At 43.8% G+C, this 119275-nt stretch overlaps 1 protein-coding gene across 3 annotated transcripts; it reads left to right on the top strand.

The window, feature by feature from the left end:
• Nucleotides 1-39579: 39579 nt before the first annotated feature.
• LOC134949323 (cytochrome P450 2H2-like) lies at nucleotides 39580-106698 on the top strand. 3 transcript variants are annotated; one of them, XM_063937818.1, is made up of 9 exons: nucleotides 39580-39832; nucleotides 49130-49292; nucleotides 51720-51869; nucleotides 56388-56548; nucleotides 77695-77871; nucleotides 78441-78582; nucleotides 103293-103480; nucleotides 104737-104878; nucleotides 105629-106698. In XM_063937818.1, the coding sequence occupies exons 1-9, from the start codon at nucleotides 39653-39655 to the stop codon at nucleotides 105808-105810; spliced, it is 1485 nt and encodes a 494-aa protein (XP_063793888.1). In that variant the 5' UTR covers nucleotides 39580-39652; the 3' UTR covers nucleotides 105811-106698. The 3 variants fall into 3 exon arrangements, with proteins under 3 accessions (XP_063793888.1, XP_063793889.1, XP_063793890.1); XM_063937819.1 differs by lacking the exon at nucleotides 39580-39832 and adding an exon at nucleotides 40455-40523; XM_063937820.1 differs by lacking the exon at nucleotides 39580-39832 and adding an exon at nucleotides 40497-40516.
• Nucleotides 106699-119275: the final 12577 nt, after the last annotated feature.

Raw genomic sequence — 119275 nt, 5'->3', positions numbered from 1 at the left:
TGTTTTGGATTGCATGTAAATCCCTGCGTCATAATTTCAGGTGCTACAATTGGTCAAAATTGACAGGAAATGACTGGAAATTAATGTAACTAACGTTTAAAATACTCCAAAATCAAAGCAGGTCCAGGTTACATGATTTTAGCTGTTTTTATACAATTTCTATAAAATAAAATCCTGAACCAAAACATGATAACCTAGATTAAAAACAAAAAAAAAAAAACCAAGGGGTATAGGCTCATCTCTTATTCTAGTACTGTTCTACACAATAACCAGTTAACCATTTCCATAAATATTATCAAATGTCTGTATGAGAATGATCACTGGGTCAACCACACAATGAGCAACAGCAAATTGCAGTACGGTGATATATAATATATAGCATTTAGAGAGAGTGATAGAAAATGATTATTTTTAAAAGGCTTTATATTAAAACATAAACTGACATACAGTGTCAGAGAACCAACATATAAGATTAAAAGAAGGCAATACTGGAGCCCATGAAGGTGCCCTGTAACTTGTACTGCATAACTTTTGAAATAAAATGGAAAGAAGTCAAAGTCCTTATCTACTTACCGTATGTACAAGATTTATGAGCCGAGTTAATAAAGGATTGCATTGTTTAAATTGTAAATGGAACAACATACATTTACATTTTATTTCAGTATAGCATAATTATACATGAAAAAACTCTGGAGGGTGGAGCACATTTTACTACAAGTTTAATTTCTTTCTCTTTTTGTCTTATTCCTTGTCTGTGAAATGTAAATGCAATAAAAGTTAATTTCTTCTAAATTTCACAAAACTAGACAGACAATAATGTTATGCAGACAAAAAACAATATCATGTATAAACACAGATTAGAGAAACGGTAACCACGCAGGCACCAAGCAACATAGGAGAGAGTATTACATTCCAGAAGGGAAGCTGTCCAATAACAAGTAATTAGAATACCATACTGAGGAGGGATTATTCCTAACTAGCAGGAAGGCTGCCCAATAGTTAATTCAATATTGTAACACAATGTTAAATGGATGGCTGATCAAAGGGAGGTCTTTGCCTGATAGCATTTGATAAAGAAGAGCACGTACTGTACTCATCCAGGATATAACAACAACAATGTATTAGCAATAAAATAAAAGAGATAGAGGGATAGAGAGTCAAGTATACCTGAACTTATAGGACAATGACAGGGAGCTAATAGGCAGTGAAGCCAATGAAAGGCTGAGGCATACTACTCAATGAAATAACAAAGTAAAGGAAAAGCTAGAGAAAAATGTAAGATAGCAGAAAGATGAAGGAAGGAGATAGAAGGAAGGAGAAATAGGGGGGGATAGCCGGTTGGTCCCAAGTGCTAGTATCATACAACATGGCAATATAGAATGAACATGAGTTTAAATTGATATAGCCGTCTGTACAATCCCAATTATACCCAAAATTTATATGGTGGCTAATGGTGGTTAAGCTCCAAAATGCATTGTCCATGGAGTCCAGGTTGCAATAAAATGAGCATGAGTTCCATGGAGTACGGCTGTGATATGTTCTAGTCTACAGGTATGCCAAATAGCGTTTACAGTGGCAGGAACAGTGGGGGGCATTATAGACCTCCAGTTAGCCGCAATTTGGCATTTAGCCTTGTTTAGAATATGCTTAACTAGTTTCTGTTGTCACCGAGGAGTGTGAGGTAATGGGCGGGAGAGTAGAGTATAGAAAGGAGATGTCGGGATTGACAGACCAAGAATATCAAAAATTATCTTAAGGGTTTGATCCAGTAACCCTTAATCTGTGGGCAACTCCACCAAATGTGCAGCAGGGTTCCACGTTGACCACATTGTCTCCAACAGCCATCCAAGCAGGAGGAATAGAATGAATGGAGGCAAGTACGAAGTACCAGCGATAGTATAATTTGTAAGAATTTTCCTTAATGCAAACTGAAATGGAGCTTTTGGAGATTTACGTTTTGATATCAGACTATTCCTCGACAGTCAGAGTCTCACCCACCTGTCTTTCCCAGGCTAGTTCGTGGGGTTCTTTTTGGGGTAGATCATGGGCAAGCAATATTTGATATATGGCCGAAAGTAAACCCTTAGTGGATTGGCAATTGTGGCACAGGGATTCAAACCTCTACTTATTTCTCACGGAGAATGGTTCGGGAGAGAGAGTTATAAAAGTGGCGGATCTGTAACTGTTGATAAAAAGCCGAATGTGGGAGGGAAAAGTGGAATTGCAGATCAGCAAACGTTGGGAATGAATGAAGGGGAGCAATATCTAGAAGGAAAAGTATATTTTTGTCGGTCCATGAGTCAAACGCTAGATGATTAGCACCTGGCGGAAAGCTAGGGTTATTCCATAAGGGAGTGAGGAGGGGATGAAGGGACCATAGCTGGTAAAGCCGAGAACAAAAGCCCACATAGATAAAGTAAAACGTACAGGGGGTAGTAAAGAGGATGCAGGTGGCCAATGTTTTGGAGTACACAATAAAAGACAGTAAGAAGAGTACGTCCGAAGTGTGGCCACCTCTAAATGTGTCCAGACTCTGTGGCCAGGAGTAGCGTGCCAGAGGACATGTGCAGTTAGGTGAGTAGCTATGTAGTATTTGAGAAGATCAGGGACACCCAGACCCCCCGCAAGGTGGTGCTTTTGTAAGATTTGCATCTTTACTCTGGGTTTTCTCCCTGCCCAGATAAACCTGGTGATATAAGCTTGAAGATTTTTGAGAATTTTAGTAGGAATATGGATTGGGAGAGCTTGCCACAGGTACAGCAGGCGTGGTAATAGAGTCATCTTAACCGCCGTCATGCATCCAAACCAGGATATGAAATACTGTATGTATTCCAAACGGTCAAGTCAGTTTTAATGGAAGAAAGCAATTTTGGAAAATGGGCAGCATATAGACCAGAATAAGTTTTAGTCAGATATATGCCCAAAATGTGAGTTTATCAGTTTGCCAGTACATGGGAAAGAGGACTGAAGAAGTCGGAGGTCTGAGTCCACAACATGTAGGGCCAGGATTTCAGTTTTGTCAGAATTAATGTTATAGTTCGAAAAAAGGCTGTAGGTCTTGATTTCCTCCATCAGGTTAGGGAGGGATCCGTAAGAGTAAGGATAACATCATCAGCGTATAGTGCGATTTTATGATTCTGATGTCCTACAACTATACCCGATATATGACGATTCAATCTAATTCTAGCTATGAGTGGTTCCATAATTAGGGCAAAGAGTAGGGGTGATAGGGGGCAACCCTGTCGAGTGCCAATTCTAATAGGGAGGGGATCAGAAGATAAGCCGTTGACCAAGATGGAGGCTGAAGGATTATGATACAGCGAGGTGATGCCTTTATAAAAGGCCCCATGCAAGCCCATATTGAGGAGTGTTTGCTGTATAAATGCCCAAGCTATCCTATCGAAGGCCTTCTCTGCGTCAAGGGCCGCCATCAGGGCGGAAAGGGACTTGTCTTGTGCAAGGTGAATAAAATCAATGATGCGCCTAGTGTTGTCAGCAGCCTGTCTACTCGGGATAAAGCCGATTTGGTTGGGGTGTATAAGGGAAGGTAGGAGGGGAGCAAGTCTGTTTGCTAGGATTTTAGCAAAGAGCTTTAAGTCAATATTCAGAAGAGAGCTAGGCCTATAGTTCTTCATCTCAAGGGGATTTCTTTCTGGCTTAGAAATAATAATAATGTTGGCTCTGGTGGTGACCTCATCAAATGAACCTCCTTCCAGTCCCGCGTTAAACAAAGATTTAAGCACTAGGTGCTTCATCGCGCCCTACGGGCGCTCTTCACACCGTCGGAAGGGGCTACGCCCCCTTAACCCCTGCACGCCTTTCTGGGGTTCAATATATGGAGTATTACCTGCATTCCTAGTTTTTTTAGTGTTTGAATATTGCACACTGATAGGGCGTCCGATGGTGAAGGGGGCGTAGTCTCTTGCAACAGGAAGGGGTTTGGGGAGTGGGGACCGCGGATGGGGGAGGGGGTATGAAGGCGCTGTGGGTGTGGTAGGAGCAGGGGTGTCGCAGGTGGGGGATGGCAGCTGCAGGGCTGTTGCGGATGGAGTAGGGGTTCCGAAGGCGCTGCAGATGGGGAAGGGGTGGGTGCGGGTGTGCAGGGGATGGGGGAGGTGTCCAGGGGGCGCGGTGGGTGGGGGAGGGGTGGATGCGGGGGTAACATGGGTAGGGGAGTGGCGGGTGCGGTACTGTTGCGAATGGTGTAGGCGATGCGGATTGGGAAGGGCCTGCTGCGTGGGTGGGGTAGGGGATCCAAAGGTGCAGCGGGCGGGGGAGAGCCAGATGCGGGGTGTGGCGGATGGGGGAGGGGCTGCTGCAGATGGGGGAGGGGTTTGGAAGACACTGCGGGTGGGGTAGGGGGTCCGAAGGCACAGTGGGTGGGGGTGCCACGGGTGGTGGAGGGGCAGGTGCGGGGGTTTGCGGGGGATGGGGAGGGGTCCAGGGGCGCTGCAGGTGGTGGAGGGGCAGATATCAGTGCACATAGTCTCTGTGGTAGTTAGTGAGGGTTGGTGATGGTGTGAGAGGGGTGAAGGCCAGTACACAGACAGGCAGTTAGAGAGCAGGATGAGGGTGACAGGGCATAGTGACGGGGAGTACTTAGCAGATATAGGGGTGGGCTACAGGTGTGATGTCACAGTGTGTGTACTTTTGCACTCATGTGTGAGGTATGTGAGGTATATGTGACGTATATGTGAGGTATATGTGAGGTATGTGTGAGGTATGTGTGAGGTAAGGATGTGCGGGTCGTGGTGGCCACTAACCTTCAGGCTGCTGCTGTGAGATGGTGACTGCAGAGGGAGGGAGCTCAGACCCAGCAGCAATGGGTCGTGGTCAGCATTCCTTCCTGGCCCCGTTCTGCCGCACACTGTCCGCCCCGTCTGACGGGCGTCATTCCTCCATCCTGCATGGCAGCGTCAGCTGCTGTGATCGCGGAGCATAGGTAAGCGTCCGGAGCCCTGTGGGCGGGCAGACATGGTGTTTCCCTGGAGAGGTGCGGCGCGCGTCCTTAGGCTGCAGACGGAGGGAGCTCCAGCCCAGCAGCAATGTTGATTAGTGCGTGTCCCGTCCTGGCGCTGTCCCGCTGCACATGCTCCGCACCGCTTGCCGCTGAGCATGGCAGCCCTTGTCTGTATGCTGCAGATGCTGATCTAGCGGTGCCTGAGCTAGCGCCCTCTCCCTGGGGTGTGGGTGTCAGGCGGCAGGTATGGTGTGTAGGTGGGAGAGGAGCTGCGGGCGGCGACTCGCTGCCTGCAAGTACCCTCCATATCAGCGCTGTTCCCCTCCCTGCAGATAGTGTCAGTGGCCGTGGTGTACTTTTGCTACTGGTGGCCAGGGCCGGTGCTAGGGTGTTCGGTGCCCCCCTGCAAACTATGAATTTTGCGCCCTCCCATATTCCTTTGTTGTGCATCGGGAAAAGTGGTGTGGTCTCACAACTAAGGGGCATGGCCACACAATAGTACCCCCATTTAAAATTACGCCACAATGTAGCACAGTCTTATTCATCTTATACGTAATGCCCCAACCGTAGTAGTAGCGTCCTTATATGTAATGCCCCACCCGTAGTAGTAGCGTCCATATACGTAATGCCCCCCCAGTAGTAGTAGCAGTTATATGTAATGCTCCCCAACAGTAATAGTAGCATCCTTATACATAATGCCCCCCCAGTAGTAGTAGCATCCTTATACATAATGCCCCCCCAGTAGTAGTAGCATCCTTATAGATAATGCCCCCCCAGTAGTAGTAGCGTCCTAATACATAATGCCCCCCCAATAGTAGTAGTGTCCTTATACATAATGCCCCCCAGTAGTAGTAGCAGTTATATGTAATGCTCCCCAACAGTAATAGTAGCATCCTTATACATAATGCCCCCCCAGTAGTAGTAGCATCCTTATACATAATGCCCCCCCAGTAGTAGTAGCATCCTAATAGATAATGCCCCCCCAGTAGTAGTAGCGTCCTAATACATAATGCCCCCCCAATAGTAGTAGTGTCCTTATACATAATGCCCCCCAGTAGTAGTAGCAGTTATATGTAAAGCCCCACAACAGTAATAGTAGCATCCTTATACGTAATGCCCCACCCGTAGTAGTAGCGTCCTTATACGTAATGCCCCCCAGTAGTAGTAGCAGTTATATGTAATGCCCCCCAACAGTAATAGTAGCGTTCTTATACGTAATGCCACCCCTGTTGTAGTAGCATCCTTATACATAATGTGCCCCCAGTAGTAGTACCGTCCTTATACATAATGACCCGCAGTAGTAGTAGCATCCTTACATGTAATGCCCTTCCAGTAGTAGTAGCACCGTCCTTATACATAATGCCCCCCAGAAGTAATAGAGTCCTTATACATAATGCCCCCCCCCAGTAGTAGCGTCCTTATATGTAATGCCCCCCAGTACTAGTAGCCTCCTTATACGTAATGTCCCCCTATAGTCGTAGCGTCCTTATACGTAATTCCCCCCATAGTAGTAGCGTCCTTATACGTAATGCCCCCCTATAGTAGTAGCGTCCTTATACGTAATGCCCCCCCATAGTAGTAGCGTCCTTATACGTAATGCCCCCCTATAGTAGTAGCGCCCTTATACGTAATGCCCCCCCTATAGTAGTAGCCTCCTTATACGTAATGTCCCCCTATAGTCGTAGCGTCCTTATACGTAATGCCCCCCCATAGTAGTAGCGTCCTTATACGTAATGCCCCCCTATAGTAGTAGCGTCCTTATACGTAATGCCCCCCCATAGTAGTAGCGTCCTTATACGTAATGCCCCCCTATAGTAGTAGCGTCCTTATACGTAATGCCCCCCCTATAGTAGTAGCGTCCTTATACGTAATGCCCCCCCTATATTAATAGCATCCTTATACGTAATGCCCCCCCTATAGTAGTAGCGTCCTTATACATAATGCCCCCCCAGTAGTAGTAGCATCCTTATACATAATGCTTCCCCAGTAGTAGTAGCATCCTTATAGATAATGCCCCCCCAGTAGTAGTAGCGTCCTAATACATAATGCCCCCCCAATAGTAGTAGTGTCCTTATACATAATGCCCCCCCAGTTGTAGTAGCAGTTATATGTAAAAGCCCCACAACAGTAATAGTAGCATCCTTATACATAATGCCCCACCCGTAGTAGTAGCGTCCTTATACGTAATGCCCCCCAGTAGTAGTAGCAGTTATATGTAATGCCCCCCAACAGTAATAGTAGCGTCCTTATACGTAATGCCACCCCTGTAGTAATAGCATCCTTATACATAATGTGCCCCCAGTAGTAGTACCGTCCTTATACATAATGCCCCCCAGTAGTAGTAGCATCCTTACATGTAATGCCCTCCCAGTATTAGTAGCACCGTCCTTATACATAATGCCCCCCAGAAGTAATAGAGTCCTTATACATAATGCCCCCCCAGTAGTAGCGTCCTTATATGTAATGCCCCCCAGTATTAGTAGCCTCCTTATACGTAATGTCCCCCTATAGTCGTAGCGTCCTTATACGTAATGCCCCCCATAGTAGTAGCGTCCTTATACGTAATGCCCCCCCCCTATAGTAGTAGCGTCCTTATATGTAATGGCCCCCATAGTAGTAGCATCCTTATACGTAATGCCCCCCTATAGTAGTAGCGTCCTTATACGAAATGCCCCCCCTATAGTAGTAGCGTCCTTATACGTAATGCCCCCCCTATAGTAGTAGCGTCCTTATACGTAATGCCCCCCCTATATTAGTAGCGTCCTTGCATGTAATGGCCCCCCCCAGCAGTGGCGTCCATAAAGTGCGCACACACAGACATACCTCACACACACACAATTCACACATATATACAAACACACACACCCCACCATATATACACACACACACACCACTATATATACACACACACACACACACACACCCACACACACACACACCCCACTATATACACACCCACACACACACACTATATATATACACACACACACACACACACACACCCCACTATATACACACACGCACACACATTTCTCTCTCACCCTCCACTTACCAAGTCTGGCTGGCCGTCACTGCAATGCTGATTCCACCACTGTTCAGCTGTCTGGTCCCGTGTAGCTCCGCCCCTCTATTCCGTGTAGCTCCGCCCCCTCGTGACGCAGTAGCTCCACCCCCTTTTCGGGACCCGCACTGCACAGCACACAGCCTGCTGTCACAGGTGATTGGGGGGGGTAGGGGAGGACAGGCACAGCAGCCAGCAGCTAGTGGCCATCCTCACCTCCTATACTGTAAGGTAGGGTCTTGCACCTGACTGCTGCTGGCGCTGGGTATGGGGTAGCTCCCTGCAGCATATGCAGTTGACTCCACCCTGCTCTGTGACTTCACCCAGCGTTACGGGCACAGAGTCACAGATTAAGGCAAATATATAGGAGATAGGGAGCAGAGGGGCTGTGAATTTTTTATAATATAAAGTGGTAAAGCCATCAGGGCCAGGGGCTGCTGAACGGCGTAGTAGTTTAATAACCGCCGAGATTTCCTCCACAGAAATGGGGGCGTTAAGTCTTAACACATCCGACACAGAAAGTTTGGGAAGACAACAAGAGGATAGATATTGTTGCAGTCCGGAGGGCAACTGAGAGCCAGAGTCAGCGGTAGGTAGAAGGTTATATAGGGACGAATAATAGTCTCGAAATTGAGAGGCCATAACTGTCGGATCAAACGTAGTGGAACCGTCAGCGCATCGTAGGGTGACAATGCGGTTTTGAGAATGCTTCGCTTGCAACTTCCAGGCCAGCAAGGTGTCATCTCTATTAGACATCTTATAGAACCTCTTATGCACCCACAAGAGTGCTGTGACTGCCTTTTTGGTTAGAATTTAGGTCAGTTGGCCTCTAACTGCCAATAGTTTGAAGTATGTTTTCTTCTTGGGGCGGCGCTGATGCAGATGGGTCAGTGCAGCGAGTTCCGTCTCTAAGTATTTGATACGCTGTGCCTCGCTCTTCTTTTGGGCAGAGGAAAGGCTTATGAGGTGGCCACGAATGGGGGCCTTATGCGCCTCCCATAACACGGAAGGAGAGATATCTGGAGATGCGTTGTCAGTGCAATAATTTGTCAGCGAGGTAGTTCTATCAGCAACAGTTCATTTCTTGAGGAGAAGGGAGTCATTCAAGCACCAGGAGCAAGTAGGGGGTGAGGAGGGAGTTGATAGTTCAAATAGCACAGCAGAATGGTCTGACCAGGAGATGGGTAGTGTCTTAGCACCGAGGAGCTTCTGGGTCATGGCGCGATCAACAAAGACATAGTCATTCCGAGCATAGAGATCATCAGGGCCGGTTCAAGGGCCCTCGGCGCCCCGGGCAGGGAATGGGGGCATGGCTTAATACAGGGGGCATGGTCAGTTACGCCCCCTGTACAGAAGAAGCGCCGCTTAAATGCTGAGCGGGGCGCAATAACGTCATCGCACACCGCACAGCAAAAGGTCCTCTCCACGAAGGGAAACTAGACGCGTAGCATCTAGTTCCCTTCACGGAGAGGACCTTTGCTGTGCGGTGCGTTATGACGTCATCGCGCACCGCTCAGCAAAGGTCCTCTCCGCAAAGGGAAACTAGACGCTACGTGTCTAGTTCCCTTCATGGGACCACAGCCGCAGGAGCCAGGGGACACAGCGGGCAGCGGAGAGCACAGCAGTGGCGGATCTTGCCATGGTGCGGCGCCCTCCGGATGGCGCCAGCGCCCTCCAGAAGGCGGCGCCTCGTGCAAAAGTCCTGCTTGCCCGTGGCATGATCCGCTACTGGAGATCATATGGGGGGGGGGGGGAGGAGTAATGTGTAAATCCTCTCACTGTGGAATATAAAGTTTTCCAGCCGTCGTATAGATTATAAATGGATAATTGAGATTGTAATAGTTTAGCCAATTTAGTAGGAGTAATAGGAGCAGCGCCAGGATGGGATCTGTCCATAAGAGGGTCCATAGTAACATAACAGTAACCCCCAATTATAGTCATACTAGTAGGGAGCCGAGACAGATCATCGAAAAAAGGCCGTAAAAAGGGAACCCTGCTGCATATTGGGTGTATATATGGAGGCCAAAATATTATAGGAACATGAAAAAATAACGTAGCGGCCTTGGGCATCCGAATTGGTATCATGGACAACTATGGAAAGACCACTGCGTAACATGATAGCCGTACCTCTATGCTTGGCAGGGATAGTTGAGTAGTATACATGTGGAAATTGTTTACAGGACATAGAGGGGTGGGGGGATGTGAAATGGGTATCCTGGAGTAAGACAATATTGCATTTCCATCTATTAAATAATTGAATGACCATGGCGCATTTGGTAGGAGAGCTGAGGCCATTAGCATTAATCGACAAAATGTTCAGAGTCAAGGCAGGAAAGAACGTGAATAGTGCAAAGTGATAGGCAGAAAGGGACTGGACCGGCTATGGAAATGGAAGTGAGGAGTAGAGAAGGAAGGAGAAGGAGAAAAGAGGAGAGTCTGTATAGTAATACAGAAGGGAGAGACCCTTTCCTATATAAGGGCTGGGTCCAACAAGGAAAGGACATACGCCATCCGGGCACGCCCTTCGGTGGGGGGCTTGGGCTTGCAGCAAAACAGCTAAGAGAAAGAGGAGAAACATATAAAGGAAGATACTAAGAGAGTGACCAAGTGACAGGGGGATAAAAAAGGTTGATTAATTTGGAGCATTAAGGAAAATGTGGTTATGGTGAGCAGCCTAGGCAGAGGGAAACAATGGAACAATACAGTCAACAATATCAGGAAATAATTAGAAGTGAAAACTAGCGGAACAATATAAAGAAAACAAGCAAACGGAGAGTTAACCCGCTAAAAATTATGCAGTGAACTAACTATCCAGCATAGACAGAGTCAGCCCATTACTGGAAAACCCCCAGTTACATGTTAAGAGAAGGATAACAAGCTGGGCCTGGTGGAGTGGCAGCCACCTAGGGCCGTTTATTATAACGGTCAACATGCAAAAAGGCGAGAAACAGAAACAGTACCAAAAGGTCCGAACAACATCAGCAATCGGTCGACATAGTGCAGCCAAATAAATGACCACAGCACGTCGCCCAGTGAGGAGGTTAATCACAACCACCATTCAATCATTGGTTAATCACAACCACCAGGCCTGAAATAAAACATGGGGGATAAATGTAAAACGAAACAAACAGTAATGTGAAAGAAACCACAACAATAGAAATCACAGTAACGAAGGCTATGTCACGAAATACCAGAGAAAGTACAAGTGAAAGACCATTCTGGAGCTGGGGCCCTGAGGCCCGAGGCAGAGGATGACAGCTAGTTCTGGATCGATTCGGGTAGATCTTTAAAAATGCCAAGTGTCTTAAGTAAATCATATCCCTGCATCAGGGTTTTGATAGCAAACATAGTTCCATTCTGAGTGACTTGCAATTGGAAGGGGATGGTCCATTTATACTTGATTGAATGGGCACGGAGCGCCTTGGTTATATTGATGAGGTATATGCGCTTTTTAAGGGTAGATGGAGCGAGATCCTGGAAAAACTGTAGCTGGGAGCCGGCATAAGAAGCCAACGGTAACCCTCTAACCGGCAGCATGATTCGCTCCTTGCTAGTGTAGTAATGAAAACGTATAATAACGTCACGTGGTTGCTGGTTCGGAGGTGGTTTAGGTCGGAGGGCCCTATGGGCATGGTCTAGATGAAGGAAGGCCTCAGAAACACCCGGGACCAGCTGCAGAAAAAGGTTCTCTAGGTAATCGGGAAGAGACTCAGATGACACACTCTCAGGGATGTTGCGGACACGGATATTGTTCCGGCGATTGCGATTGTCGACATCCTCCAAGTGGTCTCTGTATGCTTCCATATCAGCCAAAATGTTCGAGAGTTCCTTTACAACTACAGTTTGAAAGTGGCAAACGTCGTCAACCTTGCATTCCAAGGAGTCAGTATGGGAGCCCAGGTCAGCCAGTTCAGACCAAAAATCAGTTAAGACTGCCCTCATTTCAGATTGAATAGTTTTTCGTGAGAATAGCCAAAACATCTTGGGTAGAAAGTGGGTCAGTGGAGGTGACAGTGTCGGCAGAATCAAATGATTGCTCAGCTGAAGGCGAATTCCGGGCGGAGGAGCCGGACTTTTCCCAAGTGCGTAAGATGCTAGGTTTAGGTGTCTGGGAAGCTTTATGATTTTTTTTTTAGACATTATTGGCCCAGAGTCCCGGATCAATATAGTAGTGTATTGTAATATATGCGATAGGGCCCCCCGTCACTTAGTGGTCACTGTAATTAGGCAGACATGAACCTCTGAATGTCTAAAGAAGCTCAGAAACGGCTTGGGGATCACCACGGCAGCAGGAGCAGGAGAATGCAATGCCTTGTATGCTAATGACACAGCCCACAATTATCCAGCGAATCTTCCACTAGGCCTGGGCCAGCCAAGGAATAAGTGTAAACCCCCACAGAGTGGGTGTTGCAACAGGCTTAGAGGACAGCTAAGGGTGAGCAAGGGAGGATGGACGCTCACCTCACTTCAGATTTTAGCATAGACTTCAGTCAAATTCACACTGCACAATAGAAGGGTGTTACCAATACAGTACTGTGGGTCTAAGCAGCCAGATTTGTTATACAGGAGAGCACTCCCAAACAGTATTATCTAAATGGGTCCTCCTTGCCTTCTCCAAGATGGCCACCACTACTGAGATCCAGCCAGCCTCTGATATCAGAGATTTCAGCCCAGGGGTCCCTGGAGTTGGGGTAATCCACTGACCTCACAGCCCACACAGGGACACTCAAAGTGAGGGATTCCCAGTCAGTACGAGCCGCCTGGAGATGTGCGGCATCCTCGTGGTTCCCTTTGCCCTCTCCAAGATGGCCACCGGCACTGGATGTTCATGAGCACCCCGCGGCTCTATTCAGCGCTCGGTTCCCGGCTTCAGGGGCTTGTAAGCGCCTCCATGGCTCTGTAAGGGTCTGCAAGGGTAGGGGAGGAGTGAAAACAGTGACGGCCACTTGAATCCACACGGCTCCCGCAGATCGGAGTCATCTGACCAAAGGTAGTGCTAAATTTAGGTCCCGGCTTCTATACAGGAGGAAGGCCGCAACCTGCAAGAACAGGAAAAACCTGTTCTCCAGCCCCGCAGCTCTCCCTCACTGATTGCAAGCAAAAGGATAAAAACAGCGCTACCAGGTGCTAATATTCATACAAATATACAAATTTTAATAAATGATATTAAATACCATAAACACATACACACAAAATCAAATAAACATCAACTGCAAATAAAATAAGCCTCAATGCCAGTATAATGACCAATGTGATTTTCCATGGACTCTGTAAAGGCCAAGTGATGATTATGAATGTTCCAATGCTTTAACATGCAATGAACATGTACAGATAACCAGTTTATAATTACCAGGTCCCAAGTGGAAAGATAGCCGGGTATTCCACCTAGCGAGGTGAAGATGATTCTGTCCTATGCCAATGTAAATGGTGGTTCTCCCCTTTTATTAAACGTCCACATTAACGGAATCTGGATCGGTGTCCGAATGGGCAAATATTGAATGGGTAAGAGGTCTAAAGACCACTGTGGGTCATCCCAAACATAAATGTCCAAATTTATGAAAAGCAATGGATGGTCGATTCCATGGATCACTGCAGATGGTCCCAATCACTGGCCTGGCGACGTCCTGGTCATAGGCTGGCGTTTCACTGTCTGTTTGGCAGCTTTATCAAAGGTAGTGTGCTAGAGGCTCAATACCCCTTATATAGGGGATTCAATAACACAGATAATTAGCACCTGAACAAACTTAATGAAATAAACATATTAAAAACAGTCTTAAATTCTCTAGAAAGCAGCAGGAGAACAAACAATATCATACTTTTATCGTCAAATTAAAAAACTAAATTTGTAAACCACTTAAAAAGCCTTTTTATATTTGATATATTCTAAGGAATGATCATGTGATCTTAGTCACATGATCGCTCTTTCCCTTGTCATTGGCTGTTGTCCACAACAATATGCGTTGCTGTGACAACTGTGTTATACCTATTCAGACTTCCGGATAGTATGACACATATCTATGCCCTTATCTGGATTTCTGGCAACGTCATACTTCTGGTCACGTGCATATAATCACGTGATCGGATGGCATCCCACGACGAGGGAAACACATAGCTCCCATATCCCTAATAGGGCTGATAATAACGTCCTTTTTCTAATCATGTGACTACAGCCCACCGACGTCATATTTCCGATCACGTGGGCATAATCACATGATCAAACAGAGACCCGTGACATGGGTGCAATCACATGATCGGACGGCAGCCAATAGCAGAGAAGACACTCTCAAATACATAACCCCTATACCTCTAATGGGGCTATTGGTGACATCATCTTTCTAATCATGTGACCATCCTCAGCTCTGGATGTAATCACATAACAAAACAAAAATAACAACACTACAAACGACGTACGGACGTATTCCTGGTCCCATGTCTATATCTTCTCGGTGGATAATAAACAAATAAGGTCACGTGGTCAGACGGCATCTCACAATAAAACAAATACTTTCGCTCAATAGCTCCCTCTCGTGGTATACATTTAATTCCCCATTATCATTACAAGCATATTTATACTGTATATACTGATTCTATATTCCATTCATGTAATTTGAGCATATTATTTTAAGAGGTCTTAGTACGTAATTCCTAAATAATGATAATACCCATTTCTCTTTTAAATAGTTATTTAGAATCTATCCATATACATAACTAAACCAAATTCCACAGTTATATGTCCTAACTCCCAAAGGTAGATAGATATAAATGTCCCAAGTTCTTATATCTACCAGATTGATTGTGCGGAAAAAAAAAAAAGGGAGGGGAGGGAAGGGAAGAGAGGGAAAAACCAACAGATGAGAATAAATCATAAAACTGAATTGAGTTCTATTGCTTCGTTGAGACCATAGGGATGTAAAGAATTGAGCATAACTATCCAGAAAACCTCTTGTTTACAAAGGATTTTAAACCTATCACCTCCTTGTTTCGTTTTTATAATCTGCTCTAATCCGGAGACTTTTAATGTACTGGGGTCTCCTTGGTGGTGTTCAAAAAAGTGTTGAGATACACTATGGTCCATTTTCTTATTAATGACATTACGTCGATGTTCCATGAATCTAATTTTTAAGGGACGTGTAGTTCTATCAATATACCTCATATTGCAACCACAATGTAGCATATAAATCACCCAATCAGTGTCACAATTGATAAAGCTTTTTATACTATATATGTCCTTATCTGTATCTATAGTGATGGTTTTTGTTCGATTCATAGTATGGGTGCAAGTGGTGCATCTCGTTTTCCCACACTTAAAGAAACCCGTAGTCCTAGTGGCTAGCCACCCTCCTCCAGATTTTTTACTTAGGTCAGAATCATTTTTTAACATACTCGGAGCCAACATTGTTTTGAGCGATCTGTTCTTCTTAAATATAACTTTCGGAATAGAAGGTTAATCACCTTTTAGAAGGGGGTCCTGTTTCAAAATGTTGTAATTTCGATTAAAGCTTTGTTTGATTTCGCCAGATCTACTGCTGAATTTGGTAATAAAAGCTAAATATCTACACCGAAAATCCGTCTTTTTCCTCTCCCCAAAAATTAGTGTCTCTTTATCTAACTCTGAAACTTCCTCAAATGCTTTTCTTACTATTTCCCTAGGATAGCCCCGACAACTAAAGGAATCAATCATGGACCCTGCTTGTTCTAAGAATACATCCCCTTTGGAGCAATTACGTCTTATTCGCAGTAATTGCCATTTCGGAATATTTTCTTTCCAGGGTGTATAATGCGCACTGGTGTAATCAAGATATGCATTACTGCCTATCTCTTTAACATCATTTCTTGTCTGAATTTTATCATCAACAACCTCCAGGGTTAAATCCAAATAATTAATTTTTTGCCTATCGTAAGTATGTGTGAAGGTTAAATTAAAAGTGTTAGTGATTGCCCTGCCTCAGGGACGAGATAACAGTGCTCCAGGTGTAAATATAGCATGGGTGGCTCGGTATTAAAGGGGTCAGTGAGTGATTTTATCAGGAGCTCCCCTGGGACACGTCTGCTCAGTCAGGCAGCAAGCCACACACCCCCACTACTCTTTTTGTTAACTAAATTTAAATAAAGAATTCATGGGCTTTTGCAAGACCAGTTGAATTTGCTAATTGCCACATTTAGTGTTTTTATTTTAAATTAGAGTCAGACAGTAGAAGGGGGTAGCATCTTCAGCGGGTAAAGCAGTCACAGGGAAAAGATAATTTTAAGCTCTGTTAAGGGGGGTACACACGGAGAGATCCGTGCTTAAAATCTAAGCAATCTTGCTAGATTGCTTAGATTTTAAGCACGGATCTGCCGTGTGTATGCCCTCCAGCGATAGCGATGCGCGGGGCTATCGCCGATGCTAGATTGAGCTGCATGCAGGCTCAATCTAGCAGGTCGCTCACTTCACCGTTGTGTGAGGTGAGCGGCCCCCCGTCGGCATTCCCCCTCGCTCAGCACATCGCGCTGTGCTGAGCGGGGTGAGAGATGTGTGCTGAGCGGTCTGTGTTAAGATCGCTCAGCACACATCTCTCCCGTGAGTACCCCCCTTAACAGGCTTAACCAATTCAGATCTTTATCTCCTATGTTTACAGCCACCACAAACAAAACAATTATATTGAGAATAGAGAGGGGATTCTCAAGGCAAGTGATTTCGACTGAGTCATTCATTTTATGATCAAACAAAGAACTATAAGCATCAAGCTCTGAATACAGGTTAGGTGAGGGGACACAACAATGTGAGCAAGATATAGTTCAGAAATAGAGGAAACTTGGAGTGAGAACTGTGATAATTTTGTTGCCTTTATTTCTAACCACCAGGAGCTCATTGCATAAAGAAAACAGAAGGGTTGGAAACAGGCAACCTTGACATATAGGGATTTTGTTCATGTTTTGATCAAATCATTTAAGATTGCAGATTAAATTAAAAATAAAATCCACATATTTGTTTTTGCTATATACACCGAGATTTGCAGTACAGCTATATTCTCATACATCTTTGCTGCAGAAACTCCAAACAGCCTCTCTTGGCACGCCAAGTTGCATCAGAATCTTCTAGCATTGGGAATCTATTTTGCTTCTTTTTTTGCTGAAATTGCATTGCAACACAATATGATTAGGACACTAATTAATTTAATATATGACACTTGTATATCTGTGCGACTGAGTCTCTTAATCTGTATATGAAATGCTACAATGTATCAGCTGTAGTTTTTCCAATACAAGGTCTGTTCTGCTCTGTATACAGACTCAGTCACACATTATATACTAGTGTCATATATTAAATGAATCAGCACAGTCTTCTTGTTTGTCTTAGTTGTATTCCTTTGTGAATTTCTGGCAAGAAAATATACCTCAATGTTACAGAGTTGCTCAGAAGCTTGCAGATCACTCACACCAGGCATCTCACACTGCATTATGTATTGAGGCTAGAAATATGAGCATTCAACATTATTATATATTATATACAGTAACTATATTATTGTTATCACCAATAGTCTTTTTGTTTTGTATACATACAGTTTATGGCATTAATTTTGCCATCCAGTACAATATATAATTTGTGTAAAACCAAGCGCAGGTATATTTATTTTGCTTTGTTTCAAAATGTTGCCTAGTGCTCAGGGTCACCATCATGGGGGGACTGCTGGGACAGGAGATTGTTGCTGCTGTCATGCAGTGTATTGGTGTATTGCCGGGTACTTGTGCACTCCCATTACCAATGAATGTGTGGGGGCAGTCTTTGGTTTTTGCAAAGGAGTATATGGTTTATATATATATATATATATATATATATATATATATAAATTAAATTCTATATGCTGAATATCATCACAACGGAGAACTCTCAATTATTATTATTATTACCATCATAATTCGGCTTTAACAATATATATATATATATATATATATATGTGTGTGTATATATATATATATATATATATATATATATACACACACATATAGCAGAGATTATCTCTGAGGAGTGCTCTAATTTAACAGATATTTCAATACGTTTTTGGATATATCAATTGAGGATGGTCTGTTAGTACCTTGTAAATAACATACACAAAAATATTATAAAACCTTTTTATTACAAATACAAATGACATATTCAAAAATACATTATCATATTAATTTCTGACAATAAATGTCAACTACTCAGAAATTGATTTGTCTGTGTAGTTATTGTAAATACAATAATCATAAAATATTATAAAATATTTTTTTTGATACACCCAACGCATTTCATCTGTGGTTACTTCTTCAGGGGTGTCTTTGGGTGTAAGGAAGGAGAGAAAAAAAATCTTAATATATAGCATATTTAGTGAACAAGTATCCTGGTACATAGCTTAATTAATAACCAATAACACATCAAATGCACATAAATACTTTTAGAAGAAAGTTTCACAAGTATCAGATTGAAATAAAATACATTATTTTACCATAAATTAGCACCTTCATTATTATTTAGGTGACCATAAGTTAAATAATGGTTATCTGTTGAAAGACTCAATAATCTCATATTTGGTTGGTATGTGCTTTTAATATTTATAAGATCATGTACTTACTAATTCTTAGACAATAGAACTTTCATATTGTGATTAGTGATGTGCAATCGAAATTTTTCGGGGTTTGTGTTTTGGTTTTGGATTCGGACGCGTTTTGGCTAAACCTCCCTGAAATTTTTTTGTCGGATTCGGGTGTGTTTTGGATTCAGGTGTTTTTTTTACAAAAAACAGTAAAAAACTGCTTAAATCATAGATTTTGGGGGTCATTTTGATCCCATAGTATTAATAACCTCAATAACCACAATTTCCACTCATTTTCAGTGTATTCTGAACAACTCACAGCTCACAATATTATTTTTAGTCCTAAAATTTGCACCGAGGTCGCTGGATGACTAAGCTAAGCGACCCAAGTGGCCGACACAAACACCTGGCCCATCTAGGAGTGGCACTGCAGTGTCAGACAGGATGGCACTTCAAAAAAATAGTCCCCAAACAGCACATGATGCAGAGAAAAAAAGAGGCGCAATGAGGTAGCTGTGTGACTAAGATAAGCGACCCAAGTGGCCGACACTCACACCTGGCCCATCTAGGAGTGGCAATGCAGTGTCAGACAGGATGGCACTTCCAAAAATAGTTCCCAAACAGCACATGATGCAAAGAAAATTTAAAGAAAAAAGAGGTGCAAGATGGAATTGTCCTTGGGCCCTCCCGCCCACCCTTGTATTATCAGGACCTGCACACTTTAACAAACCCATCATTTCAGCAACAGGGTCTGCCACACGACTGTGACTGAAATGACTGGTTGGTTTGGGCCTTCACCAAAAAAAAAAAACCAATCAATCTCTCCATGCACAAACTGGCTCTACAGAGGCAAGATGTCCACCTCCTCCTCTTCCTCCGATTTCTCACCCCTTTCACTGTGTACATCCTCCTCAACACAGATTATTAATTTGTCCCCACTGGAATCCACCATCTCAGGTCCCTGTGTACTTTCTGGAGGCAATTGCTGGTGAATGTCTCCACAGAGGAATTGATTATAATTCATTTTGTTGAACATCATCGTCTCCACATTTTCTGGAAGTAACTTCATACGCTGATTGCTGACAAGGTGAGCGGCTGCACTAAACACTCTTTCGGAGTACGCACTGGAGGGGGGGTAACTTAGGTAAAATAAAGCCAGTTTGTGCAAGGGCCTCCAAATTGCCTCTTTTTCCTGCCAGTATACGTACGGACTGTATGACGTGCCTACTTGGATGCTGTCACTCATATAATCCTCCACCATTCTTTCAATGGTGACAGAATCATATGCAGTGACAGTAGATGACATGTCAGTAATCGTTGGCAGGTCCTTCAGTCCAGACCAGATGTCAGCACTCGCTCCAGACAGCCCTGTATCACCGCCAGTGGGTGGGCTCAGAATTCATAGCCTTTTCCTCGCACCCCCAGTTGCGGGAGAATGTGAAGGAGGAACTGTTGATGGGTAACGTTCCGCTTAACTTGACAATTTTCTCACCAGCAGGTCTTTGAACCTCTGCAGACTTGTGTCTGCCGGAAAGAGAGATACAACATAGGTTTTAAATCTAGGATCGAGCACGGTGACCAAAATGTAGTGCTCTGATTTCAACAGATTGACCACCCGTGAATCCTGGTTAAGCGAATTAAGGGCTCCATCCACAAGTACCACATGCCTAGCAGAATCGCTCTGTTTTAGCTCCTCCTTCAATCTCTCCAGCTTCTTCTGCAAAAGCCTGATGAGGGGAATGACGTGACTCAGGCTGGCAGTGTCTGAACTGACTTCACGTGTGGCAAGTTCAAAGAGTTGCAGAACCTTGCACAACATTGAAATCATTCTCCACTGCACTTAAGTCAGGTGCATTCCCCCTCCTTTGCCTATATCGTAGATAGCTGTATAGTGTTATGATTCCCGTACTCCAGACCAGAGGAGATCTTATGGCAGAGGTCTGAGTACTGGAAAGATATGCTGGTTACGGGAGCAGGAAAGCCTAGTATCCCCTGGCGCCCTAACTCCGTTGTCTCGCCCGTGTTATCAGAAATCCCCTGCGAGACTATGGTTGCTTGAGCCCATGGCAGCCGCGTTTGAAGGGTGGATTATGTCTGCCCAACTTCGATGCCCCCTCAGGTCTTAATGGGAGACAAAGGGAAATCCGAGACAGGGTGATAACAAGTGGCCCTCTGACTAAGCAACCAGGCCAGGGGCTACAAGCTAACTAACTTAAACCAAAAGTATGTGCGGACAAACCGCCAGGGAAAAGGACAACCAAAGATCCACTGATCCGTTACTCCTATCCAGCACCGCTGGATACCATAGTGGATTTGTGGGAGCGGAATCCTCCGCAAAAGCTCCGGAACACAATGAAACTAAATAATAAACAGTAAGCGGCCAAGCCGCAACACACGGCTACGCCGCGACTCACGAACACCACAGGATGTTAAAGGTGCTCGGTCGGACTCCAGGAATAGATGACAAATTCCGAGTACTGGACCACTGAGGACAGGAACAACCGGATTGAGCAGGACTGGAAACTCTCTGTAACTGACACAGCAAACAGGAAGCTATCACCGGCGTCTGTGAGAAGTCCTGAGAGTGCTTAAATTTGGGAGCCCTCCAATCAAGATCCAGACAGGGTAATCACATAATCATGCCGTGCAGCTGCATGCTGCACGGCCAGGATACAATTGAACTGATTAATTAAGACCCAGCAACGGGGAACGCGGTCCGACCGTGGCGTCCCCGTTGCTAGGGTCTGAGCGGCTCCGTGCGCCCGGCGTCTAGCGTTGCTAGGGAGCCGGCGGCTGTCTGCCTGCGGCGTCCCTAGTTGCTAGGCGCCGGGCCGCACTGATGGGCGGACCCTCGGCGCCTAACAGTACCCCCCCCCCTTGAGGAGGGGTCAAGGAACCCCTAAGGCCAGGTTTCTGAGGAAATTCTCGAAAAAATGCCGTTTTGAGCCTCGGGTCATGGAGATCCTCATCCAGGACCCAAGACCTTTCTTCTGGACCATAACCTCTCCAATGTACCAAAAAATAAAGCCGACCCCGGGACAACTTGGAATCGAGAACCTTCTCCACCAAAAACTCCTGCTGACCCTGTACATCTATTGGTGATTTCCCCTGAGAGAGCTTGCGAGGAAATCTACTGGACGAAACATATGGTTTCAACAAGGAGCAATGGAAGGTATTTCCGATCCGTAAAGTTTTTGGTAAACGTAACCGGAAAGCAACTGGATTGACTTTTTTGATAATATGAAATGGTCCAATAAATTTAGGACCCAATCTGGCTGAGGTTTGTCGAAGTTTAATGTTGCGAGTCGACAACCATACCCTATCTCCTACTTTAAAAGTGCACGGCCGCCGGAGCCTGTCAGAAAAAATTTTCTCCCGAAATGCCGCTTTTCTGAGAGCCAGGTGCACTTTTCTCCAAATGAGTTTGAGATGAGAGGTCAAGGTCAGCGAGGAGACAGAGGAATGTTGAAAAAAGGAATTAGCTCTGGGGTGAAAACCAAAAACTGTAAAAAATGGAGACACATTGGTGGAGGAATGACAGGCATTGTTGTAAGCAAACTCCGCCAACGGAAGAAACTCAGACCAGTCATTTTGGAGTTTGGCCGAGTACAAACGCAAATATTGTTTTAATGATTGATTAACTCGCTCAGTCTGCCCGTTGGATTGGGGATGGTAGCCAGACGTTAAAGATAATTTCATCTTTAATGAGGCACAAAAAGACTTCCAAAATTGTGCAATGAATTGTGGACCCCGATCAGAAACAATATCAGTGGGTAACCCATGGAGTCTGAAAACATGGCGGAGGAACAAGACTGCCAATCCCTGGGCAGATGGCAATCGGGGAAGAGCAATGAAATGGGCCATTTTGCTAAAACGGTCCACTACCACCCATATGACTCGGCATCCGGCTGACAGAGGGAGGTCCACCACAAAATCCATGGAAATATGAGACCATGGCCTAAGAGGAACATTCAAGGGCATAAGTTGACCGATAGGCAAGGAACGGGGAACCTTATGCTGTGCACAGACCTGACAAGAAAAAACAAACTCCTTAATGTCTTTGGAAAGACCTGGCCACCATACTGAGCGGGAAACTAATTCAAAAGTTTTAGCGATCCCCGGATGCCCGGCAACTTTGCTGTCATGAAACTCCGTCAAAACAGTTGCTCTCAAAAACTCGGGGACATAAAGACGACCAGCAGGAGTATTTCCAGGAGCTTGATGTTGAAGCTGCTTTAACTGGGTAAATAATCTTGTGTGAGGCCTGCCCGAATGACTGAAGACGGAAGTATGGGAGTAACAGGACTGTTGTCTTGAACTGGCAGAAAACTGCGTGACAGGGCATCTGCCTTGGTATTCTTGGAACCTGGCCTGAAGGTGATAATGAACTTGAAACGAGTAAAAAATAAAGCCCAACGAGCTTGCCGGGCATTCAGCCGTTTAGCTGATTCAATGTATTGAAGATTTTTGTGATCAGTCAAAACTGAAATGGTATGAGTGGCTCCTTCAAGCCAATGCCTCCACTCCTCGAAAGCCCATTTAATAGCCAGTAATTCCCGGTTACCAACATCGTAGTTGGATTCAGCAGATGAGAATTTCCTGGACATAAAGGCACAAGGATGCAATTCTAGAGAATCCGGATCTTTCTGAGATAGGATCGCCCCTACTCCAACCTCCGAGGCATCAACCTCAACAATGAAAGGCAATTCTGGGTTGGGATGTCTGAGGACTGGGGCTGAGACAAAGGCTTGTTTCAAGGCCTGAAAAGATAACTCAGCTTCACGTGACCAGTTGGTAGGATCCGCTCCCTTCTTAGTCAGTGCCACAATGGGAGCAACTAGGTCGGAGAAAGAGTGAATAAATCTTCTATAGTAATTCGCAAACCCTAAAAAGCGCTGAATTGCTTTTAAGTTGGTGGGTTGCGCCCAACTAAGGATGGCTTGGAGCTTCTTTGGTTCCATACAGAATCCCCGAGGGGAAATGATGTACCCTAAAAAGGATACCTCCGTGACATGAAATTCACACTTCTCCAGCTTGGCATATAGGTGATTTTCACGTAATTATTTTAGAACCTGACGCACCTGGGTAATATGTTGTTCTATAGAGTCAGAATATATCAAAATATCGTCTAAGTAGACTACAACGAATCTTCCAAGAAATTCACGGAGCACATCGTTAATGAGATCCTGGAAAACTGCCGGAGCGTTAGACAGGCCGAATGGCATAACCAGATACTCATAGTGACCCGACTGAGTACTGAATGCCGTTTTCCACTCATCCCCTGACTTGATTCGGATGAGGTTATATGCTCCTCTCAGGTCAATCTTAGAAAAAATCACAGCCGAACGCAGCTGATCAAAGAGGACAGAAATCAGCGGCAAAGGGTAAGTATTTTTTACTGAGATCTTATTCAAGGCTCTAAAGTCAATGCAAGGTCTGAGTGATCCATCCTTCTTCTCCACGAAGAAGAAGCCTGCACTTAAAGGGGATTTAGATGGCCTGATAAAACCTTTCCCTAGGCTTTCTTTAACATACTCATTCATGGCCACAGTTTCAGGTCCGGACAATGCATATAACCTTCCCTTAGGCAAAGTGGCACCAGGAATTAGCTCAATCGCACAATCATAAGGCCTATGGGGAGGCAGAATGTCCGCATTGCCCTTGGAAAATACATCAACAAAATCCTGGTATTCCACAGGAATGGGTGCGGGAATGACAGCAGCTATTCTGATGGGAAACGTAATACATTCCTTATTACAGATGGTACCCCATTGTGAGATCTCCCCCGACTGCCAATCAATGATGGGATTATGAAAGGCCAGCCAAGGGTGACCCAAAACCACTGGAACTGCTGGGCAATGGGTAAGGAAAAACTCAATTTTTTCAGAATGCAGAGCTCCTACCGAAAGTAGAACAGGAGGTGTACAGAGAGAAATAACCCCATTGGACAAGGGACTCCCATCTAAACCATGCATGGTGATACACCTACCCAAGGCTAACTGAGGAATACCTAAGGCCTTGGCCCATGTTAAATCCATAAAGTTCCCTGCAGCTCCACTGTCCACAAAAGCCGAGACCGAGGAACAGAGGCTGCCAAAGGAAACTTTAGCTGGGACTAACAGTGAATTATTTGAGGAGATAAGCTGCAGACCAAAGTGAACCCCCTCACAAATCACTTGGTCGAGGCGTTTCCCGACTTGTTCGGACAATTACGGGCAAAATGTCCCTTACCTCCACAGTATAAACAAAGACCAGAATTTTGCCTTCTGGTTCTTTCTTCAGGAGACAGTTTGGAGAGGCCTATCTGCATGGGCTCCTCTATGTCCACAGGAATAGAAAAAACACAAGGAGTAGACCCGACAGATGCTCCTTTTTCAGCTCTCCGCTCTCTGAGACGACGATCAATCTTAATAGAGAGCTCCATGAGTTTATCGAGAGTCTCAGGAGCGGGATACTGAAGGAGACTGTCTTTTATAGACTCGGATAAGCCGAGGCGAAACTGACTGCGCAGGGCTGGGTCATTCCATCCACAGTCGTTCGACCAACGGCGAAACTCCGTACAATAAATCTCTGCGGGATTCCTACCCTGTCTGAGAGCACGCAACTGACTCTCGGCGGATGCCTCTCTATCAGGGTCGTCATACAATAGCCCTAAAGACCCCAGAAAGGCGTCTACAGACAATAAAGCCGGATCGTCTGTTCTTAAACCAAAAGCCCAGGTCTGAGGATCCCCCTGAAGTAAAGAAATAATAATTCCAACCCGCTGAGATTCAGTACCTGAGGAGACTGGTCTTAAACGAAAATAAAGTTTACAAGACTCTTTAAAATTAAAAAAACTGCTTTCTATCCCCAGAAAAACGGTCGGGCAAATGCATTTTTGGTTCAGGAATGACCCTCGGGGAAGTCCGTAACAGATCTTCCTGTGACCTCACCCGAAGGGACAGATCCTGAACCATCTGAGTAAGTTCTTGAATCTGGCTAACTAGAAGCTGGCCAGGATTTGGCCCAACACCGGTGGGATTCATGAGGCCGACAAATCTTCCAACTGAATAAGGGAAAAAATTAAATCCTGTTTAATTTTAAATTTTAGTCTGGCCGGTGATAATGTTATGATTCCCGTACTCCAGACCAGAGGAGATCTTATGGCAGAGGTCTGAGTACTGGAAAGATATGCTGGTTACGGGAGCAGGAAAGCCTAGTAACCCCTGGCGCCCTAACTCCGTTGTCTCGCCCGTGTTATCAGAAATCCCCTGCGAGACTATGGTTGCTTGAGCCCATGGCAGCCGCGTTTGAAGGGCGGATTATGTCTGCCCAACTTCGATGCCCCCTCAGGTCTTAATGGGAGACAAAGGGAAATCCGAGACAGGGTGATAACAAGGGGCCCTCTGACTAAGCAACCAGGCCAGGGGCTACAAGCTAACTAACTTAAACCAAAAGTATGTGCGGATAAACCGCCAGGGAAAAGGACAATCAAAGATCCACTGATCCGTTACTCCTATCCAGCACCGCTGGATACCAGAGTGGATTTGTGGGAGCGGAATCCTCCGCAAAAGCTCCGGAACACAATGAAACTAAATAATAAACAGTAAGCGGTCAAGCCGCAACACACGGCTACGCCGCGACTCACGAACACCACAGGATGTTAAAGGTGCTCGGTCGGACTCCAGGAATAGATGACAAATTCCGAGTACTGGACCACTGAGGACAGGAACAACCGGATTGAGCAGGACTGGAAACTCTCTGTAACTGACACAGCAAACAGGAAGCTATCACCAGCATCTGTGAGAAGTCCTGAGAGTGCTTAAATTTGGGAGCCCTCCAATCCAGATCCAGACAGGGTAATCACATAATCATGCCGTGCAGCTGCATGCTGCACGGCCAGGATACAATTGAACTGATTAATTAAGACCCAGCAACGGGGAACGCGGTCCGACCGTGGCGTCCCCGTTGCTAGGGTCTGAGCGGCTCCGTGCGCCCGGCGTCTAGCGTTGCTAGGGAGCCGGCGGCTGTCTGCCTGCGGCGTCCCTAGTTGCTAGGCGCCGGGCCGCACTGATGGGCGGACCCTCGGCGCCTAACATATAGGCTTGAATGGCCTTTTGCTGCTCCTCCATCCTCTGAAGCATATAAAGGGTTGAATTCCACCTCGTTACCACCTCTTGCTTCAGATGATGGCAGGGCAGGTTCAGGAGTGTTTGCTGGTTCTCCAGTCTTCGGCACGCGGTGGCTGAATGCCGAAAGTGGCCCGCAATTTTTTGGGCCACCGACAGCATCTCTTGCACGCCCCTGTCATTTTTATAAATAATTCTGCACCACCAAATTCAATGTATGTGCAAATCATGGGACGTGCTGGAATTTGCCCAGATGTAATGCACGCACAATATTGGTGGCGTTGTCCGATGTCACAAATCCCCAGGAGAGTCCAAATGGGGTAATTCATTCTGCAATGATGTTCCTCAGTTTCCGTAAGAGGTTGTCAGCTGTGTGCCTCTTCTGGAAAGCGGTGATACAAAGCGTAGCCTGCCTAGGAACGAGTTGGCGTTTGCGAGATGCTGCTACTGGTGCCGCCGCTGCTGTTCTTGCTGCGGGAAGCAATACATCTACCCAGTGGGCTGTCACAGTCATATAGTCCTGAGTCTGTCCTGCTCCACCTGTCCACATAACTGTGGTTAAGTGGATATTGGGTACAACTGCATTTTTTAGGACACTGGTGACTCTTTTTCTGAGGTTGTGTACATTTTCGGTATCACCTGCATAGAGGAATGAAACCTAGATGGTATTTGGTACCGGGGACACAGTACCTCAGTCAAGTCTCTAGTTGCCTGTGAATTAACGGTGGATACCGGAAACACGTTTCTCACCACCCAGGCTGTCAAGGCCTAAGTTATCCGCTTTGCAGAAGGATGACTGCTGTGATATTTCATCTTCCTCGCAAAGGACTGTTGGACAGTCAATTGCTTACTGGAAGTAGTACAAGTGGTCTTCCGACTTCCCCTCTGGGATGACGATCGACTCCCAGCAGCAACAACAGCAGTGCCAGCAGCAGTAGGCGTTACACTCAAGGATCCATCGAAGGAATCCCAGGCAGGAGAGGACTCATCAGACTTGACAGTGACATGGCCTGCAGGACTATTGGCTTTCCTGTCTAAGGAGGAAATTGACACAGAGGGAGTTGGTGGTGTTGTTTGCAGGAGCTTGGTTACAAGAGGAAGGGATTTAGTGGTCAGTGGACTGCTTCCACTGTCACCCAAAGTTTTTGAACTTGTCACTGACTTATGATGAATCCAGGTGACGTATAAGGGAGGATGTTCCTGGGTGGTTAACGTCCTTACCCCTACTTATTAAAGCTTGACAAAGGCAACACACGGCTTTACACCAGTTGTCCGCATTTCTGTTGAAATAATTCCACACTGAAGAGGTGATTTTTTTTGTATTTTGACCAGGCATGTCAATGGCCATATTCGTCCAATGGACAACAGGTGTCTCCCCGGGCCAGCAACACCCATATCCTCATCCTGGCGTACTTCAACAGTGACATCTTCAATTTGACTATCAGGAACTGGACTGCGCGTGCTCCTTCCAGCACTTGCAGGGGGCGTGCAAATGGTGGAAGGCGCCACCTCTTCCCATCCAGTGTTGGGAAGGTCAGGCATGGCAATCGACACAATTTGACTCTCCTTGGGTATTTGTGATTTAGAAGAACGCACAGTTCTTTGCTGTGCTTTTGCCAGCTTAAGTCTTTTCATTTTTCTAGCGAGAGGATGAGTGCTTCCATCCTCATGTGAAGCTGAACCACTAGCCATGAACTTAGGCCAGGCCCTCAGCCGTTCCTTGCCACTCCGTGTCGTAAATGGCACATTGGCAAGTTTACGCTTCTCCTCAGACGATTTTGATTTAGATTTTTGGGTCATTTTACTGACCTTTTTTTGGGGGATTTTACATGCTTTCTACTATGACATTGGGCATCGGCCTTGGCAGACGACGTTGATGGCATTTCATCGTCTCAGCCATGACTAGTGGCAGCAGCTTCAGCACGAGGTGGAAGTGGATCTTGATCTTTCCCTACTTTACCCTCCACATTTTTGTTCTGAATTTTTTTTTGTGTGGAATTATATGCCAGTAATATATCAATAGCAATGGCCTACTACTATATATACTGCGCACAACTGAAATTCACCACAGGTATAGATGGATAGTATACTTGATGACACAGAGGTAGGTAGAGTAGTGGCCTACTGTACCGTACTGCTATATATTATATACTGGTGGCCAGCAAACTGCACAACTGAAATGCACCACAGGTATGGATGGATAGTATACTTGACGAACACAGAGGTAGGTAGAGCAGTGGCCTTCTGTACCGTACTGCTATATATTATATACTTGTGGTCAGCTAACTGTGCAAAACTGAAATGCACCACAGGTATGGATGGATAGTATACTTGACGACACAGAGGTAGGTAGAGCAGTGGCCTACTGTACCGTACTGCTATATATTATATACTGGTGGTCAGCAAACTGCAAAACTGAAATGCACCACAGGTATGGATGGATAGTATACTTGACGACACAGATGTAGGTAGAGCAGTGGTCTACTGTACCATACTGCTATATATTATATACTGGTGGTCAGCAAACTGTGCAAAACTGAAATGCACCACAGGTATGGATGGGATAGTATACTTGATGACACAGAGCTAGAGCAGTGGACTACTGTACCGTACTGCTATATATATATAGTTATACTGGTGGTCAGCAAAATTTTGCACTGTCCTCCTACTATATACTACAATGCAGCACAGATATGGAGCGTTTTTCAGGCAGAGAATGTATAATACTGGTGGTCACTGGTCAGCAAAACTCTGCACTGTCCTCCTACTATATAATACTGCTGGTCCCCAGTCCCCACAATAAAGCAATTAGCACACTGAGCACAGATATTTGCAGCACACTGAGCACAGATATGGAGCGTTTTTCAGGCAGAGAACGTAGATATTTGCACTTGCAGCACACTGAGCACAGATATTTGCAGCACACTGAGCACAGATATTTGCAGTCCACTGAACATAGAAACTGAGAGGACGCCAACAACGTCCTCTCACGATCATTTCCAATGCACGAGTGAAAAATGGCGGTGACGCGCGGCTCCTTATATAGAATACAAATCTCGCGAGAATCCGACCGCGGGATGATGACGTTCGGGCGTGCTCGGGTTAACCGAGCAAGGCGGAAGGATCCGAGTCTGCTCGAACCCGTGCAAAAAAGGGTGAAGTTCGGGGGGGGGGGGGGTTCGGATCCCGAGGATCTGATTGTGATCCCGAGGATCACTAATTGTGATGACAGGAATGATTGAAATTCTCATTCTTAGATGATGGCTTTATGAGTGACATCATAAGTGAGAACAAATAGTCTCACCTAATTGGATAAAAACTTCCAATTTACTATACAAACTTGTGAATTTAAATAAACACCTTTTACTACAGATACTGTAGATACTTACTAGAAACATATGTAAAACAATCCTAATTGGATTCCACAGTTTAAAAGTAAGTAGCTGGATTTCACAATTAGCTGGATTTCATATTAATGAAGTTCCTATAATAAAGATTGATTTTCATGATTTATTAAATGGTTATAATTTAATTATCCATAGAACTTAGACTAAAAAATAAAATAAAAATAGGATATTTAATACTTACTATAGGCTTAGATTAGAAGTTCTTAATAAATTATCCAGTTTACCAGCAGCAATTCTGCACTTCTGTATGCTTTGGAATCCAAATGTAAAGTAACTGATAATCACCATGGCTCTCTATTTAAACCCCTTAGTGACTTACTGTACATACCTTCCTATTTATTATCAGGTTTAAAGTTAATTAAACATATTTTAAACCAGCCTTTATTTAGTTTAAATCATATTAAATGATGTTTCACTATTAGTACTTTCTTTGTGGAACATTGGTATTCAGTGGGACAGTTTTTAACACCCTAAATGGACTTAATAGTCCGTTTTGTGCTCCAGGAGTGGAAAACCCGCTTCCTGGTTGCGCTTCAAGCCTTATTCTGACATGCGTGATGTCATCGCACATGTAACGTGACCACGTCTAAGCCAGGTCACATGTGAGTTATCGAGGTCCATTATTGGAGAAGCCATTGTCATATTGACACGGCTTCCCAAGCTGGCCGCGCCTCCATTTATTTAGATGACCTGTCAGTTTCTCTGACAGAATGATCCCTATGAGCTAATTAGCTTCTTTGCCTCTAGTAATATTACATAAAGTATGTCATAGTTAGGTGATCTCTCTGTGTTACCCCAGACTTTAATAAACAGTCTTTGTGGATTATTTACATAATTATAGCATGTGTAATATGATATTTACATTAGTGAATATGAACGTAAAAACTTTTTAAGAGTAACCTTATCATTTGTAATAGCATGTTATTTGAGGGCTACACCCATTGTTTTTACGTGAAATACATTTTGCTTAAACGTGAACTAACCTTTATAATGATTTATTCTTTTATTATTAGACGGAATGCCCACACACATAGGCATCACTATAATTAAAAATTATCCGTTGTTCATAGCAACGCAATCTAATATTATTTTATTCAGAGACATTTATTTATATGTGTAATAAGTGCTCCTAATTTGTGACTGCTTATTATTATTTATATAAATAGATAAATGAATGAGAGTCTTTCAGCTGATACACATCTTACAAATGTATACATAATTAGACATAAAATGTATATGGAACAATATTTATTACTAATAAATAACTATAAATTAATTATAGTGGTTGCCTTTGTGTGTGTGCATTCCGTATAATAATAAGATAATAAATTATTATAAACGTTAGTTCACGTTTAAGCAAAATACATTTCACGTAAAAACAATGCATTTCACGTAAGCACTCAAATAACATTCTATTACAAAAGATAAGTTTATTCTTAAAAAGTTTTTACAGTCATATTTACTAATGTAAAGATTATATATATTACACACACTATAATTATATAAATAATCCACAAAGACTGTTTATTAAATTCTGGGGGAACACAGAGAGATCACCTAATTATTACACACTTTATCTAATATTACTAGAGGCGTGGCTAGCAAAGAAGCTAATTAGCGCATAGGGATTGTTCTGTCAGAGCTACTGATAGCTCATCTAACTAAATAGAGGCGCGGCCAGCTTGGGAAGCCATGTCAATATGACAATGGCTTCCCCAATCACAGACAACGATAGCTCACACGTGACTGGGCTTAGATGTGGTCACGTGACATGCGCAATGTTGTCGTGCATGTCAGAATGAGGCTTGAAGCGAAACCAGGAAGCGGGTTTTCTGCTCCTGGAGCGCAAAACAGACTATTAAGTCTGTTTAGGCAGTTAAAAACTGTCCCACTGAACACCAATGTTCCACAACGGAAGTACTAATAGTGAATCATCATTTACTATGGTTTTAGCTATGCAAAGGCTGGTTTAAAATAAGGTTTAATTAACTTTAAGCCTGATAATAAATAGGAAGTGATGTAAGTCACTAATCCTTAGTGAGCCATGGTGACTAACTAGAGAGCCATGGTGACTATCAAACACTTTGCATTTGGATTCCAAAGCATACAGACGTGTAGAATTGCTGCTGGTAAGCTGAATATCTACCCCTATGTAACTTAAAGCTATATACTATTTATACTTATTGTACCAATGAAAACATTGCCTTTTAAATAGGTAAAAATTAAGAAATTGGACAGCTGTTGAGAGCATCTATAAAATTTAAGAACTTCTAATCTAAGCCTATAGTAAGTATCAAAAATCCAAATTTTTATTTTATTTTCTAGCCTCAGTTCTTTGAGTCCTCAGTTCAAGGTGTTTATTTAAATTCACAAGTTAGTATAGTAAATTGAATATTTTTATCCAATTAGGTGAAATTATTTGTTTTCACTTATGGTGTCACTCATAAAGCCATCATCTAAGTGGTACAGACTGAGTACCTGGAACTCTGCTGAATATGTGACAAATAGGAAGTTCCAGTCCTCATGAGTGAAGATGCCACCAGTATGAATGACCGCAGCAACTCGTGCTCTACCCCTGACTCCGTTACCCCTCTTAGTGGTCGGATGGTGCCTGCAGTGCTAAAGTTCTTGTGGTCTCGGCAGCCGCGTTTGATTGAGCGAATGAGGTCCGCCCAAACTCTGATTGCCCCGGTCTTATAAGATGACAAGGCACCACCCGAGACTGCGAGTGAGTAAGGGGGAACCTAACTAACCCTGCAACACCAATGCACTAGTGATAATGAGACAAACAATGGTTTTAGATGTTATAAGCAAATAAACAGTGAGAGCAACAATGCTCAGGGATGATAAAGATATAAATATAAATAAAAAACTGTTGGCGTTGGATACTCCATAAAAACCTGAACACCGAATGACAGGATCTGTTCAAGAATTGAACAGTCAAAGTCTCCAGGTCACAGCACAACAGAAAAGCAACTATGCGGTCTCTGATGCAGAATACGGCAGAGCTGCAGACTCACGATACCACAAGGGAATTACACAGGGCAGTTCCAAGGACTGGCCGACAGAGCTGTAAACCGAACAGAGTCTTGATGGGACATGATTCAAACAGGAACCAGGACCACGGCACCAAGAGTTCAGACTGGAACCAGAAATTACAGACAGGGACTAGGAACAGGTTTGCAGGCAAAAAAAAAGAAGGGGAATAGAGCGCAAGCAGACTGAACTCAATTAAAACAATTTATTCATAAAATATGCATAGTCACAACAATGTTTTAAAATATATTGAATCTTGACTAATGATACACACTTATAACCAAAGAATTGAACATTAATATAGGATCCACACTAAAATGCAATGATATTCCCACAATTCATACACTAGTGGATGACACAATAGCTGATGCAATAAGCCCCATTAGAACCGATGTGTCCTTCCATTCATTTAAAGTGCTAATCGCTGTTGATTAAATCAAGCAAATTTCAAATAGCACTTATATGACAGTTCCGTGGTAAAGTAATTTTTCCTTTAATAAGTGATGAACTGATTATGCTTCTTTTAGCAGATACTCAGTCTTTCATTCATTAGTAACTTACTAAGTTTGTATTGAAAGCACAGTGCAGACCTCCGTCTGTCACTCTCTCACTGTGACAGCCTAACGGAGCAATGAGTGCTTACCACTTCCACAAATGTCCTGACAGCACCGGCAATTAACCTGGCGTCGCTCGTTCCAGCGGCTTTTGTTTCTTGATCTCTCACCCAGGGAGCAATGTAGAGCAAATCACTCCTTGCCATTTCCAGAGATACTCAGGTGGTAGCACAGTCGCGTTACTGATGACCAGGTACAGCTGATTCCCAAGGTTTTACTGACGGCCACGGTCCCCGTATAGCAGATGGAACCAATTGCTCTGGCGGTGCTGCAGCCGCGCTGCTAGTATACGGTGCTGTAAATTCCATGAAGGTTAGCTGACGGCCACGGTCCCCGTATAGCATATGGGACAAAAGCAGATGGCTCAAGTCAGACAGACCAATCTGTCAATGAACGGAAGTGGATTGAATACCATAGAGCTGAAAGTGCATGGATCCTATACAACCCTTTGCAGGCAGCTAACCAGGAACATACATGTACAATAATCTACTTCTATCACCAGCTCTGGATGCAGGGCCAGCTGAGTAATAAAGGAAGCACGCCCCAATCAGGATAGCTGGAAGCCAGGCACAAGGTAATGGCCTAATCATTGGCAGGTGAGACTGAACACATAGGAAACAGGCTGCAATTACACAGACTCACCACAGGCAGCCAACAACAGTACTCTAAACAAGTACATGAGAAATCCTGGCATGCAAACAGAAATATACCATAAAATATATTAGCAAAATGCTAACAGGAATGAGCCACTGCCATGGTTCAAAACAGTACCCCCCTCCCCCTTGACGAGGGGTCAAGTTCCCCAAAATCCAGGTTATCCAAAACAAGGGATCCATAAACAAAAACTAGACATGTGGCTACAGCTTGTAACAGTACCCCCACCCCCTCCTTGAGGGTGGCCACTGGACACAAGACAAGAATATTTATTTTTTATTTTTTTAACAAACAAGGCAGGGGTCAGCAATTATTTATTTTTATTTTTATTCTTTGGTCTGATTACGGTAATTCCACAAACATTGTCAGAACTGATGGTGCCTTCTAGCAAGGCTGGGTTCAATCCTGAGATTGGCTTTTTTGGGGGCTGAACTTTCAGAAAAAGTATTGCAAGCAGCAGAGAAGAAGGCACTTCCTACTGTCAAGGCTGTGGCCTGAGGATTTTGGGCTGGTTCTGCAGACAGGGAAGGATTTTCAGCATACAAGACAGGTGACTTAGATAAATCTGAAGCCATCTCTTTGGGACCATATTTCTTAATTACAGCATCACTGAATGCCCGGACATCCTGAAGAATGGGATCTTTGGTTTTAATTAAATTAAATCCCCTCTAAAGGAATAAATCAGATAGAGCACAACCTTCTCCGAAGTGATGCCCAAAGATGGTCTAGACAGCATAATGGTGACGTAGTGTTTGAAGAGCGCAAGAAATTGGACTAAGTCCCCATCAAAGACTATAGATGTTGACATATCATATAAAGAGTTAGGATCCATTTCATTCCCATCTGCCTGGCTGGAGTATATTGCTGGAACAAGGTCACTACTGACCTTACTAGAGGCTGAGAATTTTAAAATTGCATCAGGGGCTGCACATTCTGAGCCCCCTCCTGGGACTGGACATTCTTAGCCCCCTCCTGGGGCAATGGCCTTCATAACCCCCTCTGGGGTCAGAACCTCGGCCTCTCTCACTGGGACCGGATCGTCTGACTCTCTTGCTGGGACCGGATTGTCTGACTCTCTCGCTGGGACCGGATCGGACATTTTCACAGAGGCCGGAACATCTGACCTTTTCACAGAGGCCGGAACTTCGGACCTTTTCACAGAGGCCGGAACATCGGACCTTTTCACAGGGGCCGGACCATTGGACCTTTTCCAAGAGGCCGGACCATCGGACTCCCTCTCTGGGGCTGGACCATCAGACTCCCTCTCTGGGGCCAGACCATCGGACACCCTCTCTGGGGCCAGACCATCGAACACCCTCTCTGGGGCGGGACCATCGGACTCCCTCTCTGGGGTTGGACCATCAAAATCCCTCACTGGGGTTGGACCATCGGACTCCCTCTCTGGGGCTGGACCATCAGACTCCCTCTCTGGGGCCAGACCATCAGACTACCTCTCTGGGGCTGGACCATCAGACTACTTCTCTGGGATTATGGCCTCTGAGACCATTACTGGGGCTAAGCCACTTGAGACCCCTCCAGGGGAAATGGCTTCCAGAACCCCTCCTGAGGCTGTTCCTTTCCAGACCCCATCTGGAGTTACTGCTTTAAAGATCCCTTCTGGGGTTGTGTTTCTCAAATTCCTTCCTGGAGCTATGAGGTTAGATACCCTTTCTGGGATTGTGCCTTTTAAGCACCCCCTGGGGTAACAGCTTCTGAGACCCCTTCTGTGATTGGCACCTGATCCATTATATCCAATGCCCCTCTTGGACCCTGAGCATCGGGCACCGCTCCTAGACCCTGAGCATTGGGCACCGCTTCAAGACCCTGAGCATCGGGCACCGCTCCTAGGCTCTGAGCATCGGGTACCTTTCCTAGACCCTGGCATCGGGCACTGTTCCCAGGCCCTGAGCGCTGGGCACCTCTCCAGGACCCTAATATTCCCCTACTGGGGTTTGCAACTCTGATTTAACAGGAAAGTAAAAAGATGAGAGAAACATTCTCCTTTGATTCCTGAATCAATAATGGGGCTCCCTAGCCCAAGGACCCCAATTATAGGACAGAGCACTTTTTTTGTGTGGGTTTCATGACAAGTACCGCTGCCATAGTATAGACAAGAGTAGGACATGAATCCTGGCTCAACTTGGCCAGAGGGTGGGACTTGTCACCACATTTTGGCTTGCGCAACTCACAGGTCTGCAGATAGTAGCCTGAACCCCCACAATAGAGGCATAAATTCAAGTTTCTGTGACGCTGATGCTCCTCCTCTAAGAGCCTGGGCTGCAGGAAACTTTTAAACCTTTTCTCACTGACCACATCTGAAAATTCTCTTGTCACAATATTGTGAGCAAGAGTCTCTTTAGAGATAGATGAACTCTCAATAAAGTCAGGCAGGATAAGACATTTTTTAGTAGGAGGTTTTGCAGTTGCTTTAAGGATTGTTGCAAAACTTCCAGCCGCTCTGGTTTCAAAGCACTGAAAGCAGAGTTCAGAGCTGAGAGCAATGCCTGCAGGGCTTGCATAGGAGGCACAGGAGGATTTAAGGCTAGACAAATAAGACTGGACTAGACAAAACAAGGCTGGACTGGATTCTGAACTAGACAAGACAAGGCTGGACTGGATTCTGAACTAGACAAGACAAGGCTGGACTAGATTCTGAATTGGACACTGGACTGATCTGGACACTGGACTGAACTGGATACTGGACTTATCTGGACACTGGACTGATCTGGACACTGGATGCTCTGGACACTGGACTGAACTGGACACTGGACTGAACTGATCCAAAAAAGAAAAACTACTCCATTTAGCTTTGTTTTTTGTTGTATGGCTGGTGATACTGTTACAGACTGAGTACTTGGAACTCTGCTGAATATGTGACAACTAAGGAGTTCCAGTACTCATGAGTGAAGCTGCGGCTAGTATGAATGACCACAGTAACTCGTGCTCTACCCCTGACTCCGTTACCCCTCTTAGTGGTCAGATGATGCCTGCAGTGCTAAAGGTCTTACGCCCAAACTTTGATGGCCACCTTTCTTATAAGGTGACAAGGCACCACCCGAGACTGTGAGTAAGGGGGATCCTAGCTAACCCTGCAACACCAATGCACGAGTGATAATGAGACCAACAATGGTCTTAGATGTTATAAGCAAATAAACAGTGAGAGCAACAATGGTTTTAGATGTTATAAGTGTTGGAGATAAACCTCCTTCTATCAATCCCCTTCAATTGTCTGTTTGTTACCCTTTGTTTACCAATCTATTGGGAATCCCAGAAAGCAGACACCACACGCCAGTTATGTCCAGGAAAATGAGACTGGCTCTACTTTATTCAGCAGAGCGTTATATAGAAAAAGTTACTTGCATGCATACTTGATACACGTCAAATTTCACTCATTCTCATTATTACAGTATTAAAAGAACACTATTTTGAATTACTGTGATATCTGTGATTTACAAACTACACTATTTCTAAAGTTAGACATACAGTAGAGAAACTTTATTGAAAACATCTAAAAATGCAAAACAGACAGTATGGACAGTGTAATGATTAGCATTACTGTCTCACAGCACTGAGATCATAGGTTCGATTCCCATCATGACCCTAACTTTGTGGAGTTTGTATATTCTCCATGAACTTGCGTGAGTTTCCTCTGGGTACTCCGGTTTTCTCCCACAACCCAAAAAATGTACTGGTAACCCTAATGTGTAAGGTGGTGTGTGTGTGTGTGTGTGTGTGTGTGTGTGTGTGTGTGTGTGTGTGTGTACATGTGTACATGGGCAGACTAGATAGTCCAAGTAGTTCTTATCTGCCATTAAATTCTATGTTTCTATGTTTCAATATTGGTCAAGTTACACGGGACCTGGCAAGCAGAAAGTGGCACGGTGTATGAGGACACCTCTGTATATTGACAATCAATGCCTAATTAAATAATACCATCCAATCCCCATTTGTAACTCCATGTGGGATAAGTGAAGGAAAGATAACAATTAACATCTTTCAATAGAGTTTTAATTTCAACTGATATTTAATCAGTTATATAATCTTTGTGTCTAATCAGCACAATGCTTTCTATTTGGCTCTAAAAAAGATTTTGCAATAAAAAACACCAACAAGCCTTTGAGCTAATTTAACATTTTTTGTAAACTATCTGGCCCATACTGTATTAGTGTAAGACAATAGTTGAGCATGGTTTAGGGAAGGGATGGGGAACCTTTGGCCCTCCAGCTGTTGTTAAACTACACATACCAGCATGCCTTGCTACAGTTTGGTATTTGGCCATGTTAAAACTGTTGCAGGGCATGCTGGGATGTGAAGTTCAACAACAGCTGGTAGGCTGAAGGTTTCCCATCCATGGTTTAGGATGACCTGTTTGTGTCTGCCACTCATTCATAGTAGGAATTTATTATACCCTATAAAAAAGACTGAAGACTTCCCTAAGTTCTGCATGATGACATACCTGTCATTTAGCCTGTACTTGCTTTTAAAGCTAATTCTGTAGAGCATTTCTATATGGGGTTCTGGATAATGAATGACAGTAATTAGGTTAAACAGTCAATAGTTCGATCCCATATGATACACAAGCATTAGGTTGATAGGTACAAAAGGTCACCATAATGTATAAGTCAACATGTAAAAAGTAGACGGTGCATAAAGTCATAGGTTCAAAACGTCAACAGGTTCAACTGGTAGACATGACATGGGTCACCACATATGGTTAACACAACTTTTTTTCTTTTTTTTTTTGCCTTTCATGTGGTTAAACATGCAAAAGGATATAAAAAAACAGTGTCGACTTTTTTGTGTTGACCATTTCCATGTTGACCTTTTGATTCTGTCGACCTTTTGTACCTATCACTCTTTTGTGGTGTCTACCTTTTTCATGTCGACCTATTGACCCTGCCGACTTTTGATCCAGTGGACCTACTTCATGTTGACCATATGAGATTAACCTATTGCCTGTCGACCTATTTCTGGTCAACCCAGTGATACACACCTTTCTTCTTGTAATTTTTTATTTTGTAAAACTAAAATTATGCTGTGTTATTCAAAAGGCATTTAACAATCTTATTATGATTACTCAACATTTACAATTCCTTATGCAATATAAATGTAACTCTGCACCAATCTCTACCTCACCCTACCTGTCATTAATGATCACATGCTGTTTGGAATATAGTTCAATGTCAAAGCTTTTTCTTATCAGGAACACAGAGGGACATAGCTCAGAGAACCTGCTGTAATTGTGCCGTGCCCATAATGGCACTAAATATAGCAGGGACCCTTCTCCTGGCTACTGGGGTCACTCTCCTGATTTACCTTGCTAAATGGTGGAATAGGATAACTCGGAAAAATCTGCCCCCAGGGCCAACACCTCTGCCCGTGCTGGGGAATATCATGCAGATCAGCACCACAGAATTTCCACGATCTTTGGTTAAGGTAAGCTGGGGCATTTATAGCTTCATTATTATAACAACAGTTACAAAAGATAACTAGAGTGTAATAAGTGGTTATGTCTCTCAACATTCCAATATGTTCTATAAGTATGTGCTATGTCATTTAAATACAGTGATAGACAGCGAGAAATGCCTGAAGCGTCTGTGCATTTACAGTATGCTAATATATAACAAGGAAAAAGTAAAGCATTTGTCTTGATGCACCTAAATATAAAGATTAACTTGTATTGATTTATTACAATTATTTGAAAACTGCAAAACACTGAAAAGAGAAGAAAGGTGAAAAAGAAGGAAAATTGGGATAATAATAAAATCTTCTGTGTGTGAGAATGCCAATGCACAAATAATCACTCTTAAATATAAATTGTATCAATAAACTCAGATGTTATTGCATATATATGTATATATGTATATATATATATAAGTAGATTTGCAAGTAGCACTCACAATACCAATGTTTATACCTCTGGTGCCCTCCTAGCTCCCTACTGCAAAGTCCAACAGCGGTTTGCAGGCTTCCGTGCATTCATTGGCCAATCCGCTAACTAAACCCTCGTCATTTATTTATTGAATTGTTGAGGATAAATGAGCTTACTTTGGTGAGTGCTGGGTTTTCTGTTTGTATGTATTAGAGTGATGCGGTCATGGGCTACATGCACCCAACCCTGTGAGTGGTAAGTGCAGCGGTGTACCCCGCTTCTGGGATGGCGTGTGCTGTGGTTTTCTATGTGTGCATATGACGGGGTTAATCTATGTTTAACTCTTATTAACCATGGCCACTAGCTTTCTCATGCACCCCTGTGTGGACTCTATTATTCTGAACCTGTCTCAGCTGTTCCTTAGCAATCTATCTAAGCCAATGTAAGGTGACTAGTGTACCTTTAAAAGCCATAAAGTGTGTGGCAGGTGAACATTAAATCTAGCAGGCAGATGATGTGTGTAACAGCAGTGAAGTAGTCAGGTTTTAAGACTCTGTGATAGTGTAGGACCTGCTTGAAGGAGGGGTACCTTGGCGATCGGTATGCAGGCTTCCATGCATTGGCCAATACACTAACTAAACCCCCATCATTTATTTATTGAATTGTTGAGGACAAATGAGCTTACTTTGGTGAGTGCTGGGTTTTCTGTTTGTATGTATTAAAGTGATTTGGTCATGGGCTACATGCACCCCACCCTGTGAGTGGTAAGTGCAGCAGTGTACCCTGCTTCTGGGATGGTGAGTGCTGTGTTATGTGCACCCCACCCTTTGAGTGGTTAGTGCATTGCTGTACCCCACTTCTGGGGTGGCGTGTGTTGCAGTTTTCTATGTGTGTATATGATGGGGTTAATCTATGGTTAACTCTTATTAACCATGACCACTAGCTTTCTCATGCACCCCTGTGTGGGCTCTATTATTCTGCACCTGTCTCAGCTGTTCCTTAGCAATATATCTAAGCCAATGTAAGGTGACTAGTGTACCTTTAAAAGCCATAAAGTGTGTGGCAGGTGCACATTAAATCTAGCAGGCAGATGATGTGTGTAACAGCAGTGAAGTAGTCAGGTTTTAAGACTTTGTGTTAGTGTAGGACCTGCTTGAAGGTGGGGTACCTTGAAAATCGGTATGCAGGCTTCCGTGCATTGGCCAATACACTAACTAAACCCCCATTGAATTGTTGAGGATAAGGGAGATTACTTTGGTGAGTGCTGGGTTTTTTATATATATTTATATATATGTGTGTGTGTGTGTGTGTGTGTGTGTGTGTGTGTGTGTGTGTTTGTAGCCATATATTACAGTCAGTTTCTAATTAATACTTATACTACCAGCAGTGTAGCAGTTAGCACCTCACCTCATGAGGCTCAGTCACTCTGCCAGGCTCAGGACGCCTACACAGAGCAGCCTGCTCAGCTGCTGTTACAGTGCTGTCGCTCAGAGGCGTAACTATGGTTTTCGTAGCCCAGGGCAAGATGGAAAATGGCGCAGAAGGGGTGTGGCCACGCTCCAGAAGGTGTGTGGCCACTGAAAATGGCCCACAGTGCCAGTTACATTGCCCCACAGTGCCGGATACATGCCCCACAGTTCCAGTTACATTGCCCCACAGTGCCGGATACATGCCCCACAGTGCCAGTTACATTGCCCCACAGTGCCGTATACATGCCCCACAGTGCCAGATACATTGCCCCACAGTGCCAGATACATGCCCCACTCAGTGCCAGATACATGCCCCACAGTGGCCAGTTAAATTGCCCCACAGTGCCGGATACAATGCCCCACAGTGCCGGATACATGCCCCACAGTGCCAGATACATTGCCCTACAGTGCCAGATACATTGCCCCACAGTGCCAGATACATGACCAACTCAGTGCGAGTTACATTGCCCCACAGTGCCGGATACAATGCCCCACAGTGCCAGATACATGCCCCACAGAGCCAGTTACATGCCCCACAGTGCCAGATACATTGCCCCACAGTGCCAGTTACATTCCCCACAGTGCCAGATACATGCCCCACAGTGCCAGATACATTGCCCCACAGTGCCAGTTACATTGCCCCACAGTGCCAGATACATTGCCCCACAGTGCCAGTTACATTGCCCCACAGTGCCAGATACATTGCCCCACAGTGCCAGTTACATGCCCCACAGTGCCAGTTACATGCCCCACAGTGCAGGCCCCACTCAGTGCCAGTTACATGCCCCATTTGGTGCCAGTTACATGCCCCACAGTGCCAGATACATTGCCCCACAGTGCCTGTTACATTGCCCCACAGTGCCAGTTACATTGCCCCACAGTGCCAGATACATTGCCCCACAGTGCCAGGTACATGCCCCACAGTGACAGGCCCCACTTGGTGTCAGATACATGCCCCACTTTGCCGCCGGACCCCTCCCCCCCGTGCCGCCGGACCCCCCTGTGCCGCCGGACCCCCCACGTCACTTACCGGCCGCTTGTTGCTATGTGAGGGGAGGAGAGCGCAGCGTAGCGCCTCTCCTTTCCCTCACCGCTCCAGGTCTCCATCGGCTGTCTGGCGCCGGTTTGCTAGCCAATCAGAACTTGCGGACCGGCAGCCAATCAGGAGCCGGTCCGCAAGCTCTGATTGGCTCACGCCGGAGACCGGACACAGCAGCGCTGCTGTCAGCCGCGGTGAGGGGAGGGAGAGACGCTGCGCTCTCCTCCCCTCACATTTAGGGTTGACGGGGGCGAGTGGGGCATGATGCCCTGGACGCCCGCAGCGCGCCCCTCTCCTGGGCCTGCCAAGGCGCCCAGGGCACGTGCCCCACTCACCCTACCCTAGATACGCCTCTGCTGTCGCTGCTTCCTTCAGAGCACGCGCGGTGGTGCTGAGGTCACATGTGCGGACAACACTGTGTATGTGGCACAGTGAGGCCAGGGCTAGTGAAGCAGCCTCCCATTGCACCACCGTGAGCACACAGTTTATGCCGCCAGTACCACAGGAGGGGGTGAAGGGTGTTTGTGGCCGGGGGAGAGGATCCTCGGACACCCTTTAGAAGACTATTGTAGGAGGAACTTTTTATTTCATGTCTACTGCAGCCGCACCGCGGCTCCATCTGCTCCATTGTTAATCCAGCCCTGAATATATGAATACTTCTGAGTTAACTGTCTAAGTCCATTAATAGTGTTTGACTTACTCCTGATACTCCTATTTTGTCAATACGGGCTTATTAGATTACTAGATACATAATTTACCAGTGAGAGTGACACAGAGGCAAAACTGTGTGAGCTGGGCTCCTGCTCTGTAGGGGGGTGCCTCTCCTCCGTGTGTTAAGCGTCACCTTTTAAGTTAACTGACAGCCGCCACTATCACTTCTTTGGCCGACTGCCCTCCCCCACTAGTTCCTGCACCTTAAAAGTCACATCCTCTTATTATAGATGCATATTTTACAAGTGTCATATTCAGGATCAGAACCCATGACCTATTACACTGGAAGGGTATGACTGCTAAGAAATATATTATTTAAAATACATGACAATGAAACGTAAAAAGATATATATATACACACACATTTTCAGAACACTCCATATACATACACACACACACACACACACACACACACACACACATATATACTTATGTGTATATATATATATATATATATATATATATATATATAGATATATATATAGATATGTATAGAATCCCCCATGAATAGATGGCACTCAGAGACTTTGATGTATAAATGCAGAAAGCTGTATTCAGATTCAACATTTCAGGGGGGGGGGGCAACCCCCTTTCTCAAGAATGGGGGTTGCACCCCGAAACGTTGAATCTGAATACAGCTTTCTGCATTTATACATCAAAGTCTCTGAGTGCCATCTATTCATGGGGGATTCTATATATATATATATATATATATATACATGCACCCCGAAACGTTGAATCTGAATACAGCTTTCTGCATTTATACATCAAAGTCTCTGAGTGCCATCTATTCATGGGGGATTCTGTATTATTGATTCGGATGGAGCACCTGAGCCTATTGCATCTGAGTTTGTGAGTGCCGGCTGGTTGTGGAGGATATATATATATATATATACTAGGTGATTCATCGTGCCCTACGGGTGCTCTTCACACCGTCATAAGGGGCTACTCCCCCGTAACGCCCGGAGAAATGTCAAGGTGTAGAATAGTAGTTTCAGAGTGTTTTTTTGGTGGAGGTGGAGGTGGGGGGTTTGAGGTGTATGTGGTTTACAATTAGGGGCAGATGTTGTATGTGATAGGTTTTGGGTGGTTTTGTGCTGCATTGTGGAGAGGGTGAAGTGACTGTGGGTGGCTGAGTTTGTTGTGGGAAGGTGTACATGGATTAGGTTGGCTGGGCCGAAGATGCTGTGGTTGGTGGGTGACCAGAGTGAGGTTGGACGGTCGATGTGGTCCAGTCACTGTATACTTTGGGCTAGGACTGATGTTTGGGGGAGGGGAGAGGAGGTGTTCCACTTGGTGGAAGTGCAGGGGTTAGGGGTAGGGTAGACGAAGGTGCCGTGGCTGAGGGATGTTTACATGGGGTGAGTTATGTAGGGTATTGGGGTGTGTGGTTGAATTGTAGTGGCAGGCTTTGTTGTGTGTTGTAGTTGTGGGTGTGCAATGGCTGTGAGGGTTAGTGGTTGCTAAGGTGGAGTTGGTGGGTGGTGGTTTTGCAAGTATGGGGAACTGGTGTGCGAGCAGGGATGTGTGGAGGGTGCGTGCATGGTGTGTTTGGGGGAGGGGTGGGTGGATTGTTCCTTCGTGTGGTAAGAAGAAGAAGATGTGGTGTTACAGTGTTTGTTGGGGGCTGAGGTGTGTTGGTTTGGTAGATGTTGGAGTTGCGATGTGCATCTTTGTGGCTGTAGGATATGCGGGTAGTGTTGTGCGCTAACTTGTGTTTTGTTGGTTTGAGATAATGAGTTGGCTGTAGATGGAGGGAGGTGGGTGTGGGATTGGTTTAGGGTGGTGTTGGGCTGGAGTGTGGAGGGTGTTGAAGGGAATGTGCGTGGTGGAGTGTTGTTTGGGAGGGCAACGTAGTTTGCTGTGGGGGTTGCAAAAATGCTGTGGGGAGTGTTTTATGGTGCTTGCGCAAGTGCGTGGAGGTGGGCTGCTGACTGTATATGGGTATTTTGGGTAGGGGTGAGGGATGGTGGTGGTGACAGGTGTAGCTTGTGATGGCGTTGTGGGTGGCAGGGGGATGGGGGTTAGAAGTTTGCATGGGTGGAGGAGGTCCACATGGAATGGTTGGGTGGAGGTTTTTTTGGGGTTGTGGTGTGTGCATGCAAGGGGGGGTGACTGGGTAAGGCAGATGGGGAAGGTTGTGTTGTGGTGTAGGGGGTGTTGGATGGGTGGTGTATTTAGAGGGTGGATGGCAGGTATGGGGTAATTGTGGTTGTGGGATGGGTTTGCGGTGTGCGGCAGGTGTTGGTCAGGTGGTTGAGTGGGTGTGGAGTTTGTAATTTGTAGTGTTGGGTGTGTGAGGGTTGTGTTTTTTTATGTGGTGTGAGGGTGAAGGCGACAGGAGGGGTTGTTGGTGGGTGGGGGTGTAGAAAGAATGGGGAAGGTGTTTTGTGTGTGCAGGGGGCGGGGGAGGGTGCGTGCATGTTAGGAGTGTGGAGGGTGATTGTGTGTGTGTGTGTGTGTGTGTGTGTGTGTGTGTGTGTGTGTGCATGTAAGGGAGAAGAGGTTGCACTGTTTGTGTGCTGATAGGCGATGGTATGTCTCTGGCTGATGGCTGGATCTGTAAAGTGTTGTGATGATGGGGCTGTGCTGTGACTATGAGGCTGCACTTGTTCCCCTCTTTGTGATGGCGGCATGCAAGTGTGGATTAGGGCATAAGGCATTGCTGCACATACGGGGATGGGTGATAGTGCAAGGTGGGTGTCTGTGAGTGTCTGGCTGCGTTAGGTGTATAGAATCTGGAATGTGCGCTCGTGTCCCTTGTCCCGCGGTGTGGTTGTCTGGTGCTGGCTTGGAACATACATGTCTTCCGCAGGGATGGGGGCAATTGTGTCGATACACCTAACGGAGGTACAGAGTGAGGTGCGGGGTGCTTGCAGTGTGATGCGGTGTAGCATGTGCAGCAACGGGCAGTGTTAACATGGTGTGTGCTGGTCCGTTGCGCGGATGGCGGCTCCCGGCCAGCATGTCCCCTCAGTGGCTGGATTTGGTTGCTGGTGACGGGGTTTGGCGGAGGGAGGGTTCGGTGGTGTAGCATGTGGGTGTCAGTTGGGGTGTGGGTGGCTGTGTGTTGGCGGGAAAGGAGGCTCTCGCTTCCACAGGGCCACAGTGTGTGTGTGAGTTGGCAGCTGTGTCCGGAGCGAAGCATGGTGCGTGCAGTGGGAGTGTTGTCCGTGTGAGCAGGGATGGGTGGGTCGTGTGGCGTTGTGCAAATGGCGAGTGTTGGTCTGCATGGCCCCCCTGTGTTAGGTGGTAATGGGGTTGCAAAAGTGAGGGGTCCATGGCATGGGGTGTGGGTGTATACGTGGCCGGATTAAGTCCTGGGGGGACCCAGGGTACCCAAGACAGGAGTGCGACCCCCCCTGCCGATCACCAGCACCATCCCCCCCCAATTTCCAGCATCCCCCCCTGCTGATCACCGGCACCATTCCCCCCCCCCCCCGATTTCCAGCATCCCCCCTGCTGATCACCAGCACCATTCCCCCCCCCAATTTCCACCACACCCCCTGCTGATCACCAGCACCATCCCCCCCCCCCGATTTCCAGCATCCCCCCTGCTGATCACCAGCACCATTTCCCCCCCAATTTCCACCACACCCCCTGCTGATCACCAGCACCATTTCCCCCCCCCAATTTCCAGCACCCCCCCCTGCTGATCACCAGCACCATTCCCCCCCCTGCAGATTTCCAGCACCCCCCCCCTGCTGATCACCAGCACCATCACCTCCCCAACGATTTCCAGCCCCCCCTTCCTGATCACCAGCACCATCCGACCCCCCCCCCTCCCCGCTGCAAGCTCGGCTCACCTGGGCCGGTCACACAGGCAACGGGAGCGCTGCAGCAGGGAGAGAGGAGACCAGGTTGCCGGGCTGGAGGGATCCACATTGGCGGGAGCGGAGTGCGGGCTGGGCATGCGGCTTCCTCCTCTCGGGCAGCATGGTCGAGCAATCTCCAGTCTCCGCTGCCAGCAGCATCTCTCCTGGTAGCGGCGGAGGCTGGAGTTTGCTCGACCATGCTGCCCGAGAGGAGGAATCCGCATGCACAGCCCGCACTCCGCTCCCGCCAGCGGGGATCCCTCCTGACCCGGCAAGCTGAATGGGGACCTAGCTCCGGCTGAGGGGCCCCTTAAAGTAGGGGATCCCGGGTTAGTGATCCCCCGGCCACCCCCCTTAATCCTACTCTTGTGTTGTGTGACCGGGCACGGTAGGGCGTCTGTCCAGTGGCGGCTTTTCCATGGTCAGTGATTGTGTCCGCCTCCTTAGTGTTGTGCTGGCACAGGGCACAGGCCGTTGACTCCGCCCAGCACTGTAACTCCACCCAGCGATACGGGCAGGCACAGAGTCACAGATTTAGCCTAATATATAGGAGATATACATATATATATATATATATATATATACACACACATACATAATTTATTTATATATGGGGGGCACCAATATTTATCTTGACTCTGGTCTACTTGGATGAACTAACGCCACTGGAGTTGAGCATAATCTAAGTGAAATCTCATTAAATATTGATTGGCAAACTAGTACCATAATCCCACCTAGGCGTGGAATTCAAATATTTTGGTCTAGAAAGGAGACTGCAAAAATAAAATCATCATAAGATGCAATAACAGCTGAGTCTATTGATACAATTTATATTTAAGAGTGATAATATGTGCATTGGCATTCTCACACACAGAACATTTTATTATCACTCCTACTTTTTCACCCTTTTCTCTTTTCAGTATATCACAGTTGTTAAAAGTTCATTCTTATCTTTATGTGCACCACACCTAGACAAATGTTTTCCTTCTTCCTTGTTACTGTTTATGTTAACTAATATTTTTCATTGTTAAAATAAGTATAGTAGCAACAGTGAACAGTACAAAACAAAAGGGGGAACTTTTTCTCAGAAATTTTGGCATTTCCTATACAGGTTGAGTCTCCCTTATCCAAAATGCTTGGGACCAGAGGTATTTTGGATATCGGATATTTCCGTATTTTGGAATAATTGCATACCATAATGAGATATCATGGCAATGGGACCTAAATCTAAGCACAGAATGCATTTATGTTACATATACACCTTATACACACAGCCCGAAGGTCATTTTAGCCAATATTTTTTATAACTTTGTGCATTAAACAAAGTGTGTCTACATTCACACAATTCATTTATGTTTCATATACACCTTATACACACAGCCTGAAGGTCATTTAATACAATATGTTTAATAACTTTGTGTATTAAACAAAGTTTGTGTACATTGAGCCATCAGAAAACAAAGGTTTCACTATCTAACTCTCACTCAAAAAAGTCCGTATTTCGGAATATTCTGTATTTCGGATATTTGGATATGGGATACTCAACCTGTATTTCCATTTATGTTAATAACAAAGGTGCTGGAGTGTGCCGTTTATCTAAAGCAAACAAACTTCATTGGTAGATAGATATTTACTATTGCTGCTCTTTAGAAAACACAATAACTATACACATCATATTTAGTAAAATAAATAGAATTGTAATAAGCATAAATAAAAAATTAGTATGGTATATAATGTAAATTATGTATTCTAAATGTTTACTATAAAACAGTATCTAAGCAACATACAGTACAACCGCTATAATGCAATTTATATGTCTCTATAAAGCTGAGTGAGAAGTACGGACCTGTATACAACCTCTACATCGGCAACAATCCTGCAGTCATGCTGATTGGCTACGATGCTGTGAAGGAGGCGCTTGTTGACCGCAGCGATGCGTTTAGTGACAGAGGAGAATTGGAATTTACAGATCTGTTCTTCAAGGATTATGGTATGATAGTTAAAAATGTAACAATAGTACTTAGATAGATGCACCAAGATAGATATATAGCTAGATAGATGCTCCAAGAGGTACAGATGTGTCCTCATACATCATTGCTGCAGTTGTGCCAAACAGCACCTCTCAACACGCCAGGTCCCGAGAGACTTTGCTAGCGCCTTGCGTCTTTTTGCATTGATGTGCTGACAATGCATCTTAGTCACAATGTGATATGGCCAACACACACCAGTAGACTGTGCTGACTAATTTGATATGTGACACTCGCATATCTGTGTGTGACCGAGCCTGACACTTGTATATCTGTCAGGGTCGGACCTAGACTTTGTGTCACCTCGGGAGAAAAAATACTAGCGTTGCTTCATGGAGAAGAGGCATGGTCAGTTATGCCTCCTGTAGAGTTGTTCCCCCAGTAGAGTTGTGCCCCCTAGTTGCGCCGTGCCCCCAGTACTGTGCTCCCTGTAGACTTGTGCCCCCTAGTTGCACCGTGCCCCCAGTACTGTGCCCCCTAGTTGTGCCGCTTAAAAAAATTAAAAAATAAATTAATATTTACAATCTCTGGCCACTGCCACCGCTCCTCTGATCTGTGGGAGAGACGTCATGACGTCTCTCCCATAGCACCGCATAGACACTAGAAGTCAATTATGACCCCTAGTATCTATGTGCCGCTCCCACAATGCAGTGCGGTGCGCGATGAGTTAATCACACACCGCACAGCACCGGGCATCTACCGAGCACCCGCGGGCACCAGTAGTGGATCTTGTGGAGTATTGAATCTAGATATGTGAGGACACATCTGTATTTCAATATATGCGGCCACTGAAAGCAGACATATCAGTCCTTGCACATTTGGATGTGAGGACATATACCTAGGAAGTAGCAGCATTTGCATTAAGTTGCAGATGTACAATCTACAAAAAAGATGCCAACAAAGAAGTAGTTGTGCCTGATTTAGAATCAGGATCCTAGTGTGAGAAACACAAATTCAAGAAACTCTTGTGCACTGTGGAAGGTAATTCAAGTAGAGGTTTTCTGCAGTAGAAGGTTTTGAAACTAAATACATGTAGGTGTCACATCCCAGAGCTGAAGTTCAGCCTTTATGTCCAGATTATAGGTGATGTTGTTTTCTTATTGTGTTTCTGAGTTTTCTCATCTTTAGCTAATCATAATTACTTTGCTTCCATACCTCCCTGATGCATTGAGCTACAAAGACCTGTTAAGCTCCCCCAGCATATGTTTGAAGGACTTGAAGGTGAGATCACTCATTGTTGAAAGAACACTAGTAAAATAGCTCATGTTTTGCAGATTTCATAGGGGCATTATGAAAATAGACCAAATAAACATAAAATGAAGCTAAAATAAAGAAAAATATAGGTTACTGGTGAGCAATGTAAGGTGAGTAGTATACCAGAACTACAGTGTAAGAAAATTATGCAGCAAACCTTGATAGGTACAGAACGAGTTAGATGCAGTGTATAGGCACTCAGCAATTGCTAAGGGGGTTGCCAGTCCCCCCTAAAAAAAGAAAAAACTGTTCTAAAAACAGCACTGAGTGTCCATATATCATTTAATATACTAATATTTATTTTCAGGTTAAAAAAGGTACCATGTGAACATACAGTAATAGGTTTATAGCATAACACATTAATAAAAATCTAAGGGGAATCTCCTTACAAGTTGATTGGCAAACTAGTACCATAATCCCACCTAGGAGTGGAAGTCCTGGAAAAATGCATAATAAATCAGGAATAAGTAAAAGTTCAAAGCAGTCATCACATACCTCCCAACATGACCCTCTCCAGGAGGGACAGAATGCTCTGTTCCTGGACTTTTCTCTTAATTTATGATTGCCATCACCTGTGCTGAAACACCTTTCTTATCCATTAACCTGTTCAACACAGGTGCCAGCAATCTTAAATTAAGAGAAAAGTCCAGAAGCAGAGCATTGTGTCCCTCCTGGAGAGGGACATGTTGGGAGGTATGTCATCATGACATGAGCAAATAAAGTCCTGGACAACTGAATAATAAACAAAAGGATGATAACCTGATGAGTGGTCAGATGTTCCTTTGCTGATAGGCACAAGAAACACAGGAGTTAATAACAAAGCAAGAATCCAGGAACTTTATTACTCAGCAATGTGTGCTGGGATAAGGCAGATTTACATAGCCAGGTGTCAGTTGCAATCCTTTGTGGTGATGATTAGACAATTACCTGACACCTGACCAAACACCACCAGAACTGCAGGTCACAAAAAGCCTGTAAAATCCTGGTGGAGGGAAATGAACACTGCAGCCGGGAACACACTACTTTTCATTTACCTTCTAGAGGAATGTTTTTCTCTTTCTGATTATCTTGTTATGTAATTAATCTTGTCAAATACTTTCATTGGACATAACAGAACATATTTATTAAATTTTTAGGGGTCATCATGAGTAATGGGGAAAGGTGGAAGACAATGCGTCGCTTTTCTCTCATGACTATGAGGAATTTTGGAATGGGAAAGAGAAGCATTGAGGAAAGGATCCAGGAGGAGGCCCAGTGTCTTGCGGAGACATTCATGAAGAATAAAGGTGGGTAGAGATACAAAATGATGATTTGATTAAACAAAATTATTAATAAAGACTTCTTAATCCATTGCGGTTTTATAAATTCTCTTACCTCTGCCAAGCGACACTCGGTGGCATTAGTGGGAGGATATAAAAAAATCCCCTAAGGGCAAAAATTTATATATTACAGTATTACCATAACTTAGAAAATGTATTCCTAAAGAATGTGTTCCTATATATCTATAATAATGCCATATTCCCGAATGTTTACAATGTGAATAAAAGGGTGCTGGGAAGGGAGAACTGGACTGCACACCGTATTTTTAAACTTAATAAGATGTGCTACAATGAGGTTTCTAGTACCATACAGGAGAAACAAATATATGGGTGCACACTCTAAGTACTAAGAATACTGATAGTCAAAACAATGTTGATAAACTCTTAAAATTATCATTGAGTATAAGTAAAGTTCTTAGCAAAAATGTGTCCAAAAATGTGGGTCCATCAACAATGTCCAGGTAAAATTTTTTAGATGAGTCCCTAACATTTCTGATTCTAACATATTATATAAATGTATCAAGGACTTACCTTTAAATACAGTCCATTTGATTATGCAGTTAGCAATGTACAGTAGGAACCTGTGCTAATTAAACATCTGAGGGGAGATGGGAGGGATACCAATACCAAATGAGGTTCCTTTATTTTGGTATTGACACCCCTTCCATTTACCCTCGGTTGTTTTAATTAACACAGGTTCCTGCATTGCTGAGTACATACTCTATTAGAGTGGGTTATTTTTTAAAGGTAAGACTTGGTTAAATTTATATGTGTTAGTTCTAGAGATGTAAGGGACCCAGCTTATAAAGTGCACCTAGATGCGGTGGATGGGTCCACATATTTCAACAAATTTGTGCTAAGAACTTTACTTATACTCCATGGTAATTGTAAGAGTTTAGTAAAAAAAGTTGGCTATCAGTATTCTTAGTGCATAGAGTGTGAACCTGCATTTATCTTTTTCCTGTAAGGTGAATGAAAGTCAGTATTATGAAACTTATAGAAAATCCATAGGTTAATGTAGGAAAAGTTACAGCACAGGCAACTTTTTGCTGCAGTCCGGATTTCCTCTTTTTTCTGATATATGAAGTACAATCAAAAGCGCTTAAAAGAGGGCATTTTATATGTAAAATATGTTACACCCTCAGCTGAATGAGATTATTACTTTTTATAATACAGATGGAGCCATGCTAGTCGCGGCTCCGTCTGTGCCTAGGCGCACCAGCCTAAGCACGCCTAGGACTCGTCGTCTTCGTCTCTGACTGGGCCCGCGTGCCTGTGGCGGAGACGCGCTCTTTTCACTTGAATGGAAAGCATCTCCGTCCATCTCGCGCCTGGACAGAGACGCTCTGAATGGGAGCGTCTCTGTGCACTCCCAATGTGACTAGGCAGGTGCCTAGTCACGCCGGGAGTGCACGTTTGCGATGGGGGCTGCTATAGATAAGAGCGGCTCCACCTGTATTATACTAAACAATTACACCCCCCTAAATCATTTTGCCCATGCTTATAAAGTAACTGGCTAACCACACCTCCACTGGATTTAACTCTCTATGGAAATCATTGTAATAATTCTGCTTAATTCCATTTCAAAAATAGATGGGATAGTGCTGTACACAGTATAAGTAGGCTTACCATACTCTCCATTTATATTGGGGCACTCATGAATACACAGGTTCTGTGGCTGGTAACCTCAATCCTGCATTTCACCTGGTTTTAATCAGCCACAGAACCTGTGTAATTCATGAGTATCCCAGTTTAAAGGTATGGTATGGTAATCTTAAATATAAGGGTTAAGTAGCAGACACAAGATATGTAGTTCCTACTGGAGGAGTCCTAAGCCATATCTCCACCTATTTGGAACACTTAATAAAAAACAGGATCAGCATGGTGAATGTAATATTCACTTTTTTTTTACAGTGCGTACACCACTTTCCATTTACCAAACCCCCTAGTGAAAATTGAAATAACAAACATATCCAAAATTGGAATTAAAAACATATCCAAAATATGTCCTTATCTTACACAAGACACTGCAAAAACTCTAATCCATGCACTCATCATACTGGTCTTCCCAAACATAGGCTTTCACCACTACAGTCCATTTTAAATGCAGCGGCGAGGCAAATCTTCCTTGCTAGATGTTCTTCGTCTGCTGATCTTCTCTGTCAGTCCCTTCATTGGTTACCAGTATTCTATTGTGTTAAATATAAAATACATTTACTTAATGTACATACATGGCTATTAACCAAACTGCACCATCATACATCTCTTCACTCATCTCAAAATATCTCCTTACCAGACCTCTCCGCTCTGCACAAGATCTGTGTCTCTCCTCCACTTGTTCCCACTCAAAATTACAGGACCTTATCCGGGCATCCCCCACTGTGTAAAATGCCCTCCCATGCACAATAAAACTTACCTCTAGTCTCCTAACCTTTAAACATTCCATGAAAACTAAACTCTTCAGACAAGCATATCAAATTACAGACCCACCCACATAACCTTCAATGCTTCCCTATCTAATGACATCCTCTCTGTACAGTACACATAACCTCACATATGTTGTCTACCAACATTGCTGGGTGATCGTATCATACAACCCATTAAGAACCTAGCAATATGGTAGACCATTATGCAATAGGTAGCATCTATCCTGTACCAATGCCTATTTCCCTATAGATTGTAAGCTTGCGAGCAGGGCCACCCTACTTCTTTGTCTGTTTTTGCCCAGTTTTGTTCTATAACTGTTGTTCTAATTGTAAAGTGCAATGGAATATGCTGCGCTATATAAGAAACTGCTAATAAATAAATAACTATAATGCCAAAGTTTATAAAATAATTAATATAGAATTATTATTATTATTGTATTATTATTACCAGTTACTTACATAGTGCAGTATATATTGTTGTACTTTAAATTGTACAGAATAATGGCAGACAGACATAGAGGTAAGTTGGCCCTGCTTGCAGGGCGTACAATCTGTATGTATAATAAATTCGTCTCACTTTTAATTTAAGATTAAAAACTCCTGCTGGAGTAAATTCAACCTGGTGAGTCACATATGGGGGACTTTTGGTCACAGCATCAACATCGTCAATTCCAGTCTATTAAAATACTATACAGTACCTGTAAGGGCTTACTTACTAAAAATGAAATTAGGGCTAACTTTGCACTAAACTAAGGCAACCAATCAGATGCTTGCCTTTATTGTCTAATTTGTATCATATAGAAGACAGTTAGTTATGGATTTACAGAAATGGTTCAGTGCAAATTTTTTGCTAAATTTAGTGTTAATATTTTTGTAATTGAAGCATTTAAAAAAACATAATTTATTTGCACAAGGTATACATATAAAACAGACTTACAACATTGAATTTAAGTGTACTGACTCGCAGTGCTGCACTATACAATGGGAAACATAAATCAATCATTTATTTTATTCAAATACAGGTTCTACACAGTATATGGTGTGACACTATACATTTTGTACTGCACTATCCATTCTTTGCTTAAACAATACAACATTTCTAACAAGGTCAATAGGTGTGATGAAGGAAGAGAAAAGTAGATGATGAATCACAGGCCAGTTATATGGACTCGTGCCTAGGCAGCCCTCAGCTAATCTTAGCTGGCTGTGGACCAACCTTTCACATTTCTGGATTGGCATCTACTCCCTTTTCAGCATGTCACAATTCCTGGCAAGGGACACAGTGTCCTTAACAGACCTTCTGGATTGCCTCATAACTATAGGCTTCGGGAAATGCAAAAAGTAAAGAGTTGCACAAAAGGCAGTTTCATAGCTCACTATCTCTGGCTTACTGTTCCAGCATATAAAACAATGCATGTGCAATGGTATGCTTACAATATATGTGAACAGTTTATTCCTCATGGGTGATGCACCTAAGGCAATGTCTGTATCTACACAAATTCTAGGAGTGCAGGAAAGTGATGAGGAACAGAGGTCCCTGAATGGTCATCTAACTCAAACCTTTATTTATTAATTTATTTTCTTCTTCTTCTTCTACTTACTGTAGTACTAAATCCTGTGTACTATATTCTATGTCCTGCTGGATAAAATCACTATTTAAAGATCAATACTGTACAGTGTATCTTGGAAAAGAAAACTCTTCTCAGTTTTTTTTGTCTTTTTTGTTTTACACATAGTTTTTTTGTCAATATAATGTACTATAAGTTTAAAGGTAATACACTCTTGGAAAAAAAAAATCTTTTTAGTTTTACATATTCCTTGTCTGAAAAGAAGTAAATGAAGATTTACTCACAGTGCTTAAGCAATAAATGTATATAATGTACAGTATACTAAGCAATTAATGGTCAACCATTGGGCTTAGCTAATAATAGGTGATTGAATATTCCACTTGGCTATGTGAAAGATATTTTTATGAGAATGTATATCTTTATGCAAACTATAATATTACTCTTAATTAATATAGTAAAAGTAAAGCCTTTTCTTCTTTACCATACAACAGGGACCCCATTTGACCCTGCATATATACTGAGACAGGCTGTATCCAATGTTATTTGCTCCGTTGTATTTGGCAAGAGATTTGACTATGAGGACAAGAAATTCATAACCCTCCTGTCATACATTATAGACGTTGTCCTTCTAATAAACACTGCCTCGGGTCAGGTAAATCTTAAGAAACAATTGAGAACTTATTGGAAATGTGCTGGACATGAACATTGTAGATTTAAATATATGTATTTTGATTATTTTAGCATAATTGTACATCAATCAAACTTACAATCCATCAAAACATATACACAAATAATCACTTATTTCCAACTGTATAAATGACATTGTACAAAGGAAGAAGGAAAAAGAAGACTCTTTTGTTTGGGAGCACTCTTGATTTAATAAATTTAAAACTTAACTTTTATTATATCCTTTCATAAAAAGCCATAATTGAATACATATATACAAATAATGCTAAAGGGGAAGATAAAACAGAGAATAACAAATTACATCTATTGGGGACAATTCCCAAGATAAACAAGTCTTAATATTATCACAAGACAGAGAAAAGATTTGTCATATGTACTGTGTTTTCATCTATATCATCATCATGCTGCCAAATGGGTATAAACTACACTCAAAAAGATGACATAAGATGTTAATCCAATCAGACAAACTGATGATACCAGATAAAACGTTATAAACCAGAAAAAAGGGTCAAAGATCAAAGAACTCGCTGTCATTGAGATCCAGAGTGGAACTGACTGCTTCGTGCTACTCTACAGAACAGTATATGATAATTTAGTTATAAAATTTTAAGGAGATATTATTGTTAAAAAGATAGTTGTAGCACAGAAAAGCAAATGCATTTAGACGGAGTAGGGATCTGCTTTTGACCATGTGCTCGTCAGCAGTGAATGGCCAATGAGAGTCCATAAAACGGATGCATATTATAATACAGTTTATCCTGTATCTGCTGTCAGCCACAGAGAAATAGGGCTGATGAGAGTACAGACAGGCAGAATAGATAAGAGCAAGTGTGGTGGTATATTAGACTCGAATGTGTCACAAGAATTATATATGTGACCCCAATTGCTGGTGATAGTAAAGTGATAAATTGCTATGTGTTAAAATATATCCACACATTAACTGGTAGCTTTAAGACCCTTTATATGATGTTATGACCATTGCGATACAAATATCCTTAATTAGTATACAGCAATAATTGATCTCAGTAGAAACATGCTTAATGTAAGAAATTTTGGAGTAAAAGATGGAAGTATGACTGTATGAATTACATTGTCTGCTGTAATGACTTAATGAATTCCTTCCAAAATGTATTATTTGTAGCCAATATACTGTATATTCAGATGTCATATTTCAGAGAATTGAAAAGTGAAACTGTTGGTTACCAATGTGAAGCCTACGTTGCGTGACCTGACTAATCGGGAACCGCCATGACCTAAAATGAACAGAAATAAATGTTGAACAAAGAGAGCAAACACAGCCGTAACTTTGGGGGATATTGTATTAAAAAAAGGAAATGTAGGCTTCTGGTGGGCGGGGTACCTAGAGTGGCCGCATTTTAAACTAGCTCCAGACCCTGTTTATTAAACCAGCTTAAAAAGTGGATTTTTCATCTAAAAACCCTGATGGCCACGGAATCACTGAAGCCTTTTTCATACTTCTGATCCTGGTCTCTGGTCTGAACATTCTCTACTTCCACCGGAGTCAAGCCTGCAACAGCACGGCATTTATGACCGCCCTCAGCCATTAGGGCGCGAAAATCGAGGAGAGCTCATTAAACTCTCTTTGGTTGATTACCTGTTTCCCTGTATCTGCCGCTGGATACCTGTTTCCTTTTCTGCTTAGAGACGGGTTGCTGTCCAGATACACATGGAGTCCTAACTCCCCAGAGTACCTGGCCATATTATTTATGGGATCAGTTTTCTAAGGATACCTGTCAACTGGGGGTGACCCAAACGTGTGCTATGGCTCACTTCTTTTACTCACCCGCTGCTTACACTCGCAGAAGTGCCAATTACTGCTTTGAGCCAGTGGCTTCTCCGCTGGTGAAGCAGACTTGCCTCCACTGGAGTGCCTTCTCACCTTAAAAAGATCATTGGTTGTTGCTCCGGATTGGAGAAGGGCTCCAGGACGCAGATAGTGGGGAGTGACTCCCTTTGCCCTTGATCTGGATTCCTGTCGCTGAGGTGGTGTGGTAGCTGACCTTTCCCCCATGCTTTGGAGTATTTGCGGATAACTGGTGGCTGGGCTGAACTGTCGGGTCCTGCAGCTCTCAGCTGATTGTAGCTAAGGCAGTGTCTGTGGACACCACTGTGGTATGGATCCCAACCACCTGTCTCCTTCCCTACTGAGTAGCGGTGCTCTGTTATCTCCGTGACTGCGGAGGGTCCCCTTGTGGAATCTCTGTGCCACTAGCCAGCAGCTGCCTATAGGAGCCTGTGTCCTGCCTGTCCTAGGGGTCTATTCATGAAGCAGTGAAAAGTGTGAAGAAGTGAATCAGTGGAGAAGTTGTCCATGGCGACCAATCAGCTGCTCTGTATAATTTTATAATATGCAAATTATAAATGTTACATCAAAGCTGATTGGTCGCCATGGGCAACTTCTCCACCGTCTCACTTCTCAACACTTTTCACTGCTTCATGAATAGACCCCCTAGTGACGCTATCTGGGAAACGGACCCCTCTCTCTGCCTGGACTTTTCCTCCTCTTGAGTGATTCATCTGCTATCTGCTGTGCTGGGAGGACTGACTCTGCTCACACCCTAGAATAGGCTTATTTTTGTTGTGTGTTTTTTTTTTATATACTATTGTCTATGTGTATGTTTCTATCGCACATATATACATACTGCTGTGTATTTATTTATTGTTCTTACATTTGCCTGTAGGGATAGCAATCCCTTCTCCATTTGACACTGTTAAATTCTGTATGTTTTCTAGCCACATCAAACACTTAGTGGCCCGCTTATACTTCATACAATACGTTAAAGTTGTTTTTGGACCCTCCTCTCATACCCAGGTAGTCAGGGTTTGATTAATGTCTGGTCCGAGAATGCTTTCTGATTATTCCCAATCTATGACTGAGCTTGCAGAAGCCATCACTCAGGCTCCTCTGTCCCATATTGATAGATGGATGGAGAAACTGAAGCTAATAATAACTACTGCTGTCACTAAAATGGAGTCTCCAGTTGATCATGTACCCACTATAGCTGTTGTTACAGACAGTTTTAGAGAACGAGTCACTCCTCCTTCACAAATATGTACAGAGCAAATAAAAATCCTCCCATCCTTCTTACATAATGAGGTTGGCCTTCCTAAATGCCAACGTCACCAACTGCATTTTAGTCCACTGGGTTCGCTAGTAGGGACACAACTATTTAATTTCAGTGGAACAGAATTTTCCTTTGCACCGGATATAGTAGCAGGTAGACGAGTCCCCCTAACCGACAATGCTCTTTGCTTGTGTCATGATAGATTGGGCGCTCTTGATACCTTTTGGTGCGTGACAGATAACTGGGCCCAATACAATACTGCTAAGGCTTATTTTAAAATCCATTCTTTTACTTTGATTTCCAATACTGTATTGGTCTACCAAGATTTCTCTAATTATGTTACACAGCAATGTGTAGCCTTCTTTGTGATCTGTAGCTTTCTACCTCAGTGCCTCCCTGTGTATATACCATCTTTGTTTCAAGGCCTTCTAGGTGCTGTCACAAAAGTAATGTGTTATTTATTTTTACCCTATTGTCGTTTCTCTACTAAATCATTTTATTTTCACTGGCTTGACTATGGCAATTGATGATAACTATCTTTCAGGTATTGACATGCTTTTTGCTTGTTTGCCTTATTTCTAATTAATCTTATAGGCAATGTTACAAAGCATGGAAATATAAAAGTGTGTGAGTTCTGGCGCAAAAGCTAGCTGCCCAATCCTACCTTCCTGTGATCTGCCCAAATCCAGATCACAAAGGGTTAACAAGTGAAAAAAAATATGGCGGGTGGGAGGAAGATCAAAGGCGCTGCTGTACACGTAACGAATATAAATAAAGAAAAAATTGTAGGATATACTTGCAAAGAACTGGGTGGTTCCTCGTTAATCTTTTTCTACAGATCCAATGATTACCAGATGTTTACATGCAAAAAAACAAAAATGGACAACAAATGTATAGTAATGTCTATAATGAGTTCAATTTTTGGTGTGTTCTCCTTTGAAATAGAGCCCTGGTAATGTGGAGGTTACTCTTGATAGGAGATAAGGAAAGTTTCTCACCACCGCTTCACAAACATAGGTACACGTACCAAAACTCACATAGAGTTAAATATCACCATACATATAAGGGTATCTTTTTTTACTTCTAATTATAACGCATGGAATAAGATCCGTACAACGAAAACGTACCACACTCACGTTTTCAACAGGTGGTATTCCACACGTAACAGTTTCTTTGAATAGATGAGTGACTCTTCTCTTCCAAAAAGATTCAATTTATTGTAGCGTGATACAATTTAAAAAATAATATAAATAAAATCTCCTTAATCCATTACAAAAAAATCCAGGATAGAGCAAAATGTGGGTCAGAATGGAAATATGACAAAACACAAGTGAATTCCGGACTTACACTTGTGAACACAAATGCTGCATATTACCTTGGATTGATGTGGATGTGGGAGAATTAAAAAGCACTGTCTGATATCACCAACGCCGTTTCGACACGAGGTCTTTTTCAAGGTGGGTACTCAAACAGTGACTGACATACATATTTATAGCAGTGGACAGGAAGTGGCAATGCATCTTGGGTAATTGGAATAAAAATCTGTGGGTGCGATAATTACATGTAATTCCCTCTGTTAAACATAGCTGTACAGAATAATGATGCTCACCCAACTAGTACAATTTATTTTCCTGTCTATTATGACAAATTAGGAACGCATCGTGATCACGACCAGCTTCACTTCCGCGTTCCACGATGCGTTCCATGGACCGGAAGTGTGACGCGATCACGTGTCCTCCGCTTCCTGTCTAGCAGGGAGCAGAGTGAATGAACATCGTGATCGCGCACTGTTTACTGTTTGCGCTTCACGATGCGTTCCAGCACCCGGAAGTAAGCCGCGGACACGTGACATGCATCCTCCCCTTTCACGGGGAACGATGCATATCGCGTCCCGGCTGCTAGGCAACAAAGAGAAACAGAAGATGAATTTAATACTAGTTCTGACAATGTTACTTTTCATCAATATAAAGACCATACATAAAAGTGATATTATTAAAATGATAATTTTTAGGATACCATAATGAACGGACATTGCATACACCTATACTAATAATACAATAAAATAAGATTTAATCCAGAAGTAAAAACATTAGGTCTATAAATATAATTTATAGATCATTTCTAAATTGTTTCAAAAGGTAATCAAGAGGGACAAATTAATTACATAAACCATTTAAGCTCGAAGTCTGAATTCAAGCCACAAGGGATGAGTGTATTTAATTTAAAAATCCACTGCATCTCAGCCTTTGCGAGATTTGTCTCTAAATCCCTGTCCCTCCAATTGGATTTGATTTGCTGGATTCCCATGAACGAAGAAATTTTTGAGGTTGCACAGTTATGTTTTTTGGCAAAATGGTCTGACAGGGAGTGGGTCTGTAATCCCTTTTTCACATTACGTATATGTTCAGCGATCCTTGTTTTTAAAGCTCTCCCTGTCCTACCTACATACAACAGACCACAGTCGCATTTTATTAAGTAGATGACATTAATTGTGTGGCACGTAATGAAATTTTTTATCTCGTAATTTACGTTATTAGCGGAAAAGCTGGTTATTTTTGAATTTTCTGATGATATTGTTCTACATGCGACGCATGTGCCGCACCTGTGAAAGCCTTTAGTGCGTATGGGATTAGAAGAGGTGAATGGTAGTGCACTTTTCACTAATTCACTCCTCAGGTTTTTTCCTCTTCTATAGATGAATCTCGGTTGGGTGGGAATAATATCTCTCAACACTGGATCCCTTAAAAGCAGATGCCAGTGTTGGCGAATTATATATTCCTGTTTTTTATAATTCGCTCCAAATCCGGATATAAAGGCCCATTCCGCATGATTGTTGACTGATTTCTTTTTTTCTTTTTTCAAGATTTCTTTCCTGTCGAGCTTTTCTACTTCTTCTTCAGCCTTCAAAAGCAGCTTTGGATCATAGCCCTTTTTCAAAAATTTATTTCTCATTTCTTTCTTCTGATTGTTGTAGTGCTGAGGTTCGCTACAATTCCTTTTTAACCTCAGGAATTGTCCTTTTGGGATTCCTCTAATCCATTGAGGATGATGTTGACTTGAAAATGGTAGAAGACTATTCGAGTCTGTTGGTTTCGTATAACCCATTGTATGTATGGTGTCATCCTTAATATAGATGGTCAAGTCTAGAAAGTTGATTTTCTCTTGACTTATATCGAAGGTTAAAGTTATGTTCATAGTGTTGGTATTCAGATCCGAGCATAATTTTTCTAGGTTTTCCCGATTTCCTTTCCATACAAAGATGATATCGTCGATGTACCTGAACCATGACACCAAGTCCGCCCCGGCCAGCGAATGATTGTATATTGAAGATTCAATATACAATCATTCGCTGGCCGGGGCGGACTTGGTGTCATGGTTCAGGTACATCGACGATATCATCTTTGTATGGAAAGGAAATCGGGAAAACCTAGAAAAATTATGCTCGGATCTGAATACCAACACTATGAACATAACTTTAACCTTCGATATAAGTCAAGAGAAAATCAACTTTCTAGACTTGACCATCTATATTAAGGATGACACCATACATACAATGGGTTATACGAAACCAACAGACTCGAATAGTCTTCTACCATTTTCAAGTCAACATCATCCTCAATGGATTAGAGGAATCCCAAAAGGACAATTCCTGAGGTTAAAAAGGAATTGTAGCGAACCTCAGCACTACAACAATCAGAAGAAAGAAATGAGAAATAAATTTTTGAAAAAGGGCTATGATCCAAAGCTGCTTTTGAAGGCTGAAGAAGAAGTAGAAAAGCTCGACAGGAAAGAAATCTTGAAAAAAGAAAAAAAGAAATCAGTCAACAATCATGCGGAATGGGCCTTTATATCCGGATTTGGAGCGAATTATAAAAAACAGGAATATATAATTCGCCAACACTGGCATCTGCTTTTAAGGGATCCAGTGTTGAGAGATATTATTCCCACCCAACCGAGATTCATCTATAGAAGAGGAAAAAACCTGAGGAGTGAATTAGTGAAAAGTGCACTACCATTCACCTCTTCTAATCCCATACGCACTAAAGGCTTTCACAGGTGCGGCACATGCGTCGCATGTAGAACAATATCATCAGAAAATTCAAAAATAACCAGCTTTTCCGCTAATAACGTAAATTACGAGATAAAAAATTTCATTACGTGCCACACAATTAATGTCATCTACTTAATAAAATGCGACTGTGGTCTGTTGTATGTAGGTAGGACAGGGAGAGCTTTAAAAACAAGGATCGCTGAACATATACGTAATGTGAAAAAGGGATTACAGACCCACTCCCTGTCAGACCATTTTGCCAAAAAACATAACTGTGCAACCTCAAAAATTTCTTCGTTCATGGGAATCCAGCAAATCAAATCCAATTGGAGGGACAGGGATTTAGAGACAAATCTCGCAAAGGCTGAGATGCAGTGGATTTTTAAATTAAATACACTCATCCCTTGTGGCTTGAATTCAGACTTCGAGCTTAAATGGTTTATGTAATTAATTTGTCCCTCTTGATTACCTTTTGAAACAATTTAGAAATGATCTATAAATTATATTTATAGACCTAATGTTTTTACTTCTGGATTAAATCTTATTTTATTGTATTATTAGTATAGGTGTATGCAATGTCCGTTCATTATGGTATCCTAAAAATTATCATTTTAATAATATCACTTTTATGTATGGTCTTTATATTGATGAAAAGTAACATTGTCAGAACTAGTATTAAATTCATCTTCTGTTTCTCTTTGTTGCCTAGCAGCCGGGACGCGATATGCATCGTTCCCCGTGAAAGGGGAGGATGCATGTCACGTGTCCGCGGCTTACTTCCGGGTGCTGGAACGCATCGTGAAGCGCAAACAGTAAACAGTGCGCGATCACGATGTTCATTCACTCTGCTCCCTGCTAGACAGGAAGCGGAGGACACGTGATCGCGTCACACTTCCGGTCCATGGAACGCATCGTGGAACGCGGAAGTGAAGCTGGTCGTGATCACGATGCGTTCCTAATTTGTCATAATAGACAGGAAAATAAATTGTACTAGTTGGGTGAGCATCAGTATTCTGTACAGCTATGTTTAACAGAGGGAATTACATGTAATTATCGCACCCACAGATTTTTATTCCAATTACCCAAGATGCATTGCCACTTCCTGTCCACTGCTATAAATATGTATGTCAGTCACTGTTTGAGTACCCACCTTGAAAAAGACCTCGTGTCGAAACGGCGTTGGTGATATCAGACAGTGCTTTTTAATTCTCCCACATCCACATCAATCCAAGGTAATATGCAGCATTTGTGTTCACAAGTGTAAGTCCGGAATTCACTTGTGTTTTGTCATATTTCCATTCTGACCCACATTTTGCTCTATCCTGGATTTTTTTGTAATGGATTAAGGAGATTTTATTTATATTATTTTTTAAATTGTATCACGCTACAATAAATTGAATCTTTTTGGAAGAGAAGAGTCACTCATCTATTCAAAGAAACTGTTACGTGTGGAATACCACCTGTTGAAAACGTGAGTGTGGTACGTTTTCGTTGTACGGATCTTATTCCATGCGTTATAATTAGAAGTAAAAAAAGATACCCTTATATGTATGGTGATATTTAACTCTATGTGAGTTTTGGTACGTGTACCTATGTTTGTGAAGCGGTGGTGAGAAACTTTCCTTATCTCCTATCAAGAGTAACCTCCACATTACCAGGGCTCTATTTCAAAGGAGAACACACCAAAAATTGAACTCATTATAGACATTACTATACATTTGTTGTCCATTTTTGTTTTTTTGCATGTAAACATCTGGTAATCATTGGATCTGTAGAAAAAGATTAACGAGGAACCACCCAGTTCTTTGCAAGTATATCCTACAATTTTTTCTTTATTTATATTCGTTACGTGTACAGCAGCGCCTTTGATCTTCCTCCCACCCGCCATAATGTTACAAAGCATATAGTTTGCCATCATACCACTTTGGTTTTGAAGCCTTATAGACATTGACACTTTCACGATGTGTTATTTAGTTATAATTTGCCGTCCACTCCCTATTAGAATATTCTTTTTGTTTTAAGGCCTCCTAAGCACTGTTATCTTACAGACCTGTTGTCTCATTTGCTCTAATGGGCTTTCAGCCTCACTTCCATGATGCCTATTCGCTAATGCTTGTTGAGTGTTAATGTATAATTTGATGGGGTCCGGCTTACAATGATGGATTCTGCTTATACTACCTACTTGCATTTTCAGTATCCATTACACTCATGCCTTTTATACTCAGTTTTGTATTTTATGTTTTATTATAATAATAGCTCATTTTCAGTGTACAGGCTGCGGTTATGTTTAGGTTGTATTGCACTAAACTGAAGTTTATTCTGTAGGCGTGCACTGCGGTAAGGCAGTGACGTCTATTTCACACATGGTTTGGAAAAATTAGAAAATAGGTGTTGGCAGCATTGCATCATTTTACTACAAGTACTATAGATCTGGTGAATATTTTACTTCTTATGTCTTTTCTGTACGTATTAACAGTTATAGACTGCCTGCTTTGTGTTTCCACAGTCTGTTCATTTCATTAACCGGTCATTGTATTTTTGGATTTGTTGCGCTTCATTTCATTTCTATGTACTATGTTTATATCGACTCTGACGATTGTAATGATGAATTTGCCTCAGGAAATTTAAAGGTTACAGTGTCATCATTATGCAAATCAAGAGAGATTAGGGATTTACAAAAATGTTGACATCCATTTTTTTAAGCCACGTTACCAACTAATCCCCACATATTATTTCCATAGAATGTACATTTTGTTTCACAAACTTGATCACTGCCAATGTGTAAATAATTTAGAACTTGCACCAGATATTAATTTTGATCACTTTAGTATTATCTCACAACAAATACTTTAGTAAGAAATAATATGAGTGAACAAAATTTATAAAAATTAGGTGTAGGACACTGACTGTAATTTATGCAGATTGTTTAAATTTGTAATATTCAAGCCCATAAGAAATATTCACACATCCACATCCAGATCTGCCACTTGTGCCCCTTTATGGTTTGAGTAGCGGAACATAGGGGGGAGGGTCTGAAACCCAGACCATATACAGTAAGGGCATGTTTGTGTAAATGTAACAGAGGGAGAACCGCCTGTTCATAGTCATATCAGTTGCCTGAGGTCTAGTACAAATACACATGATGCCAGTAATCAGAGCTAAAAGGCATTTCTGGTTGGCTGATTGCAGATTCACCACCTGAAGCTGATAGTACCTTCTTTTCTGCTTAGATTTTCTATAAAACATTAAATGATATTATAATCTATATATTATTTAATAACAGTTTTGTATATAGCAGCATCCTTTTCTGTTTCACTTTACAACTGAGAACAAACAGGACTGGGTAATGACAGGCATAAACAGATGAGGTCACTTTATCCTTAGGAATGTTAGGGACATTCCTGATGAGATCATCTGGACATGGTGGATAGGCCCATACTTTTAGACAAAATTATGCAAAGAACCTGTTTTGCTCAATGTGAAACTGCAGAAGGAATTATAATTATTCTGTTTAGTACTCTTTAGAGTGTGCATCTGCAGTTTACATTTGTATGTGTGTGGCACTACAAGTCTCAGCATGGTAGAGCCTCACTTTAATTTTAAGTTAGGGTGTGCTATCTACCCCTTCTATATAGAGAGAAATAAAGGTGAGAGGGCCCTGTTCGCAAGCTTACAATCAAAAAGTATAATACATTTGTTTTCACTCTTAACATAAGAGTAAAACCCCCCAAATGAAGTAAGTTACGCCTGATGAATCACATATGGAAGAGTTATTATCACTGCAAAATTATCTTAATTTCCATTTTTATTAAAATACAGAAGCCATTAGGGCTTATTTCTGAAAAATTAAATTAGGGGAAAAGTGTGATCTATGACATTAACCTGGCACATATTCTACTGATACATCTTGGGGGATTGGGTACTAAAGGTCAACATATCTACACAGATGATACTGTTTGTTGACATGATGCATTGTGGTGTAGACCTTCCGACAGAATGGCCATCTAGAAGTGCATCTGAAAAAACTTATGGGCATAAATATATGCTATTTTGGCATTATTTCTCCCTTTTTTTTTTAATGCAGCATCAGGTCCTGAATGTATTACAGTAAAATCTGGATAAGTGGTAAATCTTTATTACTGGGACTAATTGTGAGGTCTTAATTGTGAAGTCTTGGCATTTTTGCACTAAAGAACTTCTGTTAGTGAGATTGTCAAACCTGAGACAATGATACTGTTTGTTGACATGATGCATTGTGATGTAGACCTTCTGACAGTATGACCATCTAGAAAGTGCATCTAAAAAAACTTATGGGCATAAATATATGCTATTTTTGCATTATTTTTCCTTTTTTAATGCAGCATCAGGTCTTAAATGTATGTTTTCGAGTTTTGTGTTTTGGTTTTGGATTCAGTTCCACGACTGTGTTTTGGATTTGGACGCATTTTGGCAAAACCTCCCTGAAAATTTTTTGTTGGATACGGGTGTGTTTTGGATTTGGGTGATTTTTTTTTCAAAAAACCCTCAAAAACAGCTTAAATCATAGAATTTGAGGGTAATTTTGATCCTATAGTATTATTAACCTCAATAACCACAATATTCACTCATTTCCAGTCTATTCTGAACACCTCACATCTCACAATATTATTTTTAGTCCTAAAATTTGCACCGAGGTCGCTGGATGACTAAGCTAAGCGACCCAAGTGGCCGGCACAAACACCTGGCCCATCTAGGAGTGGCACTGCAGTGTCAGACAGGATGTCACTTAAAAAAAAATAGTCCCCAAACAGCACATGATGCAAAGAAAAAAAGAGGCGCAATGAGGTAGCTGTGTGACTAAGCTAAGCGACCCAATTGGCCAACACAAACACCTGGCCCATCTAGGAGTGGCACTGCAGTGTCAGACAGGATGGCAGTTAAAAATAATTGGCCCCAAACAGCACATGATGCAAAGAAAAGAGAAAAAGAGGTGCACTTTGGTTGCTGGACGGCTAAGCTAAGCGACACAAACACCTCAATATCACAGGAATTATTTGTTCTAAACTTCTAATCAATGGTATTATTGGTCCAAATCACTGGTAGAAAATGACAAAATCACTGGAATTATTCTTTCTAATCAATGGTATTATTGGTCCAAATCACTGGAAGAAAATGACAAAATCACTGGAATTATTCGTTCTAATCAATGGTATTATTGGTCCAAATCACTGGAAAAAAATGACAAAATCACTTTAATTATTTGGCAAGATCATTGTAATTAATAATTTTAAATCACTGATATTAATTGGTAAAATCTCGCTATCGCCTGCCTAGTGAAGTGGAATCTAGATGGGATTTTGTACCGGGGACACCATAACTTCATCAATTGTCTAAATCCCACTGCACTAATGGCGGAAAATGGGCACACGTCTAACAGCGCACTGATTATACTGAGAACTGATTATACTGATCAATCACTGATTATACTGAGCACTGATTTTACTGAGCACTGATGATACTACGGAGAACTGACACTGAGCAGCGAGAACAGCACTGGACTATTGTACTGTAGTATACTGGTCACCACAATGCAGCACTGACACTGAGCACAGATATTAAGCACTGATCAGGATACTAGAAGTGACACAGAGCTGCAAGATACAGCAATGGCTTACTGTACTGTACTACTATATACTGGTGGTCACCACAATGCTGCACTGTACTACTATATACTGGTCACAACAATGCAGCAGATATTGAACACTGATCAGGATACTAGAACTGAGTCTGACATGTAGCTGCAAGATACAGCAATGGCCTACTGTACTACAGTATATATATACTGCTGATCACCAAAATGCAGCACTGTCCTACTTTATTCTGCTCACAACAATGCAGCACAGATATGGATAGTATACTTGACACAGAGCTGCAAGATACAGCAATGGCCTACTCTACTGTACTACTATAATTATATACTGGTGGTCCCCACAATGCAGCACACTGAGCACAGATATTACCAGGTGTAACTCACACATCGGTCAGTACAGATTACAGGATGTATAATCACCTGGTGTATAACACACGTCGCACAGTACAGTATACAGGGTGTATAATTAATTACCAGGTGAATCACACACATCGCACAGTATAGTATATAGGGTGTATAATCCCCAGGTGTATCTCACACATCGCTCAGTACAGTATATAGAGTGTATAATCCCCAGGTGCATCTCACACATCGCTCAGTACAGATTACAGGACGTATAATCACCAGGTGTATAACACACATTTCACGGTACAGTATATAGGGTGTATAATCCCCAGGTGTATCTCACACATCGCTCAGTGCAGATTTCAGGATGTATAATCACCAGGTGTATAACACACATCGCTAAGTACAGTATATAGGGTGTATAATCCCCAGGTGTATCTCACACATCGCTCAGCACAGATTATAGGATGTATAATCATCAGGTGTTTTACACACGTCGCACAGTACAGTATACAGTATGCAGCTCTGGAGGGATCAGTATTTGGCAGGAAGGCGAGGCCTGGTCCTGGCAGCAGAGTGACAGGTGGCCGTATAGTAGCAGGCAGCTCCAAATCTGGCAGTGTGGGGAGAGGGAGGTGGTGAGGGAAGGGAACGAGTGCTGGAGTGTCTGAGCAGAGGGCTTGGAAGTTCAGGGGGAGTGAGGTGGGAGCTACTCTTCCATAGTAGCGCACAGTGGTGGTGACGGAGTCTAACAAAGGAGGGAGGAGGAGGATTGGGGCAACTGGCCGCAGGGGAGCACTGTGCCGCAACCATCACCTGCAGGGGGAGTGGAGGGGAACATATCCTATCTGCCCCAGATAAGTGTCTTCTGATCAGAGCAATTGAGGGTCAGAGTTTTTCTGAAAGGTGGGAAGGAAGGGGTTCTTTTTCATGTAGACTGGAAGGACTACAACAAACTTGGAGTGACTACACTTTTCACCCTAGTTCGGCAGCCCTGCTGCCCTTTAATACACAGATGAATGAAGACTCCATTTGGAAAGGCGGCCGCTCAGCGATCAAGAGCTGATGCAGCACATGCAGGTGTTTCTGCAAATGTGATGAAGAAAAGAACATCTCATAAGAAACTTTGAAACAATATGGGACCAAGTAAACCAATCTCCCAGGCAAGGCGAAATATTGTAGGCTGTAGAATACAGCATGGGTGGAAACAGGGCAGTGGGCCAATAACCCAGTGGAAAGGAACAGTTTTGGATCAAGTACCAGTGAATCCCTCCCTCTATCTTATAAATTATGATGTATTTGATTGTGTCTATGGACTTGAGCTTCACAAGGATGAAAGGGTATCTGCTCTTGAAGTTCTACCAGAAAGAGTTGCCTCATCCCGAATCAGCGATGCCCATTTGGCTGACACAATGATTGGTAAAGCAGTGGAGCATATGTTTGAAACAGAGGATGATTCCAAGGATGAGTAGCGAGGGATGGTATTAGCACGAGCACCTATTATGAACACATGGTTTTATATAACCTATGAAATGGACCCAGTCTTATATATGTATCAACTATTAGATGACTATAAAGAAGGAGATCTTCGGATCATGCCAGACTCAAATGATTTCCCTCCACCTGAAAGAGATCCAGGGGAGGTTGTGGACAGCCTGGTGGGCAAGCAAGTGGAATATGCCAAAGAAGATGGCTCAAAAAGGACTGGCATGGTTATTCATCAAGTTGAAGCTAAACCATCTGTGTACTTCATTAAGTTTGATGACGATTTCCCTATTTATGTCTATGATTTTGTGAAGACATCCGAAATGGGATTCTGTACTTTTTTTTTTGCCAAACGTAATCTAATGTAAACATTTGTAGAAAGTCGCTGCTTTCTTATTACAGAAATGCTCAGATATTCCTGCAAATCCACAATCCCTTCCCAGAGGAAAAAGAAATTGAGAAACCGTTGTTTGAGAACGTTTGTTCTCTTTCCCTTACAAAGGAACAAACCACTTTCCAAGAAGACTGACATTTTAGGGATTATGGAGACATAATGTTTTTTAATATAAATCCTAAAGCAGGTGGTGTATTAGAGCAAAAGAGTGCAAGAGACCAGCCATGCAGTTTCTGAAATATTATGACAAAATGTTACTGTATTTCATAAGCACTCATTCCTAACTCTGCTAAGTACTGTTTGGTATACTGTATCTGGCTTCCATAAGGTAGTTGTCCATTATTTCAGCTTCCATTGACCTTTTTGAAAGCGGTAGAAGTTATTGATTCTTTTTATTTTTTTTTATTTTCCCCTATTTTTAATTTTCTCCTGCATAGCCCAGTAAAATGTTGCAATGTTAAGTATTGACCTGTGCCTTCTGGGGGTCCACTTCTTCACCAAACCCAGCCAAATCTCATCCTAACCCTCTGTTCCACATTCTCTATGTACCCCATCTGTGTCACCCCTGTCTGTCTACCCCTCCACTTTAGATTGTAAGCTCTCACGAGCAGGGCCCTCTTCCCTCATGTGCTTATCCTTTGTCTTACTTTAATAATCTTCAACTGTACCACATCCAGCAGTCTTCTACCACCTGATACTTATTCCAGTGTCATCTGCTGATGTAACTATGTTTATTTACCCTGTACTTGTCCTATACTGTCATCAACTGTAAGTTGCTGTTTTCCTGTTTGATTATTTATGTACCCTGTAATTGGGCGCTGCGGAACCCTTGTGGCGCTATATAAATAAAGGATAATAATAATAATAATAATAATAATAATAATATAGGGTGTATAATCCCCAGGTGTATCTCACACATCGCTCAGTACAGATTACAGGATGTATAATCACCAGGTGTATAACACACGTCGCACAGTACAGTATACAGGGTGTATAATTAATTACCAGCTGTATCACACACATCGCACAGTACAGTATATAGGGTGTATAATCCCTAGGTGTATCTCACACATCGCTCAGTACAGATTACAGGATGTATAATCACCAGGTGTATCTCACACATCGCTCAGTACAGTATACAGGGTGTATAATCCCCAGGTGTATCTCACACATCACTCAGTACAGTATATAGGGTGTATAATCTCCAGGTGCATCTCACACATCGCTCAGTACAGATTACAGGATGTATAATCACCAGGTGTATAATCACCAGGTGTATAACACACATCGCAGAGTACAGTATACAGGGTGTATAATTAATTACCAGGTGTATCACACACATTGCACAGTACAGTATATAGGGTGTATAATCCCTAGGTGTATCTCACACATCACACAGTACAGTATATAGGGTGTATAATCCCCAGGTGAATCTCACATCGCTCAGTATAGATTACAGGATGTATAAAATCACCAGGTGTATAACACATGTCGCACAGTACAATATACATACTGGTCACAACAATGCAGCAGATAATGAGCCATGATCAGGATACTAGAAGTGACACAGAGCTGCAAGATACAGCAATGGCCTACTGTACTGTACTGTACTATATGTATACTGCTGGTCACCAAAATGCTGCACAGTCGTACTATATACTGCTCACAATAATGCAGCACAGATATGTATAGTATACTTGACACAGAGCTGCAATGGCCTACTATACTGTACTACTATAATTATATACTGGTGGTCCCCACAATGCAGCACACTGAGCACAGATATTTGCAGCACACTGAGCAGAGATATGGAGCATTTTCAGGCAGAGAACGTAGATATTTGCAGCACACTGAGCACAGATATTTGCAGCACACTGAGCACAGATACGGAGCTTTTCAGGGAGAGAACACAGCCATGTCCTCTCCGTTCAATTTCCAATGCACGAGTGAAAATGGCCGCGACGCGTGGCACTTTATATAGAATACGAATCTCGCAAGAATCCGACAGCGGGATGATGACGTTCAGGCGCGTTCGGGTTAACCGAGGAAGGTGGGAAGATCCGAGGCTGCCTCGGACATGTGTAAAATAGGTGAAGTTAGAGGGGGGGGGGGAGTCGGATCTCAACAAACCACACCCGCTCATCTCTAATGCAAAGTAACATAGTTTCTGAGCTTGAAAAAAGACAATTTGTCCATCGAGTTCAACCTATTTGTGGTCATCTATGCTGTATTATTTTTAGGACTATTTTTGTCTGTGGCTGTTGTGTTTGTTCCTCTTTCTTTTATAACTTTAGTGCATGACTATGAACCATAACCCTGTGTATCCTTATCCATTAGGAATTTTTCTAGCCCATTCTTAAAAGTGTTGACCGAGTCCGCCATTACTACTCTCTCAGGCAGGAAATTCCAAACACGTATTTTCCCTACTGTGAAAAAACCAGTTTGCCTCTGTGTGTGAAACCTCCTCTCCTTTAACCTGAGCAGGTGTTTACGTGTCCTCTGTGTTGATCTTACAAAAAACAGGTCCCCCGCTAGCTCTGTGTATTGTCCCCTTATATATTTGTAAATGTTGATCATGTCCCCTCTTAGTCTCCTCTTTTCCAGTGTGAACATGCCCAGCCTTGCAAGCATTTCCTCATATTCCAGCGTCTCCATCCCCTTAATTAGTTTAGTCACCCGCCTCTGAACCTTTTCTAGTTCCAGGATATCTTGTTTGTAGTATGGTGCCCAAAATTGTGCACAGTATTCAAGATGTGGCCTCACTAGTGATTTATATTATGTGTGTATAACACGCTCATCCCTTGCATCAATTTTCCCGCTTTATGCATGCTAATACCTTGTTAGCCTTCTTTGCTGCAATCCTACTTTAGGTACTGCTGCTTGGTTTGTTATCTACAGTATGCAAATGTATAAGTCTTCTTCCAGTACAGAATCCCCTAATTTTACCCCATTTAATATGTAGGTATTTTTGTTCTTGCTACTAAAGTGCATTTACCTTAAACTTGTCTGTATTGCTCATTCTCCATTTTGCTGCCCATGCTTTTTGTTTGACTAAGTAATTCTGAAGAGAATCAGCATCCCCCTCCGTATTTATAACTGTACACAATTTGGTATCATCTGCAAAAATTGACACCATGCTCTCTAGATCTACTGTGAGATCGTTAATGAAAATGTTGAACAATAGTGGTCCAAGTACAAACCCTTGTGGAACACCATTTAGCACTTCAGTCCAATTTGAAAAAGTTCCATTTACCAAAACGTGCTGCTCCCTATTATCTAACCAATATCTGACCCAAGTGCATTTTCTGCTCCCTAGCCCTAGTTCTTGTAACTTATAGATTAGTCTCATGTGCGGTACTGTGTCAAAAGCTTTAACAAAGTCTAAAAAGTTAACATCCACCTCCTTACCCTGATCAAGGTTCACACTTACTGTTTCATAAAAGCCATCTAAGTTTGTTTGACATGATCAAACAAACTTTACAAATCTATGTTGGTTCCTATTAATGATCTTATTGGCTTCAAGGAACTTTTGTATACTATCCCTTAGAATGTCTTTGAGTACTTTCCCCACTATAGATGTAAGACTCACTGGTCAATAATTACCCGGTTCAGCTTTACTTCCCTTTTTGAATATCGCTACTACTTTCGCTATACGCCAGTTTTTGGGAACCATGCCTGATGTAAGTGAGTCATGAAGATCAAAAATAGCGGTCTTGCTAGTTCAGAGTGAAGCCCCATGAAAACCCTTGGGTGAATTCCGTCAGGACCAGGTGATTTATTAATTAATCTTTTTTTAAATCACAGACTATCTCCTCACTTAAATAAGCACTTAGCAGTGGGACATTATCTTTGTTGAGATTGTGTGTTAATCCCTGCATCTGGTCCTCTCTTGTAAATACCAATGAAACAAACTCATTTAGTTTGTCCACTATGTCATTATTGTTTTTGATTAAGACTCCCAGCTTGTCCTTTATAAGGCCTATACTCTCCTACTTTAATCTTTTGCTGTTGATATATAAAAAAAATGGGATTTGCTTTGCTTTCCTTTGCTACTAGCTTTTCAGACACTACTTTAGCTGCTCTTATTTATTTTTTGCTTATTTTGTTACAATCCATATAGTGCTGAAATGACTCCATATTCCCGCCAGATTTGTATTTTTTTGAATGCTCACCTTTTTTTGCCCATTAGTTCCTTAATCTTTTTGTTAATCAACATTGCTTTGGAATTTTTAGTTCTTTGTTGTCCATGGGAATAAATTTGCAAGTATTTTTAATGAGCATTGATTTTAATACCTCCTATTTCTCTGTAGTATTTTTTCCTTGAAACAAAATTTCCTATTCAATGTCTTTTAAAGCTTCCCTCATCATGTCAAAGTTGGCTTTGCTAAAGTTTACAGTCCTAGTTGAGCCAATATATGACTGCTTATGAAAACCTACATTGAATGTGACCATATTGTTATCGCTGTTTCCCAAGGTCTCCCCTGCTATAATATTTGATGTCAATTCTGCATTGTTAGTTAATTGGTTCCTCGATTAGTTGAAGTAAGTAGTAATCATTTATTGTGTTTAAAAAAATATTACCCCTAGCAATATCACATGAATTGTTTGTCAAATTTATCTCTTGATAGTCAAAATCTCCTATCACTATTACATCTGCTACGCCTGCTGCTTTTTCAATTTGCTTTAGTAACATTTCCTCATCAGACATATTACTACCAGGCGACTTGTACCATAGCCCAAATACTATTCTTTTTGTTCCCTTTACTCCTGCATGCAATTTCTACCCATAATGTCTCAACAGTATTTACAGTCTCCTCTTGAATATCTTCCCTTATAACAGGTTTTAAAATGGCTTTACGGAAAGACATACCCCTCCACCCCATTTATTTATTTATTCTGTCTCTCCTGAACAGCGTATAACCCCCTAGATTGACTGTCCAATCATCAAATTCGTCCCACCAAGTTTCAGTAATGCCTATAAAATCATACTGTTTGCTTGCTGCAAGGACTTCTAGTTCCCCGTTTTTACCTGTAAGGCTTCTAGAGGTTACATACATACAATTAAGATAATTATTTCCCCTTATGCTAGGAACATAATTTTATATATGCAGTAATGATGACCCATAATCGTTGTTAGTTAGTGTTTTGGCAATACCTTTTTTAATACCCATGTTAATACCCTTGCCAGCTTCTCTTTCCTTCCCCCCTTGTCCACCCCCATTTTGTTCACTACCTTCATTCTCACTATTCTCACTGCATGACCCGTAGTTTCTAGCTAAGCTTTCCACCCAGGCACCTAGTTTAAAAACTCCTCCAACCATCTAACCATCCATCCCCCCAGCACTGCTGCCCCTTCCTCATTCAGGTGTAATCCATTGTGACAAAAACAATGGCACCTGACTGAGATGTCGGAAACTTTTATTACTGGTACTAATTTTGAGGTATTAATTGTGAAGTCCCGGCATTTTTGCACCAAAAAACTTCTGTTAGTGAGACTGTCAAACCTGAGATTTTTTTTTTTAATTACTAGGAATAATCACCTCTATGTCTGAGATGATTGCTATTAGGACCTCTATAAGTGAGATTAATACAGTTTATTAACCTCTATGCATGAGATGACCACTTTTTGGAACCTATGTAACTGGGATTAGTACAGGTTTTGACAAGGCTCTACCTCCGATCAGTGATGTCTGAAGGGACACAGAAACCACACATAAACATAATGTACATATTTTTATTTTGCATTTAGGCACCTCTATAATTGAAACAAGTACTGACTGAACCTGCCTCTATAAGTGTGACAAACACTTGAACCTGGGTAAATGAGAAACCAGATAAGTGAGATACCTTTTCAAGTAAGACTAAACATGGTGTCCCTTGAGATCCCACTTAACCAGGTTCACTATAATAAAAATATCCATTGTTTTCATAAAATAAAATCATTATATCCAATTCTGTCTGGGACCATTAATTGACTATGACTTTGGGTAAAGAAATAATTATGAAAGAATTACCAAACTACTGAGCTTTCGGGAACCTTAGTTATGGACTTTATCAAAATGGGACTTTAGACAAATATTCATTTTAATGTTTATTTTCTCAATTATACTTTTTATTTCAGCTTCTTAATATATTCCCGACCTTGATGAAATATGTCCCAGGTCCTCACCAGAAACTTTTCCCAACATTCAAAAAACTGGAGGACATTATAAAGGACATAGTGAGGTCTCACCAAAACACACTGGATAAGGACTGCCCACGAGACTACATAGACTGCTTCCTCATAAGGATGGAAGAGGTGAATTTGGGGATATTGCTTGCAATAGAAATAGATAAGGGGGGTCATTCCAACCCGATCGCATGTTGCGCTTCGTCACAGCTGTGCGATCTGGTCAGAACTATGCATGCACTACGGCAATGACGCCGTTAGCAAAGAAAGTGATCGCAGCGGCGAACGCAAGAAGATTTATAGGAGGAAGGCGTTCCGGGGCGTCAACTGACAATTTTCTGGTAGTGGTGCATCAAACGCAGGCTTGTCCAGGTGTTTGTAGGGCGTATGTCTGATGTCAATTTTTCGGGACCTTCAATGCTGGATTCATCGCACAGGGTAAGTAACTCTTACCCTGGTCTTGTTCTGAACAAAACTTTTTTTGCATAGCAGGGCTGCAAAAGCAATCGCAGCCTTGCTATGCAAAAAAACACTCCCCCCATAGGCGGCTTCTAGTTGATCGCATGGACTGCAAAAAGTTGCATCATGTGATCAACTCGGAATTACCACCAAAGTATGATAAATCACTGCTTCTGGAAAGAATGGAACCCCTTTTTGCTTTGTTTAACTACTAACAAAATCATTAAAATATGTTCTAGGAAAAAAACAACCCAAACACAGAATTTCGTGATGAGAACTTACAGTCAGCAGTACTTGACCTGTTTTTTGCTGGGACCGAAACTACAAGTTTGACACTGAGATATGGATTCCTGATTCTGCTCAAATTCCCTGAGATACAAGGTAACATTGTTTAATAGTGTGGTACCTTATTACATGCCGTGATATACCTAATGGTAAAATGTACATTATGGTTAGAACTTACCATTGATAACGGTATTTCTCCTAAGTCCACAGGTTCCACAGGATAACAATGGTATATGATGGAGCGACAGCGGATTTGCACCAATCAGTCAAAGCTTTCCGGCCTCCCAGCATGCAACGGGCCCGTCCATATATCCCTGCCCCCTGGCTTAGGCAAAACAGTTGTATTGCAAAGCTCAAGGCAGGAGCATTATGTAGAACCCTAATTAGGAGAGAAGAACACACATGCACATGTACAAGAAGGAAGAGGTTAGTGGGTAAAAAAGGATCCTCAAATCAGGTGCGTCAGGGTGGGATCCCTGTGGAACCTGTGGACTTAGGAGAAATACCGTTATCAATAGTAAGTTCTTACCACAACGTATATTTCACCGGCAGGTTCCACTGGTTATTCACAGGATAACAATGGGATTTCCCAAAGCAGTTTAGTGGTGGGGATGCTCCCGATGCTCAGGAGAATCCTTCACCCGAATTCAGCATTGTGAAAGGCAAAGATATCCAAGGCATAATGTCTTAATGAATGTGTAAACGGAAGACCATATGGCTACCTTACATATCTGTTCTGTTTAAGCACCACATTGTGCTGCCCATGAAAGACCTACCTTATGAGTACTGCGAACAGAGACATAAGCCAGAACAGGGGGATCAGCTTGAAAATATGCTTAGTCATTCAAAGTCATCTTGCCAGTGTCTTCCTACCAGCAGGTCATCCTCTCTTATGAAATCCATAGAGATTGAAAAGAGAATATGTTTTTCTGATGACACTGGTACAATCCTTGTAGATCCTTAATGCACGGATCACGTCCAGCAATGAATCTCCCGCAGAAAAAGACCAGACCCTAAAAGGCCGGGACAATATTTCCTTTGTTAAGGTGGAACTTAGTCATCACCTTAGGAAGATACCCAGATCTAGTTCTGAGAACTACTTTATCTGGATAAACAATTAGAAATGGGGAACAATATGAAAATCCTTAAGTCTGATCTTCTTCTAGCTGACGACTTAGTCAGTAGAAAATACATTTTAGTTGTCAACCATTTATAATCCATATTTTTAAGTGGTTCAAGTAGGGCAACTTGAAGGACTTTCAGGACTAAACAAGTCCCATGGCACTGTAGGAAAAACAACCAAAGGTTGAATGCTCAGCATATCCTGGAAAAAAGGTACGCACATCCTGTTAGTTAGTCATTTACTTTTGGAACTCTACAGTCAATGCCAACCCTTGCTTCTATCAAGGAAGCCATCTATTCCTGTCTGAAGGAATGCTAAGACCCTGGAAACTCTGAAAAATGTTTATGGTCCCATTCACCTACAGCACCGGGTTTTTGCAGATGTTCCCCTTCCAAGTACTCCCCAGGCCCAACACTGCATAGCTTCCCAGATCTGGTGAGATTGGGCATATCCAGTGTGGTTTTGCTGAAGATTTTCTTTCACTGCACCAATGAATATAGGCCTGCCATATTTGGTGATAAATGCGAGCTAAGGAAGGTTTCCTTTCTCTGAAACTGTTTGAAAGTATCCTCTTGACCTGAGGATAGAGGTTTCAATGACCATGCTGTCAAAGACAGTCAACCCACATGTCTGTGATAACCAGGACCCTATATTAATAGGTCTGGATGTTGATAGAGCAGAAGTAGAGCATCCATTGCCATTCTCTGCTGGTCTTCCTGTTTAAACTTTCTCACCACCCTGGGTAATAGGGTAATTAGAGGAAAACCCATCCACCAGATGAAGGTCCTGTCTCACCGATAAGGCATTCACAATGATCGCCCTGGGATCCTTTGTTCTTGACACATATGTGAGCACTTTGTTGTTCAACCAAGACGTTCTGAGATACATCTCTAGCACGCATCTCTTGTTTTCTAGAGTCCGGAAGATCTCTGGGTGTAGAGCCCATTCACTCCTCTGAATGGTGTATCGACTTGAAAAAATCCATTTCCCCATTTATGATTCTTGGACTGAGAACGGCGGACAAGTTGGATGATGAAATCCTACCTCTTAGGTATGTGGCTTACCTTCTTCATCCCCTTTTTGGCTGAGAGTTCCTCCCTGATGTTGAGGTACCCTAATGCCATTGCATTGTCCAAGCGGAACTGGACTGGTTTTTACATGAAGACTGTCCCGTGCCTACACCGGTGCCCTGTATATGGCCCGAGGTTTCAACCTCTATTGGTAGACAGCACTTTGGGAACACAATCTCCCTGACACTAATCCTAGTGTCAAAGTTTCCAATCTGATATTAAAAGGATTTTCCTTTGTCCCGCTGGGATGTCTGTAGCCACCAGGCTAATGACCTTCTTACTTTTATCATAAGTACCATAGTCGGTCTTTATTATCTGATGTAATCCATTAATACTTACCACACCTTGTATTACCAGCTGACCCATCCAGGTACCAACAAGCCCTCACTGCTAATCTCCCATGACCCAATTAAGTCTAGGCATATCCAGTGTGGTGTGGTTGTGAATTCTACTTGATAAGAATCAGATGCTGCAGAGACCTAGAGTGGAATTGTGCATACTCCCTCCTGTCGATGCAGATACCATCAAACCCATCCCCGTATTGCTGCGTGAATGGATACCGTTTCACTGTGTGGTGATTCATGAATCCTATAGTGAACCCTGGATTTATTGCTGCGAGGTAAAAAATTACTCTCTGCAGACGTGATCCAGTACAGCCCCCAAGTGAGTAGTCTGATGTGATGAAACTGGAGATGATTTTCCCCAAGTTATGAGTTACTTGCCCCTGCAAACACGTTATTGCTATTGCTGATGACAAAGAGCAATCTCTGTGACTGTGCCAGGATTAAAAGATCCTAGGTTTGGGAAAAAACCTTAACCCCTGCTAGAAGAGATATATTTCTGGTAAATACTCTGGGGACTGTGGCTAACCCAAAGGGTATAGCAGAAGCTTGGATAACACTGATGTACAATGGTATAGGAACCTGTAGGTAAGCCTCCTGTATCTCCAGGGATCCATACAAACCCCTGGCTTCATGCCACACATAAGGAACGTATGATTCCATGTTTCCAAATGTATTTGCTCAGCATTTTTCGGATTGAGGAGTAAAAATGACTCCTGTGCCTTCCAACTAAATCAGGTTGAAGCTAAACCTTGTCCTTATTTGCCAGAGGAACTGGAATGAATATTCGTGACCGAAGAAAATTTATGACCTGCTTCTTGTAAAACCAGGCTTTCGTCTATAGCCGAGATAGGCTGTCTTGTATGCGAAAACATATCTAGAGATACCATGCCAGGTCTGTGTGACCTGAGGAAGTTGCCCCCCCCAGCCCACACACCTATTATTCCCGATATCCATCCGAGTACTAACCAGGCCCACACTGTAGATCTTCTGGTAGCTCTATGGTTTCCTAGTCTCAAATCACACTGACGTGGGATTCAGCCTATGACAGGATTCTATTGATAGTGTAATACCAACACGTGAATTGTATGTGGAAGGAACCTGACTTTCTTGGAGTCTGCTTCTGACTTCAGAATATCTGTCAATTCTTACCAAATAAGCAATATTTTCAGAACAAGACAATGATTCCACCTACAGCACTTGGTAGTCGCGGATGTTTCTCACCAGGCCCCACACTGCAAAGCATCCAAGATTTGGTGAGATTGGGCATATTCAGTGTGGTGTGGCTGTAGATCTTCCACTTACCCAGCTAAACTGCTCTATAAGCAGGAGTAAATATTTTGCCCATATCCAATGCTTCCAGGAACATTGCAAATTTTTATATGAGCCATATGAGATTCTTGCTCTACTGAAAAATCTCCTCTATTGCATCAGCCCAGGCAACCACTGCCTTTTGCAATTTAAGCGAAAGCCAAGGCTTGGCCTCATGACTGCCCTAGACAGGAAAATTAAAAACAAAGCTGTTGTAGATTCTACTTATCTACTTTGGGAACCATCTCCCCTTTTTTTTAAACAATCCACAGCTGAAAGCAGATCATAGGAATTCCATTTCTTAGGAATTCTAACTTTTTATTGGGCGTAACCCAAACCTCTTCCATGATTTCCATCAGCTGATCTTGGAACTCAAGTATTGGGATGTTTAAACATGGGTGCCTTGGTTTCTAACACAGGCTTTGCTGTATCCTCTAAGAATAAGATGGCTTTATTGCTTTCAATTAACTCAGCTATATTCGAAAGTTAAGACCTACCTCTTTTTCATATGATGAAGTAGAATAATTGGGCTTTCATCTTCTGATGAATCTAAACAATGTGTAGCCTGCGAGGGTGAAGGTTTACTTACTACTGGTTCCGAGAAGCTGCTGCTGTATGTAAGGGCTTGTAGCCCTATTCCTGGTACAGGATTTTGGGGGATTATCCTTCTAACTTACTGGATAAAGCTTGTGTAAATATAGCCCAAGGTGGATACTGTCACAACTGAGGGCTGAGGCTGGCCTGGGAAAGCCTCAGATGTAGGAGCTGGTGTGTAGGTTAACCGGGGAGGTAGTATTGGGTTCCTAGACATACAGGAGATCTACTACCATTTGCCTGACGGTGTGACCATGACAACAAAGTTGTAAAAAAGTAAAGTCAGTTTTATTGAACACACAGCTTTAGAAAACTTTTATATGCAATAACGTTACAGTAGATGTGCAGTGATAAATTACAGTACAGTTCCCAGAAGAGCAGAGGTAATTAGTGCTGTGGCTTGCAGAACAGAATGTTACAGAGTATTTGCCAGAACTGGAGATGGTAAGTCCATATGCCACAGCTAACCACTGAGGAGAGATATGAACTGATACTGCCCAGCAGATGGTATACAGAGGCTGGAGCAACACAGATGCACAGAAGTAGATGGTACTTGGTAGAATTGCAGAGAGTGCCGGATGGAACCAGTATGAATGAAAGGTGTGCAGAACTCACCACTGTAGTTTAGAGTCTGAAGGTAAGCATCGATGGACACTGTGGTTCAATGGTAGAATGGTCACAGAAGCAGGCAATATGGGAAACTGTGGAGCACCGCTTGCAGAATACCAGAGACTCAGGAGCACTGTGGAAAGCTGGTAGGCCATGGTAAGTACACTGTGAAGTATGGAGTGCGGTGCTGTAGAAAGGAGAAGTTGAAAACGATATCAAGACACCGCTGGAGGCAGGACCAACGCTGTGAGCAGGAAGTTGGTGTCTGATCATAGAGAGTAACCAGGAGCAATGCTGGAATACTGCAGAAGTCAGGCTGCACCGCAGGATGTAAACAAATGCAGGTCTCTTAGTGGAGCTGAATCACAGGAACTGGAAAACCTGGAGAAACAAGCAGTGGAATCCACAAGCAGGAGAGACATGTGTAGAGGTTAGACAACCAAAGCACTGATAATTATCTAGCCCAGGAGCAGGATATTTAAACCAGCTGGGAAGCAGGCACTGGCTGGATAATTAGGCAGAGTCCAGAGTGCAGCGGATAGGCTGTAGAATGACATGTGATGAGAAAAAACATGGCTGCGCCTATGTTTGCATTTGGAGGGAAAATCTGTTTGTATATTCCATGTGGTAAACAACAGTAATGGTGGTGGAGGCTGCGGAGGGCAGGAGATGCCCTAAATTAAACTGTAAGGCTGCCATGACAGTGCTTTGAGATCACAGGGAAGAGACTTGAGGTAATGATATACAGCATGCTGCACGCAGACAGGGAGACCATGTAATCTGAAGATCAATTGGACAAAGACTTGAGCCAACTTGGAAGCTGACGGAAGACCGGTGAGCAGAATCAAATGAGCCATCTTGGTGAACCGGTCAACTACCACCCAGATGGTATTGTACTTGTTACACTCAGGAAGATCCATAATTGATCCATTGATAAATGGGTCTGCAGATGATGAGGGACAGACAGAGGTACCAGTTTTCCAGCGGCGACTGTCGTGGTACCTTGTGCTGGGCACACTTAGGGCAGGAAGCAATAAACTGTAATATAATTCTTCAGGGTCGGCCACCAGTATGATCTGGAAACAAATTCAAAGGTTTTCTGAATACCCGCGTGTACGGCAAAGCGAGAGGAATGCGCCCATTGCAAGAGCTTCCTTCTGAGAGCCGGTTTTACGAGGCTTATCCCTGGTGGGGGCATAGAGTTCCCTCTTATGGTGGAGAATGACACTGGATCAATAATGGGATGCTTACCAGTAGATTCAGACACGTCAAGTCAGAGTGCCCATCTGGCTTGACGAGGATTAAGGAATTGGGCGGCTTTTAAATACAAGAGATTCTTGTGGTCTGTCAGAATAGTGGTAGTATGAGAAGCTCCCTCCAGTAGATATCTCCATTCTTCTAGAGCGAGCTTGATAGCTAGAAGTTCTTGATCACCAATGGCGTAATTGCGCTCAGCAGGGGAGAACTTCCATGGGAAGAAGCTACAGGGATGTAAGTGGCCATCATCGGCTCTTTGAGACAGAACTGTGCCCACTCCAATAGAAGAAGAGGGCAAGCTGGTATCTGGCTGTTTCAGAACTGGAGCAGAGACAAACTTTTGTTTCAGTAGATAGAAAGCTTGAGTAGCTTCTTCCGACCACTTGGACTGATTGGCACCTTGCCTGGTAAGGGCAGTGACAGGCGCCACAATGGTAGAAAAGTCCTGAAGGAACTTCCTGTAATAATTGACGAACCCCAGGAATCTCTGAACACCCTTGAATGACGTTAAAATCAGCCAATCACGAATAGCCTGGAGTTTCTCAGGATCATCTGTAGTCCAGAACTGGACACAATGTAACCTAGAAACTGAATAAATATGACCTCGAAGACACTTTTCTCCAATAGAGATTATTGGCACGGAGACGAGACAGGACCTCTTTGACCCAGTAGCGATGTTCCTCTAAATCATTAGCAAAGATGAGAATATCATCAAGTTAGACCACAACATGGCCCTCATTCCGAGCTGTTTGCTCTGTAATTTTCTTCGCATCGCAGCGATTTTCCTCTAATTGCGCATGCGCAATGTTCGCACTGCGACTGCACCAAGTAAACTTGTTAGGAAGATTGGTATTTTACTCACGGCATTACAAGGTTTTTTCTTCGTTCTGGAGATCGGAGTGTGATTGACAAGAAGTGGGTGTTTCTGGAAGGAAACTGGCCGTTTTATGGGAGTGTGTGAAAAAACGCTACCGTTTCTGGGAAAAACGCGGGAGTGGCTGGAGAAACGGAGGAGTGTCTGGGTGAACGCTGGGTGTGTTTGTGACGTCAAACCAGGAACAACAAGCACTGAACTGATCGCACTGGAAAAGTAAGTCTCGAGCTACTCAGAAACTGCACAGAGATGTCTATTCGCAATATTGCAAATCTTTCGTTCGCAATTTTGCTAAGCTAAGATTCACTCCCAGTAGTCGGCTGCTTAGCGTGTGCAATGCTGCTAAAAGCAGCTTGCGAGAGAACAACTCGGAATGAGGGCCCATGTCGGTAAAGTATATCTCGGAAATTTTCATTCACAAAGTGTTGAAATATCGCTGGAGCGTTGCTAAGTCCGAAAGGCATGACGAGGTACTTGTAATGTCCATCATGGGTGTTAAATGTGATCTTCCACTCGTCACCCTTCTGGTCCGGATAAGGTTGTACGCACCCCTCAGGTCTAACTTAGAAAAGATGGTGGCTCCACTGACACGGTCAAACAGCTAGGTGATAAGGGGCAGAGGGTACTGTTTTTTCACAGTGATATTGTTCAACCCATGGTAGTCAATACAGGGTCGCAGACCACCGTATTTCTTCTTCATGAAGAAGAAGGCTGCGCCAGCTGGAGCGGAGGAAGGCCGGATAAACCCTTTGGCAAGGTTCTCTTTGATATATTCCTCCATCGAGTGTGTCTCTGAAAGCGACAATGGATAAGTGCACCCCCGAGGTGGAGTCTTCCCTGGAATGAGATCAATAGGACAATCCCACTCCCTGTGAGGGGGAAGGATATTTGCGGAGGACTTACGAAATACATCAGTGAAATCTTGGTATGGTAGAGGTGGAACATCTGAAGACTTGGAAGAAGATGTGCAAAACTGGAAGTACCTTCTGAAGACAGGTCTCTGAGCAGGAAGGACTCCATGCCAGGATATGCGTAGTTCTCCAATCAATTTGAGGATTATGGAGACGAATCCATGTAAGACTTAGAACCACAGGTTGCATGGCTTTTGGAATAACCAAGAATGAGATCAGTTCAGAGTGAAGAGCTCCTACCTTCAGATGGATAGGCAGGGTCTTGGAGTTAATGACTGCATCCGAAATCCTGCTGCCAACCATGGCAGTCAAGAATATGGAAGACTAAAGTCTATCAGTGGGTAGAGACCATCGCTTAATGAATTCCTCAGTCATAAAGTTCCAAGCTGCTCCAGAGTCCAGCAGATCAATGAGGTTCCTGAAGCACTGAGACACCTGAAGCGAAACTGAAAGATTACAATCACATGAAGATGGAGAGGAGTTCACTACTCCTAGCCGGGCCTCTATTTGACTGGCTTGAATTTGGAGTTCACTGACGCTTTGGACAAGCATTGATGACATGAGAAGGAGCATCACAATATAGACATTCTCTACATTCTGCTGGCGACAGTAGAAAGTGATTCATCTGCATGGGCTCATCTTTGGGTGGCGATAGCTGACGAGAAAGAGTAACAGTAGAAGTCTTAGGAAGTGTGGACCTTCCTTGCTCAATCACCCTTTTATGGAATCGGAGATCGACTTTGGTGCAGAGAGATATGAGCTCATCTAGTTTTGGAGGTAAGTCTCTAGTAGTAAGCTCACCCTTGATTCGTTCTGATAACCCATGCCAAAAGGTTGCATAGAGAGCATCATCATTCCAGGAAAGTTCAGACACTAGGATCTGGAATTGTACCAGATATTGACTAACTGTCTGTGTCCCCTGACGTAGCTGAAGTAGATCAATGGAGGCAGATGTCACACGTCCTGGTTCGTCAAAGATGCGCCTAAAGGTTCCCACAAAATCTGCATATGAAGAGAGCAGGGCATCAGAGGTGATGCCCAATCCAGTGCGGAGCCACTGGGGAGGGAGATGATGTAGGCAACCTTAGTGCGGTCAGTTGGGAAATTGGCAGGCTGTAACGCAAAGTGTGTTTCAGACTGATTTAGAAAACCATGACAGGCTTTAGGGGAACCATCGAACTTGGCTGGTGTCAGCAAATGGAGACGAGGAGCAGCAACGGGAATGGCGGGTGGGGTTACCAGCAGAGGTACTGTAGTCAGAACACTGGATGCCCCTGAATCACGGAGGGTTGCTTGAATTCCATCCAGCCGGGTGGAAAGGTCCTGGGGACCCTGTGCAGCCTCCTGATGTTCTAAGCAGGCTGCGAGATGTTGTATCGGGTTAGTTGCTTGGGCCTGGGGAAGCCTCAGATGTAGGGGCTGGTGTGTAGGTAAACCGGGGAGGTAGTATTGGGTTCCTAGACATACAGGAGATCTAGTACCATTTGCCTGAAGGCGTGACCATGACAACGAAGTTGTAAAAAGATAAAGTCAGTTTTATTGAACACACAGCTTTAGACACCATGGATATACAATAACGTCACAGTAGGTGTGCAGTGATAAATTACAGTACAGTTCCCAGAAGCGCAGAGCTAATTAGTGCTGTGGCGTGCAGAACAGAATGTTACAGAGTCCTTGCCAGAACTGGAGATGGTAAGTCCGTATGCCACAGCTAACCGCTGAGGAGAGATATGAACTGGTACTGCCCAGCAGATGGTATACAGAGGCTGGAGCAACACAGATGCACAGAAGTAGATGGTACTTGGTATAATTGCAGAGAGTGCCGGATGGAACCAGTATGAATGAAAGGTGTGCAGAACTCACCACTGTAGTTTAGAGTCCGATGGTGAGCATCGATAGATGCTGTGGTTTGATGGTAGAATGGTCACAGATGCAGGCGATATGGGAATACCGCTGATAACGTTGAAATAAACTGAAGAAACTATGAAACACCGCTTGCAGAATACCAGAGACTCAGGAGCACTGTGGAAAGCCGGTAGGCCATGGTAATGTACACTGTGAAGTATGGAGAGCGGTGCTGCAGAAAGGAGAAGTTGAAAATGATACCAGGACACCACTGGAGGCTGGAAGCAAAGCAGGACCAACGCTGTGAGCAGGAAGCCGGCGTCTGATTGTAGAGAGTAACCAGGAGCAATGCTGGAACACTGCAGAAGTCAGGCTGCACCGCAGGATGGAAACAGGTGCGGGTCTCTTAGTGAAGCTGAATCACAGGAGCTGGAATACCTGGAGAAACAAGCAGTGGAATCCACAAGCAGGAGAGACATGTGTACAGGTTAGACAACCAAAGCACTGACGATTATCAGGAGCAGGATATTTATACCAGCTGGGAAGCAGGCATTGGCTGGATAATTAGGCAGAGTCCAGAGTGCAGCAGAATGACATGTGATGAGAAAAAACATGGCTGCACCCATGTTTGTATTTGGAGGGAATATCTGTTTATTCCATGTGTAATGGCGGCGGAGGCCGCGGAGGGCAGGAGACGCCAATCTTTAAAACAGTGCAACTAAACTGTAAGGCTGCCATGACAGCGCTACGGGATCACAGGGAAGAGACTTCCCTGTTATGATGATATACAGCACTCTGCACGCAGACAGCGCAGATGGAATCCTGCTTTGGAATGTTGGGCCAGTCTCAGGAGACACTTGGAAGGTAAATAAGGATGTCTAATTACCCGGATTGTGACAGATACACTTGTACCTGCATCTGCCTTGCCTGCTGAGCTAAATCATTATGCATACAAGCCATCCCGAACCAGATCATAAGAGGATAATACAGCTTTAAAACATGGTATGAGTGTCCTCAAGATTGCTGCTTTATTACATGATAACTAATCAGCACTTCCACAGTGTACTACACAATTTTATTACTGTATCACTTTAACCTTTTTTTCTTTAAAATTATATCCATTCGATCCTACTCATGCACCAGCACTGAGGATCTGCAAAACAAAGTGACAAACATGTAGCACAGTCAGCATCATACTAGCAGTCTGTCACATGTTATACATTAGTATATTAAGCAATATGAGCACATTGTCAACTACAATATTATTTTAAGTTTGTAGGACAGGGGTGGGGAACCTCAGGCCCGCAGGCCGTATAAGGCCTGCAAAGCCACTTGATCGGGCCCTCCCAGGTTCACCTAACCAAGGGAGATGCCGGGCGCCCGCTGAGATTTTGTTACTAGCGGGCGCCTGGCTTCTTCCCCTCAGCAGCAGCCAGAGGCAGGAGCTCACTCCTGAGCTACGGCTTCTGGCTCTGGCCGTGTGCTTGTGTGCCTGTGCGGTGCTATGGGAGAGATGTCATGACATCTCTCCCATAGTTTTGGGGAGCGGGCAGCCAGGCAGAGGGCAAGGGTCTGGAAGCAGGAGTGTGGCTGATGAGTATTGTGTTTTTTTTTTCTTTTAATGTGTGTGTGTAAGCGGTGCAACTAGGGGTCATATCTAATGGGGGCAGGCTAATTTTTAAGTTGATAATTTTTGTATGGCCCTCAAAGGATTTTATAAATATCCAAATCGCCCTTGGTAGAAAAAAGGTTCCCCACCCCTGATGTAGGAGAATACATTTACTGAATCATGTTTAACATATCTAACGTATTCTGACCCAATGCGACAGAAACAACAGTAATGGTATACAGACTCATATGCAATAGGCACTTATCTAACTATTCATACTCAAAACAGTAGATAGAGATGTAGTGCTGTAAAGCCTATACTCAGTAGAGTGGGATACAGGGAGACTCACCTCACTTCCAGGATCGATCAATATGTTAGCGAACGCTGAGTGGATCCAGACGCTACTAGTGTACACTGCCGTTCCATGAACCTATAGTGAACAAAGACGCACCGGTCACACAGCCACCTATGCTGTGACCATGCCCTCAGTGAACTCAGATGCACTGATCATGCAGCCACCTATGCAGAGCCGTAACTAGGTATGTGCGCGGTGTGCCTTGCACACAGCGCAGGATGAGCTGGGGCGCAAACAGCCGCCACCAAAATTTATATTACACAGTGACTGTCAGCTCTGCTTCCACTACAAGCAAGAGCTTTCAGTGCAGATGCGGAAGCCGCGAGCAGTGCACGCGCCTCCACCACCCCACACCATATGGTAATCATCACCGCTTTCCCCCCCAATGCCCCGGAGCATATATTGTGTAATCGCAGCAGCACGGAAAGTAGAGATGAGCGGGTTCGGATTCTTTGAATCCGAACCCGCACGAACTTCACTTTTTTTTTCACGGGTCCGAGCGACTCGGATCTTCCCGCCTTGCTCGGTTAACCCGAGCGCGCCCGAACGTCATCATGACGCTGTCGGATTCTCGCGAGACTCGGATTCTATATAAGGAGCCGCGCGTCGCCGCCATTTTCACACGTGCATTGAGATTGATAGGGAGAGGACGTGGCTGGCGTCCTCTCCATTAGAATAGATTAGAAGAGAGAGAGAGAGAGAGAGATTGTGCAGACAGAGTTTACCACAGTGACCAGTGCAGTTGTTGTTAAGTTAACTTTTATTTAATATATCCGTTCTCTGCTATATCCGTTCTCTGCCTGAAAAAAACGATACACAGCAGTCACACAGTGTGACTCAGTCTGTGTGCACTCAGCTCAGCCCAGTGTGCTGCACATCAATGTATAAAAGCTTATAATAATTGTGGGGGAGACTGGGGAGCACTGCAGGTTGTTATAGCAGGAGCCAGGAGTACATAATATTATATTAATTTAAAATTAAACAGTGCACACTTTTGCTGCAGGAGTGCCACTGCCAGTGTGACTAGTGGTGACCAGTGCCTGACCACCAGTATAGTAGTATATTGTTGTATACTATCTCTTTATCAACCAGTCTATATTAGCAGCAGACACAGTACAGTGCGGTAGTTCACGGCTGTGGCTACCTCTGTGTCGGCAGTCGGCACTCGGCAGGCAGTCCGTCCATCCATAATTGTATAATTATATACCACCTAACCGTGGTATTTTTTTTTCTTTCTTTATACCGTCGTCATAGTCATACTAGTTGTTACGAGTATACTACTATCTCTTTATCAACCAGTGTACAGTGCGGTAGTTCACGGCTGTGGCTACCTCTGTGTCGGCAGTCGGCAGGCAGTCCGTCCATCCATAATTGTATTATTATAATATATACCACCTAACCGTGGTTTTTTTTTCATTCTTTATACCGTCATAGTGTCATACTAGTTGTTACGAGTATACTACTATCTCTTTATCAACCAGTGTACAGTGCGGTAGTTCACGGCTGTGGCTACCTCTGTGTCGGCAGTCGGCAGGCAGTCCGTCCATCCATAATTGTATTATAATATATACCACCTAACCGTGGTTTTTTTTTCATTCTTTATACCGTCATAGTGTCATACTAGTTGTTACGAGTATACTACTATCTCTTTATCAACCAGTGTACAGTGCGGTAGTTCACGGCTGTGGCTACCTCTGTGTCGGCAGTCGGCAGGCAGTCCGTCCATCCATAATTGTATTATAATATATACCACCTAACCGTGGTTTTTTTTTCATTCTTTATACCGTCATAGTCAGTCATACTAGTTGTTACGAGTATACTACTATCTCTTTATCAACCAGTGTACAGTGCGGTAGTTCACGGCTGTGGCTACCTCTGTGTCGGCACTCGGCAGGCAGTCCGTCCATCCATAATTGTATTATAATATATACCACCTAACCGTGGTTTTTTTTTCATTCTTTATACCGTCATAGTGTCATACTAGTTGTTACGAGTATACTACTATCTCTTTATCAACCAGTGTACAGTGCGGTAGTTCACGGCTGTGGCTACCTCTGTGTCGGCAGTCGGCAGGCAGTCCGTCCATCCATAATTGTATTATTATAATATATACCACCTAACCGTGGTTTTTTTTTCATTCTTTATACCGTCATAGTGTCATACTAGTTGTTACGAGTATACTACTATCTCTTTATCAACCAGTGTACAGTGCGGTAGTTCACGGCTGTGGCTACCTCTGTGTCGGCAGTCGGCAGGCAGTCCGTCCATCCATAATTGTATTATAATATATACCACCTAACCGTGGTTTTTTTTTCATTCTTTATACCGTCATAGTCAGTCATACTAGTTGTTACGAGTATACTACTATCTCTTTATCAACCAGTGTACAGTGCGGTAGTTCACGGCTGTGGCTACCTCTGTGTCGGAACTCGGCAGGCAGTCCGTCCATCCATAATTGTATTACAATATATACCACCTAACCGTGGTTTTTTTTTCATTCTTTATACCGTCATAGTCAGTCATACTAGTTGTTATGAGTATACTACTATCTCTTTATCAACCAGTGTACAGTGCGGTAGTTCACGGCTGTGGCTACCTCTGTGTCGGAACTCGGCAGGCAGTCCGTCCATCCATAATTGTATTATTATAATATATACCACCTAACCGTGGTTTTTTTTTCATTCTTTATACCGTCATAGTGTCATACTAGTTGTTACGAGTATACTACTATCTCTTTATCAACCAGTGTACAGTGCGGTAGTTCACGGCTGTGGCTACCTCTGTGTCGGCACTCGGCAGGCAGTCCGTCCATCCATAATTGTATTACAATATATACCACCTAACCGTGGTTTTTTTATACCACCTAACCGTGGCAGTCCGTCCATAATTGTATACTAGTATCCAATCCATCTCCATTGTTTACCTGAGGTGCCTTTTAGTTCTGCCTATAAAATATGGAGAACAAAAAAGTTGAGGTTCCAAAATTAGGGAAAGATCAAGATCCACTTCCACCTCGTGCTGAAGCTGCTGCCACTAGTCATGGCCGAGACGATGAAATGCCAGCAACGTCGTCTGCCAAGGCCGATGCCCAATGTCATAGTACAGAGCATGTCAAATCCAAAACACCAAATATCAGAAAAAAAAGGACTCCAAAACCTAAAATAAAATTGTCGGAGGAGAAGCGTAAACTTGCCAATATGCCATTTACCACACGGAGTGGCAAGGAACGGCTGAGGCCCTGGCCTATGTTCATGGCTAGTGGTTCAGCTTCACATGAGGATGGAAGCACTCAGCCTCTCGCTAGAAAACTGAAAAGACTCAAGCTGGCAAAAGCACCGCAAAGAACTGTGCGTTCTTTGAAATCCCAAATCCACAAGGAGAGTCCAATTGTGTCGTTTGCGATGCCTGACCTTCCCAACACTGGACGTGAAGAGCATGCGCCTTCCACTATTTGCATGCCCCCTGCAAGTGCTGGAAGGAGCACCCGCAGTCCAGTTCCTGATAGTCAGATTGAAGATGTCAGTGTTGAAGTACACCAGGATGAGGAGGATATGGGTGTTGCTGGCGCTGGGGAGGAAATTGACCAGAAGGATTCTGATGGTGAGGTGGTTTGTTTAAGTCAGGCACCCGGGGAGACACCTGTTGTCCGTGGGAGGAATATGGCCGTTGACATGCCAGGTGAAAATACCAAAAAAATCAGCTCTTCGGTGTGGAGGTATTTCACCAGAAATGCGGACAACAGGTGTCAAGCCGTGTGTTCCCTTTGTCAAGCTGTAATAAGTAGGGGTAAGGACGTTAACCACCTCGGAACATCCTCCCTTATACGTCACCTGCAGCGCATTCATAATAAGTCAGTGACAAGTTCAAAAACTTTGGGTGACAGCGGAAGCAGTCCACTGACCAGTAAATCCCTTCCTCTTGTAACCAAGCTCACGCAAACCACCCCACCAACTCCCTCAGTGTCAATTTCCTCCTTCCCCAGGAATGCCAATAGTCCTGCAGGCCATGTCACTGGCAAGTCTGACGAGTCCTCTCCTGCCTGGGATTCCTCCGATGCATCCTTGCGTGTAACGCCTACTGCTGCTGGCGCTGCTGTTGTTGCCGCTGGGAGTCGATGGTCATCCCAGAGGGGAAGTCGTAAGCCCACTTGTACTACTTCCAGTAAGCAATTGACTGTTCAACAGTCCTTTGCGAGGAAGATGAAATATCACAGCAGTCATCCTACTGCAAAGCGGATAACTGAGTCCTTGACAACTATGTTGGTGTTAGACGTGCGTCCGGTATCCGCCGTTAGTTCACAGGGAACTAGACAATTTATTGAGGCAGTGTGCCCCCGTTACCAAATACCATCTAGGTTCCACTTCTCTAGGCAGGCGATACCGAGAATGTACACGGACGTCAGAAAAAGACTCACCAGTGTCCTAAAAAATGCAGTTGTACCCAATGTCCACTTAACCACGGACATGTGGACAAGTGGAGCAGGGCAGGGTCAGGACTATATGACTGTGACAGCCCACTGGGTAGATGTATGGACTCCCGCCGCAAGAACAGCAGCGGCGGCACCAGTAGCAGCATCTCGCAAACGCCAACTCTTTCCTAGGCAGGCTACGCTTTGTATCACCGCTTTCCAGAATACGCACACAGCTGAAAACCTCTTACGGCAACTGAGGAAGATCATCGCGGAATGGCTTACCCCAATTGGACTCTCCTGTGGATTTGTGGCATCGGACAACGCCAGCAATATTGTGTGTGCATTAAATATGGGCAAATTCCAGCACGTCCCATGTTTTGCACATACCTTGAATTTGGTGGTGCAGAATTTTTTAAAAAACGACAGGGGTGTGCAAGAGATGCTGTCGGTGGCCAGAAGAATTGCGGGACACTTTCGGCGTACAGGCACCACGTACAGAAGACTGGAGCACCACCAAAAACTACTGAACCTGCCCTGCCATCATCTGAAGCAAGAAGTGGTAACGAGGTGGAATTCAACCCTCTATATGCTTCAGAGGTTGGAGGAGCAGCAAAAGGCCATTCAAGCCTATACAATTGAGCACGATATAGGAGATGGAATGCACCTGTCTCAAGTGCAGTGGAGAATGATTTCAACGTTGTGCAAGGTTCTGATGCCCTTTGAACTTGCCACACGTGAAGTCAGTTCAGACACTGCCAGCCTGAGTCAGGTCATTCCCCTCATCAGGCTTTTGCAGAAGAAGCTGGAGGCATTGAAGAAGGAGCTAACACGGAGCGATTCCGCTAGGCATGTGGGACTTGTGGATGCAGCCCTTAATTCGCTTAACAAGGATTCACGGGTGGTCAATCTGTTGAAATCAGAGCACTACATTTTGGCCACCGTGCTCGATCCTAGATTTAAAGCCTACCTTGGATCTCTCTTTCCGGCAGACACAGGTCTGCTGGGGTTGAAAGACCTGCTGGTGACAAAATTGTCAAGTCAAGCGGAACGCGACCTGTCAACATCTCCTCCTTCACATTCTCCCGCAACTGGGGGTGCGAGGAAAAGGCTCAGAATTCCGAGCCCACCCGCTGGCGGTGATGCAGGGCAGTCTGGAGCGACTGCTGATGCTGACATCTGGTCCGGACTGAAGGACCTGACAACGATTACGGACATGTCGTCTACTGTCACTGCATATGATTCTCTCAACATTGATAGAATGGTGGAGGATTATATGAGTGACCGCATCCAAGTAGGCACGTCACACAGTCCGTACTTATACTGGCAGGAAAAAGAGGCAATTTGGAGGCCCTTGCACAAACTGGCTTTATTCTACCTAAGTTGCCCTCCCACAAGTGTGTACTCCGAAAGAGTGTTTAGTGCCGCCGCTCACCTTGTCAGCAATCGGCGTACGAGGTTACATCCAGAAAATGTGGAGAAGATGATGTTCATTAAAATGAATTATAATCAATTCCTCCGCGGAGACATTGACCAGCAGCAATTGCCTCCACAAAGTACACAGGGAGCTGAGATGGTGGATTCCAGTGGGGACGAATTGATAATCTGTGAGGAGGGGGATGTACACGGTGATATATCGGAGGGTGAAGATGAGGTGGACATCTTGCCTCTGTAGAGCCAGTTTGTGCAAGGAGAGATTAATTGCTTCTTTTTTGGGGGGGGTCCAAACCAACCCGTCATATCAGTCACAGTTGTGTGGCAGACCCTGTCACTGAAATGATGGGTTGGTTAAAGTGTGCATGTCCTGTTTTGTTTATACAACATAAGGGTGGGTGGGAGGGCCCAAGGATAATTCCATCTTGCACCTCTTTTTTCTTTTCTTTTTCTTTGCATCATGTGCTGATTGGGGAGGGTTTTTTGGAAGGGACATCCTGCGTGACACTGCAGTGCCACTCCTAGATGGGCCCGGTGTTTGTGTCGGCCACTAGGGTCGCTAATCTTACTCACACAGCTACCTCATTGCGCCTCTTTTTTTCTTTGCGTCATGTGCTGTTTGGGGAGGGTTTTTTGGAAGGGACATCCTGCGTGACACTGCAGTGCCACTCCTAGATGTGCCCGGTGTTTGTGTCGGCCACTAGGGTCGCTAATCTTACTCACACAGTCAGCTACCTCATTGCGCCTCTTTTTTTCTTTGCGTCATGTGCTGTTTGGGGAGGGTTTTTTGGAAGGGCCATCCTGCGTGACACTGCAGTGCCACTCCTAGATGGGCCCGGTGTTTGTGTCGGCCACTAGGGTCGCTAATCTTACTCACACAGCTACCTCATTGCGCCTCTTTTTTTCTTTGCGTCATGTGCTGTTTGGGGAGGGTTTTTTGGAAGGGACATCCTGCGTGACACTGCAGTGCCACTCCTAGATGGGCCCGGTGTTTGTGTCGGCCACTAGGGTCGCTTATCTTACTCACACAGCGACCTCGGTGCAAATTTTAGGACTAAAAATAATATTGTGTGGTGTGAGGTATTCAGAATAGACTGAAAATGAGTGTAAATTATGGTTTTTGAGGTTAATAATACTTTGGGATCAAAATGACCCCCAAATTCTATGATTTAAGCTGTTTTTTAGTGTTTTTGGAAAAAAACACCCGAATCCAAAACACACCCGAATCCGACAAAAATAATTCGGTGAGGTTTTGCCAAAACGCGTTCGAACCCAAAACACGGCCGCGGAACCGAACCCAAAACCAAAACACAAAACCCGAAAAATTTCAGGCGCTCATCTCTAACGGAAAGCTGCAAGAAATGCCCGCCTCCCCGCCCCACACTGAGCCGCGCGATCGTCTCCGCCTCCTCCCCTCCCAAGCAGGAGCTTGTAGCAGAGCCGGGGGGACAGAGTTGCACAGACATGGCCCCCGCTGTTGGAAGCCGGACAGACCTTCCCGATGAAGTCCCCAGAGAGCAGCTTCGCTTCTCCAAAGTGCCGCTGTCTCTGGTTTTCTGCCGGCTACCACTCTCTCTCCCTGGTGTATGTGGGTGAGTGTTCTCTGAGTTTGGGGTGTGATGACCTGCCAGGTGGGGGTCCAGAGTGCCAGCCGCTGCTACGTCCCGGCGGCGTGGGGAGGAATGAGTGCAGACAATTGCTAGTGCTGCGGGGCAGAGTTGCTGACCTTTTCGTCAAATAGCTTTTTACTACATGCTACAGAGCAGTGCTGTGTGGCCTTGCTTCTGCGTTATCCACACCTGGATTATAAATATTATATATATGGAGCAAAGTTTATGTATAGTCCAGCTAGATAGATTATATATATATATATATATATGACAAGAATTACTCTCCCACTGCGCTATTTCAAATAAAACACTAAAATTAATTAATTATATGGCTGCCTGTATCCTCTAAGTTCCCTGTTAGGAGGAACTAAATGTGTGAAAATATGAAACGAAATAGAGGAGATGGCGCCAAGGGAGTTATATCAACGCCCTACCTAAAAACGGACCCTTACAGTACTCTCCGGATAAATTACGTCAGATAACAAATACTAACATAAAAATGTATTAAAACAACATATAAACCCGACACAAATGTTCATAAGTATACAGAGTTGATACATTTACATTTGTCGCACAATTTGAACAATCAGTTTGTAGTGATGAGGAAAAAGCGTAGATATATCACTACGATTTCCTCCTTCTCCTTATTGTAGATTCGGAGGTAACATCAGATAATAGATAGATAAATAACCCAACGCGTTTCGTCTTGTTCCAAGACTTCATCAGGGGTAAAATCTCTTCATTTCAGAACATATTGTCAGCACATAAAAGGTCATTCAAAGATGTATGAACAACGTTTCAATATTTCAATGGGACTTGATTGATACAGCGAGGACCATACCTCATATATCATCAGCTTGAGTCTGACATTCAGATATTCGAATATGGGGAAGATTCATATGTGTATAGAATCTAACTGGTTCGCAAGCATAAGGAACCTCGTCGGTCAGCAGCTTGAACCTGACACTCAGAGACTCAGGAGTGAAGGCAATTCAAATGGGTATAATGTCTAACCAATTTAGAACACGTGGTAGACCCTCCAGTGGTGCAGTGCTGACAGCCAAGTCTCTGTATAATCATACAGAGTGTCAGGTTCAAGCTGCTGACCAACGAGGTTCCTTATGCTTGCGAACCAGTTAGATTCTATACACATATGAATCTTCCCCATCTCCTCTATTTCGTTTCATATATATATATATATATAATGTGTGGATAATGCAGAGGCAAGGCCACAAAGCACTGCTCTGTAGCATGTAAAGAGCAATTTATTCCATCTTGTTGTCCAGTACTGACAAGAGGGGAGTGCCCCCTGTCTCAAGTGCTCTGGGCCTACCTAAGGCTTAATCTGGCCCTGGTTTATAGTGCAGCAGTGCGGAAACCCCGTCTTATGGTTAAAATTGCCCCCCACCCGCAGGACCCTTAAAGCAGCGCCGGGCGACTGTGCAGAATTGATCTGTGCTGCAGTGCCCGTGGAAGTTGATATCCGGCTCCTGTTCAGGACATAATATAACCGTAACATCAGCACAGCATGGGAGAGGGGGGAAGGTGGGCAAACGCAGGATATTTCAGGGAAAGGGTGGGTTATATATACAGTACACCATAGTGTCTAAAAGTAGCTCTGCCTACCATACTGTGTGAAAGGGGGCTCTAACAGCTGAATGTGTAAATGGGGAATCTGACTGCCGTAATGTGTCAACCGGGCTTCCACCTGCCGTAATGTGTAAAGGCCCATACACACTGACCGCCGAGGTGCCCGCCGGCCGACCCAGCGGTGGAAAGAGGGGAGGGGTAGACGAGTCGGCACCAACGATGAATGAGCACAGGGCCGCACATCATTCATCGTTGGTGCATACACACTGAAAAATATGAACAATATCTTTCATATCTTTCAGTGTAATCAGTAAATGTGTAGAGCCCATTAAAGGGGCTCTACACATTAAAGGGGCTCTACCTGCTGTAATGTGTAAAAGGGGGCTTAACCTGATGTAATGTGTGACAGGGGCACTACTGTTAGGTGTAATTTGAATAATGGAGACCCCTGTGCAGCGTAATATGAATTGATATTATTTTGTGGCCACGCCACTTCCCCATGTAGCCACGCCCCTATATTTTTGGTCCTGGCCCTGTTTTAAGTATGGGGGGGCGCCGATGCTGTTTCTTGCACACAGCGCTAAAATGTCTAGTTACGGCACTGCACCTATGCTGCGACCGGGTTCCCTCGTGGTAGCAATCAGTGAACACAGACGCCCTGGTCACACAGCCATCTATGCTGCGACTGGGTCACCTCGTGTCCCAGTGTAGCTGGTAGCGTCTGAGACAGAAGCGAGGAAACAGTTCATGGCGGGAGACTCGGTGGAAACTGGTCATGAACCGGGGGGAGGGGCGACCAGGAGAGCATCTGACTCCAACCCTTGGGATCACGGCCTCATGCTATTCCTGGTGCCTATGATCCCTAAGGCCTAGCGATGGAGCACCCATGGTGGCTGCGCGTCACCTACTGTTTGGTAGTCTCCTCCCAAAACAATGTGGCTGTGTCCGTACTCCATGCATGCTACGCGGAACGGATGCTTTACCTTCTTCCCATGCTCTGGCCACAGCCTGGTGACGTCTGATGGACCTGCTAGTATATCTGACACAGACGCCAGCTGAAATAGCACTGTACTCGTGGATAAGTGTTTTCGCAACCCTGTAGAGAGTTGTTTGAGTGACTCTTTCCAATATGCGTATAAGACGCTGTTTAGAAAAATCACTCAAAAAATAGTAAGACTATAAAAATAAAATAAGAAAGCTTGGGACTGCTAACAAACCAGCAGCCCTCTGACCATGGTCCGGCTCCTGCCGCACCAAACAAAAAAACTGCTTTGCCTGAGCCGGGAAGCGGGGATATATGGACGGGCCCATTGCATGCTGTGATGCCGGAAAGCTTTGACTGATTGGTGCAAATCCGCAATCGCTTCATCATATCCCACTGTTATCCTGTGGATAACCTGTGGACCCTGCCTGAGAAAATTGGCTCTTAAGCCTGATAATACTTTTAGGTTATCCAATTACAGCCCGTTTTAGAATCCATTCGCACAGCCGAACGCAAGGTGATTGACAAAAAGAGGGCATTTATGGGTGTCAACTGACCGTTTTCTGGGAGTTTTTTGGAAAATGCAGGCGTGTCTAGGTGTTTGCAGGGCGGATGTCTGATGTCAATTCTGGCACCAAAAAGACTGAAGTGATCGCAAGGGCTAAATAAGTCCAGAGTTACTCTGAAACTGAACAAATTTTTTTCGTCCCACTCAGCTGCACACGCGTTTGCACACTTGCAAAGCAAAAATACACTCCCCCGTGGGCGGTGACTATGCGTTTGCACAGCTGCTAAAATTAGCTAGCGAGCGATCAACTCAGAATGACCCCCATAGTGCGGTATCCTATTACATGCTGTGATTTACCTCATGGTAAAAATTGGCTCTTATGCCTGATAATACTACTAGGTTATCCAATTACAGACAGTTTTTACCGTGCAGTAAATCACCCATTATTGGATGATAAGTTCCTGATCCCAAGTGTTATCGGCCAGAAACATGTCTCCTGAGGCTGCTTATCTGAAATTCTGCGACATACGAGGCATAATACCCAATACATGCTGAGGTATGGGGCTAAATAGATAGCCCTGGAGGAATACAGTAAATGCGGTTATTCCCACAGCTAATTGGATAACACCCATAGTGGGAAATTCTATAGAAATGTCTGGTATTCTACAAAAATATAAAAAATTACCAATTACATTGGCCTACGTGGGCAATACACTATTATAAACGTTCTTGCTACTGTATAAAAAAATACCTGTACTGGGTCTTATTCTTCAGGACATCCTAATCTTTGCCTTTGTCGGTCTCTTGTGATGAAGCAGAGAAGCAGAGACTGAAAACATATAATTAATATTTATTTATTTATTTATTTAACAGCCTCGCAGCTGCATTTTGTACCAGCTATAAGCGCTGCAATTCTTTTGCTGGGAGACCAAGGTAGAGGGCATTGCAGTAGTCTGATCGAGATGATACAAAATGCATGTATAAATTCTGGCAGATCTTCAGAAGGAATGAATTGCTTGATTCTAGCTATGTTCCTCAGGTGAAAGAGTAAGGATTTGATTGTGGCTGATATCTGATGTTTAAGTGTCAAGCCACCATGCAGGACAACACCAAGATTCCACACATGATTAGTGGTTTGTAATTCTGAATCCTTGAGCGTAAGTCCAGTTAGTTGGCTATGCTGCAGGCTTGTCCTTTGATGGGTCGGTCCTATCATAATGACCTCTGTTTTATCTGGATTCAGTCACAGCCAACAATCCACTCCTGGAGCTCAGCTAGACAGCCATTTAAGGTTGTTATTGGGCTCTCAGTACCCGGAGCAAAGGACAGGTACAGTTGGGTATCATCTGCATAGCATTTGTAGACCAGGCCATGGCATCTGATTATTTCACCCAGTGGTAGTATCTATGCTACAAATAGCATGGGGGATCATATAGAACCTTGTGCAACATGACATGGCAGTGGCACTGGTGATGTTGAGTGGACTCCAGACGAAACTCTCTGTGACCTGCCAGTGAGAAATTATTTGAACCAGCTAAGGACTGCGCCATTCAGTCCACAGCAATTTTTCAGACGCTTAATCAGAATCAAATGGTCCATGGTATCAAAGGCTTCAGAGAGATCCAGAAGGATTAAGATGAAACTTTCACCTCTGTCTCTTGCCATCAGAAGATTATTTAAACAAACACACCAGGGGTATTTCAGTGCTATTTCTTCTCCTTAATCCTGGTTGGGAAAGATCATAAATTTTATGGGTTGTCAGGTGGGTTTCTTAGTTGATTTGCAACCACTTTCTCAATAACCTTTCTTAGAAAAGTAAGGTTTGATACTGGTCTGTAGTTGGTCCAGAAGTCAGGATCTAACTTAGGTTTTTTTAAGACGAGGTCTAACAATTGTGACCTTTTAGGGTTCAGGAAAAATTCCAGTCTGCAGGGAGCACTGAACTATTTTTGCAAATACAGGGCCAATTATGTCCATACACCCTCTTAGGAGCTTGGTTGCGGCCAGGACAAGAACACAGGTAGTGGGATGCAACATTCGGGGCTGCTGGTCAACTATGTGTATACTTTAACAACTGTCATCCTTTAACAATTCACCAGTGTAGCTCATGCTTGCATCGATGCTGCGAGTGACAACAATCCATGTTCAAGGTCCATCAGATCATGTGGTTTACCCATTATTTTGTTTGACAATGTCATTGAAATACAAAATGGTAATTGCAGATATCTGTATGCTACTGACAGTTTGGAATATTTTCAATTTAATTCATATGTGTTTTGTTCCTGATGCTTTATAAAAAATAAAAAAAAAGATAAATATTAATCATAAATGAAAGTCTTTTCATTGTTTCATAAATGTGATATTGTATATTTCAGAGAAGATCCACAAGGAAATAGACAATGTAATAGGCAGAGATCGCTTTCCATCAGTGGAGGACAGGATTAAGATGCCGTACACAGACGCTGTTATACATGAGATCCAGAGATTTGCTGATATTGTCCCTGCGGGACTGGCTCATGGAACCAGTAAAGACACAACATTCAGGGGATATCATATTCCAAAGGTAGTTTTGCCAGAGACAATGTGAAGAAATGGTTGGATAATTGAATAGCATCTATGTTAATCAATTTTACCATGGACCTCTATGTACAAAAAACTAACTGCTTTGCATGTCTCTTCTTAATCTGCATCGTAGATTCCCTACATGACCTTCGCTATCCCCTTTCTTCTCAATCCTTTGTGTCCGCGTCATGATTGTGCCAAAGTGAAAGCCTGTACTTGTAGAAACACACTCTGCACATGTCCCGTAGGCAGTGCAGAGTATGCAGACGGTGCATACAGCCAGTGTGTCTGATAGAAAATCATGTACATGCACAAATAAAATAGGTGTACAATAGAAATAAATACATATAAATAAGCTTACCTGTACCCAGGGACCAGTGATCAGTGATCTCCCTCTATGATCCGGTCAGCTGGTCTGTGCACTGTGGAGTCAACAGAAAGTGCCTGACAGCCACTTTTACTGCACCTCAGTTGACTGCACAGATCAGCTGAACGGGTCACAAAAGGAGCTCACAGATCACTAGTCACTGGGAAGTGATACTTATTTCTATTTATTGTAAATTCTACACCTATTTTCTTACTTTGTGATCAGCCTGTGGTCTATTTAAACTCAGAGGTTGATCACAGATGCTGACTCTGGGCTCTACTCTGCCTGTCAGCATGCAGGTAGTGTAGGACAGAATTAGGGGAAATGGTGAGAAGCGTGAATAATGCCATCTGAAAATGGTGATATTATTTCAAGGCTCCCTTCTGTATTTTTTTTACACGTTAACATTAGTAAATTTGACCAGATTACCTTTCCCATCAAAAGCATGGCAAATGCAATCTACTAACAAATAATATGCAATTTGAAGGGCCTGGAAGAGGTATTTATGAAAACTCCAAAAGTGCTTTTATACATTTAAGTGATACTAAAATAACATGAAAATAGTGTGTAAAAAAAACATTTCCACATGATTTTAGTAATGAATTTAAAAAAAAAAAAATATACCCATAGTATTTTTACCTCCTCCATTGTGTCATCAATAGCAAGCATTGCCTGTTCTGTGCAATTAAATGGAGTGTGCCTAAAATGGCTGCTTCACTTGGATCCTTCATGGGTAGGAGGAATACTCCTTTTAACTGATGTTCTAAAATGGCTACAACATCTTTGTAGTATATTCATGGTTTCTGTATTTCATGCAAATCTAAACCTCTAAATGATGTTCATGGTTTCTGTATTTTTTTTAAATGTACTAAAAAAACATATACCTTTAGGGTACCTTGGTGTTTCCAGTGCTGACCTCTGTCCTGAAAGACCCCAAACAGTTCAAGAACCCAAACAAGTTTGATCCGGGACACTTTCTTGATGAGAATGGTGGCTTTAAGAAGAATGATGCATTCATGCCATTTTCTGCAGGTACAAACATGTTGTACTTTATATTATTTGAGTTAACTAGTTGAAGTGTGAGTATATTACGGCTATACTTATGTTGTCTCATATATATATATATATATATATATATAAAACAAATAAACAAAATATTATATTATAATTTTATATATAATATAACATGTCACTATTAATAAGAAAAATGGAGCAAAAATGCATTGCTCACCATGTTTGAGATTTGCTAAGAGGGCAGAAGGACATATGGAAAAGGGGGAAGAGGCACAGTTTGGGTAGGGGGCACCAATACAGCTTGGGAACTTCTGAGTACCTTCATTAGTATGTAAATAGTGCAGCCAAAAGAAGCAAGAGGAGGGGCTAGAGTGTGGAAGAAAGCTGGGGTTGGATACAGAGAGAGTACAGGAAGTAGGGGTGGGCTAGACTGAAGCTCCCTGAAAAGAGTGGGGTCAAGGGCCTGCAAACTACCCATGTGTGCTTTTGGGCTCAAAGATGCTGTTTCAAAGATTTAATGCTTATTAAAGCAAAACAAATTCTATACTTATTGTACATCGCTGTCCAGTTGTTATGCATTGTTTACTTTTTACTCTACATTAGAAAAGCAAGTAATATACAGAGAGTACCATATAGACATTTGTACAGAACAGACCTTTTACAGTTTTATAAAATAATCCTAAAACTCTACTTTTCAATAATTGAAGTATGAACCATTTATCTCATCTGAGTCTGTATTACAACCAATATTTATTTTTGTCTTACTAGGAAAACGCATGTGTATGGGGGAGGGTCTGGCGCGTATGGAACTTTTCCTCTTCCTCACCACTATTCTGCAAAAATTTGCATTGAAAACCACAGTGGACAACAATAACATAAGCATAACTGCAGAACCAAAGACCAATGGTTCCCGACCTAGGCCCTATGAGATGTCTGTTGTCCCTCGCTGATCAAGTGTTACCGTAAATTACATCCAGTGACACAAAGGTTATAAACAGCACAACACAAACAAATAACAATGAATTTATATGAATAATAATGAAGTTCTTTTTTTTTTTAAACATTACATTTGTATTAAAATTATTAAGAGTAAATTGGAATACAAAAAATAAAGGGAAAAGGGGAAACAATAGGGTAGCCAGCTAGTTGTTTACATAGAAGGACGAAGCCCAAGAAAGGTGAATGAGACAGAAATGTAAAACTGACCATAAGATTAAATAAGTGGTTCTCAAACTGTATACCATGGCACCCTTGGATGCCTCAGGGCACTTGCAGGGGTGCCTTGGATTGGTCATCCAGGACCAGCTCAAATTATTTATGGTCAATGTAATAGGTAAAACCAGTGCTGGTGGCTGCCAATCATAAATTATGTGGACAAACAGAAGAAAATCTTGTCCCTCACTGCATAATTGAACCTAAGGATAACATATAAATACAATTTACTGTAATTTAATATTTATTTAAAAATTTCTCATTAAGAAACTTTTGGCCTAGGGGTGCCGTGAAAAAAATACTTATATTCTAGGGCGCCATGATTACAAAAACTTTGGGAACCACTGGATTAGATATTAGACAAAGTTATCAAGAATCTGAATGAGGAGAACATAGGACAGAAAGGTCAACTGGAATGCTGTATAATGTTGAATGACTCATCTCTTCCCTGTACTCACTCCAGTTAAACCACTTCAAATTTATAGAGGAAGGGGTAGAGAAGTATTTAGTCAAGAATAATGAAGTTCTTAACACTATAACAACAAAATTTCTGTTTCAAATGTCATGAGCACATTTACATCAAAAGCTGAATAACTTGATAAATAAAAAAATATACAACACAATCAGATTATTGTGATGTTGTTTTGTTTTCTAAAACATGTTACACTGAGTATATTTCTAACAACTTGGCCTGTCTGTATACTGTATTATATCTTCTTTGCTCTCACTGTTCTACAGCTTCCTGTATATTTGCATCCCCTGTCCAATTTGTTTAAAAGTAATTTCTGCTTGATGTTCCCCAGAAAAATAGTGTGTACACTTTAGCAAAAATATATCTTTGCTATAAAGAAGGAGATTGCCTTTAGCCTATATATATATATATATATATATATATATAAAATCTCCAAGAATAATGATGTCACTATACAGTCCTAAACAATTAAATATGAAGGTGCTAGAGAATATAGGTGATCATTCTGAGTTGTTCACTCGCTAGAATTTTTTAGCAGCCGTGTAAACGCTATGAAGAAGTGTGAACAAAGGGATCGCAGAGCGGCTGCAATTTTTTTTGTGTAGTTTTAGAGTAGCTCAATACCTACTCAGCGCTTGTGATGAATCCAGACTGTTCAGTTCCTGTTTTGACGTCACAAACGCCCAGCCATGCCTGCGTTTTTCTAGGCACGCCTGCGTTTTTTCGAACACTCCCTGAAAATGGTCAGTTGACACCCAGAAACGCCCACTTCATGTCTGCGGCCAGCAGTGCGACTGAAAATCTTTGCTAGACCCTGTGTGAAACTACATCGTTCATTGTAATAGTATGTCGCGCATGCGCATTGCATGAAGTGCCATGTTTTCTGCCTCTTCGCTGCACAGCGAACGAATGCAGCTAGCGATCAACTCGGAATGACCACCATAGTGTGTATTTCTTGCTTGGATTATTGGTGATTGAATGTGCCATTACGGTTATACCCACTTTCTTTCCCCTATAATGCACTGCCTTCCCAGTCACCCACTGTAACCCACTGTGTCACCCTTGGCCTCTCCCTGTCACCATCTACCTCACCCTGTCACCCACTGCCTCTCCCTGTCACCCACTGTGTCACCCTCTACCTCTTCCTGTCACCCACTGCCTCTTCCTGTCACCCACTGCCTCTTCCTGTCACCCACTGCATCACCCTCAACCTCACCCTGTCACCCATAGCATCTCCCTATCATCCACTGCGTCAACCTCTGCCTCTCCAGTCACCCATGGCTTCTCCCTGTCACCCACTGCCTCTCTCTGCCACTTACTGGTGCTCCCAGTGACTGCCTCTCCCTGTCACCTACTGCGTCACTGTGGCCGGAGAGACAAGCCAGCCACACGTGTAATGGCGTCTGCGGCACTGAAGGGGTTAACCCTCGTGCCCAGCGCCATGTTGCGGACTGTTTAAAAGTTTTTTAAACGATGTGTTTTAACATGTCATATGTAGTGCTCTGTGCACCATTGCAGGAAGACATGTTTAAATGTATTTATTTTATATTCAAGACAGGCTTGGCGTATATTTAAAGGGAAACACGTGTTTAAATGAAATGTATTTAAAGGAAAAAATGCAGTTACTTTAGATGTCTGAAAAGGCATCTCTTATCCTCTGGAAATAGGAAGGGGCATGCTAATGGCTCCGTGCTAGCAGAGAGGTGTGAAGGACAATACCTTTTGATGTGTAAGTTCCTTAGAGAGAGATGCTAATCACTGGGTTTATGGGCTTGGAACTTGTTTCATGTACCTGATTTAATTGACATACGAACGACCTATGCAGGAAGGAAGACTGTTTGTATTGTAACATCTTCTTCTGCTGAAAACATCTAATTGTATGCTGTTGCCCCTAGCAATAGGGAAGAGCCTTTTTAAAGGTTATCACTGAGCAATAAACATCTTTGCCTCAAGAAGACTGCTTCATCTTGTGACCAACAGGGTTAGGCCAAACCTAGCCCCGTCCTCCGGCTGTCCAGGGAAGCACCTAGCGTCTCCAAGCTCCGCCTTCCGCCAGCTACCGGTAGAGGCCTAGCAAGTGGCTAGTGGGGATTCGTCAGCACCACACAGCTGTGGTAAGGCAGTGCGTCGGCACATACATAGCAGAACCGTGGTTCCAAACGCCACGGCAGGTTAGGAGTTTGGTGGTGGCAGCAAGAACCCGCCCACAACGCAGTGGGTGGAGTCAGTAACAGGCGGTTACTGACGGTAAGCGGGAATCCCCTATGTGGTCAGGCCTCGTGCGGCTTGACCTTCCATTCTGTGCGCAGTCGACGGGACACGGCAAGCGGCGAGTGCTTCCGTACGGTACCGTCCTGTCACAGAAATTGGTGGCATAGTGGTGGGATAATCCCAGGCGGCTTTTCATCACCTGATTGGAGAAGCCGAGTTACTCAGGAGAGGAGTAACTGCAGCGCAGGAGGACGCACAAGATGGCGGAATTCAGCGGAATGTCCAAGGAGGATCTGGAGATCGTATGCCAGGGGAAGGGTGTGGATATCCCTTCCAACGCGTCCAGAAGCGTCATGAAGGCGGCGCTCAGGAGCTGGGAGGAGTCTCATCGGGCGGAGGTGGAAAGCACTGACGGCGTCAGCATCGCAGAGGACGGCCCAACAGTGGACCTTCGTAAGGAACCGGTGAGAACCACAAGCCCCGCCCTCTCTCACAGCAGCAATGTTTCCCAGCAATCCCTAGCAGGGCCAGGATCCCAACGTCACAGGGGGGGCGGCCCGGATACCCTAGCAAATTGGCTAGCGGAATCGGGGGAAAAGGCAACGGAGCAAGAGCGCTTGATCATCATCCAGATGTGGCGTGATGAGCGGGCACCACAGGCCGTGGTGCCTCGGGAGCCATTGTCAGTTGTTGTACACAGATCAGGACGTATTCAGTTTGCCAAGTTTGCAGACAGTGATGGGGACATTGATGGACATTTACAAGTTTTTGAAAGGACTTGCAAACTACACGATCTACCCAAGTCAGAGTGGGTGAGACACCTTGTGCCCACTCTGCATGGAGAGGTCTTGGAGGCCTATCGAGGAGTTGCCACGGAGGACTGTGGGGATTTCGACGAAGTCACGAAGGCCCTCCTCCAGCGATTCTTCATCACTCCGGAGTCTTACAGGAAGAAGTTCAGAGACTTGCCCAAGAATCCTAGCAGCACCCATGGGCAGATCGCCACCCAGCTGCGGCAGTACGTGGTGAAGTGGGTGAAGGATTCGGAAGCCACTACATGGGACGCACTCATCGACCTGATCTGCAGGGAGCAGTTCTACCGCAGGTGCGCCCAAGAAGTGAAGGAGTGGGTGCTAGATCGGGAGCCACCCAGCTTAAAAATGGCTGCCCAATTAGCCGACAAATATGTGGCAATTCGGCCACGGGGGCAGAAGTGCCCCGCCAGCAGCCAGCTCCAACAGACTGTACCACCAAGGGGACCCCCCTCTTCAGCTCATCACCCCCAAAGACAAGCATCTTCCAACCCGGGTGCTCTTGGCCAGCAACCGCACCGCAGCGTCCCTGCAACTGTTCAGAGATCATCGGTGCCACGACTGGAGAAGAAGTGCTACGGCTGTGGGAAAATCGGACATCTGAGGATGAACTGTCCTGCATCCCAAGCATCCCAGACTCGTGCCCCAAATCCGAGTGCTGGAGCCCGGCTCGCTTGTTTGACGAGAGGAGATGAGCCTACAGAGACTGTTCCCCCTCCAGTCAGTCCGATGGAGTGTGGCGAGAGACAGGTGCACTCTGCGGAGAGAGTCACCTGCATGGCCAAACAGCCCCTACACAACATGTGGAGGCACCTGCAGCCAGTCCACGTGGGACCTCTGCAGGGAGAAGGCCTAAGAGACTCTGGGGCCTCAATCACTGTGGTGAGCCCCCACCTTATAGATCCTGCTGCAGTATTGCAGGGTCGCACTGCCACAGTCACCCTGGCAGAAGGAACAGAAAAAGCGGTTCCCATGGCAAGAGTCTACCTAGACTGGGGAGCTGGACCAGAGTTGCGAGAAGTTGCCGTCATGGATGGTCTCCCAACTGATGTGGTCCTAGGAAATGATCTGGGTGGTGGGATCGTCACTACGTTTGTTGGCGCCATTCCCCGGAGTCAAGTTCCAAAACCACCGTTGACATCAGCTACTCCAGCACAGCCCAGCCCAGAGGAAAAGACTACAGCTGCTAGACAACTGCCAGCACAGCCAACCACAGCATCAACCAGCCCAGAGGGAAAGATTACAGCGGCTAGATCAGCACATCGACCCCGCATGCCTTTTGCCTCTGGTATGCCTACGTCCCCTAGCAACGCAGAGGATGTTAGTTCCAGCTCGTGTGATCCTGTGGGGGTGCCCAATGATGCTCCTGACCCAAGTGGTTTGCCAACTCCGGCGGTGAGTATGAGAAACCACACTGACTTTTCCATGACTGACCCCTACCAGACTGACCCTAGTAGTCCCCACCTAGATCCCCCTGTAGAGTGTCCCAATTTAGGAGAGATTGAGGGCCACAGGCAGGAGTTTAGGGAGGCGCAACTCTCTGACCTATCCCCGAAAGGCATGAGGCACCACTCTGGCAGCGGCCTTGACAGGGTTGGGGCGGGGAGTTTGACCTTGCGGGAAGGGTTAAGGTACAGGGTAGCCAGGAAAGTGGGAGGGGATAGACCAGATAGGGAATGTGTCCAACTGGTCCCCTCAGGGCACTTTCCTGTGCAACCGGTGTCGGTTGCCAGCGAAACCCCTTTGGACAGTAACCCGGAGACAGACCGTACCCTGAAGTGCCTGACAGAGAGCTTACCCTGGTCTGGAATGTCGGATGACGCCCAGACCAAATGTAAGGCTGGTGCCATGTGTTGGCAGCTGGGGCACTCCAGCGTTTGTGTTGTCTCTGGGCCTCTGCCCATAGGAGAACCCTTGCAGCAAGTTGCTGTGGACATAGCAGGTCCCCTGCCTGTGCGCAGTAGATCGGGGAAGACACGCAGCCTCCCTGTAGTGGATGCCACACAGGATCCAGAGGCTGGTGGTCTGGCCACCATCACTGTGGCACAGGTAGCGGACGAGGAGGAAGGAGTAGGCCTAGGTGACAGGGTAGGTTTCCCGAGTCATAGGTCGACAGAAGAGGATTGGAGGGCAGGTCTGACAGTTAGGGCAGACAGTTGCCAGATAGGTATGACGAAGGTGCAGTGCCTGGGGCACCATGTGGGAGGAGACAGGGGTAGGCCCAACCCAGAGGGGGTGGAGGCAACCAGAGGCTGTCCCCGACCCACATCACCCAGACAGGTACTGACCTTAGAACCTGTAAGGCCCTACGGACATGTTGTCATTGACTTTAGTCCTGTAGTGAACCCCTTGACAGAGATGGCTAGGAAGGGCATTCCCAAGTCAGTGGACTTTGCACCCGCTTGCGAGTTGGCATTCCAGTCATTGAAGGAGGCTTGGGTACCCGCTCCAGTGCTGATGGCGCACATTTTTGACCAGGACTGTGTGTTACGAACTATTGCGCCACTGCACGGACTGGGAGCTGTACAGAGCCAGAAAGAGCCATATGGGCAGGAGCACCCTGTGGCCTGGTTGAGCAGTATACTGCTATTGTGGGAGGTGGGGTATGCCACAGTTGGGACACCGTGGGTGGCACTTGTTTGTAACCAGCCCCCCACCGTGGTGACTTACCACCTACCTGTTAGATGGCTGCAACCTACCTTGGGGGAATTGGACAGACTTTTGTGGTGGAGCCTTGAACTTGGACTTCAGGTGGACTATTTGAACATTGTGCACCCACGAAGAGAGGCCCACTGCACTATGGATGAACTGTCTAGGCCGGAGCCTACACACCCTAGGTAGCGTCCCTTTCAACACAAGGGACTGCGGGACCAGGACCCAAATCGTTGGGACATGGGTCCCTGGTTGACCCGCTTGAATGGGGGGGAAGGAATGTGGCCGGAGAGACAAGCCAGCCACACGTGTAATGGCGTCTGCGGCACTGAAGGGGTTAACCCTCGTGCCCAGCGCCATGTTGCGGACTGTTTAAAAGTTTGTTGAATTATGTGTTTTAACATGTCATATGTAGTGCTCTGTGCACCATTGCAGGAAGACATGTTTAAATGTATTTATTTTATATTCAAGACAGGCTTGGTGTATATTTAAAGGGAAACACGTGTTTAAATGAAATGTATTTAAAGGAAAAAATGCAGTTACTTTAGATGTCTGAAAAGGCATCTCTTATCCTCTGGAAATAGGAAGGGGCATGCTAATGGCTCCGTGCTAGCAGAGAGGTGTGAAGGACAATACCTTTTGATGTGTAAGTTCCTTAGAGAGAGATGCTAATCACTGGGTTTATGGGCTTGGAACTTGTTTCATGTACCTGATTTAATTGACATACGAACGACCTATGCAGGAAGGAAGACTGTTTGTATTGTAACATCTTCTTCTGCTGAAAACATCTAATTGTATGCTGTTGCCCCTAGCAATAGGGAAGAGCCTTTTTAAAGGTTATCACTGAGCAATAAACATCTTTGCCTCAAGAAGACTGCTTCATCTTGTGACCAACAGGGTTAGGCCAAACCTAGCCCCGTCCTCCGGCTGTCCAGGGAAGTACCTAGCGTCTCCAAGCTCCGCCTTCCGCCAGCTACCGGTAGAGGCCTAGCAAGTGGCTAGTGGGGATTCGTCAGCACCACACAGCTGTGGTAAGGCAGTGCGTCGGCACATACATAGCAGAACCGTGGTTCCAAACGCCACGGCAGGTTAGGAGTTTGGTGGTGGCAGCAAGAACCCGCCCACAACGCAGTGGGTGGAGTCAGTAACAGGCGGTTACTGACGGTAAGCGGGAATCCCCTATGTGGTCAGGCCTCGTGCGGCTTGACCTTCCATTCTGTGCGCAGTCGACGGGACGTGGCAAGCGGCGAGTGCTTCCGTACGGTACCGTCCTGTCACAGTCACCCTTTGCCTCACTGTCCCCACATAGCCTCTCCAGTCTCCCATTTCTTCTCCCTGTTACTCACTGCCTCTACCTGCCACCTTCTGCTACTCTGTCACCCACTGCCTCCCCACTTACCCACTTCTGCTCCGTGTCACACACTGCATCACCCTACCACCCTCCACCTCCCCCTGCCAACCCAGTCACCCACTGCCTTTCTCCATGAAGCAAAGAACGGGGGCCAAAATCATATTTTTGTACCTCGGCACACCACTCCCAAGTTCCGCCACTGGGTGACATTGTGGTGCATAGCAGATGTCGCTGCCTGCAGGATCTGCATCTGATGCACCATGTTATAAGGAAAGAATGTGAAGTAATCTATGTCAGACTAATGATATTATTAAGCTCTTTGCCCATATGTAATAATAATATCATGGTGCCTGGATGCCTATTATTTTGCTGTGTTCAATGTTACTTGAAGCTCATTCATGGAGACACAAATTATTTGTAAATTCTGGGTTTTATTGCACTGTGAACAGCCAGGATGGTGTCAAACTGTGCGGGCATTATGTGGTTATATTGTTTATACTATATAAGTCTTCTGACAGTAATTAGGGGCAGGACCCTGCCTATTTTGTCAGTCCTGGGCCCCACAAATGCTGATGGCAGCCCTGCTAGTGTTATCATGGCAGCTTTGTACTTGAAAGTTCAGTACAATGAAACTGCAATTTCATGGTGTGTTGGACATACAGTATATGTATAGGGACTTGCTAAGAATTGGGGCCCATTGACGACCGGCTGCAAGTTTAAATGTTTTGATCAAAATACAAACAAAATCCCAAAGTTTTAATTTGCTACATACACACATATTTATAGTATATCATATTTACAAGAAAAGTTACCACATTGTTCTCTATATCTTTGCTGTAAACTAAAGCTACAGTAAGTAGACATATATTGACTAGCAAACCATTCTGATGCAACCTTTTGGCAACACTGTTTATTAATAAAAGATATGTTTTAGGTGTTACAATGTGCGCCGTTAAAAACAAAATCATGCAGCAGAAGTACACGTGAATTAGAGTGTTCATCCAAAACTCAAAACATAGGGAGTATTCTCAAAGATTATTTACGTGCTCGGACCTGCGCTTATTTTGCTTAACCATGTATTATTAACATATACCAAAACCGTGCTTAAGAAAAAAAAGAGACCAAAAACAAACATGCAATAATAGTGTATACACGCAAAGCACCACCTCCAAATGACATGAATTACTGAGCTTTTATAGAAGATGAAGGGATCACAAGCTTCTATGCGTAACTCCTTAGTATATAGCGAAGGTGGTACCATCCAATGGTTTCTGAAATTGAAATAAACCGTGCTTCCCTCATATGGTATCAACCATTGCAGGGGGGAGTCAGCACAGAAAGAAATGATAGTGCAGTAGTTTGTATAAAATGGAGATTTCTTTTTAATACAAATTGCACTTACAACAGATAAAATTTAAAAACACATGTAAACATCCTTTTATGGCAGTGGCACTGGAACACTACAAGCATATCACCAAAATCCTGCAGATGTAGTTCAGGAGGGGATCAGCGGCCACAGTTCCGGAACCTGTAGGTGCTTCTCCAAAGTGGTAATGCAGAGTGAGTAAGTGTCCGACCAGCAGGAGTTATCGAGACCACACTTAACGCGTTTCGGACCTCGCCGGGTCCTTCGTCAGAAGTGTGGTTACGGTCTCAGAACAAAACTTTTAAAGGTTTACTAATTGCTCAAAGTGTCAGCAGCGGTGCGGGATGTTCATTTCCCCTTTCACACCCGGAAATGATGTCATCCGATTACGGCGCTGCGTTCCACAGTTATCCATTGAGTGTATTAACCGGAAACAGGAAGTATTCATCTCCTCGCGTCAGCGCTGCGTTCCACTGCGGTTCATAAAATCCTCACATACGTTGCGGAACGAGTTCGTTCAAGTCCCATACTTTAATGCGCTACCCATATAGATGGCAAAAGTTGATAACAAAATGCGTCCATATCAGTGCCAGATTAAGGTCCACATGGGCCTGGAGCTGAAATTTATGAAGGGCCTATTGTGCACCACCCAAAGGGGTATGGCCAACGTCACAGTGTGTGACTAATGATGTGGAGTGCATGACCAGTGATTTGGGGAATGATCTGTACAGGGGGTGTGGTTAACACTATGATGGGCATAGCTGTCGCCTATCTACAGCCACCTCAGTGTCCCTCCCCTCTTTGCATATGTATGTATGTATGTATGTATGTATGTATGTATGTATGTATGTACAGTATATATGCCCCCACAAACATGTTTTGGTAGGCTGAAAGTAGTCACCTATAGGCATATATCGCACCACCTTTGTGCTACACTACCTTACCCATCACCCACTTGAATACCTGTCGCCCATCAATCCATGCTGTGTACAGAATTGCTTACCTACTACTGCCAGATCCATCCATCAAACGCTGAAATGCCCCTCATTCACCATCACTCCATGATCTCATACCACAGTACATGAAATACCCCTCACTCATCACCACTCCCTAACCCAATATTTAATAAACTATAATTCCTCTCACCACCACTCCCTGACCCTGTAACTGACACACTGAAATACCCCTCACTCACCATCATGCCTTGACCACACAACAGATACACAAATACCCCTCACTCACCATAATTTTCTAACCGCATAGCACACAAATACCCCACACTCACAGCATGCACTGACCACATAACACACAAATACCCCTCACTCATATCATGCCCTGACCACACAACACACAAATACCCCCTCACTCATATCATGACCTGACCACACAACACACAAATACCCCTCACTCACATAATGCCCTGACCACATAACACAAAAAATACCACTCACTCATATCAAGCCCTGACCACACAACACACAAATACCCCCTCACTCACATCATGCCCTGACCACACAACACACAAATACCCCTCACTCACATCATGCCCTGACCACACAACACAAAAAATACAGCTCGCTCATATCATGCCCTGACCACACAACACACACCCCTCACTCATATCATAACCTGACCACACAACACACAAATACCCCCTCACTCATATCATGACCTGACCACACAACACACAAATACCCCTCACTCACATCATGACCTGAGCACACAACACACAAATACCCCTCACTCACATCATGCCCTGACCACAGAACACAAAAAATACAGCTCGCTCATATCATGCCCTGACCACACAACACACAAATACCCCTCACTCATATCATAACCTGACCACACAACACACAAATACCCCCTCACTCATATCATGACCTGACCACACAACACAAAATATACAGCTCGCTCATATCATGCCCTGACCACACAACACACAAATACCCCTCACTCATATCATAACCTGACCACACAACACACAAATACCCCCTCACTCATATCATGACCTGACCACACAACACACAAATACCCCCTCACTCACATCATGCCCTGACCACACAACACACAAATACCCCCTCACTCACATCATGCCCTGACCACACAACACACAAATACCCCTCACTCATATCATAACCTGACCACACAACACACAAATACCCCCTCACTCATATCATGACCTGACCACACAACACACAAATACCCCTTCACTCATATCATGACCTGACCACACAACACACAAATACCCCCTCACTCATATCATGACCTGACCACACAACACAAAAAATACCCCCTCACTCACATCATGCCCTGACCACACAACACAAAAAATACAGCTCGCTCATATCGTGCCCTGACCACACAACACACAAATACCCCTCACTCACATAATGCCCTGACCACACAACACAAAAAATACCGCTCACTCATATCAAGCCCTGACCACACAACACACAAATACCCCTCACTCACATAATGCCCTGACCACATAACACACAAATACCCCCTCACTCATATCATGACCTGACCACACAACACACAAATACCCCCTCACTCATATCATGACCTGACCACACAACACAAAAAATACCGCTCACTCATATCAAGCCCTGACCACACAACACACAAATACCCCTCACTCACATAATGCCCTGACCACATAACACACAAATACCCCTCACTCACATCATGACCTGACCACATAACACACAAATACCCCCTCACTCACATCATGACCTGACCACACAACACACAAATACCCCCTCACTCACATCATGCCCTGACCACACAACACAAAAAATACAGCTCGCTCATATCGTGCCCTGACCACACAACACACAAATACCCCTCACTCACATAATGCCCTGACCACACAACACAAAAAATACCGCTCACTCATATCAAGCCCTGACCACACAACACACAAATACCCCTCACTCACATAATGCCCTGACCACATAACACACAAATACCCCTCACTCACATCATGACCTGACCACATAACACACAAATACCCCCTCACTCATATCATGACCTGACCACACAACACACAAATACCCCCTCACTCATATCATGACCTGACCACACAACACAGAAATACCCCTCACTCACATCATGCCCTGACCACACAACACAGAAATACCCCTCACTCACATCATGCCCTGACCACATAACATACAAATACCCTTTCCGAGATCTGGCAAAAAAAAAAAATAAACACCAAAAGAAAATTGTACAACATTTGAATTTATTAAATTAAATTGCCATACCTCTCAGTGGACCTGTTGTTATTCATTCCTCCTCCCGCTGGATTTATTATGCAGAGGGTTCTTAGTTTTAGCTGTTGCTGTTATCCAACACTGGCTTGGGGCACATTAGTAGCTCATTCTGAAGGGACAGGGGGGAGGGGGGGGGGGGGTCGAGAAATAGAAAAAAGAAAATCCCCAAAAAACAAAAAGGTACAAACACATTATATAAACACACACACACACACACACACACACACACACACACACACACACACACGTAAATAGAATATATATTATGATTGAAATAATAATGTTAGTATAAAGACTACTTATCTAAATATATTAACCTCAAAACATCTATAAAGAAGGTAAATGGGGTCAAGTAATAATATCTGCCTATACGGACTACAGTGCCATTTACTTTTTCAGGGCTTATATATGTGGACAGATAGCCTTTAATTCAATATTATATTATATATTATTCAGTCATAATTATTCTTTACCATTCTTTCATTTTTTTTCCTTTAAGTTGTCCTCTGTCCTTTCATCTGAATGTTCTGAGTGTTCTGTATTGTTCTCCCCCCTAATCCCATAACTGTATGTGTTGACCTAAGCTTCCCCTCCTCATTTGTATGTCCTGTGTTGTGCTCCCCACCTCATCTGTATGTTCTGCATTGTGTTCCCCACCTCATCTGTATGTTCTGTACTGTGTTCCCCACCTCATCTGTATGTTCTGTATTGTGTTCCCCACCTAATCTGTATGTTCTGCATTGTGTTCCCCACCTCATCTGTATGTTCTGTACTGTGTTCCCCACCTCATCTGTGTGTTCTGTATTGTTCCCCACCTCATCTGTGTGTTCTGTACTGTATTCCCCACCTCATCTGTGTGTTCTGTATTGTGTTCCCCACCTCATCTGTGTGTTCTGTATTGTTCCCCACCTCATCTGTGTGTTCTGTACTGTTCCCCACCTCATCTGTGTGTTCTGTACTGTGTTCCCCACCTCATCTGTGTGTTCTGCATTGTGTTCCCCACCTAATCTGTATGTTCTGCATTGTGTTCCCCACCTCATCTGTGTGTTCTGTACTGT

Source organism: Pseudophryne corroboree, chromosome 8, assembly GCF_028390025.1.
Source record: "Pseudophryne corroboree isolate aPseCor3 chromosome 8, aPseCor3.hap2, whole genome shotgun sequence".
Taxonomy (NCBI): domain Eukaryota; kingdom Metazoa; phylum Chordata; class Amphibia; order Anura; family Myobatrachidae; genus Pseudophryne; species Pseudophryne corroboree.
This window is presented reverse-complemented; position numbering and strand designations above follow the sequence as displayed.

Bases quoted from the DNA above. Each gene is read 5' to 3' on its own strand.
- LOC134949323 (XM_063937818.1), top strand. From the start codon at position 39,653: ATGGCACTAAATATAGCAGGGACCCTTCTCCTGGCTACTGGGGTCACT. The intron at 39,833-49,129 runs GTAAGCTGGGGC...GTCTCTATAAAG, and splicing joins TTCCACGATCTTTGGTTAAG to CTGAGTGAGAAGTACGGACC. The intron at 51,870-56,387 runs GTGGGTAGAGAT...ACCATACAACAG, and splicing joins GACATTCATGAAGAATAAAG to GGACCCCATTTGACCCTGCA.